Source organism: Mesoplodon mirus (genome assembly GCF_964341445.2).
Source record: "Mesoplodon mirus genome assembly, chromosome: 12".
NCBI classification, from domain to species: domain Eukaryota; kingdom Metazoa; phylum Chordata; class Mammalia; order Artiodactyla; family Ziphiidae; genus Mesoplodon; species Mesoplodon mirus.
In genome coordinates this window covers 66,273,312-66,395,207 of record NC_138988.1, presented here as the reverse complement: position 1 = coordinate 66,395,207, position 121,896 = coordinate 66,273,312, and the positions used below count along the sequence as shown (strand labels likewise).

The window sequence follows — 121,896 nt, the reverse complement described above, 5'->3', positions numbered from 1 at the left end:
TTCTCAACATTTAACACATGAAGTCACTGGCTCAGCACAACAACCCTGTGAGGTCAGAACTATTGTTATCCCCATTTTACAGAAGAGGAAATGGGGGCCCAGAGACCTTGCCCAAGGTCGTGCATGACAACGCTGGCATTTGAATCCAGCAGATCTTCTCTAGAGGCCACATCCTGAACCATCATTTCTTATAGCTTCCCAGAGACTAATGAGATGATATCCAGCCTGCCTCCCATCCCTGTTTTTATATTTAAGAGTGAAAATGTAAACTCCCTGGCCCACCTACTCTACTGCGTTGTTGTCTCCACCAGACTCTGTGCTTTCTGGCTCTGACCCACGTGCCCCCTCCTGAACCCACCCTCGTGCCCTCTAATAAGCTGGGAGTCTCCTCCTACCCTTCACTTCTCCTTGGAGTGCTTCCTCCACTTCCTGGCTTTAATCGAAATTGAACTCTCCCTGGAGGGTACTACCTCCTCTGCAGGCTTCTGAAATGACAGCTGTTTATTTTCTTATAGGTGAGGGTGCTTTCCTTGCTCCAGATTGCTGCCTCCAGACCCTCCTCCTCCACCCCCCACCCCCACCCCCAGTTTCTGCTTTAAAATAACCCTCTGCCTCCGGGGCTCAGCCATTGGGCTAAATTGCTGTCTTCCTTTTTGCTACTGTCTGTCCCCTCCCAGACCTCTCCACCTCGCTCAGGGGGACTCTGGCACTCGGCAAACTGTCTGTCTCTTCCCGTCTCATTGTCCAAGGAGGGGACCTGTTGCCCACCTGACATCTGAACACCTTGGTGACTTCATGTCCTGGACCTTCTCCACTCCGACTTGGCCACCCTTCCTCACTGTCACACCCTGGACCTTGTCATCTGCAGCGGCTCCTCCAGAATCACTCAACCCCCATCTTCTAAGCTTCCCCCCTTCAGTCTGCTCCTCTCACAATCATTTCTCAGTCTCCCGGGACCTCCGGGTCAGTGATGCCTCCCTTCCTCCAGCCCATCAGCCCCACCTTATGTGGCTACACCTGTGTGGTCCTTCATTTCATCAACTCTCTCGACAGTATCCTGAACTGCCTTGCCCCGCTATATTTCCATCCTTCGTATCTCTCAGGCAAAACCTCAACCCTGGTGAGCCTAATGATCTCTTTTCTTCAGGAGTTTATTCTTCAAGCTAAGAAGTGTTGGAGGAAGTCTCGAGCCAGGAAATGGTCACCACTCCTCATTCGTGGTCCCTAAGAGGCATCGCTTTGTTAACCAGTCACATCAGGCTGGTCATTGGCTACATTAAACTCCCTGATCCTGGAGCCTATGAGATGCCTCACTGTCTCCACCTCACATTCAGTTGATGATCTTGCTCTTACATCACAGAGAAAACTGAAGCCATTAGAGGTGGACTCCTTCAGCCACCTGTTACCAAATCCACATAACATCTGTGCCCATCTCTCCCTGTTCCTTCAGAAAAGAGCAATGGTTTTCCAACTTGGCGCATCAGAATTGCCTGGAGGGCGTGTTACAACACGTTTCCTATTCAGCGGGTGGGTGCGTGGGGGGCTAGAATTTTCAGTTATAACTAGTTTCCAGGTGATGCTTGATGCTGCTGACTGGGGACCCCACTTTGAGAGCCACTGGAGCAGAGGCACTGCCCTCCTTCTGCCCAAAGCCAGTTTCACTACCTGTGACCGCATCCCATGTCCTCGATTACCCTCCCCCTTTTCCCCTCCTGAATCTTCAGCCTCTCCCTCTCAAAATAAAACATGAAAAACCAACCCCCACCTCCACCTCACCTCCTCCTCTGACCACTCCCTGTACCTCTCCATCCCCTCATCCAGCCTCACTCTCTCACACCCAGCACGTGTACATTGATGGGATCCTAATTTGAAAAGACATGTATGAAAGACATTTGGGGGTTCATCTGAGTATATTCTGTATATCAGGTGGTATTAGGGGCTGATTTTTATTTCCTTAGCTGGAGGAAGTCCTTATTTTGAGGCAATGTGTGCTGAAGTGTTCAAGTGTGAAGCATCACAATCTCCTAAATTTTCACATGGTTCAAGGACTATATCTAAATATGTAAATATTTGTATGTAGTATAAATGATAACGATTTTAAATTAAGTGGTGGATGTACAAGTGATCATTATACTATAGTTTCAACTTTTCTGTATGTTTGAAACTTTTCATAATAAAAAGTTTGGGGAAAATTCTCTCTCTAGTTCCTCACTTCCACTCACTCCTCAACCCTCTTGGGCTGGTGTCCACCTCTCCCAGGCCACACAGGTGCTATTTTTATGACCCTCATTTCATTAAATCCATTATTTAGTTTTCTTCTGCTTGACCTCCCTCCAGTATTCAATGCTTTTGACCAATTCTTTTATTTATTTATTTATTTTTGGCTGCGTTGGGTCTTCGTTGCTGCGTGCGGGCTTTCTCTAGTTGCAGCAAGCCGGGGCTACTCTTCGTTGCGGTACACGGGCTTCTCATTGCGGTGGCTTCTCTTGTTGCGGAGCACAGGATCTAGGTGCGTGGGCTTCAGTAGTTGTGGCGCGCGGGCTTAGTTGCTCTGCGGCAAGTGGGATCTTCCTGGACCAGGGCTCAAACCCATGTCGCCTGCATTGGCAGGCGAATTCTTTTTTTTTTTTTTTTCCAGTTCTACTCAGGTTTTACTGCTAAATTATTACAGATCAGGCAAAATGTGAAAATGCTTTCAATTTTCAGTGCTTTTAGATTACAGAATTGTGGACAAAGGATTGTGGATCTGTAAGAATTTGAGGATGAATTTAGATTGAAAAGGTGACCCAAAATTTCATTCCTAAATGCTCAGTGGTTCTGCCTTGATTTGGTTGCTGAAATTTGCGTTAACTTTTACTTTTGGACATTGAACTACTACGAGGTGCTCTCAAGAATATTCTGGGTTGAAGACATGTCCTTCCTACCCTCACAGTATACCAGATACCCAGTTTTCCCTTTGTAATCAGGATCAATCTCTCCATCCAAAAAAAGCTGATCTGCTGGCTCAGTAGCATGAGGAGCACTAAATGCCCAACTGGCAGTTTCATCTTCCAATCCAGTTGAAGAACCATGTTGTGGCCCCTTTTGGAGGCATTCTTAACCCAGGAATCAAGATCTCCAGATCAGTAGTTTGATGTTAGGAGGATGGAAAGCAAAAATTTTGCAATCAGGTTTTTACGTATAATAGTGAGAAGAGCCACTCCCACTTTCATCTTTTTATTCCTGTGTTTAGTCTGGCTATGGGAGAGCCAGCACCACACACTGGGCTCTGATTCAAAGCATATATTGCATTTTAAGATGTAAGATGTGGATGATGTAAGATGTGAAACCACATTCTTTCTGGATGTTGTCTTTTTGTTTTTGCGGTACGCGGGCCTCTCACTGTTGTGGCCTCTCCCGTTGTGGAGCACAGGCTCCGGACGCGCAGGCTCAGCGGCCATGGCTCACAGGCCCACCTGCTCCGCGGCATGTGGGGTCTTCCCGGACCGGAGCACGAACCCGTGTCCCCTGCATCGGCAGGCGGACTCTCAACCACTGCGCCACCAGGGAAGCCCTGGATGTTGTCTTTAAACTGACTGAATCTTGAGTAATCCACTCCACTGTTCTATCCGGCCAGGCCCTTAGTCAGAAGCAGTGTTGTACAGAATAGAATGAAAATGAATAAGGCATTTTGTGAGTCCATGGACGGTGGTGCCAGCAGAAGCATTATAGGCAGGGAGGGCAAATCTATATCATATATATATATATATATATATATATATATATATATATATATATATATTCATTCCAGTGAAAAGATCTCTGTCATCTTCCATGAGGGAAGTAGTCCAATATATTTAACTAATCAGCAGGTAGCTGGTTTGTCCTTCCAATGAAGGGTGTCAAATAAAAGACCCAGTGTTGGTCTGTGCTGTTGATTAGTTAGGCACTCAGCAGTGACAATGTAACAAGGCTACAAGGTCAGCCTTGGTGAGCAGATAATATTGCTGAGCCCATGCAGAGCCTCAATTTCAGCCACATGGCCACTTTGCACATGGGTCCATTGAGAAAGCACTAGGGTGGCTGGGGACAGTGGCTTACAGCATCAAGAGAGCATCATTTTGTCCACCTGGCAGGCGGATTCTTAACCACTGCACCACCAGGGAAGCCGTTGACCAATTCTTCATTGAAACACAGTCTTTATTTGGCTTCCAGGACTGAGCACTCTCCTGGGTTTTCCCCTCTCACTCTAGCTGCTCCCTGCTCCTTTGTTGGCTCATCCTGCTCTCTTTGGTCGTATTGGAGATCCTCAAGCGTCCTGAGCCCTAGACCCCTCCTCTTCTCATGCTACACTCTGCCTCCAGGAGATCCATCACTGCTGACCTACGGCTTCAGTTGCTATCAGCTGATCACTCGCAAATTTATGTCTTTCCTCTGATCTCCAGACTTGTGGATCTGACTGCCTACCTGGCATCCCTACTTGGATGTCTCAAAGGTACCACAGACTTAGCATATTCAAAAGTGAATATGTAAAAGTGAATTCGAAGTGAATATGAATATGATCACAAACAGTGTCATGCTTAGATCTGGACCACAGGGGCCCTGCTCTGGACCACAGACTTTAGGGGACCTCACCTATCATGTGCAACATTTATGAAACCACACCTGGGCACCTTTGTCACTTGGGATCCGGCTCTCAGTTCTGGCACAGCACAATCTGAAACCCTGAACGTCTGCTCTCATAATTAACATCCTTCTGGCCCCAGGGAAATGCTTCTGCAATCTCTTACCCTATATCCTGGAAACAAAAGATGACTACAACCGAATCCTGAGAAAGTTTGAGGTTGTGTCTCTGCCAGATTCCAAAGCACACACTTTTGGGGGGTGGGGAGAAGTTAAGCAGTAGAAGCTCATCACAACAACCCAACTGAGCAAATCTTCATGGCTGCATCGCCTCTGTTGCTTTGTATCTTTTTCTTTAAAAATAGTAATTTAAAAAAGCATTACAGTTATAGCTAAAGCTCATCTCATTCCTCTCCTTTCTAGGTGGTAATTATGATTCTGAAGTCACTGGGAATTATTCCCATGCATATTTTCTACTTTAACAAACAGGCTTTTTAAAATATAAGTGTATTTATTTATTTTTGGCTGCATTGGGTCTTTATGGCTGTGTGCAGGCTTTCTCAAGTTGCAGCGAGCGGGGGCTACTCTTCATTGTGGTGCGCTGGCTTCTCATTGTGGTGGTTTCTTTTGTTGCGGAGCACGGGCTCTAGGCGTGTGGGCTTCAATAGTTGCAGCATGCAGGCTCAGTAGTTGTGGCTCGCTGGCTCTAGAGCGCAGGCTCAGTAGTTGTGACACACGGGCTTAGTTGCTCCACGGCATGTGGGAGCTTCCCGGACCAGGGATCAAACCCTTGTCCCCTGCATTGGCAGGCGAATTCTTAACCACTGCGCCACCAGGGAAGTCCCAACAAATAGGTTTTTTTTTTTTTAACATGTATGATTGTTTGTGTATTTTAAAACACGTAAATATCATACAACATCCACTTTTGCAACTTTCTTTTACTTATATGTTGGTAAATAAGTCATTTATTTTAACTGTTGTATAGCAGTCCACTGTAAGAATAAACCATACTTTATTTATCCGTTCCTTTATCTTAAGGACAGATTAGGATGTTTCCACGTTTTCTTAACAATCACATGATACTGCAATGCCCATTCTTATCCTTGCCTCCTTGTACATAGGTAGAAATGTTTTTTTTAAAGAGTTATGCATGATCAGGGTTTATTTATTTATTTTATTTATTTTTGTCTATGTTGGGTCTTTGTTGCTGCGTACGGGCTTTCTCTAGTTGTGGCGAGCAGGGGCTACTCTTCGTTGTGGTGTGTGGGCTTCTCATTGTGGTGGCTTCTCTTGTTGCAGAGCACGGGCTCTAGGCATGTGGGCTTCAGTAGTTGTGGCTCACGGGCTCAGTAGTTGTGGCTCGTGGGCTCTAGAGTGCAGGCTCAGTAGTTGTGGCGCACGGGCCTAGCTGCTCCATGGCATGTGGGATCTTCCTGGACCAGGGCTCGAACCCGTGTCCCCTGCATTGGCAGGCGGATTCCTAACCACTGCACCACCAGGGGAGCCCCTAGAAATGTTTTTCTAATGAATACATCTAGAAGCCAGAGCGCTGGGTTTTAGGGTATGTGTATTTTCAGCATTAAGTGTTGCCAAATTTCCCTTCAAATTTGTTATAGCTGTTCACACTTCAAGCCAAAATGGATGAGTTCCTAATATCCCAAATTTTTGTCAACACTTGGTGTTATCAGAGTTATTTTAATTTTGCTGATTTAGTAAAGTAATATCGCATGGTTTGAGTTTGCATTTCTGCATTATTAGGGAAGTTGAGCATCTTTTCCTATGTTTATTAGCTATTTGGCTTCCTCTTTGATGACTCACCTGTTCAGAGGTTTTGCTCATTTCCCCCTGCCTTGTCCTTTTTTAAAATTGATCTGCAAGAGTTTTTATAAATCCTGAATACCCATCCTTCATTGGTCACATAGGTTGTAAACAGTCTCAAAGTCTGTGGCTTGTCTTTTTGTTTTGTTGTTTCTTGTCTCATAGAAGTTAAAAAAATTTTTTAATGTAGTTGTATGTGTCAATCTTTTATTGCCTGTGTTTTTGTATCTTGTTTAAGAAATCCTTCCCTATTCTGATATCATCAATGTATTCTCTTGTATTTTCTTTGAAGAATTTAAAGTTTTCTTTTTCACATATTTAAGGTATCTGAAATTTATTTTTGGATCTGTTATAATGCACGGATCCATTTTGTTTTTCATTTGGATAGCCAGTCAACCCCAGACAAGTTAAGAAATAGTCCATCCTTTTCCACTGACTTATGTTCCTTTTGTCATATACAAAGTTCTCATATCTCTGCAGGTCTGATTCTGGACCCGTGGTCTATCTATTTGTCCATGTGTCAGACCTACACTGCTTTAATCACTCCAGCTTTAAAGCTGTGATATACGGTGAGGCAAACAGTCTGGTATTCTTCCACTTCAAACTTGTTTTGATGTTTTTTGGCCATCTACTCTTCCACAAGAATTTTAAGAGCAGCTTGTTAAATAGAATTTAGATTAGAATTGTACTAAATTCTAGTACTTTTGATTAGAATTGTGCTAAATGTATAGATTTTGATTAGAATTGTACTAAATGTATAGATTTGAGAAAAACTAATCTGCTGTATATTGAATTTTCCTCTTCATGAGCATGGAATATCTCTCCATTCTTTTTTGTCTTCTCTTCATGTTCTCCAATAGAGTTTTATAATCTTCTCCATAAAGCTCATGCGCATATTTTGCTATATTGATTCCTAAGTATCTTATAGTTTTTGTTGCAATTACAAATGGTATTTTCTTAAAACAAAATTTGTTTATTGCTGTTGTATAGCCATATTGATGTTTGAATATTCATCTTGCCCCCCAAAAGGGTGTTAGATTTAATTGTTTGTAGGTTCTCATAAATTTTCTTTGTAAATAATCAATCATCTATGTATAATTATGGCTTTACTTCTACTTTTTCTTATTGTGCTAGTTCAGACCACCACCCCCCCCAGCACAAGTTGAATAGAAACAGTAAAAACTAGTACCTTTGTATTAATGTTGGAAGATATTTTCTATTCCTAGTTAGCTAGATTTGTTTTTTAAATCATTAATGTTAAATTTTATCCAGGTGCATATCTACCTATTGGGACAATCATATTTTTTCCTTTTAATATGTCAATGCTGTAAATATCATTAATAGATTTTTTAAAGTAGACCATCCTTGTATTCCTGGAATAAACTCTGCTTGGTCACACATACACACGTGCATATATATATGCACTTGCACAAACTCCATTGGATTCAGTTTGCTAATATTTCATTTAGGATTTTCAATCTTATAAGTTCAATTGGTCCTCTTTTTCCATTGTCTGGGACAGGCTATATAAATAAATAAACAGTTCCTTGAAGAGTTAGCAGAATAATATACCTATAAAGCCATTTGGGTAGTTAGTGTGTGTGTGTGTGTGTGTGTGTGTGTGTGTGTACTTAAAATTTCTCATTCAATTTATTAGAATTTATAGAGCTGTCAGGCTTTCTATTTCTTCTTGAGTCAGCTTTGGCTGTCTTTCATCTAATTTCCCCACCTGTTCAGGACTGAGACCTCATCTGTCTCTGGGTGGCTGGTGAAACAGAACAGGTTGACAGAACCTGTTCCTTCCCAGGCCCCTCCTAGTAACCATAGCCACAGTGAGCTCACCCTCTGGCTTTCAGTTTCCTCTTTGTTGCTAGCACCTGGGATTTTACTTTCCTTTTGAGAACTCAGTTATATGTTTAATTTTTTTCCTTTTTATCAGTATTTCTAGGTGATGGTGCTTATAGATTTTCCACATCCTCCATCTTGCTTGATTCTGAAGTTGTTCCCACTTTACAGATAAGAAGGCTAGGGTTCAGAGTGGTTTAAAAACCAGCTGAAGGTCACACCGCTAATACTTTTACCTAGTTATTGAACCCAGATTTCTGGTTCTGAATCCTCCGCTGTTGCCATATTATTCCATGCTGCCTTCTGAAGCCAAGGAGGCAAAACCAGGAAGGGGCATTAGGAAGTCAAAGGGAGAAGGGGTCTCATGGGCAAGGTGGAGGAGTCTGGGAGAGAAGCTCGACCGTGGATGGACAATGCCAGGAAGCATGGAGGAAGGAATGGTGTTAAGGAAATGACATATGGGACTCCTGGGCTGCAGCTGTTGGAGGGAGAATCATGGCCTCAATCCATCCTGAGATCCTGAAATATGCATCCCCTGCCCCAGATACAGGCGTGCATGCATCCTTTCAACCAATATTTCAACTCCATATTCATAGTGTCCAGTTCCAGGTCCAGGGAATGGCAAGAGTGAGCATCTGCAGTCCTGGCTCCTGCCCTCAGGGAGCTTACATTCCATGGGGAGCCAGACACCAATCGAGTAATCCCCAAAAAACGTAGATCTGCGACCACACACAGTACCTCGGAGAAAGAGTGCGCCTTGGTGTGGGAGCTCAGAGGAGGGGAATTTGACTCGAAAGGAAGGTCTGAGTACCTTCCCTGAGGATGTGGTAAAGGAGCTGAGATATGGAGAATGCACAGGAGCTAACTTAAAAGAGAAATGGGGCTTCCCTGGTGGCGCAGTGGTTGAGAGTCCGCCTGCCGATGCAGGGGACGCGGGTTCGTGCCCCAGTCTGGGAAGATCCCACATGCCGCGGAGCGGCTGGGCCCGTGAGCCATGGCCGCTGAGCCTGTGCGTCTGGAGCCTGTGCTCCGCAACAGGAGAGGCCACAACAGTGAGAGACCCGTGTACCGCAAAAAAAAAAAAAAAAAAAAAAAAGGAAAAAAAAAAAAGAGAGAAATGGAAGAAGCAGCCTTTCGGGTGGAGGGCCCAGCCTGCGGGAGGAAGCACGCTGCGGTGGAGTAGACCGGTAGGGAGTGACAGGGGTGAGTAGTGGGAGGCGAGGCTGGAGAGGCCGTGGGGCCACACCCCAAGGGGCCTTAGAGGCCAGGGTAAGGACTTGGGTCTTTAACTTAAGGTCGGTGGGAAACCATTGACTGTGTTTCAGCAGGGTGCCTGAAACCATCAGATTTGCATTTCAGGAAGTTCTCTCTTACTCAGGCATGCCGCTTGTTTCAGAGAAGGCCTTTCCAGCCTCTCCAGCGATCTCAGTGATTCAGAGAAGAGTCAGACAATCCAAGTGGTGGCTGGCCCAGGGAGGTGGAGGGATGGAGAAAAGTGGACAGACTTGAGAGATATTATAGTGGATACACTTGTTAGGACTAGATGCTGGATTCAATATTGAGATGCTCACCACGAACACCTGAGATCACATTCTTCAAAGGCAGGGGCCACATCACACACCTGTTTGTGGTACCCAGGTCCTAGAACGGTCCTGACACATGGTGGACTCAATACATAGTTTCTGAAAGGGTGAAACTGACCAGCGGTCTCCCAAGTGATCCTTTTACCTTTGAGGTTCTTTCATCCCTTCCTGCATGTGGCAATAATCAGCCTCTCTGATACATCATCGGGAGAAATCTGCCAAGTTCTAAAGAGTTTTCTTTGGGGGAAGTTAATACAAGAACTAAGGTCTACCTTATCCTTGAACATGAACGGTAACAATAAATTTACTGCAGGTGCCGCCCAAGGGGGAAACTCCCCCAGCAGAACCTCCTACAAGAGTGAATGATGATGGTGCCATCCTCGGGGCCACGCTGGGCCCCAGGGGGCCAATCTGGAGGGGATGCTCCATGGGACTCCCTGCTGACTCTTGTTCAAAACCAGTTTCCCAGCCCATGAAGAAGACAGTAAGTGAGGAATCTTGCGGAAGAAGTGCAAATGCCAGGAAGTGCTTGTACTGGCCAGGTGTTTCTTGTCTGTTTTCTCCCACACAGCCCTGTTCTACTTTTTCCACACCCAGAACCTCCCACTTTCTCCTCCAACCTCCCTTGTCTTCTTTCGCTGGTCTCCATCTCCTCCATTTCCCTGCCTTCTCCTTGGATACATGTCTCTGCCTATTTTCACCTTTCAATAAGAGGCCCACGGTGCTGCTGGAAAGAGCAGCCTCCGTCTGGGCTTTATTCTTAGCATGAAACGCAGTGAAGGTCACAGAAAGCCCTGAAACAGGGTCCAGGAGTGGGCACAGGGAGATGGCCTCATCCGATGGGGTGCTGGGTGTAGCTTTAGCACCGGAGGCAAGAAGCACCCAGCGGCCTCTGGGGGAAGTGATGGGGTTGGGTGGGATTTGTGGGCGACTAGAATTTGATGGTGGGCATTGTCATGGAGATATCTGGGGATTCAGTTATCTCTTTAAAAAATCCTTTCAAGAAAATCCCAGGAAATCTGATCCGTCCGTGATGGCAGTAGGTCTCAGGCACCTGGTTAAACTTCTCAGATGGAGGACAGGCGATTGGAAGTACCGATTCCTTTCTAAGAAACAGGAAAAGCTCTTTTCCTGGGGGACTAGATTGTGGACTAGAAGTGAGGTGGACCTGGCCATTCCAGCTCTGAGTAGGTCCCGGTGAGACACTCTGATCACCTAATGTGGTGGCTCTGGCCGGGATGGGGTGGGGCAGGGAGCTGTGCCCCATTATGCCTCCCACAGAAGAGGCAGTCACTCTGACTGTGGAGGGAGTCTGTCCCCAGGGCTGCCCTCCTGGAGTGCTGCGGGGTTGGCGGGTGGCACTGCCACAGGGGCCCTGACTTTGCTTCAACCCCCCTCCCTCCCCGCTCTGTTCATCCTTGTCCTTCCCACTGGGTGTGGACAGTTGTCAAAGCAGAAGGGGGCTCTGAGTGAAGCCACAACCATGGAGGCCAGAGCCATAGGGCCTGTCACCTGTGTGGGAGTGCAGGGGCAGGGGCAGGTGGCCCCGTGGCTGCAGCACTTCCCACACTGGGGGCAGGGAAAGCGCCTCTCACTCAAATGGACCAGGCGGTGCTGGGAGGGGTGGGAGCATGACAAAAGGAGGCTCCACAGTCCAGGCCAGAAAAGGGCTTTGGGGTGGGGGCAGGGGCTGCTGGGAGGGATGTGGGACAGGGTCAGCTGTGACAGCAGAGGGGTCAAGGGGTAGATGGGGAGCTGGAGGTCTGTCCTACCTTCTCCTCCTCCTCTGCCTTGGCTCCCAGCCTGTAGGGGAGGGGGATGAAGGTGAGAGCAGCCAGGAGGAGGGGGAGGCAGAGAGACCAAGGTGGCACAGGCAGGCTGAGCCCCGCCCTGAGGAACCCAGGGCACAACTTTCCCGTGAGCAGTTTGCCAGGGTTTTGAGGGCAGCAGGGTGATAACCAAGCCCTCAGGGTTAGGCCTCACCTGGGCAGGGGTCTCCTGAGGCCCTGGGCTCTGGGGCTCAGCTTCTGCACTTAGACACATAATCTGCTACGGTTTGGGGACCAAGAAGCCTGAAAGAGATAAAATGAGGGGGAGACTAGCAGAGAGAGAGGCTCCCCTCCCCCCAGGCCCCCCACCTACTTCCTTCTTCCCCTCCTGTCCATCCAGCCTGGTGGCACCTCCTCTGAGAAGCTCTTCCTGACCACCCTGCAGCTCCCAGTGATGTCCCTGCCCTGAGGCCTGGCATCCCTCCAGAGGACACTTGTCCTTCACACTGTAAGGACCAGAGCATCTACTGCAGGGGTTCTGGGCCCCGAGCACATCAGATTCACATGGAGGGCTTGTTAATACACAACTGCGGGCCCCACCTCGCAAGTCCCTTTCCTATGAGAGGTCGTGTGGTTTGTAAGTGCCGAGGTGGACATTTGGACCCCGATCAGGCTGAATCTAATGTCTTTCTTTCTCCACCTTGCTCTTCTGGGTAGTTACTCTCCTTTTATCCTCTGTATCTTGTCTCTCAATAAAATAATCAGGTTCCCTTTTGTATACTTTGTGTCTCTCACTTTGCCTCACCCATAGGTGCAGGCTTCACTGACAGAGGCTCAAAGACTTGGGGAGCTATCCCAGGCAGTGGGGGTGGAACAAAATTGGAGCAAACCCACCCCCCATTCTGCCAGCATTGGGGAAGGAGAACGCCTGGTCAGGTCAGGTAGTCATTTTTTCTTTGCTGTGGGCAGGGGAGATGGACCTGGAGCAACAGTTCTGTATGTCACTCACATGGTGCCATCTAAAGAAACAGGCAGCCTGCGAAGTTCAGCGTCTCGGGGGCAGAGGAGGGCGACAGAGCACTGGCAGCAGAGAGGGGTCCGAGGAGGAGCGTGAGAAGCGGAACGGCGGAGAGTGTGGGCCATGGTGTGGACTGGGGCCCTAGGAGAGAGACCGGGGACCAAGGCCCGCAGGCGGCTCCAGAGTGAAGCCAGAGGGCGGGGGAACAGGCAGAAGGGCCGCCGGGTCGGGTAGGGCTGGCGAGAACGAGGAGAGCGAGGAAGTGTCGCTCCGGGCAGCCCCTGGAACCAGAAGAGAAGCGGGTTCATTCCAGACTCTTTGGCTTCCACCTCGGTACCTCCCGCGACTCCTCCCCATCGGTTTCTCTCCCTTGAAACTCCGGGAGCGACGCCCACCTTCCTCCCGCCCTCACGTCCCGGGAGCGTCGCCCCCCTGGATGCCTGGGGTGGGAGAAAAGGGGAGCCAGGATCGGGGCTCCAGGGAGGCGGGGGTAGAAAGGGGCTTCTACGAGGGTGAAGTGGGTGTTGTCTATTTCTACACGGCGAGAGGTCTCGGGGGTGGGCGCCCGGTCACCGGGGCTGGAGGGTACCCCCTGCGTCCGTCGTATTGAGGGTGAAAGGGACGAGGGGCAGCAAACGAGAAACGCCAAGCGTGGAGTGAGGTGCCCTCGGGCCGGCGAGTCTGACGCCGAGGCTGACTCCTCAGCCGGGAGGGCCGAGACTGAGCGAGCCACGGGAATTTGGGGCGGAGCGGGGTGGGGGCGCGAAGGGCAACGGAAACAGGAAGTGAGGGGCAGAGAGGCCAAAGGGGGTGGCGGGAGGCAGCGTCAGTCCCTCCTGGGGAGGCGATCCTCTCCACCTCGCCGGGGCGCGGCGCGCTACGTGGGCCCCTGACCCCGGGCCCCGCCCGCGGAACTCGAGGCGTGGGGGTTGCGGGGCAGGGAGCGCTTTACTGGATGCCCCAACTGGGCTCTCCGCTGCCGCCGGGACCGGCACAGAACTACAACTCCCGGGCAGCCCTCCCTCCGCTCGGCCCCGCGGCTCGGCGGGCACCGACCGGCTCGCTCGGTCCTGGGAACTGTAGTCCCAGGCCCTGCCCATCTTCTTCGGGAGGCTACCCGGGGGCGGGATATGTGCAGGGAGGTTCTCGCAGCCCTCCTCCCACCCGCGCCTTTTCTCTCCAGCTTTAGAAACCAGCTTCTCGCAGGGACGAGGAATTGTTCCCCTTCCAAACATCTCGGGCCTGCCCTGTCACCCTCTTGAGCCACTTTCCTTCTTTCCCTGTGGTATTGAAACCCGAGATCTCAGCCTGGGCATTCAGGTCATTGGGGGAAAGCTTGGGATCTGACTTCACACCTCTCCGCTCTCCACCCTCTTACAGCTTCACAGGTCCTTTTAATTTTCCTTCACATTTGCTGATTTGAAGGTTCAGGAAAATGGGATCTGCACACCGTGAATACCCTTTGACATTTCCTCCCCATTTCCAAGGCTGATTCTACATGATTTCTAGGGTTCCCTCCCCGATCTTTGTTTTCCTCTCCTTCTAGTACCCACCCACCCGGATAAAGAGACACAGAACCACAGGTTTCAAAGAGGAAAAAAAGCAAATTTGTTGTTGTTGGTAGAAGGGCATGAAGGGAAGGGCTCTTCACCCTTCCCAACATCTTGCATGGGTGGGAGGTTGGGGGCAATAGAAAAGGCAGTAGATGGGGGCACAGGCCCCACTCTGTACAATATAGAAGAAGAATCTGATATAGATACTTTGTATAAAAGCCACTTGTCCTCATTTGTGTCCTCTTGCTGGCTGGCCGGGCTGGGGGGCTCTGGGGGACAAAGAAGCTGGGTGGGTGGGCCAGGACTCAGGAACACCCGATGGTCCCCATCCCCTGGCTGTCCCCTTGAGGGGTCACTTTGGATCCTTGGTGGGGGCATAGCAGAGCTCCAGTGGTCGGGACACTTTCCAGAACTTCTCATTCACCAGCTCCAGGGTTAGCGAGCCATTCAGTGTCTACAAGAGGGGGTGGAAGGGGGAGGAGAGGGAAGAGAAAAAAAAGTTGGGAAAGATGGTAAAGGAAATGAATGAGAGGAGAAAAAGGAAGAAGGAATAATAAACGGGGCAAAGCAGGGACACGGATGATGGGGAAGAAGGACGGACAGAGAAGGGAGATGGGAGATGCAGAGGGAGAAGAGGGCTGGTCAGTTAGGAGGTCAGGATCTCGGTTCTGCGTCCCCAGGCCACCCTCCCTCTCCTCTCTCACATCGCTGCCCTCAGAGGCTCTCACCGTGAAAGCTCCGCCCCCGGGGGCGATGTAGATGGTATACTGCTTTTCGCTGACACCCTCCAGACTGGGCAAGGCAGGCTCCTCAGGGCCGTCCCCTCCTCCGGCACCCCCACCCTCCCCGCCTCCCCCATCAGGTCCTCCGGCGTCAGAGGCGCCCCCTCCAGGCCCTCCTGGCTCCCCGGCCTCTTGCTGCTGCCGCCGTTCGAGGGCAATGCGCAGGGCCAAGTACTTGGAGAGATGGTCCACTGTGGCATTCCCAGTTGTCTTCACATACCTGGAGTGGGACAGAGGGCAGGTTGAGGGCACAGGAAGCCTCAAATGGAGAAGGGAAGTTGGGGGTTTCCCAAAGGGCCTCTGGGTTAGGGATTCTTTCTGGGTTTGGGCAAAGCCCACTTCTGATGGAAGATCATGAGACCTTTGGTTTCTCAGTGGTCTGGGGAAGCACGAGGCTCTCACCTAGTCTGGCAGTATTCTCCCTTCTCCACGAGCAGGGGGTGGGGCCGGAACACGAGCTCAATTTCTCCACCTGGCTCTGGGGGACTGGGAGCCCCGGGAGGGCTTGGGGGGCCCAGGGTTCCCCCTCCCAGGGTCCCTCCCCGGTCACCAGAGTCTTCAGAACCGGCACCCCCACCCACCCCACCAGTGCCACCTCCCCCTGTCCCTACACTGCTCCCCCCTGCGCCCCCTCCACGGGGTCGCTTGGGAGCAGGGCCTGGAGCAGAGTCAGGGGCGGAGTCTGAGCTCACATCCTCTCCATCCCCCTCTCCCTCCCCAGGCTCTCCTTCCCCCCCACTCATCGTTGTGGTCTGATCTGACCCAGGCATCGGCCGCCTCACACGCTGGGCCCTGTGGAAACAAGTGGTCGAGGTTAGAAACCACCAAAGATAAGGGGTTTAGGTTTTAAACTTCAGAGAATTAAGAGATCAGGGAAATCTTAATGATGACACCTAATATTTATTACATACTGACTACGTGCTAAGCACATTGCTAAGTATTTTGCACTGATTGCCTCACATTATACAAATCCTATGGACACAGGTAATTATATCATCTCTATTTTATGGCTGAGGAAACTGAGGCTCAGAGAGGTTAAATAACTCGTTTGAGACCACAGACTCTTTGCCTCTCAAAGCGCGGTCCAAGAACCAGCAGCACAGTCTTGTAGAGACGCAGAATCTCAGGTCCAACCTGTGACCTACTGAGTCAGAACCTGCATTTTTAACAAGACTCTCATGTAATTTGGATACACATTAAAGACTGAGTGATGCTGGCCTAGGAGGTGATTTAATTCCCAGCAGTGTGAACTCAGAGCTTATGCTCAAAAAGCACTCAACTCTTCTAACTTCTAGAAAGTTAGAAGATGAGCTATTTCCTTAAGAACAGTAGTACAAGTTGCTAAGAAGCTACAGTTTACATCCATGACCTCCAGGCGTGACAGTTAGACTGTGATCAGCACTCAGGATGCTGAGGCTTAGAAGCAAAGACAGCCCCAGGAGTCTGACCCACGGATCTGTCCCATCAGCACCGCTGCCACCTTCTTCGTGGCCCCCGAACCTGTGCATGGCCTGCATGCGCAGCCCCTCCTCAATGCTGGAGCTCAGTGCCTGCTGGTTGTGCAGGCGGCTGAGGCGGATGAGCACCCTGTCTTGGTGGGCCTCATATTCCTCCCGGCTGGGGTAGATCTTAGAGATCAGAGCATCGAAGTTGGGGTCTGGCCGCAGAGACCGCTTGGATACCAGCTTCTTTCGGCAGGTAGGGCACTCCTTGTTCCTGGTGTGGGAGAAAGGAGGCCCTAAGGACTCAGTCACCAGGGCATGGAGGGTCCAACTCTTGTCCCCCTCCCCCCATCTCAAACCTGTCCCTCCTGTTACCCGCTGCGCAGGGCCGTGACAATGCAATCAGAGCAGAATCGGTGGAGGCACTCCTTGGTTGTCATCGTATTCTTCAGCATGTCCAGGCAGATGGGGCACATGAGCTCTGAATGCAGTGACCGAGGGGAAACTGCAATCTCTGTGCCATCCATGATGGCTTCCTGGAGGCGTCGATGAGTGGAAAGGTGGTGAATGGGTTGGGGGGAAAGGGGTTTTAGAAACAAGTGGTCCATGAAATTGGAGTCTTGAGAAATACAGTGAGATGTCAGAATCTGGGTACCTCACGTTGGCCACTTGAGGAAATTGGGAATTCTAAGAGTAGGAGCTTTGGAATAGGAAGATCTGAGGTTTGGTGATAGGCCTGGGGATGGGCGTGGCACAGATTTTCCATCTGTGGAAGACTTACTTGGTCAACAGAATTTCTTACAGTGCAGTCCTACCTATATCAGAATCCCCTAGGATGCAGGTTAAAAATTCAGATTCTGGGGTCCCATCCCTTTACTGTATCACAATGTTACAGGTAGGGGCCAGCGGGAATTCCTTTTTTTTTTTTTTTTTTTGCGGTACACGGGCCTCTTACTGTTGTGGCCTCTCCCGTTGCGGAGCACAGGCTCTGGACGCGCAGGCTCAGCAGCCATGGTTCACGGGCCCAGCCGCTCCACGGCATGTGGGATCCTCCCGGACCGGGGCACGAACCCGTGTCCCCTGCATCGGCAGGCGGACTCCCAACCACTGCGCCACCAAGGAAGCCCGGGAATTCCATTTTTAATAAACTCCCAAGGTGAGTCTTAAATGCACTGACCTATGATGCGGAACTGAGAAACGGGGAAGGTAATTTCAGCCTGTTTACTATCTTTCAAATGAAGATAGTAATACTTGCTCTACCTCTCTGGCACGTCTGTTTCGAGGATTAAATGAGATAAATGTGAAAGCGCTTTTAAAGATTAAGGTGATTCAAAGGTAGGGCCAGGGAGTGTGAAATCGGGCAGAATGGGGCAAAAAATGGAAAAGAGTCTGTGAGATGGGGGTCTGGGGATGGAGGGGTCTGGGGAAAGGGAGTAAGTTGTAAAGGGAGAATCCCTGTCACCTGAGGGGTCCGGTGGAGCTCATAGAGACTCAGTTCCCACGTTTTGCTGGCATTCTGGGCATTCGCCGGCGTCGTCATGGTGATCGGGCACAGACCCCCACGAAGGCTCCACCGCCGGGGAGAAGGAGAGGTAGGCTGGGGAGTGGGGGAAGGGGGAAGGGGGAAGGGGAGGAAGGGTGTTAGGGGGGCCGCCCCTCGCGCAGACCCCGCCCTCCCTAGGCTCCCTCCTCCGCCCCCCCACTCCGCGCCGGCGCGGCCCCTCACCAGCTTCCAGCTGTCCGCGCTCCCGCCGCCGCAGCGCCTCTCCCGGGGCCCGGGCTCCCCGGCCGAGTTCGCTCGGTCCGCAGCCGCTGCTCAGACAGCAGCTCCCGTTACCGACGCCGCCGCCGCCATGGCCCGGGCGCTGGGGCCCTACGTCACTTCCGCCTGCCCCTCCGCTCTACTCCACCCCCTGCCGGCGGAGACGTCACCCGCCAGTCGCGGCGCGGGTGGGACGCGACGTGGACGCCCGGGTTCCCCCCGGCCCCCGCGAGGAGCCGGCGTCCCCGGAGTCCCACGCCACGTGGGGACCGCGGTCTCCGTTCCCCGGCCAGCACCGTCGCGCGGCCGACCTCAGCCACTGTCCCCTTCCAAGGCCCCCACTCGGGGCCTCCGCTCCGGGGGGCGGGGCCTGGGATCGCTCGGACCCCGGGAGGGGACAGAGGGAATTGGAAAAGGGGCCACCTCCCCCATTCCGCGTCCCCTGGCGGCTCTGGGGAAGGGCGCCCCTCCTCCCCATACACAACTTCTCCATAACCCCAGCCCCGGATTCCGGGGAAAAAAGAGCTGCAGAGGAGCCTCTGCCGCTACAGTCCTTCAGTCCTGTGAACGCAACTAAGTCCCGACGTGCCCGGGATTCCCTTACCACCCTGGTAACCTGCTCCACCCTCCGCTTTGGCTCTCCCTAGACCCTCCGACCCGCTCTCCCTTCGAGGTTTGGGGGCGACGGCTCGGGACGTCCAGACTCAACTCTCGGCCAGAGCTAGAGACTCGAGAATTGCGTTTGGACAATCAAGAGCCGCGGCCCGGGGCGGGGGAGGGAGGCACACGGGAGGTATCGGGGAATGGAGACACCACGCGGAAGCAGGGACACACACACACACACACACACACAGGATGGGGCCCCTATCGGGGAGGGGTTGTGCGCGTGTAGGTGGGGGGCACAAGGGGCCGAATGTCTGGAGTGGGAAGCGGGCAGAAGTCTCCTCCAGGACTTCCCAGTAAAGGAAGGGGACCGGGAGGGAAGAGAAGAGGAAGGGGCAGAGCGACCCCCATTGAGGGCAGGGGATGAGAGGGATACGGGGGGGGGAAAAGAGACCGTGATGGGCGTCCTGTCTCCTCCACCTTGAACTGGGGCTCCCGGACTTGGGCTGCAACTGCCAGGGGGTGGCCTCTTTCTGGGACAAGGCAGCAGTGGGTCCCCTCGCCCCCTCCCCCAGTTCCCCCCTACTTCCCTGTCCTCTCCTTCAGTCCGTGGCCAGTCCTTATGTGGGCTCCAGAGTCGATTAGCGCGGACCCCCTCCCCTTCCTCCTCCTCCTCCCAGCCCCCTCCCTCCCTTCTGCTCTCCTCCAGCCCCTTTCATCGGCTGGCCCATTCCCCTAATCCTGGCCCCCTCCCCTAATCCCCCCCATCCGACCCCCGGCCGGCTGCAGCTATTGTAAGGTGGAGAGAAAGGGGAGGGGGGGACTCAGAGAAAGGAGAGGGGTGGGGGAGGGCCACCTGTTCCAAGACCCCCTCCCAAGGCTAGACTGGATACTCGGATGGGGCCATGAACAAATCACCCTTGGGGACCATAAGGACCCAGGGAATTGGGGGAGGGGACTGGGGCTGCAGGATCAGTGGAAGGGGGTGGGGCAGAGACCCCCTCCCTCCAAAAGACCCAGAGTGTCACGCACACACAGTGACACACACTCTCTCCTCTCATACCCGGCGGCGGGGGTTGCCCTGGGAGACCAGGCAGTGAAAGGGAACAATCCTTCGCGAAAGGGAAAGGAGGGGGAGGTGGTGAAGGGTCTGAGGACTTGGACACAAGAAGAACCGGAGGTGGCAGGGAAGAGGATTTGGAATTTATTAGGGTCACAAGCACCCCTGCCTCCCATATTCAGCATTCCTGAGCCATACACTGCCACCTCTTTTGTAGCCTGGGAACTCAGAGTCCTCATCAGCAGGAGGCCCGGCAGAGTGGTGGGATAGTGAGCAGAGTCCCGGGTCCTCGAGGCAGTTACATGAAAAGACCTCCTGGGAGGGGCAGAAACATTTGGACAGATGTATAGGTGGAGACAAATGGGCTGGGGGGGAGGCATCCACTTCTGTCCTTGGCCTATGGGAACTTCTGCCCTTCCCTCAGTGGCTCCAGACTCCCCTCATTTGCTTTCTGGGTTCCACTTCTCTGCCCTCTTCCTCCCCCTGATGGCCTCATACCAGTGACTTCCACTGACGCCCCTGTGATGTATCCACTGTCTTCAGATGCCAAGAACGCGACCACATCTGCCACATCTACGGGAATGGTGGGGAGAGGGCAGAATCCTACTCACTCACACAGATCCAAAGTAGCCTCCTACCAGAATCATCCCTCCCTCAACCACCAATCCTGGTGAGACCCTCTCAGATACCACAAACTTTGGGATCTCTTCATTCAGGCCCCCTCTGCACTCAGTGCTCACCCTCAGGGTCCCCCATATGTCCCATCGGGATCCTTCCAGTCACCTGTAAGGAAACACTCGTGTGAGTGAAAGTTTTTTTCATGGGTTTTTTTTTGTAGACCGAGTCTGTGACTTTTTTTGGTCTTCATTCCTTGTACACTTGCTGAATATGCCCCTCACTGGGCCCAGCATCCTCTCTCTGAAGCCCAGGGAGGTTGGCTCTCTGAATGATTCTGCCCTCCACCCACAGTCTCCTACCTTGTCCAGTACTTTCTGTGGCACTTTCTGTGTCATGGGTGTTTTAATGAACCCTGGGAGGACAGAGTTACAGCGGATCCCATGTCTGTGGAAAGGAGAGTGGCTGCTGACTCCAGAGAGGACTGAACACTGACCCTCCCTCAGACCTTCCACGTGGCCCCAGGTGTCTGACCAACCGTCCAAGCTCCCGGGCTGCAGTCTGGGTCAGTCCAACCACTCCAGCCTTGGATGCTGCGTAGTTTGTCTGTCCCACGTTCCCCACCTTTGGGTGAGCCAGAGATTGGGGTTAAGCTGGGAGTCCCAAGGAGGGGCTCTCCTCTCTGTGCCTACTTGGCTGGCTGACCTCGTCCCAACTCAACCTGACCTTCCCTACGATGCTACTGATGTTGATGATGGAGCCAGGACAGCCACTGGACACCAGGGCTTGGGCTGCAGCCTGAGTGACTAGAAAGATGCCCTGGGGGTGGGGAGAGAAAGTAACAAGGCAGAAAGGATCAGCAGGGGTGACACTCCTCCAACTCCCTCCCCAGGCTAGAGGGCCCCAGAAGTCATGGGTTCAGAGATCACCACCTTGAGGTTGACAGCTATGACTCTGTCCCAGTCATCCTCAGACATGTGGAGCAGAAACTCATCCCTGGTGATGCCCGCACAGGACACAACGACAGATGGCGGGCGAGAAAAGCAGGCCTATGTAAGGGGTAGGTTACACACCAAAAAACCTTGTAGAGCCGAGGGCACTGGAGGCAACGTTAGGGCTTTAAAGGGGGCGACGTCGTCTCGCTTTTTCACCTGCACTTGATCCAGCAGGTGCCTGACGGCCCCGGCCTCGGACACGTCAGCCTGGAAGGCTGCGTGGGCCCCGCGGGGTGCCCCCTCTTCGCTCCCCGGCCCTCCCAGCAGCCGCACCGTCTCCCGTGCCGCTGGCCCGTCCAGGTCGCAAGCGGCCACAGTGGCCCCCTCAGCGGCCAGGCGCACACCTACTGCTCGGCCGATGCCGCTACCAGCACCTGAGATGGGAGAGAACACGCGGGAGGGGGGGAAGGAGAAGTGGGCAGGGGTCAGAGGTCAACAGGGCGCAAAGTTAGTAAAATTCAGACCACAGGCCACAGCGGTTGTAGGGTCCGAGGGAGCGCCCCGACGTCACTCTAGCACACCAACCCACCCTGGGAGAGGACACCCCCCCCCCCAACCTGTGACCAGGGCCAGCGCGAAGCGAAGCCGGAGCTGAGACGCCATGGCGGGTGGTGAGTGGGCGGGCTCCCCAGCACTGAGCCAATCCGAGCGCAGAGGGGGCGCGGCGAGAGCAAAGCCGGACCAATCGAAGACCCGCCAGCGTTAGGCTCCTGGCGGCCACCCGCGCAGGCGGACCTCCAACCGCGGGGGCGTGGCCAGACACCAAAGCTTGGGGGTCAGTGGAGCCCGGAGAAGAGGGGCCCCCATTCCCCCCAAAAAAGACAAAGACTGCGCGTGGAGCGGAAGATTCAAGGATTTTATTTCTGGTCACCCCCCCCTCCTCCATTCAAACAGTGATATAAAAGAATACAAAAAAAAAAATCAGGCCATGAGAGTAGCAACTAGCCCCCCTCCCCCCCAATCACTCCCAAATCAGGACACACGATTGACGTTTATCTCCGACTTCTGCTACCCACTTCAGGGATCTGGTCTTCCCTGGAGTTTCCACCAACCGGTGGGAGAGAGGGAGGTGGACCCTGGAGAAGCCAGTGTGTGGCAGCTTGGTCCTCTGTGAATAGGTACGGTGGGGGATATGGGGTAGGCTGCCATGACTCCTCTCTCTTCCAGCCTTCTTCATGGCCCCACTTAGCCCCTAAACCCAACAACATGGTCAGCACATGCCCAACACTATGGTCCCTCTGGGCTGTCATTCTCACCTCTGCAGCTCCTGTAAGACTGCCAAATCTTGATAGCTTTCAAGACAAAGTCGCCACCTCCCTAGGATACAACTCCCTCCTTTGGCAGATGTCCCAGGCCAGGGCCCCCAACTTCCACAGACCCCTGACCTGGAGGGTTTAGAGGCTAGAGGTTTGGGGCTGGGGTGGGGCTGGTTTACCCCACCTCTCACTCAAGGTGGGCAATCAGCACCATCATGACAACTCCCCCTAGCAGCCCCAGCACCTCCAGAAGTGATTGCAATGGTGATGCCTCCCTCAACAGCTCAGGCAACACTGACACCGTTGCTACGTAGATAAAGCCACCTGCAGTGAATGGCAGAACCCAGCCAGGACCTGTGCCACCTGCAACTTCACTGCCCACTGCCCCTCCTTCAGTTAGGAGGGCACAGGCTGTGCCTGCCAGTGCCCCTATTGCCGTCAGTAGTTGTAGACGCATCGCCTGGTGGGCAGAAAAGAGAGAGAGAGGCACTCATCAACATCTAAAGGTTATCAGTGGTTTAGACGTGGCTGGAGGGGTGTAAGTGTACATGGATAGGATGCATGTCTTTAGAAACTAAATAATAAGGCAAAAAGAGGGGGATCTAGGATAGACACTTTCTGAAAAATCTTAGATCAAAGAGCTCCTTTCCACAGACCTCCTGACTCAATAGGTCAGGGTCAGGGGCATGGTGTGAAAGACCCCCATAAAACATTCAGATGGCTTATGGACCACAGCTCAAGAACTACTGAGCTACAAGACAAAGAAACAGAACTTCTTCCCCCTCGTTTCTAGAGGATCCGTGGTCAACAATACAGGCATACCTCGGAGATATTGTGAGTTCAGTCCCAGGCCATCACAATAAAGCAAGTCACATGAATTTTTTGGTTTCCCAATGCATATATTTACACTATCCTGTAAGTGTGCAGTAGCATTATGCCTACAACGTACGTAGCTTAGTTAAAAAATACTCTACCAGGGCTTCCCTGGTGGCGTAGTGGTTGAGAGTCCGCCTGCCGATGCAGGGGACACGGGTTCGTGTCCCGGTCCAGGAGGATCCCACATGCTGCGCAGCGGCTAGGCCCGTGAGCCATGGCTGCTGGGCCTGCGCGTCCAGAGCCTGTGCTCCGCAACGGGGGAGGCCACAACAGTGAGAGGCCCGCGTACCGAAAAAAAACCAAAAAAACTCTACCGATAAAAAATGCTAACCATTACGTAAGCCTTCAACAAGTTGGAATCTTTTTGCTATAGTAACATCAAAGGTCACTGATCACAGATCAACGTAACAAATATGATAATAACGAAGTTTGAAATGTTTCAAGAATTACCAATCTGTGACACAGAGACATGAAGTAAACAAATGTTGGAGAAATGGTATCCAGACTTGCTCAAGCAGGGTTGCTACAAATTTGTAAAAAACGCAGTATCTGCTAAGTGTAATAAAGGAGTGCAATAAAACGAGGTATGCCTGTAGTACAACTTGTTCGGAACTAATGGGTGGCAGTCTGGGTTTGGGGAGGGTTAGTGGGAGATAAAGGGCTTGAGGCAACCATGTTGGGTGCACACCATCACCAACCTGCTTTTTGCTGCAGCCAGACTGGACCAAGATGGCAAAGTCTCCGACTTCGTGGGGCACTTCATGTAGCAGAACAGTCATTGTGGTCAGGATCCCCAGTCCCCGACCCCCTCGAAATGAAGCACCAATGGCCAGACCATCTGTGAAGTTGTGTGCCAGGTCAGCAGCCAGATTCAGGTACCCTGATACACGTAGGTCTTTTACAGGAGAAAAGGAAGATGAAACAATTAGAGGTATTCATCACCCCTAGTCTCAGCCCTGATCAGCACCCCAGAGACCACTTCACATCCGGCCTCAGTATTTTCCAGACACCTGTCATCACCCACAGTGCTGTTCCATGTGATTCATGATGATGCCCCTTGCCCAAGCGTATGCAACCCTGGTCCTCACCTGAACCTGCTTTTTCCTCTTCAGAGTTCTGAGGTTTCACTGGCCTGTCTTTGGGCCTTGTGCTCCCTCCTCTGCTTTTTCTCGAGCCCCCTGCTTCCTTTTCTTCTTCCTCTGAGCTCTGTTTCTCCTTTGAAGGACGCCCTGAGGGAAGAAAGGAGTTGGTAAGAGTGGAGAACAGAGATTTGCCAATATGTCCTCATAAGGGTAGTCTTCTCCCACCTAAGAACCATAAAATGAGGAGATTCAGAGATGGCAAGGTGGCTTTCGGGAAAGTTGTTCCTAGGCTCACCCTGTCTTCCATGTGTGTGACTGTGAGCGTGTCCATGTCCGTGTCCATGTCCTCCTTTCACATGTCTCACAAATTTTTCCACCACGAGAAAGGCGACAATTCCACTGAGGACCCACAGTCCCACAGACAGAATGGGGCCCTGGCCTAGGAATGGATACATTGAGACATTAAGGGAGATTTGGATTTCAGACTCTTCCTCCCCAAGCACAAGAGAAGAATAGGGAGGGATAGACCTTCCCCAGCACCCCAACCCCACGTCTTCACCTGCCCCTTCCTCACCACTGTGGGAATGTCCATGTCCAGGCTGCTCCAGAGGGTGGTGAGAATGAGGTTCTGGAGGAAGGGGGAGACAAAGCCAGCTGAGGAAATACCCCAACCAAGGGGTGTGTATTTGGGAGAATATTGGAAGGTCAGGGATCACAAAGGGGAAAGAACCCTCTTGTCCAAAGCATAAAATACATTAAGATTTGAGGTAGAAGCTAGAGATCACTTACCCAGAGCATGAGGGATGAGGTGCAGAAAGGCATCTCCCAAGAGCCCACCCGAAGCAAAACTCAGCAAGATCTGGAGCAGAGAGCGGTGCCGAGGGGAGTTTGACTCCACGGGGATAAGGAAGAGGACGAAAAATGGAGCTGCAGAGATCAGCACTGTGGCCCCCAGTGCCTGGTGAGGGAGAGTCAGGGGTCAAGTGGTGTGGGGTTTCCCAACAATCCCGAACCAGCCCCCCTCTGCCCCATCCCCGGGGGACTCACATAGGCCCAGAGAGTGACAGTGTCCAGGTCCTGTTTGATGCCTGGCGCCCCAGACTCCTCATAGATTGCATGGCTGTGCTCATGATCATGTCCATGTCCTCGGTGGTAGACGCTCTCATGAGAGTGGCCATGACTATGGCCATGGTGCAAATCCTCATGCGAATGTCCATGGTCGTGACCGTGGGTATGCCCATGCCAGATGCTCTCATGAGTGGGGCCAGGGGCATGGCTGTGTCCATGGTGGAAATCCTCATGTGAGTGGCTGTGGCCCTGGAAGTCCTCGTGCAGGTCTTCGTACAGGTCGCCATGACCCCCGTGTCCGGCCACTAGCAGCCCCAAGGCCGCCCAGGTCAGCAGTCCCACGGCCACCCAGTGGGGGGCCCCCAGGCCTCTGGCCATCACGCTGACCAGAGGGACAGAGATAGTGACTCCACTTGACCCTCAACTCTATACCTATGCGGGGTCCGCTCTACTCCGTTCGCGCCCTCCGTCCACTTCTATGGACTGCTTCCCCATTCCATCCTGTCCCCACCCACATTGTTCCCAAGACTCGTTTTCTTTATCCGGAACCCCATCCCAGATGCAGGGCCCCCGGGACACCGCTCTAGGCTCTGATCCTCCGCTATATGGACTCTCTGCGCCCTCGTCTCTATGACCCACTAAATGAAAAAGGCCTGAAAAGGACGGTAGGGAAAAACAGGGAATTCTCACCAGCTCCGGGATCCTCTCCTTTCCCGGTTTGCTCGGACGTGGCAGTCCCGCCTCTAGCTCCCGCGAGAACAGGGAGTTCCGTTCTACCTCGATCCCAGTACCTTTACCAATATGGCGGCACTCCGGTAGTGGTGAAGCCCTCTAGCCCTGGCGCGCATGCGCGGGTGTGGAGGTTATTTGAGGGGACGCTGGGCTAGGCGGGCTAACAGGCGGGAGGAGACCGCCTCCTCCGTTTCCAACCAGACGAGGAGGCGGGAACTAGCGCAGAGACTTCCCGTCTATACCAAGATGGCTGCCACATCGGCGCTGTCATTTTGCTACAGCGCAGAGCGAAGCTCTTAATTCGACCCGGTTAAGGCCAGAGACTTTTTGTCTGGGCCTTCCTCGTGCTCAGCTAGTCCAACGATCAATCCTTGGGAATCCCTGGTACCTCTTCGGTATCCCTACACTCAGCCAGGAATCATGTCTTGGGCTGCTCGCCCGCCCTTCCTCCCCCAGCGGCATGCCGCAGGGCAGTGTGGGCCGGTGGGGGTGCGAAAAGAAATGCATTGTGGGGTCGCGTCCCGGTGGCGGCGGCGACGGCCCTGGCTGGATCCCGCAGCAGCAGCGGCGGCGGCGGTGGCAGCCGGAGAACAACAAACCCCGGAGCCGGAGCCGGGGGAGGCTGGACGGGACGGGATGGGCGACAGCGGGCGGGGTGAGTGACCTAGCGGACGGACCGGCAAGCCAGTGACCGCGTTATCAGCAACCCCTTCCCCCCCTCCCCTGGTGTTCTTTCCCAGGCGCTCCCGCCCCCTTGTTTGTAAACACGCGTCCCCTCCCTCCCGAGGGCCTTAGTGCCCTCCCCCCGGGGCGGGGCGGGGAGGGGGAGCTTCCGCCCTCCTAGCGGTGGCCGCTTGAGGCCCTGCACTACGGAGGTCCCAGGCGTGGGACACTAGTCCTCGAGATTGAGGACTCTGGACGTTTGAAGGCAAATTGTATGTCCTAGGAGGGGTCTCTTCTGCCTATCTCTTTTCCCTGCACGTTCTGGCTACGAGCTGGGAATGGAGGGGCTGACTGGTCCACCCCACGTGCTGCCCCACCCACACGAGATGCGTCTGGCTTGGGGTGACCAAATGCATTGTTTGGAGTTTGCCTCACCTGAACGATCCTCCTCTGTCAGCCCCCTTCTCTCACCACGATTAGGAGTTAAGCCGTTGTTTGACAGCAGGGTGCCTCTGGACTTGGGAAGGGGTGGGGTGAGGTGGGGGCGCGGTGGGGGGATCAGAGAGAGAATTAAAGGCTCCGGTTGGATGATCGAAGACTCATTTTCTCTTTTTGTCTCTTCTGTCTGTGTGTGTCTGTGCCTGTGTGTACCCCTCCCCAGACTCCCGAAGCCCAGACAGTTCCTCTCCAAATCCCCTTCCCCAGGGGGCCGCTCCCCCTTCTCCTCCGGGGCCACCCTTACCCCCTTCAGCAGCTGCATCCCTTGGAGGCTCTGGGGCTCCACCCCCACCCCCGATGCCACCCCCGCCACTGGGCTCCCCCTTCCCGGTCATCAGCTCTTCCATGGGGTCCCCTGGTCTGCCCCCTCCAGCTCCCCCAGGATTCTCCGGGCCTGTCAGCAGTCCCCAGGTGAGAGGTCGTGACCCACTTACTGCCTCTCCACTTTCATTTCCTTGTTTTCCTGGTGACCTAGATCCTTGTGTGAATTTCCCCATGGCCCACTGACCTTCCAGGCCTGTGGTCCTTGTGTGACTCCTGGCCTTTCTTGAGGTGACTGAGCTTTCAGTGCACACCTCCTCCCCAACCCTCTAAAAGAACCCAGCTATTCTTGATGTCCCTTTCATATATCAGTGATTTTTTTGCCCTTTTGGTTCCATCTACCCTTCTTAGATGCAAGCCCTTCAGGGCCACTGTGTTGCACAATTTCAGGGGCACCTTTATGTCTCATCTCTTCGGGGTTGTACTCCAGGGGTGGCCCTTCCCGGGCACTGCAGTGTAAATAATGTACTTTGTAACGTGCAATGCAGGGCCCTGCTTAGGTGGTAGGGAATGATGTCCCTCCCCTCTGAGAGATTATCCTTCCCAATGAGTCTCCCTGTGACTTCCCTATTTCCCCCAACCCAGATTAACTCAACAGTGTCGCTCCCTGGGGGTGGGTCTGGCCCCCCTGAAGATGTGAAGCCACCAGTCTTAGGGGTCCGGGGCCTGCACTGTCCACCCCCTCCAGGTGGCCCTGGGGCTGGCAAACGGCTATGTGCAATCTGCGGGGACCGAAGCTCAGGTATGGGGCTCAGAGGACCAGCAGAGAGGAAGAGAGCGTGTACCATTTACCATCACCTGTGGGATTCCCAGGGGCTCTTGAGGTTTGGTTAGAGCAAGTGAGCTGGGGGAGGCCTGATGAGAGTTAAGGACCCTGCGGCTCAGATTTGGTGTGTGGGGGTGGTCAGAGGGAAGAGGGGGCTGGCATAGGGTTTTCGAACCGTGAGAAGAGTGGGACAGGATCATGCCTCATGTCCTGATTCCCCATCTCTCTCTTTGGCAAACACAGAGCAGACTTCAACTAAATTTGCTGGGGGGAGGTGGGCAAGAGTCCTAGTGGCACAGGGTCTACGTGCAGTCTTACTGCTCTTCCTGTCCTCTCGCAGGCAAACACTACGGGGTTTACAGCTGTGAGGGCTGCAAAGGCTTCTTCAAGCGCACCATCCGTAAGGACCTGACCTACTCGTGCCGGGACAACAAGGACTGCACGGTGGACAAGCGCCAGCGGAACCGCTGTCAGTACTGCCGCTATCAGAAGTGCCTGGCCACCGGCATGAAGAGGGAGGGTAAGGGCCTGCCCTACCCAGGCCTCCCGGTCTACCCTGTGCGGGGAGAGGGAGGAGGGGGAGGGAAGACTGCAGGGACTATACCTCTTAGGAAGGCTGGACTCCTCTCTCTCCTCCAGAGGGCGATATTTGATTCCCTCTCCCCTGCGCATCAGCCCTCCTCTCTGGTACCTTGACCTGGTGCCTTGAGTTTCCTTCTTAATGGTTCTGCTTCTGTGGCCTGCCCCTCTGATCCCTCCCTGGTCTGGTGCTAGGGTAGGATAAGTTTTCCTTCCCCATGATGGGTTTCTCTAGCTCCCCTTCTCTAACCTGAGTAATTCTTCCTCATTTTGACCGAGTGTTTCCACTCTGGTCTCCATCTCCCTGTTATCTGTGTTCTCTCCTCCAGACTCTGGGACTCTACTCTCTTAAGCTGCAGCCTTTACTGAAGACCTCAGGGCTTCTTTTCCTCCTTTTTTTTTTTTTTTTAATCTCTATCTTTTCTTCTTAAGCTTGATTCTGGAATTCTGAGAGAGATACTTTAGGGAGTATATGTTGGTCACATCCCTCATTTTAGAGAAGATGAGCCTGAAGCCTGGCTTTCCCAAGGTCATGCAACAAAAGAGTGGCAGGTCTTGGATCAGAACCCACACCTCTGCAGACCCAGGCCAGTGCTCCTTTTCCTGCTTTTTGGTTGAGTCAGAAGAGCACCAGATTTGCCATCAGGCACGCTTAGATTTGGACATACGGCTTGCCATGTATTGTGTGAACTTGGGCAAGCTGTTGAATGAACTGCCCCCAAATCGTTATTTTAAAAAATGGGGTCAAGAGCTCACAGGGTCGTTATAATACTTGAGTGAACGTGAAAGTGTGCTTGGCACGTTTCCTAGTATATAGTAGGCTCTCAGTTTAAATGCTAGCTTTCTCCGTAATTCCTTTACCTACCCTTTTACTTCTTCTGGGTTTATTTATCTGTTCTTTTATAAGTCCTGCTTCTAGACTGCCACAGATCTGCCGTGGTTTCAAGTGACTTCCCCAATTTGTATAAATACCGTCTAAGGGCCATGAGACCCTGATAAGACCCTAAGGACATTTTGGAACCTCCTCATGGCTGGCTGCTCACTTTCTACTTTTTTCTCCTTCCTCCTTCTCCTGCAGCGGTTCAGGAGGAGCGTCAGCGGGGGAAGGACAAGGATGGGGATGGGGAGGGGGCTGGGGGAGCCCCCGAGGAGATGCCCGTGGACAGGATCCTGGAGGCAGAGCTCGCTGTGGAGCAGAAGAGTGACCAGGGCGTTGAGGGTCCTGGGGGAACCGCGGGTAGCGGCAGCAGCGTGAGTGTTGGGGTCAATCTACTCTTCTTCCTGATGGGGGTGGGGAGGCGGGAGGCTAGGTCTGTTCTATCTCCCCCTCCCCTCCCTTCCCCTCACAACCCATCTAACACTGCCGGGGACCGGAAGTGCCGCCAAACAAGGTTTCTTAGACACCTGAGGTAGGCGTGATAGCATCCTCCGTCCCCACTCCCCAAACAACCCACTCACAGAACCACAGGCAAGTCCCAAATTAATAACTGTTTTCCTGAATGCTAGAAGAGGAGGAATTGGTTCAGATGGGGCTTGAAGAGAGACTACAAATAAGGAGGGGGTGTCAGAAGCCTCTTATGGGGTTGGGGGGGCTCCCAGTGTACTTCCAAACCTTCTATAACTCTCATCCCTCCTCCCCTGCAGCCGAATGACCCTGTGACTAACATCTGCCAGGCAGCTGACAAACAGCTCTTCACACTTGTTGAGTGGGCAAAGAGGATCCCACACTTTTCCTCCTTGCCTCTGGATGACCAGGTCATACTGCTACGGGCAGGTCAGTGACCTTGGACTCCTTGAATCTCTTGTCATTTGACCCCTCTTGGACCTCCTGACCTTCAGGGACCCCAGCGGCCTTACCTTGCATACTCAGAGAGCCAGTCTCATTGACCTCGCCACCCCCTTCTTCTCTTCCCCTGATGTGCTTTCGATCCCATGGCCTGATCCCTGGCTCGTCACCCTTGCCACCCCCCACCCCCAGGCTGGAACGAGCTCCTCATTGCCTCCTTCTCTCACCGATCCATCGATGTCCGAGACGGCATCCTCCTCGCCACAGGTCTTCACGTGCACCGCAACTCGGCCCATTCCGCAGGCGTGGGAGCCATCTTTGATCGGTCAGTGGCCCTCGGCTGGGCTGGCCTGTCGGTCGAGGGGGTGGGGCTATAGGCTGGTCCGTGTCCAAGGCTGGCTGAGCTGTGACCTTTGAGTGACCTGCAGGTCCCTCTCCAGGGTGCTGACAGAGCTAGTGTCCAAAATGCGTGACATGAGGATGGACAAGACAGAACTTGGCTGCCTGAGGGCAATCATTCTGTTCAATCCAGGTAAGAGGAGGATTACCCCCGTCTCTCAAGACCAAGGCAGCCTTGGAGCCTCCTCTTCTTCGGAGACTCCTAAGTTACCCAGCTATCCCCCTCAACCTAGAAATCTCACAGCTGACAAAGAAGAACCCACATCTGCTGATAACATTCCCTTTGCAGCCCCATCCCTCAAACCCATTGTGCCCTGCTTCCCTTGCCAGGCATCTGGTGAAGGGCGTGTAGGTGGGGCCCAAAAGGGACATCGTGTGGGCCACACTTCCACATTTGTCCTGATTTGATTTGCCCTCCTTCCTCTTCCTCCTCTCTTCCCTGCCATCCCAGATGCCAAGGGCCTCTCCAACCCCAGTGAGGTAGAGGTCCTGCGGGAGAAAGTGTACGCGTCCCTGGAGACCTATTGCAAACAGAAGTACCCTGAGCAGCAGGGCCGGTGAGAAGGCGCTGTGGGGCTGAGGGGCTGCGGGAACCGAGGCTCCTGCTGGGGTGGGGGTAGTGCCATGTGGCTCTAGCTCTCACTCCATGTCTCCCATTCCCTCCTCAGGTTTGCCAAGCTGCTCCTGCGTCTTCCTGCTCTCAGGTCCATAGGCCTTAAGTGTCTAGAGCATCTGTTTTTCTTCAAGCTCATTGGCGACACCCCCATCGACACCTTCCTCATGGAGATGCTTGAGGCTCCCCACCAGCTGGCCTGAGCCCACACCCAGACGTGGTGTTCCTCACGCTTGAGGAGAGCACATGGGCAAGGGACTCTGAGCCTTGGGGCAGGGTGGGGAGGGACCATGTTCCTAGAATCTTGGTGGGGTGAGGAGCATAGGACAGAACCGAGACCTCCAAGGGGGGGTCCCTAAACCCTGCCAGGGTTTGCTTGACATCCCAAGTCAGAGGGGACCCCAGACCACTTTGTGGGCTGGACCTCTCCCTTCAGTGGCCTTGAGTCTCTGAATTTGTCTGGCTCTGCCATGATCTGGGGGTGCTTTCTTACCCCTGGCCTGGAACGGCCTCTCCTTCCCCCAGCACAGAGCACTGGCCTTGCTCCCAGGACCTGGCTTCCTTCTCATCTTGCTTCACTTAGCCCCCCATCTGAAGAATGGAAATGGGAACTCCCGCAGAGATGGATATTGGGGGGCAGGCCCCCCAAACAGATGGACATGGGAGTAAGGCTCTGACAGGCCTTCCTCCAACCAAGCCTCGCAGATGGGGGCTTCTCTGGAATAAGGAGGGGCCTTGTCGCTGTCCCCTGTCCAGAGCCCCCTCTCACGCTTCACCTCCTTCTGCAGTCAGACTGAAAAAGAAAAAGGTGGTGGTGGTTAAGGGGCGGGTGGAGATGTAGGAACCCATCTGCTATTTTTAATTTTCTCTGAGGATAGAGACTTGCAGTTAGACTCAAAGAAGTACTGTACTTTCCCAGGTTGACTAAGAAATGCCAGTGGTGGAGGTGGTGTTTGGGAAAGGCAGGGCCCTGAGATGGTCTGCAGGGCTGGCTCTTCAGCACTGGCCTTCCCAGCCCCCTCCCCCACTCTTCCCGTCTGGCTTGGGGAAGGGGCCTGGGCTGTGAGGGCGGGGTGGGGGGAAGCGGCTTGGTGAGTAGTCCTCAGACCCTTCCCCTCCCAGCTCTCCCCCCAGCCCGGGGCACACACCTTGTAGGCTGGGGACACAGGCTCCTGGCCTCAGAATTGAGAGGAGATGGCCCGCCTGCAGAGATGGGGTGCTGGGGCTGCATGATTTTTGCCCTGCGGCTCTTCTCTCCGGGGTTCCCTTACCCTCTCTTTCACTCACATAAAATCGCTTTCAAATTAAAATCGCTGTTTTCTGGACTGAGGTGACTGTATGGGGGGTGGAGGCAGCGCCGCACCGGGCCGCGTGTGGGAGGGTATCCGGTCGGGAGCTCCGGACCGGCTCCCTGGACGCCGCCGCCGCCGCCTAGGTTCCCTGGGGCCTCGGAGGCGGGCGCAGGGTGGGGGACACAAGGCGCGCTTTGTCGCGGAGGTGGGGGGAGAGGGTGTGCCAGCCTGGGGGCGGGGCCGGCCGGAGTGGGGGGGGCGGCTGACTCTCAAAGGCGCCTTGTTCGCGGGCGCCCCCCCAGCGCCAGCGGGCGGCGGCGCCTCGGCTCGCTCCGGGCTTCACTCCGGCCGCGCCGCGGGCTCCGGGCAGACCCGGCGCCGTGCCCGCTCGTGGGGGCGCACTGGGCGCCGAGCGCCGCGGCTTACTCCGGTGTTGCCCGCCTGGAGGCGGCCTCGTCCCCGAGTGACCCCGTTTCCCGTACTCTGCCAACCAGTGTCGGCGGCCCCCCGCGCCCCCGCCTCTCCACTGGGTGCCTTTCCACCTGGGCTCCCGGGCGCCCTTACGTCGTCCCCCTACTTCCATCCCTTGGGACCTGATTAACCTGTGTGTGGGTCTGTCCAGTCTCTGGCCTCCCCTCTAACCGCCCTCCCGCCTCGCCCCCCACCCCCGCTCCCCGTGGCCGTCGGTTGCAGGTCCCCAGTCGCTATCTATAGCCGTGTCTATAAATACCGTGCCCCGGGCCAGCAGGCTCTGTAATTACAGCGGGCGGGCCGGGCCGGGGGGAAATAACTATGGAGACCCGACGGGGTGAGGGGAGGTAGCGACCCCCAGGCCCGCCTCTCCCCTCCCACTGTGCTGTAAATCCCGCCCCGGACTCTGCTGAAAGGGGGGTCTGGGCCCCCAAGGGGGAGTAACGGGGAGGGGTGTTGTGACTGGACGTCTCCCCCCCCCAAAGAAAGAGACTGGGGAAGAGATATTGGGGTTCCCGAAAAGAGAATCCTAAGGTACAGGCCACTGAGTCCCTGCGAGAAGTAGAGGAGAGCAGTCCGAGGGTCAGCGAGGGAGGGTTCCCACTCGCACCCCCACACCAGGTGGAGATCGGGGGTGGGGTTTCCCTCGGTGGCTGTGGGCGGGCGGCTGGAGGCAGGGGCTGGGCCGGGGGCGGGAGCGGGGTGGGGGCTCTGGGCTGCCGGGGTGGCCGGGGACACACAGGAGCGGCGGCCACCGAGGAGGGAGCAGCGCCGGAGCCCCGACGGCGCCTCGCTGCATGGAGCTGGGTCACTGAGAGCTGTCGCCACCGGCAGCCTCCGACTTCCCCGGGACCCCTGCGTGCGAGCCTGCTCTCTCTCTCCTGCCAGCCTCGGGGTGTCCGGCGCCTCCGGCGGTCCCTGGGACCTGGCGTTCCGGGCGCCAGCTATGGAGCGGTGCAGCCGCTGCCATCGCCTCCTTCTGCTGGTACCGCTGTTGCTGGGCCTGAGCGCGGCCCCCGCCTGGGCAGGTAAGGGGAGTCCCAGCGCCTCGTTCATCGGAATCTCCGCACACCTCGGGACAGGGGACAGCTGATGCCTGGGGAGCAGGGGGGAGCTTCTGGGTCCAAGAATGGGATTTGGGGGGGGGGTCAGGGGTCCAGACTGGAGGGCAGGACACCTAGGTTCCTTGGAGCCAGGGAGGGGATCTCTTTGCTTCCTTGAAGTGACTGGTGGAGGGCAGGTTAGGCTGAATGGCGGAGCATCACCTGAGGGCAGTGAGTGGGGCTGGATGGTGGGGTCCTCCAGCACGGCCACTGTGGTCCAGCTGGTGCTGGAGTCAGGGGTAGATGCCAATGTTGATGGGTGAGAGGCGCATGTCTGTCTTCTGTCTTTCTGTCTGTATCTCTGGGGTGAGTGGGGGAGCATCCTTGGGTCAGAGCAGAGCCTCGAAAGTAGAGAATGAAGGGATACCTGGACTATTTGTCCCATCAGCTTCCCCGACAGGATCCCCTTCCCCCTCCCCGTGCCCTCGATGCTGCCACGCGGCTGGCTCTGGGGAGCATTGGGGCTGGCTGCCAACAGGACGGCCGCTGGACAGGCCAGGATCAGGTGTCTGAGGCAGGAGCCAACTCTTTGCATTCCTGCCCCGCCCCTCCCCCTCTGGCCAGCCGGACTCCCCTGGGACCCTGGCATCCACAATCCCAATCTTTTCCTTCTTTTTCCCAGGATCCAGAAGTCCTGGTTCCTAAGAAAGGGGGTTTGATGTTGGAGGGGAGGAGGCTGGGAGTACCTGGGTACTAGGCAGGCTGGAGCAAGCCCCCTCCCCCCGTGGAAACACTGGAGGCTGGTTTGCATATAACTTGACTATTCATTTCTTCTCTGCTTTGGAGAGAAGATGGTCAGAAAAGCAGCATAAAGGATTAGATTGGATTACAGAAGGAAGAACTTTCAAGATAGGAGGAGCATGAGGCTCAGGGACAGAAAATTGAAGTGTGGGATGTCTGTAGACTCTAGGAGTCTTTTTTAGGGAGAAAAGGGCAACTTTAACATGGAGGCAGGGGGATGGCTGAGATGACTGTCTCTTATTTGGGGGCTGAGTGGGTAGAGGTGGGACTCTAGTGGGAAATAGGTTAGTGTGGAATTCATCAGAGTAAAGAAAGGGGCGTTTTGGGGGCCAGAGGTAGAGTGGTGGGGGTGATGGGGCCACCAGTGGGGAGACTGGGACAGATTGAGGCCAGAGACAGTGGGGCACGTATGTAGCTTGAAGTGGGAAGATAGGTGGGCAGACCTGTTGGTAGGTTGTCTATAGGATGGAACTGTACTCTTCTGGGGTTTGGTGGAGGGTGGGGCCCTCTGAGGTCTCCTTGGCCTGGGGTCTCTGTGAGTCTCTGTGTCTCTGTCTCACTTACCCTTCGTCTCTCAAAGCGGCCCTTGTGTGTTGGTGTTTGCGGAGCTGCCACACGTGGGGGCCAGGCTAGGGCAGGGGGGTGGGAGGGGGCAAGGCCGTGGTTTCCCGGCTTCTGGACTCAAAGGGCCTTTTCTCTGCCTGCCCGCCCCACCTCACCCACCACACCCACCTCTGCTCTCCCGATCACTCTGGCCCCTGCCCTGCTCCACACTTCTATGAGGGTTTTGCTGGAACTTTCTTTGGGATTTTTCCAATTGAGCTGATGGAGTGAGAAGTATGTGTATTGGGGAGCAAGTGAGGAAGAGGCGACCTGTGTCTTCTCAGGAGTTTAAACCCTCAGAAGCTGAGTTCTAGGGGGACAGGGCTGGTGACCCGGGTCTTGAATCTTTGGACCGTGGCGCGGTGGGGGGGCAGGCACGGTCAAAGTTCCAGGTGTGGGGAGCTTGCCCGGGTTTTGGGCAAAGGACTCTGATGGGATCCACAGATGTGTGGCTCCAGGCCCTGGACCTGCTCCGGCTCCGCGTGGCAGCTTCAGGCTCCCCACCCACCCCTGCACCCCAGCCCTTCTCCCAAGCCAGGGGCACCAGCTCCTGGGGTGGCCCTTTCTTGTATCTCCTTCCTCTGCATGGTCAGAGGTGTCCCCACCTCCCCAAACACGGGAATCCCAGCAGCTTGCAGTCCCCTCCCCACAGGGCTGCCTCTCTGTTCCCTCCCTCGTGGCCCCCCTGCACCTCCCGTGCCCAGGATGATCGTTTGCCCAGATGTTGTTTATGCTGGAGACGTGGGACTGAGGCCAGAGACCCAGAGACCAAGAGACACAGAAAGGGAAGAAGAGAGGGAGAAAGGAAACGTTCGGTAGAGTGTGAGGGAAACGGAGGAAGACAGAAGAGCCAGGGAGAGAGAAGAACCCACAGATACAGAGACAGAGAGAGTAAGCGCGACAGAGCTAGAGTAAAGGGAAGGCAGAGTTGGGACAGAGAGGTTAAGAGAGAATAGAGAGAGATTCATAGGCTGAAAGACGGAGATAGGGAGAGAGTGACAGAGACAGAGGCTGGGAGGCGGGGACAGTGGTGGGCACGGAGCTGAATACCGGCTCAGTGCTGCCCTTTTCCAGGTGACTTTCGTTTTCCATCCATTCAGGCCCCGTTCAGGAGCAAGTAAGGGAGAGGTGACTTTTATCTTCCAAGGAGTTTGAGCCCCAGGAAGCTGAGCTCTAGACCCCAAATGTCCCCTGTGTGGGCCTTCCTGAGAGTGTGTCCCTTCCCCTGACCCTCGTGGACTCTCCCAGGTGCAGCCCCTGTGGACGTGCTGCGGGCCCTGAGGTTCCCCTCCCTCCCTGACGGTGTCCGGAGGACGAGAGGCATCTGTCCAGCTGATGTGGCTTACCGAGTGTCCCGACCCGCCCAGCTCAGTGCACCCACCCGCCAGCTCTTCCCAGGTATGGGTGACACGCTGGAGGAGGGAAAGTTGGCCAAGGTCACGGGGCAGGGTCTGGGATCAGACACGAGAGGGGAAGGGGTTAATGTCTCGCTTTGCCTCTCACTCCACCTGTGTGTATCTCTCGGGTACCAGGAGGCTTTCCTAAAGACTTCTCTCTACTGACTGCTGTCCGGACCCGCCCTGGCCTCCAGGCTCCCCTCCTGACTGTCTATAGTGCCCAGGGCGTCCGACAACTGGGCCTAGAGCTTGGCCAACCTGTCCGCTTCCTGTACGAGGACCAGACTGGACGGCCTCAACCCCCTGCTCAGCCCGTCTTCCGAGGCCTCAGCCTAGCAGATGGCAAGTAAGTCAGTTTGCTCCTCTGGCCTGTCTGGCCTACCCTTTCAGGAGCTCCCCTCTGGCCCCTGCCCGCAGAGCCCCCATGCCCTAATCTAGGAAACCCTGCTGACCCTGTGGGCCACCACTCACTTACCCGCTGCCCAAACTTCTGCCTAGTCACTTCTAGCCCAGAGTTTGGGCTTTAGAGTTTAAATCCTTGCAAGTAGGACTAGCTTGTACCTTGGGCAAGTTCCTTGACTTTTTTGAGCCTCGGTTTCTATGTCTGAAAAATAGGGATAATAGAATTGTGAGAATCAAATGAGAAAGTGATGGGATGGTGCCTGGTGTATTGTAAACCCTCGGTACATGGTAGTTAACTGTGATTACTTCTATTGTTATCATTGGCTTGTCAACTCTTCCATCAAGGGCTGCTCAGCCCTCTTGACTTTCCCCCCTTCAGTCAGTTGCTTGAACCTCCCGCCTCCCTGTCCCTATGACCAGATGGCACCGTGTGGCTGTGGCTGTGAAGGGCCAGTCGGTCACCCTCATAATTGATTGCAAGAAGCGAGTCACCCGGCCCCTCCCCCGAAGTGCTCATCCAGTATTGGACACCCGAGGCGTGATCATCTTTGGTGCTCAGATCCTGGATGAAGAAGTCTTTGAGGTAACCAGAGCAGTCAGAGAGAGGAGTGACTTCTGGTCCTATGCCTTGTATCCACTCCCCTTCTGACCTCAGTACCCTGTCTTCCTATGTCCTACCCTTCACTTTTCCTTTCATAAATTTATATTTCCATTTCCTATCTTCAGGGCTAATTTTTTTTTTCTGTAGGAGAATTAGGTGCCCACTTATGTGGCAGGATTGTCCACAGTCACTTATTCTGTCACTCGGTTTTCATTAGTCCACCCATCCATCCATCCCTTCAACTGATTCGTCTGCCCATCTATTCACCCATGCATCCATTCACACACTCACCCACCTACTCAAGCATTCAGTCTTGTATTCTCCCACCTGCCCATAGTTCCCCTGCTCAGTCACTCCCTCCTTTAAACCACCCATCTATTCAGCTATCCTTCCATCCATCCATCCTCTTTAACCCATCCATCCATCTATTCACTCATCCATCCACTCACCCACCCCGTCTACCCATGCATAGGATACATGCATGCCTCTGGCAACTCATTTACCCACTGCACTCTCCACCCTACCATTTCTTCACTTCCATCCATCTACCTACATACATACTGTTTGTATCTACTCTGCACCCCCGATTTATTTACCCACCAATCCACCCACACATACATTCACCATCCATCAACGCTCCCATTCAGTCAAGTGTTCGAGCCCCCATTCCCCCACCCACCCACCCACCCATCTATCCATCCACCCATCCATCTGTCCATTCACCCACCCAGCCAGTCAACATTTTCTGAATACCTGCTGGCCCAACACTAAGGGGGAACACAGAAGAAGAATATCAGATCTCTATCATCCCAAGGAACTACCAGTTCCACTGTGGAGATGAGACAGTAACCCCAAACTAGGATACAATGCAGGGTGCGCTTATCACCACATGTGGGCACAAATAAATGCCACTGGAAATCAGACATGTCTTCCCCCCATTTCCAGAGATCCTGAGAATTCTCATCGTCACTGTCATTGGAAGGTCAAAGCAACGAAGGTTGGGCCACTGTCTCCAGAAGCCCTTGTGAACAGGCTCATGCATGGCCACATGGGCGGGGTGTAGGCCAAGAGTTGAACTTACAGTTGGAAGGTTTGAATCCTAGTCCTGATTCTACCACTTCGAGTGACCTTGGGCCAGTCATTGTCTCTTTGAACTTTTACAAATGGAATGTGCTTGGAAAATAGGCATAAAGATCCTTGTCCTACTGACTTCAATCCTTGTCCAAATGTCCAGTTGTTGTGAAGGTTCAATGGGATTATGAATGAGAAGGTCTTTTGAAAACTGAAAAGAACTGTGCACATGGGAGGGCTGGTAATGACCTTCTCCATTATACAGTCTTATCTCGGATTGGCCTCCGACCCCGTGTCCCAGACTCTACCCTGTGTCTCTTGGAAGCCCACTCTGCCTCCCTCCACTGGTGTCCCTTCCTCTTGTCTTTGTAGGGTGATGTTCAGGAGCTTGCCATCGTCCCGGGGGTGCAAGCTGCCTATGAATCCTGTGAACAGAAGGAGCTGGAGTGTGAGGGGGGTTGGAGGGAGAGACCTCAGAGACAACAGTCTCACAGAGCCCAGAGATCTCCGAAGCAGCAACCACCAAGACTTCATAGGTCACAAAACCAGGAACCCCAGCGACAGGTGAGGGAGCTGGGTGAACCCCAAACTGCAGCACACCCCAGGGAGGGAGACACCTTCACATCTCCCCAGGGGAATTCCCCCCATGTCCCAGAGCTCCCCATCCTATTTTGGGCTCCTGTTCTCCCCTCCCTTGTGCCCCTCCCCAGCTGTACCCTCTATTCCCATCATACTCCCCCACCCCCAGTCCTCATTCATCAACCTTTTTATTTTCATTTAAAAATAAAAAGTCATCATGAAGAATTCGTGGCTGGGAGCCGTGTCCCCTCCTTGTGTCTCCTCCTCTGCTAGTCTTCCTGGGACCATGCCCTTGGGCTTTCCATCCCTTCCTCGAATTAAGAGATTGCGAGACCATGGAGGGTGGGGGTGAGAGCTGGGGACAGAGGATGGGAGAGCAGAGGAGGGGAGAGACAGAAAGAGGGAGAAAGTTGAAATGGTAAGACCAGGAGGGGAAGAGGGGAAGGAGTAGGAGGTAGGGTAGGTCTGTGCAAGTGTGGATACGGGGGCCCTCTCTCTGGCCCCCTGCACAGGGAGGTGCAGGATAAGGGACTGGGGGGCGGAAGGGAAGGGAGGGTACGAATTGGGTGGAGTCTTGACAGTGACAGGGGTCAGTGGTCTGAAGATTGGAGGGTCAATCTCTTAATCACGTCTGCTTCTGTCCCACGTGTGGGACCCACCCCCCTTTCCCACCACCCCTTCTCTCTCCTGACTCCCACCCCTCCTTTCATCCCCAACTCCCATGCCACCTCCTCACCTGCCTGCCCCCCCTTCCCACCTATTCCCACCGCCCCTTCCCTAACCCTAGTCCACTGAGTCTCTCTACTATGATTACGAGCCCCCCTATTACGACGTGATGACTACGGTGACCACCCCTGATTATCAGGTAAACTTGAGGGACTTCTCCTGTTCCCCCCCACCACCCCTTGCAAACATCTATGACACCTTCCTCTCCTCCCCACATGCGGGGAGAGCCACCTTGTATTTAGACTGTGGGCGTTTCCTCACTGCCCCCTCCCGTGTCTCTCTGCTGCAGTGGCCTCCAAGCCCCAACCACAGGGCTCCCCCTCCCCCCAGGGGGCGTCGGACCCCTCCCCGAAAGCCTACCCCACCTGCCAAGAGATCAGCGGCCCGGCAGGCGTCCCCCTCTCGAAGTGGAGGTTCTGGCCCAGCTCGGGGCCAGCCTCCCCTCTCCCAGCGCCCAGCTCGGATGGCAGCTCCCCTCACTGCCCGGGGCCCCCCCAGGACCAGAGGCAGCGGTTACCGGCAGGTAGAGCCGAGGCATCCAGATCTCTGCCCCCAAACCTCTGTGACTTCGGAGATTCACTCTCCCCAAAGCGTCCCCCCTCCTAAGGGGCTGCAAGATCTGAGATTGCCCCCACCCCCCAGCACAGACAGACACTGCCCCCTGGGGATGAACTGCTGCTTGGCCTCCCTTTCTGCTAACCTCTCTCCTTTCCTCCCGCCCCGTGCTCCTCTCCCCACACCTTCCCCCTGGGGTTAGGACCCCACCCCAGGTGAAGAGGAAGGAAACCTGGAGTCACGCCCCTTGCCACCCCCTGAGGAGGTAACTCCATCCCCCACCCTCGCCCCAGCTGGGTCGGTGGGCGTCTGTGACCCACTCCCCTTGCCCCACGTCGTCTTGATGAACCAGCCCCTCCTCTGGCCGGAGGGCTCTTTGTCATCTCCATTCGTGTCCTTCTGTCTCCTGGTCACTCCGGACCTATCGGTCTGCTTTCCTCTCTCAGAACACTCATTCTTCTCCAGTGTCCATGTCTCCTGCCATTATTCTTTGATTCTGGAGTAACTTCCTCTCCCTGTTGGTGTCAAATGGTTTTACTTTCTGTCATATTTCTGTTCCCAGGAGCCATTTTCTGTCCAATGCTGTCCCTTTTCCTCTTCTCCCCCTTTTTCCATCCATTTCTTTGGTCATTCCTTGGATTCTTTCATCGATTATTATGTCCATGGACTGTCCACTCTGTGTCCAGCCCTCTGGCCACCCTTCTTGTTACCCATCATTTCTTCCAACCGGGCCCATTTTCTGGACCTCCCTCCACATTGGGAGCCTTTGATGGCCATCCCCCTTCTCTACAACGGCTCCCCTTGCTCTTCTTGGGAGGAAAACTCCAGTCCCTGTTACCCTTCAGAATCCTTTGGGCTGGAAGTTGTCACACCCTGGGGTCCAGGGAAAACCTCCTCTCGGCCCTAATGCCCCCGTCTACCCCTCTCCCTCCCCATCCCCGGGAAGGAGCAGACAGATCTCCAGGTCCCCTCCACAGCCGACAGGTTCCTGACAGAGGAATATGGGGAGGGTGGCACAGACCCCACAGCAGGGCCCTACGATTACACCTATGGCTATGGGGACGATTATCGTGAGGAGACGGAGCTTGGCCCTGCACTCTCTGCGGAGACAGCCCACTTGGGAGCCGTAAGTGAAAGGAGCTCCTCTTCCATCCTTGACTTCCAGTGGGAGCTACAAGAATCACTTCCTGTTGTTTTTGATTGTTGTCTCTTGTCTGTGAGCTGCTTCCCATGAGTGGTTTTCCATTTTCTGTTCACATAAGATGTATCTGTTGCTTGAAAACATTACTTCCTGCCTTCCCTTGCCAAAAGTCTTATTCTATGGATCTTTCTGTCCAGGGCAATTGGTTGTTGTTGTTTTCTTTCTTTCTTTTTTTTTTTTTCAATCCTATGGCCACTTTCTGTCTTTCTTGGTCACTTCCTGTCTCCATCAAGCTGGATTTTATAAAGCTTTTGGTCAATAAGCCCCTACCTTGTGTCCATTTTCAGTCTGTCTCGATCATTTCTTCTTGGTCGAAACAATTTCTTGTCCGTGTTGCTGCCAAATGATCTAACTTCCTCTACCACATTTTCTAACCTACAGGCCACTTCCTGTCTGTCCCCCCCTGTCTTCTCCCCTTCTCTACAATGGCTCCCTTCCTGTCTTCTCCAGTCATGGCATCCATTCTGGTGACTGTGTCAGATTGAACTGGAAGGGACTTATTTTTTGTGTTTTGGCTCTAGTTTTTCATGCTCTCTTATCCTTTGATAATAAGCCGCTTCCTATGTGTCTCAGGTCATCCAAATCATAAAGTTTCCATTGTGGGCCTAGATACTTATCACAGCCACTTCTTGTGTGTACTAGCCTTGATGTTTGTGTTTGCTGGAAGAATTGCCTTTCATTGTCATAATCCATTTCCCGGAGTTACTTTCTGTCTGTTTTGTGAATTTCTTTTCTCTCTTGGTTGTGGTAGCCATGTTGTTGTTGAAGGTCCACTTCCTGGCTCCTCTTTCCTTGGCTGCTTCCTGTCTGTCCCACCACTTCCTGTTTATCTGGTTCATTTTCTAGCCGTCTTGGCCATGTTTAATTTTTCTTGGCCCTGGTATCATTCTTGCTTCCAAGTGTTTGTCCCTTTTTTCTGTCTCCCTTACTTGTGTCCCATGTTTCCAACCACCCCCTGTCAGTGGGGTATTTCCTGTCTACTCACCTCACCTTTTGCCTCTACCCCACTGCCTCATCCCACCCTCCCTGCTCTAACAATTCCACCCGTGACCCTCTGCTGCCTTTCCCTTATGCTGCTTTCTGGAAATTTAGGGTTGATCTGGGGTATGGGAGAGTTTGGAAATTGATCACTATTGTTTGATCAGGATGGAAGTAGAGGGGGGCATTTTGAAGATCTTTGTTGGGAGAGTTGGGTGGTGGTGGTGAATATCCTCCTTTCTCCTTGTCCTTATCTTGGTTCTGGCCCCAGAGTTGGGAGTGGGCATCTGAGTGGAAGTGTGGAAGAGGCGACGGGTGGGCTTGAAGTATAAATGAGGGTCAGAGGACCGGTGTAGCATCCTTGCTGGGAGAGGAACTGGGGAGACTCGAGGGGCTTGGCTCGGGGCTTGAGCAACTGAGCCCAGGAGCTGTATTTTTCCAAAATCCAGTTATGAGGTCTAAGTTTGAGATATCGGTGGGGACTGCTCTCCAGATCTACTTACAGTATGAATGTCTAATCTCCAGGGAGTTTTAAACCTGTGAACCCCTTGAAACTCTAAGTAAAATTCTGTGCATAGGGCATACACTTTTTCTTTTCTGGAGAAAGACTCCATAGATTACATCAGATCCTCATATGGATGCATGATCTTCCCCTAAATCCAAGTAAAAATCTATCCACAATCTTAGAGAGATTCTTATTTGGTGAGGTGGGGTAAAGGTGAGGAAGTTGATGGTTTCTTAAGGTTCTCAGGGAGTTTGGGGAATAAGGTGCAGTCCTCTAGAAGAGGGTTTGGGAAGGTTGGGGGTTTGGAATCCCAGGAAGTGTCTGGGGACCTTCCTGAGAGAGGTTCTCAGGGAGATGAGGAGACTGTGTTTGCTGAGGTGGAGCTGGGAATTGCAGGGAGGGGAGCCCTGAGGTCTCCCTTGGCAGACCTGGGAGGTCTGTGAAGAGGGAGTCTTAGAGGAGGAGGAGGGGACTTGGGGGTAGGGTCAGGAGGTCTCCAGAGGACCTGAGACTGCCACTGGGATGGGGGCAGTCCTGGTGTCTTGGCTGCTTACGGGCCCCCCTGGGGGTTACATATGTGTCTCTCTCAGGCTGCCCGTGGTCCCCGGGGGCTGAAAGGAGAGAAGGGGGAGCCTGCGGTGCTGGAACCTGTAAGTCACTGTGGTCACCGAGCTGAGGGCAGTGGGATGAAGGGAAGGAGGTGGGGGTGCTAGCCCTATAGGCTCTGACTTTTAACCTTTGACTCCACAGGGTATGCTAGTGGAGGGGCCCCCTGGTCCAGAAGGCCCTGCGGTGAGTTCTAGCTGAGACCCACTAGCCTCCATTCTTTTCACAGAGATGCTTCCTACATGCTCACCTGTGCCTTCCCCACATAGGCCCAGGCCTCTTCTTAGAACTCAGAGCATCCTTCCAATCAAAGCTTCCCAGATCCCCAGATCTCTTCTGTAGAGACCACCCCTCAGCCACATACCCCTCTTCTATCTGAACGCCCACACCTGACACCCTCTTCTTGTGTTCTTCAGGGATTTCCTGGTCCCCCTGGCATCCAAGGCAATCCAGGCCCAGTTGGAGACCCAGGCGAGAGGGTATGAGGACATCCTGTGGGGGTGGGGGGAGGGCTGCAGAGGAGCCATTGGTACCCAGTAGGGGTACCATGCTCAGTAACTTATCATTAGAAAAGAAGGTAGACTCTGGTTGGGGAGGCGAGTAGTCTGGTGTCTCACCATCATTTTTCTCCACGGGGTGTGGGGAGAGCTTGGGAAAGATGTAGGGAGGTCTATATTTATTCTGTTGAGGAGGGTTTCAAAATGATGCCAGGACCCTAACAACCCCCTGTGGCCGTGTCCTTCTCATTCTTTCCCCACTCTAGGGCCCCCCTGGCCGAGCAGGGCTCCCTGGATCAGATGGGGCCCCTGGCCCTCCCGGCACATCCCTCATGCTCCCAGTGAGTTGTCTTCTGGGCTTTGGAACGAGCTGAGGGGGGAGGGCGGGAGAATTGTGTTGTGTCACCAAGAACCAGAGGAGCAGGAACGCCAAGGAGGAGTCTCTAAAGACCATCCACCCAAAGAGATTGATCTTAGGGGTGGAGGGCTTAGGGCCTCATTAGATGACCTGGAGCCAAACATGGAGCATCTAGAATTGGGCAGAAAATCCTAAATTTCCGGGGGTCTAGAGCCAAAGGAGAGTCTTTGGGGAGGAAGAGGCTCAAGAGTGGAGGAGGAGGACAGGAGTTGAGTTTCTGAAAACCTCTAAGTGACTACCTGGAACCCATGGGAGACACTGGAGGGGGGCATGGCGGGAAGTGGTGTCCTGGAACCTGGGGGATGGGGCAGACATGCTGGATGATGCCTCTGGCTGGGAGGGTCATGTGGATTTCCTGGAAGGCCCTAGACCTTCTCTCCTTGGCCCGCAGTTCCGGTTTGGCAGTGGTGGGGGTGACAAGGGCCCCGTGGTGGCGGCCCAGGAGGCCCAGGCCCAGGCAATTCTTCAGCAGGCACGGGTGAGGAAGGCTGGGGGATCTTGGTGTGGGGAGGGGTGTGGTGGGAAGGGGAAGACTCTAGGAAGAGTTGGAAGGGTAGGTTGGAGTGAATGTAGGGCAGGCGGAGATCTGGGTTGGCTTGGGGTTGAGAGGGAGGTTGGGGAAGATACAGGGCAGTGGAATGAAGATCTGGGGTACAGGGGTGACTTTGGGAAGTGACCTGGGGTCCGGAATTCTCCAGCTGCCTCTTGCTTAGCTCTTCCGTCTCCCCTGCTCCCCCAGCTGGCGCTCCGAGGACCCCCGGGTCCCATGGGATACACGGGCCGCCCTGGACCCTTGGTGAGTGAGTGGGGTGTTGGGATAGGAGATTCTTTGTGTGTGGGGGTATGGATAGTTCTGGAAAAGGACCAAGTTGCAAGTGTTTTGCTTCTTTGAGGGAGGGCTCTGAGGCCACCGATGGGTGTGTCCTTCAGCACAGCCACCCTCTCTTCTCTCTCACAGGGACAACCTGGGAGCCCTGGACTGAAAGGAGAATCTGGAGACCTAGGACCTCAGGTGACAGCCCCCACCCACCTGATCCCCAAACCAGTGTCCCCCCACTGTCTATACCCACTAACCCTGCCCCTGCCTCTCCCTCCCAGGGCCCCAGAGGACCTCAGGGCCTCATGGGCCCCCCTGGCAAGGCTGGGCGAAGGGTGAGTGACCTGGGGGTAGGATGGGTGAGGGTGAGGGATGGGAGACAGGGCACGGGGTGTGGAGGACTGTGCCCCCGCTTGCTCTGACACCTCCCCTGCACCCCCAGGGCCGAGCGGGTGCTGATGGAGCCCGAGGGATGCCTGGGGAACCTGGAGTGAAGGTAACAGGCTTGGGCCCCTCTCTGACACCCATAACTCCCAGCCCCACCTGAGCTCATTTGTTTTTAGGGATAACCGCTCCCCACTCAGGACACAGTAGAGAGGGGTGGGGTGGGAACGGGACTGGGACCTCACCTGCGCTGCCCCTCTTCTCCCTAGGGTGACCGAGGATTTGATGGCCTCCCAGGGCTACCTGGGGAGAAAGGACACAGGGTGAGTATAGGGGCATGGTGTGTTGTGATGAGGGGGTAGATCTTCTGTGGAGGGGAGGCGAGGTAGGAGGCTGAGGGTCCCAGCAGGAGCTCAGTGAAGGAGATTGGTTGGTTAATTGAAGACAGTCAGTGTCTGCCTGTGCACCCCCTCTTACCTGTTCATCCATTTTTTAGGGTGATACTGGTTCCCAGGGCCTTCCTGGGCCCCCCGGCGAGGATGGAGATCGGGTAAGTGTTGTGGACAGCGGGGGCAGGGGGGTGGCTGGGTACAGGAGAGATCTGGATGCTGAGCCTGCTTCACCATGTCCTCCTCCTCCAGGGAGACGACGGGGAGATTGGGCCTCGGGGGCTGCCTGGAGAGTCGGTGAGTGTCAAGGGGTTTGGGGATGGGGGTGGCTCTCGGGATGCCAGAGAAGGGATGTGGGCATGAAAGGGGCACGTTTTCTCTTACCCATGCGAGTCCTATCTTCCCTTCACCTGAATGCAGGGATCTCGAGGTCTCCTTGGCCCCAAAGGTCCACCTGGGATTCCTGGGCCCCCGGTAAGTGACTGTCCCTGACTTCTGACCCTGCCCTCTCCCTCTCTCCACCTTCCCTGACTGCCTCTCTCCTCCCTCCCCTCCAGCTCCTCCTCCCTGGCCCCCACCTAGCCCTGCTTCAGCCTTCACCTCATGGTGCCCTTGCAGGACCATGTCTTGTAGTGCACCAAAGGCTCTCATCATAGCCAAAAAAAAAAAAATCCTCAAGAAAAGCAAAACAAACCCCCACAAACCCACAGCCCCAGAGCCCCAGAGCCTCACGCCCTGTGGATCCGGACCGGCTGTGTTTGCTTAGGTTTGGGATGAACTGCTGTATGCCTGACCCGTCCCACCCTCTGGGATGGCCTGGCCTCAGAAACCACAGGTCCCTCCAGGGCCCAGGGCCGCCTTCTAGCCTGCTCATGCCCCTCTCGTGTTTCAGGGAGTCCGAGGCATGGATGGTCCCCATGGTCCCAAAGGAAGCTTGGTGAGTGATGGGCATGGAGACCCCACCTGACCCTTAGCCCCTGGGGTCTCTGCCAAAGTCCTGTTCCCTTTGTCACCATTTTGACCCCCTGCCTGCCGTCTTGGTTGTCCCTGCTGGGACTCGGCTCTGTGCCCTGTTTGTTCTGTCACCATCTCCTTCTGACCCCTGCCTGGTTGCCTGTTTCTAGGGACCCCAGGGAGAGCCAGGACCTCCTGGACAACAGGGCACTCCTGGGACCCAGGTGAGTGGTCCTGTCCATCCCCTCCCCAACTTTAGCGATTTCCCCTGGGCTTCCACAGTGGGCCAGATCCTGGGTGGGGACAGGAAATGAAGGGTCTCAAGCCTTCGCTGCTCATGCTCTGAATGGGGGCTGCTGCCAGAGAGTGGCCCACCCCTGGGGGGCCCCCAGTGACTTCTCTCTCCTGTGTCTAGGGTCTCCCTGGGCCCCAGGGTGCCATCGGCCCTCATGGGGAGAAGGTAAGTGATCGGGGGAATGGTGGATGGGCCAAGGTGGGGTGTAGGGTGGACCCCAAATATCTGGCTGGGGCTGAGCCTCCTCATCTCCCTGCAGGGTCCTCGAGGGAAACCAGGGCTTCCTGGCATGCCTGGCTCAGATGGACCCCCGGTGAGTGGCCCCCACCTCTTAATCCCCCTTGACCTTCCACCCCAGGGAATGACTTTCAAGCACCTTCAGTGAGTGTCCATACTGTGTGTCCCCTGCACTGGGAGGTCACTGGTGGTGCTGCTAATGGTCGGTCAGTTTCATTAGGTCCCAGGGGGGCATTTGGGTGGAAGAAGTGTAGGGAGGGGTGCAGGAGGTGACAGGGGCCAGTGGTCACGCTGTCCTTCCCCTACCCCCAGGGTCACCCGGGCAAAGAAGGTCCCCCTGGAACCAAAGGAAACCAGGTGAGATCTTCCACGCCTCCTCTCGTCCCCTGGAGGGGTCTCCACCCAGACCCTGGGCCTCCAAGTCCTTGGGATTTCCTCATCTCGTCACGCAGCTCTGACAGTCCTTTGTCCTATGCCCCTCAACCCTCTCCAGACTCCAATGTTGTAACTTCCATTTCCCCCACACCTAGGGGGTCCCCATGGTGACACCCTGAGACCCCTTTTTAATGCCTCTCTGTCTTCTTCCAGGGTCCATCTGGACCTCAGGGTCCTCTGGGATACCCAGGACCTCGAGGCGTCAAGGTAACGAACCACCGGGCTGGGAGATAAAGGCTGGGGTCAGGGGAGCCAGCTGGGGCCCCAGGAGCTTGGTCCTGCCAGCCCAGCCTCCTCCTCTGATCTGTCAGTCTCTATCCCCCACTCTAATTCCAGGGTGTGGATGGAATTCGGGGTCTGAAGGGTCACAAGGGTGAAAAGGTGAGCAATGTGCCCCTAACTTCCCAGCCCCTCCACCTGCCCCACACCAGCTTTTCTGTCCATCTCTGCCTCACCCCCTCCCTCCATCATCTGTGGTGTCCTTTCACCCCAATCTTTCTTAGGGCGAGGATGGCTTTCCTGGGTTCAAAGGTGACATGGGTGTGAAAGGTGACAGGGTGAGTAGAAACCCCCACAGTGGCCCCCCAACTCTAAGTGCTGATGATCCTCCCCTTTGGAGCCTCCAGTTACCAGCCTTCCCCCCACCCCCCCAATACCCCAGACTCCTCATCTCCAGGCTCCCTTTAGAGGACCTGATCACCCTCTAGAGCCTGATCTGAGCAGGAACCCAACTCCGTGCTCTGTGACCCACCAGCTCGCCAATCACAGCACTCTCCCTGCCCCTGTGGGGCTCCCTGTCCTGCAGTAGCTTCGGGGACCCCCACTGACCCCACTCAGCCTCACTGGGGCCTGCCTCTCCTCTCGGGGCTCAGCCCCTCCCCCAGTCCCTATCACTCACTTCTCCAACCCCCTCACCCAGGGCGAGATTGGAGTCCCTGGTTCCAGGGGAGAGGATGGTCCCGAGGGGCCGAAGGGACGCACTGGACCCACTGGAGACCCTGGCCCCCCTGGGCTCCTGGGCGAGAAGGTGACGGGGACGGTGTGAGGGGTCTGGTCTACATGCTCTAGGGCATGGAGGGGATGAGGCCCGAGGCGCTGGGATCAGGGTTGGGGTGGGGTGCCAACAGCTGACGTCTGCAAGTCAGTCAAAGGTGACCATGCATTATGCTCCTCTCTGTGTATGTGGCGCCTCCTAGACACTGATGTGTTGAAGGGGGGGGGATACATAAGAAGTCAAGGAAAAGTCTCTGCTGTGAAGACTTTACAACAGATTGATGGGGACAGGGCAGAGAGGCCGTCATAGGATACCTGAAGGTACCGGGCAGAGTGAAAATGTGTCCAGACTCCAAGCAGTAGGCATTCCGAGAAGGAAGAGAGTCAGAGAGGAGGTGAGCTCTGACATCTTCAGAGCTAACTCTCACCAAGCCCTCACCGTGTGCCAGCACCGTGACAACTTGTCCTGTCAGTCCTGTGGGGTGGGCGCTACTACAGTCCTGAAGCATCAGGAGGTTTAGAAACTTGTTCATCACACAGCCAGTGAGGGCCAGAGCCAGGGTTTGAGCCCCAAAAGTCAGGCTGCAGAGCCCCTGCTCCCCACTTCCGCTCCACAGCTGCCTTGGCAAGACAGGTCCTGAAGCCTCAGGGGGCAGGGGTGGATGGTGGGGGGGGGGCCCGGGGTGGTGCAGAGTGGAGCCAAGGAGTGAGGCGGGGGGTGGGTGCCTGCAAGGTCTTGGTGGAGCAGGACTGTGTGCTGGGAAGATGGAGCTGAGCTTGACAGGTAGGCAGGGGCTGGATCACAGCGCCTGCGGGACTTGAGTGGCAGATTTTAAGACACAGGGGAGGTGAGATTCCGGCACTAGAGTTCGGGGAAAATCCACTCTCAGCAAGGAGAGGTTACAAAAGCCAGGCATCCTGGGAGGTGGGAAATGAGGGGCCAGGGGCTGGGGCTTTGCTGGGTGGGGGCTCGCCCCCATCTCTGAGGGTTGGGATCTCCAGGGACGGAGCGGCATCCGTGGTTCCTCTCGCTCCTGATCGCTCCCTGTCCATCCACAGGGCAAGCTGGGTGTTCCTGGTCTGCCTGGCTACCCCGGACGCCAGGGTCCCAAGGTGATTTGTTGCCCCGCATGTGCCCCTCCTCCTTTTCCCTTCCCTGACCCCTAATTACAGGAAGCACAGACTGACAGAGCAGCGGGGGACCCTAGAGAGAATTTAGCCCACGCCCATTCTACAGATGAGGGAACAGAGGCCAGAAGCACTAGTTATTGGCAGAGCCCGCGTCTCCCACCCTGCCGCCTCCACCTCTCCTGACCTCCCTTGGCCCTTCCTTGGTCCTCTCCTTTTGTGACGTGTCCATTTTTCCCCTTCTCCATCCTCACCAGGGGTCTCTGGGATTTCCTGGTTTTCCTGGAGCCAGTGGAGAGAAGGGAGCCCGTGTAAGCTGGGGAAGGGTTGGGGGGCAGAGGGAGGGGCAGCTCTGGGAGCAGCGGCCTCACGCCCCGGGTGATGTGTTGTCTCTGCTTCGTTCCCACCAGGGCCTGTCGGGGAAGTCAGGGCCTCGGGGAGAACGTGGCCCCACGGTGAGTGCAGGGGAGAGACGTGCGGCTCAAGATCCAAAGAGGTGCTTTGGGGCTTTTCTGACAACTCCCCTGTCCTCTCTCTAGGGTCCACGGGGTCAGCGGGGACCCCGAGGTGCCACTGGGAAGTCTGGAGCTAAGGTTGGTGGTCTTGGCAGGGCTCATCCCCCGCTCTGCCCTGTAGCCCAGCTGCCCTCAACTCCTCTGGCCTCAGGGTTGGCTAGAAAGCATCTCCTCTCACTCTCTGACTGTTTCCCCCACAGGGAACATCGGGTGGTGATGGCCCCCACGGGCCCCCCGGAGAGAGGGTGAGTGTGGCTTGAGCCCCCTGTTCCCCAGCGCTCCCCAGGGAGCCGGAGTGGGGCCAGCTCCCTCTCACCACAGGGAGAGGCCCCTTGCCCAGCAGCCTTCCCCATCCTCCTGACTCAACCCAGCTTTGTCTCTAGGGTCTCCCTGGACCTCAGGGCCCTAACGGATTTCCTGGCCCCAAAGGACCTCCAGTAAGCTGACCTCTGACCTCTGACCCGCCTTGGTACTGTGAATCCTTCCCCATCCCCCTTCCCAGCCTAGAGCTCACCTGACACCTGAACCTCTTCCAGGGCCCCCCTGGGAAGGATGGGCTGCCGGGACACCCAGGCCAGAGAGGAGAAGTGGTAAGTGGTGCCCCAGCCTCCTCAGACCCTCACTCCCGAGCTGTCCTGTCCCGAAGGCCCGCTGGGAAGGTTCTCCTGGCTGAGTGGAGTGCATCTCGGCACTGCTCAGACCACAGCCAAGGACTTGGTGGTGACCCTGCCCTCCCTCCGGGAGCCTGGGGTCCGTGCCACAATGTCCACGCCTGACTGTGTGTTCTGACTGCCCTCTCCTCTCTTCCTCTCTCAGGGTTTCCAAGGGAAGACCGGCCCCCCTGGCCCCCCAGGAGTGGTGGGACCCCAGGTATGCCTGCTCCCTGGAGAGAAAGGACCCCAGACCCTGGAGTTAGTCTATCTGCCTCTCTTCTCCCTTTTCCTGGTCACGGGCCCCTGCCCCTCCTTTGCCTGAGCTGGGCCCCTGGGACTGGGATTTGGAGCAGGGATCCCAAATTTCAGTCTGTTTCCTGGACCGGTTCTCATCTTCTCGCATCTTGGAGAAGAGGAAGGTCCCCTCAGGGACACCAGGTGGTATGGTTACTCCACACCCGGGAATGAAAACCAGAGCGGGGGCCTAGGAGAGCTCCGGGAATTTCCCAGGAGCTTTGGGGCAGACATGAAGGGGTTCTAAGGGAAACTTTAAGGTGGACAGAGTGAAGGCTCTGAGACTGGAGTCTCTCTGTCTCTTTCCCAGGGAGCCGCAGGAGAAACCGGGCCCATGGGGGAGCGAGGTCACCCAGGCCCCCCGGGACCCCCTGGAGAGCAGGGACTCACTGGAACAGCTGGAAAAGAAGGGACAAAGGTCAGTAAGGGGTCCGGCAGGGGGGAACTTGGGGGTCTAGGGTTGGGGTGCCTAAGGGAACAGGCAAATGGGGATTTGAGGGAACAGAGATCTCTCTGCCCAATTTGGGAGCGTGGAAGTGGCTCATCACCTCTGTTTCCTTTTAGGGCGACCCTGGGCCCCCTGGGGCCCCAGGGAAGGATGGTCCTGCTGGTCTGAGGGGTTTCCCGGGAGAGAGAGGCCTCCCTGGCACTGCTGTGAGTGTGATTCCAACCTGGCTGCCTGTAATAATTCACCAGGCTTCCCGGCACCCCTCAGCGTCACCCTACTCCCGTCTCCCCACACCCATCCTTCCCTGCATGTCTCCTGGACCCCATGTCCCCCCTTCCTGTCTCATGTCTGTTGCCTCTGATCTCTGGTTCATAGGGCGGACTTGGTTTGAAGGGAAGTGAAGGTCCAGCTGGTCCCCCTGGCCCTGCAGTAAGTCTGGGGTCCCTGGGGGGCAGAGGGAAGGAAGGATGTGGTGTGGCATCTGGATTTTGGCGGGGCTGCGGGACCGGGCAGGGTCAGCCATAAGGCATCTGATGTTGGGCTCTTCTCCTGGGAACCATGGTCAGTGGTCCTCTGGTGTAGGTGGGCTGTGGTCTCTTCCTTGGGGGGTGTCTGACTCTATCTCCTGTCTCAGGGCTCCCCTGGGGAGCGAGGTGCAGCAGGATCTGGAGGACCCATTGGCCCCCCAGGGCGCCCAGGGCCGCAAGGTCCCCCTGGAGCAGCAGGAGAGAAAGGTGTTCCGGTGAGTGTGGGGTCCCTGGGGAGATGCTGGGGAGGGGTCTGTGAGCTGATGGGTTACGGGGGATTTCCTGTAGGGGTGTTTGAGGGGCACAGCCATATCTGGGTCATGACTCCTTCCTTCATTTCTCACAGGGTGAGAAGGGCCCCATCGGTCCGACTGGCCGCGATGGGGTGCAGGGTCCCGTGGGGCTTCCTGGCCCTGCTGGCCCCCCGGGCGTGGCAGGAGAGGATGGAGACAAGGTGAGGGAGCCCACAGACCCTGGACCCAGTCTCTTTCCCGATGAGATCGCTGGTCTGGGCATGGCCCGCAGTCCCTGTCTGCTTATTCTCCCCGCCCCACCCACTCCTTCCTCTGACGTCCCACCTGCTTTCTACCCCCAGGGTGAAGTGGGAGACCCCGGACAGAAGGGCACTAAAGGGAACAAGGGGGAACATGTAAGTGTCCATTCCTTTGACTTTTCACCTCTGGCCTTTAACCTCATTCCCACCTGGTCTCTCCCCTTGTCTTGGCATCTCTGACTCTTCTTTCTCCCCCAGGGCCCTCCTGGACCCCCTGGACCCATTGGTCCCGTGGGGCAGCCTGGAGCTGCGGTGAGTGACCGATATCCTGTCTGCAGCTTTGATTCTGCCCTCAGTTTCCCTCTGCCCTTGGGCTTGGGGGTGGGAGTGGGGGGCTCCAGGCCTGGTGCCTGGCTCTGTGTGGGGCTTGTGGCTAGAACACACCTGACCCACGACCATCTTTGTGTCCTTGTCCTGCCCTCCTCCCACCTCAGGGGGCAGATGGGGAGCCTGGAGCTCGGGGTCCCCAGGGACACTTTGGAGCCAAAGGTGATGAAGGAACAAGAGGGTTCAATGGGCCCCCAGGACCCATTGGTCTACAGGTGAGTTGGGGGGTGGAGACAGGGGCTGAGAGGCAGGGTCATGCTGGAGCTGATGTCTGCCCCAGACCCCCCAGACCCCTGATGACAAAGGAGGTCTGGGGAGGTGGTGGCAGAGGACTGGGTGGTGGTGGTGGGGGGTGTGGAATCTGGGTGGGGGGATCCCTCTGCCGAGGGCTGTGCTCCAGGTGGTTTGGTCACCTGGGTCTGTGCTGTGTACACCTGCGCAGGGTTTGCCAGGTCCCTCGGGGGAGAAGGGAGAAACAGGAGACGTGGGCCCTATGGTGAGTGGGACCCCATTGATAGGGTGTGATCCCGACTGATTCCAGCCCCACCCGCTAGGCACACCCCTGCTCATCCAGCCCCCACCCCAGCAGCCCACTGCCCCCGACTCCCAGCTCCCTGCATGCCATTCCCTGGCCTGGCTGCCTCCCTCACCCTCCACCACTCACGTGCATCCATGGCTCGCTTTCTCTCACTTCCCTTCCCATCATGTGTATCTTTTCTCCAGGGACCCCCCGGACCCCCAGGACCTCGAGGCCCAGCTGGACCCAATGGAGCTGATGTGAGTCCTCTTGGCCCCTTGTCCCTCCAGATCAGTGTGGCCAGTCCTCTGCCTCCCTTTCCCCAGACTGTAAACTCTAGTCTCATCTCAGATGCCAAGAGAAGCCGGTGGACCCTGGGAAGGTCTCCCACTGTCTCACTGCTCTGACCTCAGGCCCTCCTCCAGGCTCCGCCCTCCCATGGCCCCCCCCTCCCATAAGCAATGATCCCTATTTCTATTCCTCTTCCAGGGTCCACAAGGTCCCCCTGGAGGTGTTGGGAACCTGGGTCCCCCTGGAGAGAAGGTACTGGGAAGGGGTACATAGATGGTCTGGGGGGATGAGGGTTGGACTTTTGCCAATTTGGGGGGCTCAAAAGAGAGTGAGGGGGAATATCAGGATTTTTTGGGGGGCGGTGGTGGAGGTTTTTGACCCCAATCTCCTTGCAGGGGGAGCCAGGAGAGTCAGGATCTCCGGGACTCCAGGGCGAGCCAGGGGTCAAGGTGAGTGGTCGTTCTGAGGCCCTGCTCCGCAATCCCCTTCCCCTCCTCAATCCCACCCCCACCTTTCCTGTGACCTCCTGGAGCTGGAACTCCTGCGCAGCCCATGAGTCTGTGCTCCCGCTCATTCTCCGTGAGGCCTGGTTCCTGGATCTGGGCGGGCTCTGTCCCCCTTTCCTTCAAGGCAAGAGGGGCCAGGGACTCCCACCCTGGGCTTGACTTTCTGTGTGCACCCCGATGTCAGCGAGGCACGAGGGGGAGGCTGGAGGTTTCTTAGAAGCAGGGGCTGGATCTTTGATCTCTGGGACCCCTTTGGGACCATCTGTAACCTCCGCTCATCCTCTAGGGTCCACGCGGGGAACGTGGGGAGAAAGGAGAGTCGGGGCAGCCAGGAGAGGCGGGACCACCAGGGCCTAAGGGCCCCACCGGTGATGACGGCCCCAAAGGGAACCCTGTGAGTTTGGGGGTAGAGGCTGCGAGGAGGCCCCTGTGAATGGAGATCTGGGGATATGGGTGTGAGGATCTTGGAGTTTGGGGAGCCCAAGAGTGTGGGGGATGCCTGGGAGGAAGGCTTTGCGAATGGGGTCTCCTGGGAGGGATGTACGGGGTCGGGGATCCAGAGAGAAAGTGAGAGAAACCCTAGTTAATAACCTGAAAGCCTTAGAGGGCAGGCAGTGCAGGAGGTGGGGAAAAGGGCGTGCTGGAGACCCTCTTCCTAAGTGGTGCAGGTGGGCACTGCCTGTAGAGAGGGAGAGTGTGGCATGTGGCCATGGGGGTCTGTGTTGGCCCTGCGTGGGCTTAGGGGGCTGTGACCCTGACCCTTGGTTTCCCTCTGGATCAGGGTCCTGTTGGCTTTCCTGGTGACCCTGGCCCTCCTGGAGAAGGTGGCCCTCGGGTGAGTCTTACCTGGGGAGGGGAGGGGCGAAGAGGTGGTCTGCTCTGGAGGGGCTCTGTGTGGCCGATGGGCATGGGCGTGGGGACCAGGGTTGTGGTAGGGCAGGTGGAGGGATGGGAGGATTGGCAGTTTGGGGGGTGATGCCAACCAGGTCAGGGCCCCCCCACTCTGACCTTGCTTCATCCCTGCAGGGCCAGGATGGTGCTAAGGGTGACCGCGGAGAAGATGGAGAGGCAGGACAGCCTGTGAGTGCCCGGTGACCCCTACCCCACCACTAAGCCCAGGCCCTCAGCCCTGTTTCCCCTCTACTATGCCCTATGCCTGAGGGGTCCCTCACCCACCACTCTTCCTCCCTCCATAGGGATCCCCTGGTCCCACTGGGGAGAATGGACCTCCTGGACCACTTGGAAAGCGGGTAAGTGAGGTCGTCACCTGGGACCTTGCGGGGCAGGCTGGATGGCAGCTGGGGCAATGGCAGGTGGGATGTGGAGGGAGATGCCTGGTGTGCCGGTTGTCCTTGGGTGAGGTGTGTATGTGTGTGACCATGTGTGTTTGTAAGCGTGCTGTGTATATTTGTTCCTGTATATTCTGTCTGTTCTTGCCAGGGTGGTGTTGTGTACCAACCAATCAGAATGGACACGGAGGGAAGGGGCTGGCTTTCCTGGGGAGGTCCCTGCTGGGTCAGGGATTAACCCTCTTTTTGCTGGTGGTGTGTGGGCAAGAGACTCTTCACCAAATGCACAGAACTACTCAGTATTTTAATAGCTGATACAGCTGTACCGGCTCTCCCATCCATGAGTCGGCCTCTGCGATTGTGCCTGTGCATGCGCAGGTGTGTGTGTGTGTACACGTGTGTGTGTGTGTACACGTGTGTGTGTGTGTACACGTGTGTGTCTGCACCAGGAGGACAGTGAGGGGGAGGGAGGTGAGCCTGGCTATTCACTGCCGCCTCCACCTGCAGGGACCTGCTGGTGCGCCTGGTCCTGAGGGGCGACAAGGAGAGAAGGGAGCCAAGGTGAGGGAGAGGCCACCCTGGATGCTGGAACATCCCTTCCATCGTCCCACCCCTTTGGTCCTCACACTGCAGCCTCCAAATGCCTCCCCCACATCCACCATCTCCACGCCGAGCCCCCTGTGGGGACAGGGTTCCCTATACTTGTCCCTGCCCCAGGGGTCCCTGGGGTTTGACCCCTCCTCCCTGCCTCACCCCCGTCCACCTTGGACCCCCTGGCCCCAGCCACACCCCCTCCTCTGCCCTTCAGGACACTTTTTTGGGTGTGTTTCAGGGGGATGCTGGTGCTGTGGGCGCCCCGGGAAAGACAGGCCCTGTGGGTCCTGCAGGCCCAGCAGGAAAACCTGGTCCTGATGGTCTGCGGGGGCTCCCAGGCTCAGTGGTGAGTCACGGAGCAGAGAGGCTTGGCTGGGGAGGGGGAGGTGCACGGTGTGGGGACACTCTTCCTCATCCCCGTGGTCCCCTCAAATCTGCAGGGTCAGCAAGGCCGTCCCGGGGCCACAGGCCAGGCTGGGCCTCCAGGCCCTGTGGTGAGTGACTGTGGATAGGGTGGGTGGGTGGTGGTGGGGCCCTGGGGCAGTGGGCATCCAGCCTTGGAGGAAGTGGGAAGTGGTGGGGGGAGAGTGTGGTCCCACCTCCCCCAGGAGAGAGTGACTTCCTGTCTCCCCACAGGGACCCCCAGGGCTTCCTGGCCTCCGGGGCGATGCTGGGGCCAAGGGAGAGAAGGTGAGTGACCGCACATTGCCAGGTGTCTCAGCCTCACCCCTGAAACCTCCGGGGGGCCTCGTGCTCTTGGGGAGCCCTTCCTCAATCAGGGCCGTGGCAGCCCCCCCCCCTTTCCTCAGACCCGGCCTTGTCTGGGCTTTGACCCCTGTGGTTCCCTCTCTTGTCTTCTGGGCTTTGACTCCTGTGGTTCTCCTTCTCCCCATCCACGTGTCTCCTCTCTGCATCCCCCTGACCGCCTGGCCCCTTTTCCAGGGTCACCCAGGTCTCATTGGACTGATTGGCCCCCCGGGGGAGCAGGGAGAGAAGGGTGATCGAGGGCTTCCTGGTCCTCAGGGATCCACAGGGCCAAAGGGGGAGACGGTGAGTAGAGTGCGTGGTCCTGGGAGGTCTGAGGGTGGGGTGAGGGTGGGGATCCATGGGGGTGTGGGAGGGTGGGGGGTGGAGACTGAGCTGTGGGGGGGGAGAGGGGGAGGGGAGGAGGACCCAGTTGAACCAGGCCCCTTCCTTTCCTAGGGCATCCCAGGAGCATCTGGCCCTATTGGTCCTGGAGGGCCCCCCGGCCTCCCTGTGAGTACTCCCTCTGTTCCTCAACTCAGTCCTCTAAACCCCCCTGCCCCCCTCCATAACCCCCCACTGGCTTCCACGACAATGCTAGCCTAACACCCATAGGCTCCCGTGTCCCCCGTATGTTCCTACACCTTCAGCGTTTCCACTCCTGTCCTTCCAGGGTCTCCCGAATGTCCCCATGTCCCCCATGCCTGCCCCTCTTGTGATGGCTCCACGGTCCTGTGAACTCATGACCTTGCCTCTCCAATTCTCCTTGTTCTGATCTTCCCCTGTGGTGACCATCTCTTTCTTGCTCCTCGTTTCACAGGGACCTGCTGGCCCCAAAGGAGCCAAAGGAGCCACAGTGAGTGACCCCCAGCCAGCTCTGACCTTCCCTCCCCCCAGCCTTCCATGGGTGGACTGTCTCTTCAAGACAAACGTACTCCCTGCCAGTGGAGCCCCTCATTCCCAGCCCAGAGACTGATTTGACCCTTCTGTGACCTTGATTGCATTCTTGACCTCTTGACCCCTCCATGACTTCACTGACTCCCTTGGCAGGGCCCAGCCGGACCTAAGGGAGAGAAAGGCATCCAGGGCCCTCCAGGACACCCGGTGAGTCAGTGTCAGGTCCTGCTCTTCTGACAGTCCCCCTCTGTCTGGGTGTTTCTCCGCATCGCCCTCACCCTGACCTGTTTCTTGCCCTCTCCGCCCTTCCCTCCACCAGGGCCCCCCCGGCGAGGTGATCCAGCCCCTGCCCATCCAGATGCCCAAGAAGACTCGGCGCTCAGTGGATGGGAGCCAGCTGATGCAGGAAGATGAGGCCGTGCCAACCGGGGGGGCCCCGGGCAGTCCTGGCGGGCTGGAGGAGATCTTTGGCTCCCTGGACTCCCTGCGGGAGGAGATTGAGCAGATGAGGCGGCCGACGGGGACCCAGGACAGCCCCGCTCGCACTTGCCAGGACCTGAAGCTCTGCCACCCAGAGCTGCCTGACGGTCAGTGCCAGGGACATGACATGTGAACAACTGCGTGGACACGAACAAGCAGGATGGATGTCGGGGGAGGCTTGGGGAAGCTGTGGGGTGGGGCCGAGGGTGGAGGGGCTCGGGGCAGCAGCTCTTTACCAACTGGGTCAGAGGTATTTCAGTATTTAGCAACTGATATGGTCCTACCAGGCTCATCAGCTCATTATCTGCTCGGGGTCTGCAGGAATAGATAAACATAGACTCGTGGACACACATGCTGGCATGTACACACAGAGACACGTGTGCAAGCCTACAGCCACACGTTGGACCAGTGTGAGGGTGTCAGTGCTCCTACCCCTTCCGTTTGCGAGCCTGGGGGTGCTGCTGGGGGGAGGGGCGGCAGAGACGGACAGGGGCATAAGGTGATGAGGAAAACCAGAGCTGTGTTCTGGGGGTCTGGCGGGGGAACGGAGGACTGGGTGTCTGAGGGCACGTGGGGGCGGCTGGTTGGAGCAGTGGGAGGAAAGTGGGGCAAAGAGCATCTTGGGTCCAAGACCTCGGGGGCCCTGACCCTCCCCTGCACTCGACAGGAGAGTACTGGGTCGACCCCAACCAGGGCTGCGCTCGGGATGCCTTCCGGGTTTTCTGCAACTTTACAGCAGGAGGGGAAACCTGTGTGACGCCCAGGGATGATGTCACGCAGGTGAGATCTGGCCTCTGACTGCCCTGTCCCTTGCACCACAGTGGAGCCCCCCTCTGGGCCTAGTGGTTTCTGGGTTTGTTTGACAAGTTCCCTGACCCTTGACCCTGCAGAGCCTGCTGACTCTTATTCCGTTCCTTCTCACCAGTCTTCTGATGCTCACTTCATCTCCTTCCCTTGAAAACCTAAGACAAAAGTCTGCCTTTTATTTATCCCCTGGTTCCCACCCCGGCCCCTTATTTCTCCCCCAGCCCTTTCCTCCCACCCATTCCCCACCCATGACCCTGGCTCAGCCGCCCTGCTTCTGTAGCTGCTCTGCAGGCCCGTGTCCATCCTTGACTACAGCCCTCTCTCCTGCCAGTTCTCTTACGTGGACTCCGAAGGCTCCCCGGTTGGTGTGGTCCAGCTCACCTTCCTGCGGTTGCTCAGCGTCGCAGCCTACCAGAACATCTCGTACCCCTGCTCTGGGGAGGCCCGGGATGGCCCTCTGAAGCTCCGAGGGGCCAATGAGGATGAGCTGAGCCCGGAGACCAGCCCCTATGTCAAGGAATTCAGAGACGGCTGTCAGGTGGGAACCAGGGAGAGATGGGTGGGGGCGGGTCCCAGACTCAGGCTGGAGGAGGTGGTGGGAAGACCCTTTGGCCAGGGGTGCTTGGGGAGAGCATGAGGAGGCCAGCTTCCTGGTGTCAGGAAGGGCAGGAAGGATGGAAGGTGGTTGTCACCTGTGTGCACATGGCAGTGTCACCCAGAGTGAGTCATGCAGGCTTGTAAGCACATTTACACAGGTTTCCCTCTGCACACACGGGGTATAAACAATGCCCCCTCCCCATGGAGGGGCACATGGACACCCCCAATCCGTATATACATCCCCAGAGTCGCCTGGAGAGGGTCACACAGGTACACACACGTGGAATCGTGTTGGCTGTCATCACACACTTACACCCACAAACACATGTACACACGTCCCCGTGGAGTCACACAGGCTCACACAGCCACTACAGACAGATAATCTCAAAGGCAAACCCAAAGCTGCTCAGACTGGCCCAAGACTGCATGCGTGTGCATGCACACACACATGCACAACCTTCCCAGCTTTCCCAATCCTGACTCTCTGGAAGAAACTTTAGGAAGAAAATTTAGCAAAGTCTGAACATGGGACACGGATGAGAGGAACAGCAACTCAGGGCACTTGAAGGCGCGGAGAGCCTGGGCCTGAGGTTGGGGTGTCCGCGGGCCCTGTGTACCTCTCCCATGCTCACTCCTCTCACTCTGGTGTCTCCCCCTCAAGACCCAGCAAGGCCGGACGGTGCTGGAGGTTCGAACACCTGTTCTGGAGCAGCTGCCAGTGCTGGACGCCTCCTTCTCAGACCTGGGGGCCCCCCCGAGGCGGGGAGGGGTGCTGCTGGGGCCTGTCTGCTTCATGGGCTAAGACCTTCTCCTCTGTCTGACCCTGTCCGTCGACACCAGGCCCACCTGGAATCCCACAGCATCGGCTCTGTGCCACCTCGCAGAAGGGCTCCTCGCCATCTAGGGGGCCTTGGGCCAGGGCACCGAGTGCCCCCAGTCAGGGGCAGTGCAGGGGAGGGGTGCACCTGGGGCTCGCAGCCCTCCCACTTGGAGCCTGTGCCCTGTTTGACAGCTGAGACCCTTATTTAAAATTTACCTCCCAATCACCCCAAACATGTGGAAGAGAAAGGACACTGTGTATTTTGTATTTAAAAGTAATTATATTAATTATTTAAAGAGTGGAAAACAAAATGACAAAAAAGATAAAGAGAAATGCCAACAAAAATCAGCGGACTTTGGAGACAGGGCTCTCCAGGGGCGAGCCTGGCACCCTCATCTTTGCCTCAGGGCTCTCCTCAGAGACTGGGGGGGGGTTGGGGGCTGAACCTCGCCTCCCTCACACCCCACCTGCAGCACCCACTGTGAACGTTGTAATACATGGTCTCCTTTGTCTCAGGGCTCTGCCTCTCTCTGCCCAGTGTGGGGCTTGCTCATCTCTACCTACCGGGTGTTTGGCTCCGTGGCCCGCATGCCTGCTGTCTTTCACTTGGTCTGGGACTCGCAGGAATGCCTGCTACTTGGGGACCAGGCCAGTCCCTCAGGGGAGAAATGGAATGGTGAGGGGTGTGTGCAGGGCCTGCGGTCAGCAGACTGTTGAACTATTGACATTCTTCCACGTTAGCTGGGAAATCGCCGTGGCCCTGAGCCCCCCCAGTACACCATTGCCATCCTGGCCACCCCCATCCCTCCCCTGGGTGCCCCCTCACCTTCTCTGATCCTGCAATTAAAGGGTTAATGTGTGGCATCTGGATGGGACTCCCAGGGCCTTGTCTAGCACTATGACCTGCGCCCATTCTGACTGTTGGTTAAAAAATGGGCTTGTCGGGGCCTCCCTGGTGGCGCAGTGGTTGAGAGTCCGCCTGCCGATGCAGGGGATACGGGTTCGTGCCCCGGTCTGGGAGGATCCCATATGCCGCGGAGCGGCTGGGCCCGTGAGCCATGGCCGCTGGGCCTGCGCATCCGGAGCCTGTGCTCCGCAACGGGAGAGGCCACAACAGTGAGAGGCCCGCATACCGCAAAAAGAAAAAAAAAAAAAAAATGGGCTTGTCTCCTGCTGGGGTGCATGTGTGTGGTGCTTGTGCCCCACTCTCATCCAAAGGCCCCCCTTCTGACTGAGCTGTTACCAGAAATGAATGGCTTAATCCCTATTTCCTGGAGGGCCTGTCCAGCTGGGGTGTTAGGGTGCAGAGAGAGTTCATAAAGCCTGGCACACGAGTTCAGAATCTCAAACAGATCCCCCAGTGACAGCAGGTGGGGGTCCAGGGTTCTGCCTGACGCTGGCGCTGGATTGGTTCTGTGTGAGGGTGTGCCTGCCCTCCCTGGTTTCACCTCAAACACCCCATTGCCCCCCAGCTTTAGGGACCTCAGGGCTGGAAGGAGCCTTAGATGTCTAGTCTGAACTGTTTGCAAATGAGACCGAGGCTCACTTTCACGACAGCGTTTACCGCCCCAGTCCCTTTGGTACAGGCTTGCATGTCCTGCCATAAAAAGCCAGGGCTGCGGCTGGGGCCCCTCATGCTTGTGTGTATTAGCGTCTACATTACTCCAGGCTTTGTGCCGTGTCAAGATGCATAATCCTCGCCCAGTGTCTCCTCCGACTGCGTGCCGCCCGCCGGCGGCCCCTCTCGGGGTTTATTCAGCAGCTCCGAGCCCTCTGGGTCAGGTGTCTCCTCTGTTCAGGGCTGGCTGCACAGCCAGGCATTCTTGGCAGCTCCTGGGCTTCCCATCCTCACACAGCACATCCTGCCTCCCGCCCGTCCTGGCAGGAGATGAAGACTTCTTTCAGGGCCTCCTGATTACGACGCCCCTTTCCTCGGGCTGCTGGTGCGGGAGGGGGACGGTGTACGAGCGTGTGCACGTATGTGTGTCCCTGCTTCTCTTCTGCAAACCCCCGGTGCGTGTCGGGGAAGGGCTGCTTTGCACCCCAGACCCGGAGTCCCAGTAGGCAGCGCCCCCGCCCCTCGTCCCCGTACTTCTTCCTCCCGGCGGATTCCCGACGGCAAGGACAAAGCTCCGATCTTTGAAACCCTGAAGTGTTGGAGCTAAGTCAGTATCGATCCCAGGGAGCTCACCTACGGGCATCTACAAGTCCGGCCTCGCATCGTCGGCGGGTGGGCAGGAAAACCGAGCGCAGGTGAAAACCCCCTTCCGCGCGCCTCCTCTTCGGACTCCGCCCATCTCTCTGCCTCTGCGGCCCCCTGGTGGCGGCGCGGAGACCTCGCCCGGCTAATGCGCAAGCGCAGTGATTCCGCGCCCTGTCATCCCTAAACCGCCGCCCCTCCTGCTTCACCAACTGAACCCTCATTCCCACGCCCCCAACCCAGGAGGAGGCCGAATGGAGCAGAAGCCCCTGGCCCTCGTCTATATGGAATCAGGCGATGGACGTGGTTTCTGGGATCAGCCACGCCCTCCATCTCAATGGCTTCAGGCACCCTTCTCCCCCAAATCCCAGGCCTCAGCTGAAGAGAAGATCAGCCCTAAATAGATGCTCCTCACACTGCTCGCCCGCACCCACCCAGACAAGCCGGGCCAGAGCTGAGGTTTCTCCGGAGCTCTCTTTGCAGTTGGAGCCAAACCCACAGAGGTCGCCCTTGGAGCACAGAGGGGTGTGTTCCCAAAGGTCACTTTTGGTCAGATGCTCTGAGCTCAGAGAGATTTTCTCCGTGGAAACAAAGCCATGCATTTACTCAACTAACATTTATACACGGCGGTTAGGTCCCCAGGCCCATCCACAAAAGCCTATTTAACTAGTATGCCAAGCAACCCCGTATAACGGTTTTATGAGCAATTGTGTGCCAAGCTGCAGCCGAGGACGCCAGGACCACAGCCCTCTCCTTGCAGTGGGGCATCTCCTGCCCCCTCGTCCAGCAAGCTGGGGCCTCGCTCTAAGGAAAGATGAGGAGAAGCACCCAGAGGTGGAAGTTTTGGGGTGTGACTGGGCGTGGGTAGTGCAAGCGTCCTGGAATCTGGACATGTGGGGGCTGGCAGGGGCTCCAGTGGCTTGTGCACAGTGGAGGCTTCTAGATGGGATGGGGAGGAGATAAAGGAGATTATCTCCTTTAGGAGATAAGGAGAGAGATAAGGAGAGAAAGGAGAGAGAAATAGAGACTTGGGGGAGTGACTTTGGGCCCCCCCAGGCTGGAGGAGGGTGTGAAGGTCCTAGACACATACACAGCCAACAACAGGTTGGGAGGCTTAGGAGGGGAGGGACTAGGAGTGGGGAGGACAATGAGGTCGTAGCGCGAAGGCTGGGGGGTTGGGTCCTCTAGCCTGTCACATCTTGGAGCTGCTTCTTAGCCTTGAGCTGATATTTGTGGCGTCTGTGACTTATGGTCAGAAAACAACTTGTAAAATTTGGACAACTTAGGTAACTGTACTTGGGAGCACTGCATATCCCAGAGGGCCATGGCCTACACATCTCTGTCTTCCCTTGGTCATCAAGTCAGTGAAATCTGGCACCACTGTGTGAATTCTTACACATTTTCTTTGCCTAAAGTACATGCACATGTTTTGGTTATAGCTGTTGCGGTTCTGTTTATGTCACTATCACACATGACATTCACCAACATTCATTCATCAGACATACCCGACACCACTTAGCGGTAGAAAAGCCCAGTTCCACTTTGCTGTGTCTTTAAAGAGTGATTTTATGGCTATTGCAAAAGCTTTGAAGATACTAAGTCTCCTACCTGGCAGCTCGGGATACAACATGGATATTGGAAAGTCTATCAGCCACTGTATTGTCTTATTGATTTATTACCACAAGTAAATCTATACCAGCTCCTTTCTGAAATCCTTTGATATGGCACCAAACTCAACAGATGCCCACGGGCCCACACAACAGCGTCTGGGTTTCCTTCTCCATCCTGTCAGTCACAGTTTCGGGGCTCTTTACTGACAAGCACCATGGAGGGTGCCATGTTGGACAAGGCACAATGTAAGGTGTGATTACCAAGAAGATAAGCAGCTGTGAGAGAGCTGTTAGTGACAGTCCTGCACCGGGACTGAAGGAAACCATTCCATCATTTTACTTATCTGATGCTTGAGGGTGATATGTACATTGAGAGCTCCATTTTACATTTCCATGAATCTACTCTTATTATAGCTTGGCTGTGAACAAGAGATGCTGTATATATTGGTTCAGATTAGGTTGAGCTGTGAGACACAGATACCCTGAGAACAATCGTGGTTTAACCAAGATAGACTTTTATTTCTCTCTCACATTGAGCTCCAGGGCTGGTATGGTGTTTAACAGTGTCAGAGATTCAGACTTTTTTCCATCTTCTTGTTCCACCAGCCTCAACATGGCTCTTCCTTCTCATGTCCAATATGACTGCTTGAGTTCCAGCTTTCAGGTTTGCATTCAAATCAGCAGGAAAGAGGAAGGGGAAAGAAGGACCCATCACCCTCTTTATAAGGCCACCTTCTAGAAGTTGCACACAACAGTTCTCCTTACAGAGCATTGGACAAAACTTACGTGTGGCCACACATGACTAGAAGGAAGGATGGGGAACTAGGACTTATTCTGGAAGTCCATGTGCCCAAATGAAACAGAAAGTTCTATTAGGAACTGTAGAATTATGGATATCGGGGAACAATTCTCTGCCTGCCATGTCCCTAAATCATTTCTTTAGATCCAGAAAGGGGGGATTCTCCAGTGGCTGCTTTTACCAATAAAGCAGTCCCACAGTTTCCATAAAAATTAACTGTTTAAGAACATATTTGCCCTGAGGGGAGGGGGTTCCAATATTATCTACCCCCGAGCACTAGGCAAAGTATTAAGCAGAAATTTAAAAACAAATAGGCTATGTATTCTGTTTTGCTGGCAAAATTCCCTCTAGGGATTTCTTGAAGTTTCTGCAGGCTCTTACAGGCACCTAGAGCTTGTTCTTGTTGTCACATTTTCCTCCCTGACTTCACCATCTCTATTGGTGTGCTTGCCTCTGAGTGAGACGGTAATTGGCCTTGTTGGAGCATAAGTAGAATAGTTATACTATTCTATATACTATGTGTATATACTATATACTATGTGTATCATCTCAAGATGATTTTAATTAGAAATGTCAGCCAGTTGAATTTTCAGAGACCCATGCCATACAGATATGTATTCAATACTCCAATCCTTAAACTCCAGTGGTCTATATATCTATTTGCCCTCTAGAGCAGTGCTGTCCACTAGAACTTTCTGTGATGAAGGAAATATTCTGCATCTGTGCAATCCAATGTGGCAGCCATTAGCCGCATGTGGCTATCAAGCACTTGAAAAGTGGTTAGTGCACCTAAAGAATTTTATTTTTCTGTTTTTTTTTTGGCCACACGGCATGCAGGATCTTAGCTCCCCAACCAGAGACAGAACCCGTGTCCCCTGCATTGGGAGAGCAGAGTTTTAACCACTGGACCGCCAGGGAAGTCCCACAAGAATTGTATTTTTAATTTTATTAAATTTTAATTAATCTAAATAGCCACATGTAGCTAGTGGCTACCATACCAGAGAGCACAACCCTAAGGTATCTTGCTGTTTAAAGATCCATATGATTTGGATCCATTTTTAGTAATATGATGAAGAGATCCAAGTTTAATACAGACGTGGGAGATGCAGATTTCAGAATTCACACATGCCAATTAATTTCTGGTCTTCTTTTTTGGGGTAGGGTGTTTCAAGGGCGAGGGCTTTTCCCTGATCCTAGGCAGAATTTTTCTCCCCCAATTTACTGAAAATTTTATGGTTCATTCCTTTTAATCATAAAATCAATAAGGGAAGACATAGTTTTGGGGTGCAGTTGCTTTTTAAAAAAATCAGGTTTACTGAGATATATTTTACATAAAATGAAATTCATCCTCCTTAGCTGTACTGTCCTATGAGTTTTAACAAGCATATTCATTGTGTAATCACCACCACTATCAAGATAAAGGCTATTTCTACCACTCCCATAACGTTCCTCACAGGCATAATTGTTTTCGGTTCACTCCTGGTTAATGTGTCATAAGTGTAACGAACAAATTTTAATACTCTCATTGGGTTTAGGTCATCTCTTTAACTTCTGCTTTATTGGATTGTGCCTCAAGGTGAAAAAATCTACTGAGGTCATATAATAAATGAGACTTGTTGGGGCAGCCAAGGGAAAGCAAACTGGTGATGGACATAGTTTATTGATATTGAGAAGAATATATCAGCTAGATGAATGCATACACGCTAATTAAGGATTGACTTAGAAAGATCTTTTAGTAAGGAAATAATATCAGGTACAGTGCTAAACACATTTTGTTTATTTTTATTTATTTACTCTTTTTAACTTTTAAAATATTTTATTTTATTTTATTTTTGGCTGCATTGGGTCTTCGTTGCTGTGCGTGGGCTTTCTCTAGTTGCGGTGAGCCGGGGCTACTCTTCGTTGCAGTGCACGAGCTTCTTACTGCGGGGGCTTCTCTTGTTGCGGATCACGGGCTCTAGGCGCGCGGGCTTCAGTAGTTGTGGCACACGGGCTCAGCAGTTTTGGCTCGCGGGCTCTAGAGCGCAGGCTCAGTAGTTGTGGCGCACGGGCTTAGTTGCTCCGTGGCATGTGGGATCTTCGCGGACCAGGGCTCGAACCCGTGTCGCCTGCATTGGCAGGCGGATTCTTAACCACTGCACCACCAAGGAAGCCCTATTTTAAAAAAATTAGATGAGTGAAATATATAGAGTACTTAGAACAATCCCTGGCATCTAGTAAGCACGATTTAAGAATTAACTATTTTAAAAAAAGAATTAGCTATTATTCTTTTAAAAAACTTTATTGATAGTTGATTTACAACATTGTGTTTGTTTCAGGTGTACAGTAAAGTGATTCAGTTGTGTATTTTTTTCAGATTAAATTCCACTCTAGGTTATTATAAGATATTGAGTATAATTCCATGTACTATACAGTAAATCCTTGTTGCTTATCTATTTTAGGTATAGTAGTTTGTATCTGTTAATTCCCTACCCCTAATTTTTCTCTCCCTCCCTCTTCCCTTTGGTAACCATAAAGTTGTTTTCTATGTCTGTGAGTGTGTTTTGCATATAGATTCATTTGTATTAGTTTTTAGATTCCGTATATAAGTGATATCATATAATATTTGTCTTTCTCTGACTTCACTAGGTATAATATTCTTTAGGTCCATCCAGGTTGCTGCAAATGGCATTCTTTTTTATTTTTTAATTAAAAATTTTTTTGTTTTACTTTTTAAACTTTTAAAAAATTGAAGTATAGTTGATTTAGTGTTGTGTTAATTTCTGCTGTACAGCAAAGTGACTCAGTTATACATATATATATATATATATATATATATATATATATATATACACATTATTATTATTTTTTTTAACAGTCACTTTACTTTTTATTTTATTTTTTATTTTTGGCTCTGTGGGTCCTTGTTGCTGTGTGCAGGCTTTCCCTAGTTGCGGCGAGCGGGGCTACTCTTTGTTGCGTCGCGCGGGCTTCTCTTTGCGGTGGCTTCTCTTGTTTCAGGGCACGGGCTCTAGGCGTGCGGGCTTCAGTAGTTGTGGCACGCGGGCTCAGTAGGTGTGACGCACAGGCTTAGTTGCTCTGCGGCATGTGGGATCTTCCCGGACCAGGGCTTGAACCCATTTCCCCTGAATTGGCAAACGGATTCTTAACAACTGTGCCACCAAGGAAGCCCTACACATTATTTTCTTAATATTATTTTCCATTATGGTTTGTCCCAGGACATTGAATATATTTCCCTGTGCTATAAAGTAGGACCTTATTGTCCAATATTTCATTCTTTTTTTAAATCACTGAGTAATATTTAGAATTAGCTATTTGGGGCATGGGATAAATTGGGAGATTGGGATTGACATATACACACTGCTCTAAATAAAATAGATAACTAATAAGAACCTGCTGAACAGCACAGGGAACTCTACTCAGTACTCTGTAATGGCCTATATGGGAAAAGAATCTAAAAAAAAAGAGTGGATATATGTATATGCATAACTGATTCACTTTGCTGTACACCTGAAACTAACACAACATTGTAAATCAGCTATACTTCAATAAAAATTTAAAAAAGAATTAGCTATTATTTTTATATGGTATTTTAAATTTTTATTTATTTATTTATTTGGCTGCATTGTCTTTGTTGCTGCACAGGCTTTCTCTGGTTGTGGCGAGCGGGGGCTACTCTTCGTTGCGGTGCGCAGGCTTCTCATTGCGGTGGCTTCTCTTGTTGTGGGTCACGGGCTCTAGGCGCGTGGCTTCAGTAGTTGCAGTTCACGGGCTCTAGAGCGCATGCTCAGTAGTTGTGGCGCACCAGCTTAGTTGCTCCGCGGCATGTGGGATCTTCCCGGACCAGGGGTCAAACCCATGTCCCCTGCATTGGCAGGTGGATCCTTGACCACTGTGCCACCAGGGAAGTCCCTAACTATTATTCTTAATATTGCTATAATTCACAATTAACTTCTGAGATTCACCTACCTTTGGACTGAACAAAATGAGATGTTAAAGAGTTCTGTTGGTGGGATGGATTATCTCAAGTTTCTCCAGCTATTTTATCATAATTGTTTTTTTACATACTCTGTTAGAGACTTGGCCCTGTTTCATATTTACATTTTTTTGGTGGAGATGTGAAATTCCAGAGGTTCAAAGTGGGAGCTTTTCTATTTCCCGGAATTGCAGTAGTAAATTCAACATACCCAAGGGCAGGTGAAATCACCATAGGAACTTTTTTGTTTCTCTGTAACCTCATTTAATGTTATCACAACTTATTCCTTTAGATACTTTCTCCTCCACATGCCCCAACAGTCAAAATAGCCCTCTTATTAGATTAGGTTTCCTAATTAAAAGTTCCTGTTGATCCTGTATCCCAAAGTTCCTAGAATTCTGCAATGTTGTCCTTTGTCCAAAGTTTTAATAGAGTGTAGTGTTTCCAGACAGATCTACTACTGTAACAGATCTGGAGGGAAGGAAATTGAAGTTATTTGTGCTGTCCTAGGAGAGGGTCTGGCTTGATCTTCAGGGCAAAGCTTTTTAAACTCAAAGGGTGAATCAGAGGAGGTGTGTTGAAGTGCTTCCTTTCCTGTATGTTCTGAGAAAACATGTTCTTAAAATTTGTAAGCTCTTTGTCTTGGAGATTCCCTTTGGCTTTGTTCCCAGCACTTTTCAACTGCATGAGTTGAGGGTTTGCCAAGATTCTTTCTATGGCTGTAGCTTCTGTATCTGCTAGAATTGGACGGGTTTTGATGCTTCTTTAATCTCTTTTGTAAATGTATTAAGTTGCTAGTGGGCCTCTTATGTTTTTGAGATTTTGCTATCCCCCAATCTAATGATCCATGACCAGAGAAGACTCTTTATCTCTACCTTCCCTGGCTTCTCAAATTCTATTTTTTAAAAAATATTTATTTATTTATTATTTATTTGGGCTGCACCAGGTCTTAGCTGCGTCACGCGGGATCTTCGTTGACACATGTGGGATCTTTAGTTGCAGCATGCGGAATCTTTAGTTGCAGCATGCAAACTTTTAGTTGCGGCATGCATGTGGGGTCTAGTTCCCTGACCAGGGATCAAACCGGGACATGCTGCATTGGGAGTGTGGAGTCTTAGCCACTGGACCACCAGGGAAGTACCTCAAATTCTTTTTCATTTTTCAGTTTTCTAGCAGCTTATCCTACAGCCTCCAGTAAAGGCTACTAAGAGAGGGCCTACATTTTTTTAAGAGAAAGACTGTAAACTCTACTTTGCCTGTCCAATATGGTAGCCACTAGTCACATATGGCTATAATTTAAATTTAACTAGTTTAGAATTAAATGAAAATTTCAGCCCATTGGTTGCACCAGCCAGTGGCATTTTCAGTGCTCAAGAGTACATGTGGCTAGTGGCTGCTCTATTGGGCAGCTCAGATATAAACATTTCCATCAAAGCAGAAAGTTCTAATGGGCAGGGCTGCTCTAGATGTTCTCTGATGAGCACACTCACTTTATAGATACTATGACTCTCTACCTCTGTAGACCTTCTCCTTTCTAAAGTTAATTTTGAAGAGTTGTCTTCTGTTGGTATATTTCTTTATATTCAGTTATTTAACAAAAATATAAATATTGCAACAGAGCAATGATTAGTATATTTTCATGGCTGCTGTCTGAGGTACAGCCACACTGCAGAAGTGCTGGTGCTGCCAAAGCCTCTACATTTGGCCATATTTATCCCGACTTTTTTTTTTTTTTAAACTTTTGGCTGTGTTGGGTCTTCGTTGCGGCGAGCAGGGTCTACTCTTTGTTGCGGTGCGCGGGCTTCTCATTGCGGTGGCTTCTCTTGTTGCAGAGCACGGGCTCTAGGGCAGGTGGGCTTCAGTAGTTGTGGCGCACGGGGTTAGTTGCTCCGCGGCATGTGGGATCTTCCCAGACCAGGGCTCCAACCGCGTCCGCTGCATTGGTAGGCGGATTCTTAACCACTGCGCCACCAGGGAAGTCCCACTCCAACATTCTTTACAAAAAAGTTAGAGAAAAGGTTAGACATATAAAAGTCAGGGTAGGGACTTCCCTGGTGGCGCAGTGGTTAAGAATCCGCCTACCAATGCAGCGGACGCGGTTGGAGCCCTGGTCTGGGAAGATCCCACATGCCGCGGAGCAACTAACCCCGTGCGCCACAACTACGGAGCCTGCGCTCTAGAGCCTGCAAGCCACAACTACTGAAGCCGCGCGCCTAGAGCCGGTGCTCTGCAACAAGAGAAGCCACCACAACGAATAGTAGCCCCTGCTCACCGCAACTAGAGAAAGCCTGCGCGCAGCAACGAAGACCCAACGCAGTCAAATAAATAAAAAATTTAAAAATGTATATATATTTAAAAAAATGTTGGAGTATTCCAACAAATTGTTCACAAATCCCATGATTTCTTGTTCCAAGGCTAAATCCCACTGTTGGCCACTAGATGGAGACGGGAGCCTATTGAACATTCTCTAGCTTTACAGAACATGTAAAATTCAGATTCTTGGCAATGGATAATCTGACTTTTCCCTCAAAAATCTTAGATTATTTCTCATAAAAATTAGCCCACAGTTTTATTTATTTATTTTAAAGTTTTATGTTTATTTATTTATTTTTAAAATTTTATTATTATTTTTTACTTTTTATTTATTTCTTTATGTATTTACTATTATTATTATTTTGGCCACATCGCGCGGCATGTGGGATCTTAGTTCTCTGACCAGGGATCAAACCTGTGCCCCCTGCATTGGGACCACAGAGTCTTAACCACTGGACAGCCAGGGAAGACCCTAATTTTATTATTTTTTATTGAAGTATAGTTGATTTACAATGTTGTGTTAATCTCTGCTGTACAGCAAAGTGATTCAGCTATACATATATATATATTCTTTTTCATATTCTTATCCATTATGGTTTATCCAAAATATTGAATATAGTTCCCTGTGCTCTACAGTAGGACCTGGTTGTTTATCCATCCTACAGATAATAGTTTACATCTGCCCATCCCAGACTCCCAGTCCTTCCCTCTCCCAGCCACAGTTTTCGTTTCCTATAGTTGTCCAGTAAAACAGGGAAAGGAAAGGAGTACTAAATCATTTACCTTCCATGTTTCCTTGTGACAACCCTCTACCCCCACGAGGTCAAGCTTCAAAACCTGATGTGATGGTTAGAATCCTGAGTTAACTTACAGCTTAATGACTGCAGTCTGATAACACCTCATTAGGAGGAATTCTTGGCCAAACAGAAAGTCAGGGAGACCATCTCCTTCTTTTTTTTTTTTTTTTTTTTTTGTGGTATGCGGGCCTCTCACTGTTGTGGCCTCTCCCGTTGCGGAGCACAGGCTCCGGACGCGCAGGCTCAGCAGCCATGGCTCACGGGCCCAGCCGCTCCGCGGCGGCATGTGGGGTCTTCCCGGACCGGGGCACAAACCCGTGTCCTCTGCATCGGCAGGCGGACTCTCAACCGCTGCGCCACCAGGGAAGCCCTTTCCTTCTTTTTTGGCCATGCCATGTGGTATGCAGGATCTTAGTTCCCCGACCAGGGATTGAACCCATGTCCCCTGAAGTGGAAGCGTAGAGTCCTAACCACTGGACCGCCAAGGAATCCCCAAATTTATTTTATTTTTTAACTCCAAATTGGTCCACAGAAACGTATAGGACGAGTAGGAGTCCCTACACCATGGATTAAGATAGAGGATTTGTTTGAGCTCAGCTGTGCGGTGCTCTGATGGCCTTTTCTCTCCCTTTACAGGATTCCTTCTTGGAGGATGTAGAAACAGTTAATCTAAGCCCTTCCCATCCCTTTGACTTCCTGTGGACCAAGCCTCCCTGGTGCTCGTGGGCCCAATGAATTCTTCCATCTTCTCACCCAGGCTCTTTCCTCTACTTCTTGCCCCAGCAACAGCTACACTAACTCAGAGAATTTCTCTGATTGGCTGAATACAGCAGGGGGCTCCCCCATTCTAAAATGTTTCATCCTCTTTACCTTCTCCCTCTTCCTTTACCCTCCACACCGACTGGGACTTATTTGGTTAAAGCTCCAGGGGACAATGGTCCTCCGTGGGGGGCTGGTCCTGGGACTCCACACCTTGATGACCCTCCTGAGCCCCCAGGAAGCTGGGGCCATCAAGGGTGAGTGCAGAGGGTGCTGGGTGAGGAGAGGAGATTGAGGGCGTGGGGTTACACGACAGATGGTACAGAGAGTGAACAGTTCCTTTCCTCTGGTTTATGGGCAACTTCTTTTACCCGCATCCCTCTCACCTCTATCAGGTCTGTCCTGGACCTAAAATACAGGTGCAGCTCAGCCCAGCATCACATTCAGGTGCCTCCTCATTCCTCCCTCCTCTCTGAGACCCAAACCTCCGTCCTACTGCTGGCCAGCATTCTGATTTCTGTACCACTTCCTGGCTTCGGGCGAGCCCATTTTCTATTGCTGTATTTATCACCAGGTCAATAGGTAGCTGTTTATCTGTCTTTATCCTGCTCTAGACTTGAGTTCCTTGTGTGCGGGGTCCACAGCTGGTTTGTCTGTATTTCCTTGGGGCCTGGTATCGTGCTGGGCACATGGTGGTTTCTCACAATTATTGCACAAATAATTTCATAGAATTATAAAAACATCTTATCAACGAACACCTAACTTCCAATTTCTAGAAAATTGAGCCTCAGTCATGGGAAGACTCACATTTGTGCATAATGCTCTGAGACAGAAGAGTTGGGACATGAACCCTGAACTTCTGACTCCTTTTCCACTGCTCTTTGCAATACCTTGGGCTGCCTTTTTTTTTTTTTTTTTTTTGTGGTACGCGGGCCTCTCACTGTTGTGGCCTCTCCCGTTGTGGAGCACGGGCTCCGGACGTGCAGGCTCAGCGGCCATGGCTCACGGGCCCAGCCGCTCCGCGGCATGTGGGATCTTCCCAGACCGGGGCACGAACCCGTGTCCCCTGCATCGGCAGGCAGACTCTCAACCACTGCGCCACCAGGGAAGCCCCTGGGCTGCCTTTTTCTATCCCTTCAGTCTCTGGTCACAAATCTTAATTCTTACTCCTGCCTGCTATCACCTGTTTTCCCTCACATCCACTTACACTGCACCTCTGTGCCCAAAGCTCCATGGATGCTCTTAACCTTACTTATTTTCTCCTCATCCCACCCCTACTCACCTGTCATCTCACACACAGGACCTGGTAGCACAGCTGGAGCAGACCATCAGAGCCAAGATTTAACCCTGGGGATCCCAAGCCTGAGTTTAGGCAACCTCTCCTCTTCCCAACCCCGTATGCCAGGCTGCACCCATGTCTCTGTGCTGGCCAGTGTGCAGGGGATGTGCCCATGCCCTCCACCCTCTCCCTTCCATCCCTTGGCAACCCTTCTACTCTCCAAGGACCAGCTCAGCATCAGAATGGGACTCTGCCCCCACACAGAACCAAGGATGGGGCACAGCTCAGAGACTCAATACATCACATCTGATGGATGAGATTGATACCTTTTCTTTTCTCCCCCAACCCTGAACTCACCCAATACAGCTGACCACATGGGCTCCTACGGACCAGCCTTTTACCAGTCCTATGATGGCTCGGGTCAGTTCACCCATGATTTCGATGGAGAGCAGCTGTTCTCTGTGGACCTGAAGAAGAGGGAGGCTGTGTGGCGTCTGCCTGAATTTGACAACTTCGCCTACTTTGACCCGCAGAGTGGGCTGGCCAGTATCACGATGATCAAAGCGCATCTGGACGTCTTGGTGGAGCGCTCGAACCGTACCAGAGCCGCCAACGGTACCAGGCCTTTCCTCTGTGCCCCCCTCTACCAAGCCCCTGGCAGGCAGGGGAGGCCCAGAGAAGCCTCCTCCCCCCACCCCCCCACAGGCCTCTATTGACTCCTGGGCTCCACTCTCAGAATCTGAGACTGTTGTGCTCAGGCCCTTTCCTTCCCAGGAGGTGCTAGATCTTCTCAGATTCCTTCAGCAACCTCTTCCTCTTGAGAAATGACCCCTCCTGCTGGACTCCCCATCAGGGGCCTGGCAGATACAGGACCCCCTGGGCCCCCTCTGCCCTCCACAATCTCTCATCCCTCTGTCCCCCTGCTTCTGTCCTGGTGTCACCATCCTAGACCATTCCCTGCTCTCGGAAAGCTAATAGGAGGAAACACCCTTCAATCCCAGCCCTGATAAGGCCCAGCTGGAGGGCTGAGCCTGTGGGATTCAGGGCCTGGTTCCTCCTAGTGTCCCCAAGAGTGACTGTGCTGCCCAAGTCTCACGTGGAGCTGGGCCAGCCCAACGTCCTCATCTGCGTCGTGGAGAACATCTTCCCCCCTGTCATCAATATCACCTGGCTGCGCAACGGTCAGACCATCACCGAGGGGGTGGCCCAGACCAGCTTCTATGCCCAGCCCGACCATCTGTTCCGGAAGTTCCACTACTTGCCCTTCGTGCCCTCGGTGGACGACTTCTATGACTGCAAGGTGGAGCACTGGGGCCTGGACAAGCCGCTCTTTAAGCACTGGGGTATGAAACCCCCTCCCCAGCACCCCCCTTCTCACACCCGTGTGTCCTTCACTCTGGAATCCCTTTGCCCGACCCCCTGACCCTCCCTTTCTCTCCCAGAGCCCCAGGTGCCTACCCTGCTGCCTGACACCACAGAGACCCTGGTCTACTCCCTCGGCCTGGCCCTTGGCCTGGCCGGCTTCCTCGTGGGCATCACCCTCATCATCACAGGCACATGCCTGTCCAGCACCCCCAGGTGCGCAGGACTCGGGAGTATGGTGGGGAGGAAAGCAGATGACTCTGCACGGGACGAGGGTGGAGGATGAGAGATTCTGTGAGGAGGGGTGGGGTCAGGGACGAGTGGTAGGCAGGGAATAGAAGAGAAGAGGTGAGGCGAGGGTGTCAGGTTTGGGGGAGGTGGGCAGAGATGGGATCCCAGAAGTGTGAGCTGGGACAACATTGGTCATATGGTTTTTGCTACTTTAGGTAATGGCCCTTCTGAGAGAAACAAGTAGGGGAGACACCCTACGGCTTCCTGGCAAGTGTCTGACAGCCCTTGAATGCTCAGTGCCAGAGTCTACCGCATTCATCCCCACCGTGCTGACTTTGAATGGGATCAACCTCTGTCCTATAGGTCTCCTCCTTTTTGGCTCCTGTACTCATGGCAGGGATTTGTGGGGCACCAAGGAGTTCCCTTTCCCACCCCCAAAACACACAGACACACACAGACACACACACACAGACACACACACACTTTCTTGCTCTACCCAAAGCCCTGGCTAGCAGCAGTAAAATTTTAAACAGTGTTTGCACTATATGCATTTTACCAGGTCTTGGCCAATTCTTTCAGGGTGTAAGGGATGCTGGGATCTGGAAGTGGGAACTTCTGGGGAAGACCACTGAGCGTGACCACCTGCTACTGGGGATTGACAATCATTCCTGGGCCCGTCTAGCTACGTCTTGCTCCATTTGACTCAGCAGTTTGGGTCCCCTTGTGTGTCACGTGTGAATGGACCGTTTCACATGGACATCATGAAATCAGCATCCTGAATTCAGATTTGCCCCAAAAGGGATGCAGAGTATCCTGTTCATTGCAACTCCCTGCAACCAATGACAGTTCTACAGGGCACCAGGAGAGGAAACGTTCATGGAAATTTCAGTCTTGTCCAGATTTACTCTGTCATGAAGAGGCCATTGGTATCCAGCCATGATCTACAATGTCATCTCCTTTTTCTACATTCCCTAGAGTCCCAAGCATGACAAAGAGCCCCAAGGCTTGGGTAGGATGGCCATATCTTCTGCCTGGGGTCAATCATATCAGGTAGGAGGGTAGCAGAGTAGATCATCAAGGTATCTGGTAAGAGGGAGGTCTAAGAGAGATCCACCTGAATGCTCTCTAAATCTGTGGCTTGGAAGGTTTTACTTTACTGTGAACAAAATTTAAAATGCACACAAAGAGGAAACTAACTATACAAAGTAGTTTATGTCAAGTACCAAATGAGTGGTACAGATTGGTGGTTTTCAAACTGGAATACAGAGAAGAGTCACTTGAGAGCCTTTTAAAAGGTACAGGCTTCTCCCAGATCTACTATCTCAGGGCCGGGGAGAGTGGTGACAGGGAGTCTGTAATATTTTAACATGCTCTAGATGGTGCCGATGAAGCCATCCTGGACCCAGGCTGTGGTCTGGGAACGGGGACCCATGGACATAGTCTGGTGCTATTGGAGGTCATTGGAAGAGGGGATCCCTGAGGCCTGAGTAGGCTGGGAGGGCTTTCTGGAAAACCTGGGCTTTTTAGGGCATGAAAGTTGAGGAAGGGACTTCCCAGTGGTTAAAACTATGTGCTTTTAATGCGGGGGCACAGGTTCGATCCCTGGTCAGGGAACATTCTGTTGCACACAGCCAAAAAAAAAAAAAAAAAAAAAGTTGAGCAAGATACAGGTGAGTAGGGGCAAGATGGGGGTTGGAACTGGGAGCATTTGGTCCCGGAAAAGAGAGAAACCAAGAGATTCTGGGGACTCTGTGGATTTCCCAAGAGAGAATAAATGGGGGGAAATTGATGGCCAGAAGAGGACTTGGATGGAAGTGGGAGAAGATTGTTCTAATCTAGGTTTTTGCTTGCCAGTCACAGAAACCCTATTAAAATGGTTATAGACAAAAGGAGAGGGTATTTACAATAAAGACACAAGAGTGGTATACAGAACCCAAGGGTGGGTTTGAGCCAGGCCCTGCAAGGAACAGAACTCAGAATGGAAGAGCCATCAGAATCCAGAGCAGTCCCTCTTGCTCTCTCTCGGGGCCATATGGTCCCTGTTTTCTAGATCCCTCGGTACGTCAGCCATATTCTCTCCCTACGGACTGACTGTCCTTTTCAGCTGACATGTCAACCCTATAGGTCCTGTGTTTGTATGTCACCTCAGCTCTAGCCGCCCACAGGGACTGTGTCTCCCAGTCACAATTTTAAATTATTGAAAAAACAAACGACTGCCCAAACTTGGGGAAAGTGTCCACCCCAGCCCAATGTACTGTGACCAGGGGACCAAGATCCCATAGTACAAACATGGTGGTGGCTGGCACCCACCTCTGAGGTGAGGAGTCAGGTCGTTCTCCGAGAAAGAAGATCTCAGAAGACACCACAAGAGATGTCTGTCCCCATAGTGCCCTGATCTCTGCTGATCTTTTTTTTTCTTTAATTTTATTTATTTATTTATGGCTGTGTTGGGTCTTTGTTTCTGTGCGAGGGCTTTCTCTAGTTGTGGCACGCGGGGGCCACTCTTCATCACGGTGCACGGGCCTCTCACTATCGTGGCCTCTCTTGTTGTGGAGCACAGGCTCCAGACGCGCAGGCTCAGTAATTGTGGCTCACGGGCCCAGTTGCTCCGTGGCACGTGGGATCTTCCCAGACCAGGGCTCGAACCCGTGTCCCCTGCATTGGCAGGCAGACTCTCAACCACTGCACCACCAGGGAAGCCCTCTGCTGATCTTTTACTTAAAACTTAACTTGATGCATCCTTGGAAAAGTGTTTCTCTGATCTCTGTCCTAATGTTTAATAAAGTCATAAAAGTGTCCTGTTTTGAACAGACTGGTGGTTGCCAAGGGATGTGGGGCTGTTGGGGAAGGGATGGAGTGGGAGTTTGGGGTTAGCAGATGTAAACTCTTATATATAGAATAGGTAAACAACAAGGTCCTACTGTAGAGCACAGAGAACTATATTCAATATCCTATGATAAACCATAATGGAAAAGAATATTAAATAAAGAATGTATATATATGTACAACTGAATCACTTTGCTGTACAGCAGTAATTAACACAACATTGTTAATTAACTATACTTCAGAAAAAAAAAAGTGTCCTCTTTTGACCAGAAGTGTGCTTTTTTTTCACTATGCATATATTACCCAGAAATCACTAGAAACAATTTGGAAGGAATATGGAGTAATTCCAAATCTTTTAGGTTTATGTATCTGCCTTCACACTCACATTTTTTTTCTTCTAGTCTCAAAGTAAATTACCTCTCATTAAAAAAAAATTGTCCTGCATTCCTTTTTTTAAAATAAATTTATTTATTTTTGGCTGCGCTGGGTCTTCATTGCTGTGTGCGGGCTTTCTCCAGTTGCAGCGAGCGGGGGTTACTCTTCGTTGTGGTGCACAGGCTTACCGCGGTGGCTTCTCTTGATGCGGAGCATAGCCTCTAGGTGCGCAGGCTTCAGTAGTTGTGGTACAGGGGCTTCGGTAGTTGTGGCTCGCGGGCTCTAGAACGCAGGCTCAGTATCTGTGGTGCACAGGCTTAGCTGCTCCGCGGCATGTGGGATCTTCCCAGACCAGGGATCGAGCCCGTGTCCCCTACATTGGCAGGCGGATTCTTAACCACTGAGCCACCAGGGAAGCCCTGTTCTGTATTCTTGATCTGACTTCTTTCAGTCTCTTTTAGAATAGACAGTCACCTTCTCTTCTGTATTTTCAAACTCTCCCCCTTTGCAGTGTTCCCTCTCCACAGATAATAAACATATCATCACTCTCATATACTGAGAACATTAAATCTCTCTGTCCTATAATCCACGCCCCGCAAGCTCCTCCCGTCACTTTCTCTGAAAGAGGATTCTGCATGGGCAGCATCCACATCCCCTCTTCCAATCTACTTTCTTTCTTAAAATTTTAATTTTTAACAACGTAATTTTATCCACATAGTTTAGAGAATCCAATAGTTCTACCAGATTCGCGTAAAAAAAAATTCCAGTCTCTAGCCCCTTCTCCTATCATGTTCTTGTCCCCAGAGTTGATAAGTTTTCAACTGTTTTTAACTAATTCTGTTGATACTGACCTTCTGTCTCTAAATAGTATTCTTGCTTTGCTATATCTTGATTTTTCAGCTTCAGGCCTTTTCCCTTTACTTCCTGCTATGGAAGAAGAGGATTTAAATTTTTTCATTCTCACACCACACACATGCACCCCTTCCTCCAATATAGTTATATTGTACTTTTGGCTAGGTTGGTGTTCAGTGTTTATATTATTATGATCTTGTGAAGGGTATTCATAGCCAAACTACAGAGTAAACCATGCTTGCTCTTCCTTTCCTAGACAACTTTGTGTTTTCCCTGGGATGAGTAATCAGCCTCTTTTCTCTTTGCTTGGTTTTCTTGGTACCTATCATTAATGAATCACAAATTTCCTCACAATACAATCAGCTACCCTGGGTATTCTGTCCATTTTACTGTCAGATAAAACTCCCAGAACCTTGTGTCGACTTCGATCTTAACTAGTTGCTCTCAGTGAGACAGCTGTCATCCTGGGACCACCATTTACCATCCTTGTCAGGATTTACCTGTCCTCTGTGTTGGACCTTCTGTTTCTTATATCCAACTAGAAGAATGACCAGGTTTTGGAATTACTGATGAGATGTTACTTCTCCCAACCATTCATGTAACTCCTCTTTTTCAGACTTTCTCACGTAGGATAGACTCTCAATTCCTTACTGGCTAAGGCTCTCCAATCTCACCCCTCCTCCGGCCTTCCTTCTTTCATTAAGTTACAGCCACACTCTCTTTCCTTAGACTCCTCCTGCCTGTGATCTTAACATCAATGCTTCCAACTCATCATTCATTCACAACACATGTGGTAAAAATTCAGAGGCTTCCCTGATCAGCTTTGCTAAATAAACCACCCAGCTCCAGTCCTTCTCGATCACAAGACTCCATTTATCTTTGTGGACAGACTTCTCTCCTGGAATGGAGACCCTCCTCTCAGGCTTTCTTTCCTCCTTCGGGGGAGTGACCCGTCATGTAGAGACGTCACTTCCTCCCTTCTCTCCATCTCTCCCCTTATCTCCAGTCATTTCCACTAACTGTGGTTTGGCTCTGTCTTGTGGTTTGATTCCACCTCCTGTGGAGGCTCCAAACTTGAGTAAACCTCCTCTTCCCAGGAGAAGACTCCCTGGCATTTCTGCGCCCCGGAGACTTTCTGTTGCCCCATCCCTAGAGCCCCAGCGCCACTCCTGAGACCCGGTTGGATTCCCACTTTTCCTTCATTCCTTCCCTCAGGCCTGCAGTATATGCTCTGCTCCAGGTACAAGTTCTTACCATAACGCCTGGAACATGGCAGTTACTCAGTAACTGACCAAAGAGTAAGATGTAGTCTGCTCAGCTCTCAAATTCCTTGATGACACACCCAAATGAAGAAAACATTTTAAAACTTTCTGCTGCTATTGACATGATTGCTTTTATGATTACTATTAGCTTTCATGTATTGAGCACTTCCAATGTGCCAAGCACTAAACACTTATATCTGTCAAAGCTATGAGTTTGCACACCTACCACGGTGCTTCCTAAATTGTTCCATGGAACTCAAATGTGCTGAAGGATGTTAATAACTAAATTAAAAACAAATCAATGTAAGTAACCTTTTTTTTCTAAAACATATTTTAATATGGGTAAGGAAATGCCAAACATAAGTATGCAGGTTTTAGTATATAGCAATCTGCCTTTCAAAAATGACATGTCATGTTTGGTAATAGGAAAAGATTGGAAACATGTCCAACAAGAATGGAAAAGTTGAAAGAGCTATGGTACATCCATGAGAAGGAGAAACATTAAGCTGTTAGAATGAGGAAGATCTCTTTAAGCTGATATGGAGGGATCCCTAGGATGCAGTGGAAAAATGCAAGATACAAAAGAATGTACATACTGTGTGCTACCTTGGGGTAAGAAAGAGGGAAGATATATGTTTGTAGAAAGCCACACTGGAAAGATAAGCCAGAAATTGTTAAAAAAAAAAGTGGTAGGGGGGAAGAGCAGAGTTGAGGGAATGCATTTGAGGCAACAGGGATAAAAGTGAATATTGACTTTTGAAATATACAAATGCTTAACAATTTTTATAAACATGAAACAAAAAGCCCTAAAATTTAAAACAAACATAAACAACTGAACCAAGAGAGAAGACTTATTTTAACTCCTATTAGAAAACAGTACTGTATATTCTTAGTGGACTATAATCTAAGGACAAAAAGAAGTACTAAAAACGTTGATAGTCATTCAGTAGTTTTATCATTAGTAATAATATTGTATTGTTATTTTGAAACTATGTTTATATATATTACAGGATAAAGCCACTCAGGAATGATGTAATGCATTTGGGAACTGTGATTTTAGTGTATAAAAGGAAAGAAAAAAGTAGCTGAATTAAAACCCTAATATTAAATTTGAATTAGAAACATCAATTTAAACTAATGATTTTATAAATATATATATTTTCTAGCTCTAGCAAATGAAAGAACCTGGAAGCAATGGTCCTTCAGGAGCGATGGGCATCCTTAGAGCACAGATTGTGGTTTCTTAATACCATTACCCAATAAAAGGAACTGGAGTTTCTTAGAGAAGTGACTTATTTCAAGTCTAAGCTAGGGAAAACACAAAGCAAGCTTGTTTCAGAAAACAAGAAAGTGCTCAAAGACTACCAGAGTCATGTCAAAAGAAAAGAGCATCCACCTTGAAGGGGCTCCCACTGGCCAAATTTGGGACAATTTGAGGATTAAAAAAAATTACTATAATCAACTTAAACACATTGAATGGATAAAAATGCATGAGTCCCTAATAATAATCAAATAAAGATAAAGCAAACAAGCAACAACAACAAGACTTTTCTATCACCACTGGGTGTAATATTCTATTTCCAACAAAGAAAATTGATACTTAAACAAAACGAGCGGGCTTCCCTGGTGGCGCAGTGGTTGAGAATCTGCCTGCTGATGCAGGGGACACGGGTTCGAGCCCTGGTCTGGGAAGATCCCACATGTCGCGAAGCAACTAGGCCCGTGAGCCACAACTACTGAGCCTGCGTGTCTGACGCCTGTGCTCCGCAACAAGAGAAGCTGTGACAGTGAGAGGCCCGCGCACCGCGATGAAGAGTGGCCCCCGCTTGCCACAACTAGAGAAAGCCCTCGCACAGAAACGAAGACCCAACACAGCCAAAATAAAATAAATAAATAAATAAATAAATAAATAATCACACACACACACACACACACACACACACACACACACAGAACCAACAAACAAAAAAACCCAAGCAGATATCCTGACTTTTCAGAAGGAACTCTATAGTTCCCTGGTTGAGAAAATGTCTTCCTTTCAGATGATGGCCAGGTGGGAAAAATAGAATGATAAAATCAGTATTTTGTAACCCTAATAAACAAATTGTTTCAGGGAAGGCATCTAGATGTTAGGAGAACAGATGACTGGAAACGGGAGAGTCCCATTACACCAAAGTATCATGCCTACAGATTATTTACTATTGATGAAAGGGAGAAAATATCTTCACAGAGGAGAGAGATCTGGCTGTCACTGCCTCAGCTCGGCAGTCCAACTTGGCTTCACCAATAATGAGACAACAACAGAGTCATCACATCATTCTTGATGAGATGAAAAATACACAGTATCACCTATGAAGAATTATAGTCAAAAAGATCTTTAATCTGAATCTAATCAAACCTTCTGTTCAAAGTTCTAGTTTATAAAAAATACATTGGATAGAGGAATAAGTCAAATGAAGCCAGGAAGAAATAATCATACAAATTCAGAATGTGAGATATTCTATAAGAAAATTGCCCTGGTCTCTTTAAAAACAACATTAAAAAAAGCAGGAGGGGGTGATTAAGAGAGACTTGAGAGACATTACAATCAAATTCAGTGGGTGATTCTTGTCAACATCTTTGGGGGAAAACAGATATAAAGACACTTTTGAGACAAATGGGAAAAGAGACTGGGTAACCAGTGATATTTGGAAATTATTTTCAATTTTTTTCAATATGATTACTGTACTGTGGTTATGTAGCAAGACAACTTTAAGTATTTAGAGATAAAATGCCATGATGTCTTTATTTTGAAATGGATGCAGATATACACACACACACATGCGCAGTTGCAACAAATATGGCAAAATCTTGATAGTTGTTGAATCTATGTTATGGGTAGTCAAGTATTCTTTGTGCTTTTTCCAGCTTTTCTCTACATTTGAAATTTTCATAATATTTCATAATAAAGTGTGTGTGTGTGTGTTTGTGTGCTGTTTTTGAAAATAGCAGGAAATTAAATGAGAGATCATTGGATTCCTGAACCCATGAGTTGATATATGCTACTGATTGAATAATTACTCCTCTGTAATAGATATTTTGTACTTTAAATATAAATAAGTTTAATCTTTTGTCCTTTTTTTAAATTAAAATAAAGTAAGCATGATGTAATGCCTTTTTTTGGTTACATTACATGGTTATTAAATACACACATAAAATCTGGCCATTTCTTCCAGCAACCTTTTCATCCCCAGGTTCAAAGCACAGCCTCATTTTATTCTGGAAGCCCTACAATTGCTTCCTCAATATCTTATCCTTTGAGAAAATGTTCTGTAGTCAAAAGTTACTATCACACCGCCTGTAGTCATCTCAGGAACACCAAGAGTAAGTTCAACAGTAAAAATATTAAGATGGTTTGTAATTTTGTACTTTTATCCATGTTTGAGATTTTTATTGTCAATCCCAATCAGAAAAGAGAGAAGATTAACCAAAACATTTTTAAAAAGGAGAAGATACAAAATTTCCAAAATCTTACAAAGTTCATGTAATTTTTATTATTCTTATTATTTTTAATTTATTTTTTGGCTGCGTCTCTGTTGCTGCTCCCGGGCTTTCTCTAGCTTCAGCGAGCAGGCACTACTCTTCCTTGTGGCGCTCGTGCTTCTCTAATTGAGGTGACTCCTCTTGTTGCGGAGGATGGGCTCTAGGCACGTGGGCTTCAGTAGTTGTAGCACGTGGGCCCTAGAGCAGGTGGACTTCAGTAGTTGTGGCATGTGGGCTCAGTAGTTGCGGCACACAGGCTCTAGAGCTCAGGCTCAGTAGTTGTGGTGCATGGGCTTAGTTGCTCTGCGGCATGTGGGACCTTCCCGGACCAGGGATTGAACCCGTGTCACCTGCATTGGCAAGTGGATTCTTAACCACTGCACCACCAGGGTAGCCCTGGTCTATAATTTTTTCATCCTTTTTCTCTCCTTTTTACACAGTCAATACAAGCCAAGATATCCCCCTCCCCAACTTTCCTCTTGTGGACCCTGTCCAGCTGGTCAGAGCCCCATCTCCTTCACATCCACCACCTATACCCTGGCAGCCTTTTTCCTTCACAAAGGTCCCAGTCTCTAAGCCAAGCCTGAAGGATGGTAGGTATGAATAGTCACCATTCAGATATTACTCAGTGATATTACTGAGTGAATACCACTCAAAGTGAATAATTACTACTCATCTTGGTTCCTCTTCACACAGCAAAAGTCATCATTGGGGATTCCCTCACCTGTACTGATGGAACAAAGTTGTTTCATTTTTCCTTTTGTGTCTTCACACTTCCTAATATTTCTTCAGCTAAGCTCAATTTAGTTGGGTTTGGTGAAAAAAAATTATTTTTCTACAGCATGGTGAAATCTTGGGCAAAGCTACACTTAAAAAGATGTTGAGGGGCTTCCCTGGTGGTGCAGTGGTTGAGAGTCTGCCTGCCGATGCAGGGGACACGGGTTCATGACCTGGTTCGGGAAGATCCCACATGCCGTGGAGTGGCTAGGCCCGTGAGCCATGGTCGCTGAGCCTGCACATCCGGAGCCTGTGCTCCACAACGGGAGAGGCCACAACAGTGAGAGGCCCATGTACCACACACAAAAAAAACAAAAAACAAAAAACAGATGTTGAGGAGGCGGAGTCAAGATGGAGGTGTGGGAAGACACAGAGTTAGCATCTTCCCACAACTAGGGCACCTGCCGGCTGCTGGTGGGGGACTCTGACACCCAGGGAGATGGGAGGAAACCCAAAGTGAACAGGTAGGATGTAGGGGGACTGAGGGGGAGGAGAAGTGAAGGCCAGACAGGATCGGTTCACCTAAGGCTGGGGAGGTGAGGAGAGGCAGGCGGGAAGGGCCATCCCAGATTGGAGGAGCAGGAGAGGAAAGGAGGGTGTTTGCCCCACCCACTCGAGCTCATGAAGCCTGCTGGGCTCCCAAGTGAGGTCCCCTGCCCTCTGAGACCAGGGGTGGGGGGCACGCCTGGGCCCCTTCTGTTCCTTGAGCCTAAGACCCACCCCCACAGACCCCAGGGCCTTTTCCATCCCTGTGGGTCCTAAGCATTGGCCCCGCCCACCACCCAAACCTCGCCCTTGCTTGGCCCTGCCCTCCACAGCCAAGGCCTTCCCCCCTCTTTTTTTTTTGCTGCCCCAGGTGGCTTGCAGGATCTTGGTTCACGGGCCTGGGGCTGGGCGGAAGCTCTTGTGGTGGGAGCTCCAAGTCCAAACACTGGACTAACAGAGAACCTCAGACCACAGGGAATATTCATCAGAGTGAGGTCTCATGGATTTCCTCATCTCAGCGCCAAGACCCAGCTCTACCCAACAGCCTACAAACTCCAGTGTTGGAAGCTTCAGGCCAAACAACCAGTAAGACAGGAACACAATCCCACTCATTAAAAAAAAAAAAAAGAGACAGCAAAAAATTATATCACAGATGAAGGAGCAAGGTAAAAACCTACAAGACCAAATAAATGAAGAAATAGACAATATACATGAAAAAGAATTCAGAGAAATGATAGTAAAAATGATCCAGAATCTCAGAAATAGAATGGAGGCATGGATTGAGAAAATACAAGAAATGTTTAACAAAGATCTAGAAGAACTAAAGAACAAACAAACAGAGAAGAACAACACAATAAGTGAGATGAAAAATACACTAGAAGGAATTGATAACAAAATAACTGAGGCAGAAGAATGAATAAGTGAGCTGGAAGACAAAATGGTGGAAATAACTGCCGAGGAGCAGAATAAAGAAAAAAGAATGAGAAGAATTGAAGACAATCTCAGAGATCTCTGGGACAACACTAAATGCACCAACATTCGAATTATAAGGGTCCCAGAAAAAGAAGAGAAAAAGAAAGGGTCTGAGAAAATATTTGAAGAGATTATAGTTGAAAATTTCCCCAACATGGGAAAGGAAATAGTCACCCAAGTCCAGGAAGCACAGAGACTCCCACACAGGGTGAACCTTAGGAAAAACACTCCAGACACATATTAATCAAACTAACAAAAATTAAAGTCAAGGAAAAAATATTAAAAGCAGCAAGGGAAAAACAAAAAATAACATACAATGGAATCTTCATAAGGTTATCAGCTGATTTTTCAGTGGAAACTCTACAGACCAGAAGGGAGTGGCAGGATATACTTAAAGTGATGAAAGAAAAACCTACAACCAAAATTTCTCTACCCAGCGAGGATCTCATTCAGATTTGATGGAGAAATCAAAAGATTTTCAGACAAGCAAAAGCTAAGAGAATTCAGCACCACCAAACCAGCTTTACAACAAATGCTAAAGAAACTTCTCTAAGCGGGAAACACAAGAGAAGAAAAAGACCCACAAAAACAAACCCAAAGCAATTAAGAAAATGGTAATAGGAACATACATATCGATAATAACCTTGAATGTAAATGGATTAAATGCTCCAACCAAAAGACAGAGACTGGCTGAATGGATACAAAAACAAGACCCATATATATGCTGTCTACAAGCGACCCACTTCAGACGTAGGGACACATACAGACTGAAAGTGAAGGGATGGAAGAAGATATTCCATGCAAATGGAAATCAAAAGAAAGCTGGAGTAGCAATACTTGTAGCAGATAAAATAGACTTTAAAATAAAGACTGTTACAAGAGACAAGGAGGGACACTACATAATGATCAAAGGATCAATCCAAGAAGAAGATATAACAAGTATAAATGTTTATGCACCCAACATAGGAACACCTTAATACATAAGGCAAATGCTAACAACCATGAAAGGAGAAATCGACAGTAACACAATAATAGTAGGGGACTTTAACACCCCACTTACACCAATGGACACATCATCCAAACAGAAAATAAATAAGGAAACACAAGCTCTAAATGACTCAATAGGCCAGATAGATCTAATTAATATTTATAGAACATTTCACCCAAAAGTGGCAAAATACACTTTCTTCTCAAGTGCACATGGAACACTCTCCAGGACAGATCACATCTTGGGTCACAAATCAAGCCTTGGTAAATTTAAGAAAATTGAAATCATATTAAGCATTTTTTCTGGCCACAACACTATGAGACTGGAAATCAATTACAGGAAAAAAACCTGTAAAAAACACAAATACATGGAGGCTAAACAGTGTGCTACTAAATAACCAAGAGATAACTGAAGAAATCAAAGAAGAAATTAAAAAATACATGGAAACAAATGACAACGAAAACAGGACGACCCAAAACATATGGGTGACAGCAAAAGCAGTTCTAAGAGGGAAGTTTATAGCAATACAATCTCACCTCAAGAAACAAGAAAAATCTCAAATAAACAATCTAACCCTACACTTAAAAAGACTAGAGAAAGAAGAACAAAGAAAACCTAAAGTCAGTAGATGGAAATAAATCATAAAAATCAGAGCAGAAATAAATGAAATAGAAATGAGGAAAACAATAGCAAAGATCAATAAAACTAAAAGCTGGTTCTTTGAGAAGATAAACAGAATTGATAAACCCTTAGCCAGACTCATCAAGAAAAAAAGGGAGAGGACACAAATCAATAAAATTAGAAATGAAAAAGGAGAAATCACAGCTGACACTGCAGAAATACAAAGGATTATAAGAGACTACTACAAACAACTAGATGCCGATAAAATGGACAACCACGAAGAAATGAACAAATTCTTGGAAAGGTACAATTTTCCAAGACTGAACCAGGAAGAATTAGAAAATATAAACAGACCTGTCACAAGTAATGAAATTGAAACCGTAATTAAAAACCTTCCAACAAACAAAAGTCCAGGACCAGATGGCTTCACAGGCAAATTCTATCAAACATTTAGAGAAGAGCTAACACAGATCCTTTTCAAACTCTTCCAAAAAATTGCAGAGGGAGAAACACTCCCAAATTCATTCTACGAAGCCACCATCACCCTGATACCAAAACCAGAAAAAAATCACAAAAAAAGGAAAATTATAGACCAATATCACTGATGAACATATATGCAAAAATCCTGAAAATACTAGCAAACAGAATCCAACAGCACATTAAAAGGATCATACACCACGATCAAGTGGGATTTATCCCAGAGATGCAAGGATTCTTGAATATGTGCAAATCAATCAATGTGATACACCACATTAACAAATTAAGGAATAAAGACCATCTCAATGATGCAGAAAAAACTTTTGACAAAATTCAACACCCATTTATGATAAAAACTCTCCAGAAAATGGGCATAGAGGGAACCTACCTCAACATAATAAAGGCCATATTTGACAAACCCACAGCAAGCATCATACTCAATGGTGAAAAACTGAAAGTATTTCCGCTAAGATCAGGAACAAGACAAGGATGTCCACTCTTTCCACTCTAATTCAACATAGTTTTGGAAGTCCTAGCCACAGCAATCAGAGAAGAAAAATAAATAAAAGGAATCCAAATCAGAAAATAAGTAAAACTGTCACTGTTTGCCGATGACATGATACTATACATAGAAAATCCTAAAGATGCCACCAGAACACTACTAGAACTAATCAATGAATTTGGAAAGGATACCAAATTCACAGAAATCTCTGGCATTCCTATACACCAACAATGAAAACTCAGAAAGAGATATTAAGGAAACACTCCCATTTACCACTGCAACAAAAAGAATAAAATACCTAGGGATAAACCTGCCTAAGGAGGCGACAGACTTGTACTCAGAAAACTATAAAACACTGATGAAAGAAATCAAAGATGACATAAACAGATGGAGAAATATACCATGTTCTTGGATTGGAAGAATCAATATTGTGAAAATGACTATACTACCCAAAGCAATCTACAGATTCAATCCCTATCAAACTACCAATGGCATTTTTCACAGAACTAGAACAAAAAATTTTACAATTTGTATGGAAACACAAAAGATCCCGAACAGCCAAAGCAATCTTGACAAAGAAAAACAGAGCTGGAGGAATCAGCCTCCCTGACTTCAAACTATGCCACAAAGCTACAGTAATCAAGACAGTATGGTACTGGCACAAAAACAGAAATATAGAACACTGGTACAGGATAGAATGCCCAGAGATAAACCCACGCACATATGGGCGCCTAATTTATGACAAAGGAGGCAAGAACATACAATGGAGAAAAGACAGCCTCTTCAATAAGTGGTGCTGGGAAAACTAGACAACTACATGTAAAAGAATGAAATTAGAACACTACCTAATGCCACACAAAAAAATAAACTCCAGATGGATTAAAGACTTAAATGTAAGACACGACACTATAAAACTCTTAGAGGAAAACATAGGAAAACACTCTTTGACATAAACCACAGCAAGAGCTTTTTTGATCCACCTCCTAGAGTAATGGAAATAAAAATAAACAAATGGGACTTAACTAAACTTAAAGCTTTTGCACAACAAAGGAAACCATAAACAAGGCAACCCTCAGAATGGGAGAAAATATTTGCAAATGAAACAACAAAGGATTAATCTCCAAAATATACAAACAGCACATGGAGCTCTATATCAAAAAAACAAGCAATTCAGTTAAAAAATGGGTGGAAGACATTTCACCAAGGAAGACATACAGATGGCCAAGAGGCACATGAAAAGATGCTCAATATCACTAATTATTAGAGAAATGCAAATCAAAACTACAATGAGGTATCACCTCACGCTGGTCAGAATGGCCATTATCATTCTATCATTATCAAAAAATCTAGGAACAATAAATGCTGGAAAGGGTGTGGTGAAAAGGGAACCCTCTTGCACTGTTGGTGGGAATGTAAATTGATACAACCACTGTGGAGAACGGTATGGAGTTTACTTAAAAAACTAAAAATAGAACAACCATATGACCCAGCAATCCCACTACTGGGAATATACCCTGAGAAAACCATAATTCAAAAAGAGACATGTACCACAATGTTCATTGCAGCTCTATTTACAATAGACAGACATGGAACCAACCTAAATGTCCATCGACAGATGAATGGATAAAGAAGATGTGGCACATATCTACAATGGAATATTACTCAGCCATAAAAAGAAATGGAATTGAGTTATTTGTAGTGAGGCGGATGGACTTAGAGTCTGTCATACAGAGTGAAGTAAGTCAGAAAGTAAAACAAATACCATATGCTAACACATATATGTGGAATCTAAAAAAAAAAAAAAAGGTACCGATGAACCTAGTTGCAGGGCAGGAATAAAGAAGTAGACATAGAAAATGGACTTGAGGACATGGGGTGGGAGGGCGAAGCTGGGGTGAAGTCAGAGTAGCACTGACATATATACACTACCGAATGTAAAATAGCTGGCTGGTGGGAAGCAGCAGCATAGCACAGGGAGATCGGCTCGGTGCTTTGCGATGACCTAGAGAGGATGGGAGGGAGGCTCAAGAGGGAAAGGATATGGGGACATATGTATACATATAGCTGATTCACTTTGTTATACAGCAGAAACTAACACACCATTGTAAAGCAATTATACTCCAATAAAGATCTATCTAAAAAAAAAGATGTTGATAGATCAATAGATGATAGATAGACAGACGTGTGTGTGTCCATGTGTGTGTGTGTGTGTGTATCTCTAGCCTTATTCTTCAGTTCTGGTTGGTGGAGTTAACAAAAATTTCACTTCTGAATTCCTTTTTTGCTCATATCTATAATATAACCCGAAACTCTGGGCATAGAAGAAAGAATATAAACTTTGAAATCAGCACTACCCGGTCTCACCAGCTCTACGACCTTGTATACATTGTTATTATTTCCTCATCTCTAAAATAGGAACAATACATATGCGATAGGGATGTTCTGTGGACTAAAGAGATCACTATGAAAAGTGCCCATGATAGGACTTCCCTGGTGGCGCAGTGGTTAAGAATCTGCCTGTCAATGAAGGGGACACTGGTTTGAGCCCTGGTTCGGGAAGATCCCACATGCCGTGGAGCAATTAAGCCTGTGCGCCACAACTACTAAGCCTGGGCTCTAGAGCCCACGAGCCAGAACTACTGAAGCCGTGCACCTAGAGCCCATGCGCCTGGAGCCTGTGCTCTGCCATCGCAATGAGAAGCCCGCGCACCTCAAAGAAGAATAGCCCCCGCTCGCAGCAACTAGAAAAAGCCCACGGGCAGCGACAAAGACCCAACGCAGGCAAAAATAAAGAAAGAAAGAAAGAAAAAAAAAAGAAGTCTTCATAGTGGAGTTAACACTATGTAGATTGTGTAGGATTTGCTGATGGGTGAAAGAGCATATTTCAGGCAGAGAGAACAGCACGTGCCAAGGTCCAGTGGCAATAAACAGTATGGGAGAATCCGGGAAGGCCTCTCTTCAGCTCTGAGTTGAGCACAGGTTTCAAGGAAGGGTGGATGAGGGATATATCCTTATAGAGATGACAAGGGCTAGAGAGAGGCCTTGCAAAGCAGTTTAATCCTTAAAGGTAATAAGCAACATGACCAGATTTCTTTTCTAAAGGATCTCCCTGGCAGCAACAGTGTGGGGAATGGATGCCATGGAAATAGGACTGTGGCTAGAAGACTAGAAAGAGGGGAATTCCCCAGTGGTCCAGTGGTTAGGACTCCACGTGGGTTGATCCCTGCTGGGGGAACTAAGATCCCACATGCCATGCGCTGCGACAAAAAAAAAAAAAAAAGACTAGGAAGAAGAGAGTTGTGACAGTCCAGCCGGGGGGTTGGGGGGGCACTGAAAGGCGAGAAGAAGAAGGCTCAGGAGGGCTCAGTGGCTGAGCAGAGAAGCAGAGAGCAAGGGTGAGACCAGCAGGCAGGTCACCAGGGAAAGTAATGATACCTTAGCAATACTGGTTCTGCTAATTATCCACTGTAGAACAGAATGGTTCTGAGCCTCAGTTTTCTCATCTGTGAAACGGTGATGGGTACCTACTTCGTAGGATTATTATGAGGACTTACTTTGTTTTTTTGGCTGCACAGCACAGCTTGCGGGATCTTAGTTCCGCGACCAGGGATCGAACCCGGGCCCAAGGCGGTGAAAGCGTGGAGTCCTAACCACAGCACCGCCAGGGAATTCCCTATGAGGACTTAATTTTAAAGGCATTCTAAGTGTCTGGCACATTAATGAGTTCTGTACGAATGCTTGTTACATAATCGGATAACTCACAGAGGGAAATGTTTGGGGGAAAAGACAGGATCTTTTCTAGGTATGCATTGAGTGCCAGGAGCCTATGGGACATTGCTATGAGGTCGCTGAAAAACAGATTTGGAACTCTGGAGCAAGGTCTAGACAAGAGATAGATTTTATGAGTGGGAGTTGCCTCCAGAGGAATGGATGAAATTGCTTAGAAATACTGTGCAAATAAGGAGAAGAGGGCAAGGACGGTAACATGACAGAAAACATCTCATGGAAGGCTGAGGCAGGGACTCCAGAGAAGTCGACCAAGAGGGGCTGTCTACAGAGGATGAGCGCTAGGAACTGGGGTATCAAAGAACCAGGGATGCTTCAGAGGTAAAGGGAGATAATGGTTTCTGGGTCAGAAAAGTGAAGGCTCATGTTTCAAGAGCTGAAGCTGGAGGTAAGAAGGCAAGAAAGACCTAAACGTCAGAGGATGGGGGGAATTCCCTTGTGGTCCAGAGGTTAGGACTCCGCGCTTTCACTGCCGAGGGCTCGGGTTCGATCCCTGGTAGAGGAACTAAGATCCCACAAGCCCCACAGCGCAGACAAAAAAAACGAAAAACAAAAGATGGGAGGGTGGGCACGAAAATATCTACAACAGAGATTCAGGAGGATGTCATTGGTAACATGCTCACCAGGTGGCGCCAAAGGCCCTCCGTGGCGATTAACATGGGCCTTAGCACTCCTGCCCCTTAGGGGAGCCTCGCGGCGGTTGCTCTTCCTTTGGTATGTGAAGATAAAATAAGAACTTTCAGAGAATAGTCCCGTCCATTTTATTTCCTACATAGTTTTCAAATCTACCCACGTCTTTTCATGCGCTTTGCTACCTCTCCATTCCAAACCACTATGCTCACTTGCTGGGACCCACTACCACCGATGCTTTCTAAATTGTCACTCTGCATCCATTCTCAGTGCCCCACTAACCCAATGTGACTCTTCCCACTGCAATTTCTTCCAAGTAGGTATGTCTCCTAGCTTCCTACCAGACCACAGTATTGGAATTCTTAGTGTAGCAGTTCCTGGAGCCAGATTGCTGGGTTCAAATCCCAGTTCCAGCACTCACTGGCTGTGTTGCAATTTTGGGCAAGTTCCTTCACCTCTCTGCCTCAGGTCTTCATCTGTTACATGGAGATAAGATTCCCCTCAGGGACTTCCCTGGTGGCGCAGTGGTTAAGAATCCGCTTGCCAATGCAGGGGACACGGGTTTGATCCCTGGTCCGGGAAGATCCCACATGCGGTGAAGCAACTAAGCCCGCCCACCTAGAGCTGGTGCTCCGTAACAAAGAGAAGCCACCGCAATGAGAAGCCGGCCCACCGCAATGAAGAGTAGCCCCTGCTCACTGCAACTAGAGAAAGCCTGTGTGCAGCAACAAAGACCCAATGCAGCCAAAAATAAAAATAATTAAAAGAAAAAAAAGACTTACCTCAAAGGACCATAATGAGGACCAAATGAGTTTACAGTTTGTTTTTAGTACACTGTTTGGTACACAGTAAGTGCTCGATAGATGAGAGCTGTTATTAAAAGTCTTCAGGATAGGGCCTCCCTGGTGGCGCAGTGGTTGAGAGTCCGCCTGCCGATGCAGGGGATACGGGTTCGTGCCCCGGTCTGGGAGGATCCCATATGCCGCGGAGCGGCTGGGCCCGTGAGCCATGGCCGCTGAGCCTGTGCGTCCGGAGCCTGTGCTCCGCAACGGGAGAGGCCACAACAGTGAGAGGCCCGCGTACAGCAAAAAAAAAAAAAAAAAAAAAAAAAGAAAAAAAAAAAGTCTTCAGGATAAAAATTCAAATTCTTACTGTGGCCTAATTGACCTCCTTGATCTAGCTTTGCCCGACGTCATGGACTCATCTGGAAGCACGCATCCTTTTCTGCTGCCTCAGCACCACCTGCTCTCAGGCAGTTACCATCACTGTTTCTTTTTTTTTTTTTTTTTGTCATGCTGCATGGCTTGCAGGATCTCAGTTCCCTGACCAGTGATTGAACCAGGCCACGGCAGTGGAAGGCCGGAATCCTAACCACTAGACCACCAGGAAACTATCATCACTTTCTTCTGCTGGCAGTGCTCACTCCCGCCCTCCCTGACACAAACACTAATCCTTCCCAGATATGTCTGAACAGTTCTCAGAAATCTCTCAGATCAGAACCCTCCTAAATTCTTTACAGATCTCTGTATATTGCACTGCTAAAACTTATAAATTTTATTAAAAACTGTGATCTGTTGTCTAATGTCGCCCCTTTCCCTGCTCCCAGAATGTAAACTATGGGGACAGCAAGATCTGCTAGTGGGATTCTGCAGAGCTTGAACTAGGGTGACAATCCAGGAAAGGGGAAAGAAGCAAACACAGAAATCATCAGATCAGTTCCATCTACCATTCCCAGTCCCCTTCCTGGCTCTCTGGGAGTCCTTTTCTCACTGATCAGCAAGTCCTCCCGTGTGTTATTCTTGGCAAGCCTCAGAGAGTAACTCCAACCAGCTTTGGTTCTTGTCCTGGGAGCCCCTCGGGGAAGCAGGGCTTTTCAGCCAGGATAGTGCTGAGAGAATCCAAGAGCAAGGCTGGCAGGGCTTGGACTGGGGTGCACACATTTGGGTGCAATTAGAAAGAATCATCTGGAAGACTGTCATGCCTTCATCTGAGAGCAAATCAGCCCAGTTAACTGCACTGACAAAGCAAGATTCAGACAAGGCAAGGGCCTTGTCTTTATCTTCAATGCCGCATCTCCTGATTGAGCAGTTTGACAACGTCTAGATCTATTGATGCAATGGTGTTTATTGAAAAATAAGACAATCAAAGGAACTCTGAATAAATGATTACTATGGAAACATTAAAGGGGAGCAAATGGCAAGAGGCAGCAAAAAAAAAAAAAAAAAAAAAAAAAAAAGGCAGTGGAACCCATGCTTACAAGAGCTGGAAAGAGCATGGGAGGTAATACTGCCCACGGTAGGACTCCATATTGTTCCTTCTGGTTGTGCTGGGGACTGTGCTTGTTACTTTGGAAGATAGTAATTCCAGCCAAAATGGCGATCAGACTCCTGAAACTATTACAATGCCTCAATTAGAGGATGGGATAGAGCTAAGGTTTGGACCAGTAAATCCAACTAAGCAAAAAAGTAAATCAAAGGGCTAAATGGCAACCTCAAGGGTCAGGAACCAGGGAAAGGACTCAACAGACTTACCATCAGGAAATCCACGAACGTTTGTAAGCTGTCTAGTAAAGTGGTAAAGAGGGAGGTGTAAACCAGGTCCAGAGCCACTCTTGCCCAGTCTCAGCCTGCTCTGTAGTCAAGGGAATAGGCCAGGCCACCTACTTTTATAGCACTTAGACTGTCCTGGATTCAGTCTATAGGGAACATTAAATTGCCTCCACAGGTACAATGTCAGAAACTCACCTTTTGAGAGTTGAAGTCTTTATTTTCCCAAACCACAATTTAAAAAGACTTAAATGACATGAAAAGGGGATGCAGCCACAGACAGTCTTCCAAGATTGCATGCCTGGTCTCCTCCCCAAACTAATCTCACACCTTAAACGCCCATTTAAATGAGATATAGTGTTAGATTGACACACATCAATTTGAAATCAACATTTATCCCTTTGGACTTAAATAAATCCTATCCCACACCCACAACCCTTAAGTACTTCTGAACTTTCAAAATCCTTTCCATCACTTTTCTCTAGATGAACAAAGCTCAAAGGGAGTTGAAGAGTTCACTCACTGAGCTCCACAATTAAGTGGGCTGAAAATCCCAATCAGGGGGCTCCTCCCCTTTAAAAAACTAAGGGCCTTGGCAAAATGGTAACAAGTGATTCCCAGCCCTGCTTGGGTATTACCATCTCTTTGAGCTTTTGAAAAATCGTTGCCCAGGCCTCAATTTAAGAATTCAGGGCTTCCCTGGTGGCGCAGTGGGTGAGTCCGCCTGCTGATGCAGGGGACATGGGTTCGTGCCCCGGTCTGGGAAGATCCCACATGCTGCGGAGCGGCTAGGCCTGTGAGCCATGGCCGCTAAGCCTGCACGTCCGGAGCCTGTGCTCCGCAGCGGGAGGCCACAACAGTGAAGGGCCCGCGTACCCGCGTACCGCAAAAAGAAAAAAAAAAAGAATTCAGGGAATTCCCTGGTAGTTCAGTGGTTAGGATTCTGCACTTCCACTGCAGGTCTGGGTTCAAGCCCTGGTTGGGAAACTAAGATCACACAAGCCCCGGGGTATGGCCAAAAAAGGATTCAGACAGAAACCCAAGTTACAAGCTTTTAGCAGCTCTCGAGTCCAAGTATGCAACAAGGGGCGAGTCACTGCTAGAGCCCAATTTATTGCTACCTCCAAAATCACCACTACCATCTCCACCATATTCCACTCTCCACGTTTCCAGCAACATTACAGTAAAATAAACCATTAGGTTTACATTCCCGGCCTTCCATTTAAAAATTCAGATTTTCTACTATGGCCCATTAATTTAAACTGTCCCCTTTTGCAGGGTGTAAAGCCCCCAAAATTCCAGAAACCAAACATCTCATCCTTCTCATCTATAGAGCCCTTCTGTCTATACAGCATGAGAGGGGTTGGACTTGTGGAAATGAGTTCTTGTGATTTCATTTTGATAAGGATCACTGGAATTCTCTGAACTGGCATTGTATTAACCAACTTTGCAAAGCTATGTACATGTGCAACTTGAGGCCAAAGCAGCAAATTATAAAAGTAGACAAACTGCCTTTTTAAGGCAGATGCCCAGTGCAAGTACGTACTGTTGGCTACCTCCCATCCCTTTCACATCTTGCTAAATGTCCAGGAAACAATCCACATATCCAGCACCAGAGGAAAACTTGAGCCTATTTCACATCTTGAGTTTGAAACTCTTGGTTAAGATATGAATGAGCCAGAGAATTTTGTTTTCTTCATCTAAAACCAGAGCAAACTGCAAACCTTAAGTTTATTTTGGGGGATTCACTTTACAAAAAAGGGCAGATGCACTTTTATCACTACAGCAACAGCCTACTGGTTTATTTAAAACAGGATGGTCCTTTTTCCCTCACCTCAGGAGTACTTTCCTCAAAATCTCAATTGTATCACATTCCTTTTGAAGCACTAGAAAAAGAAATGTCATTAAAGTAATAACTCAAAACTTGAATAATATTTTCTTTATTTACAAGTTAGAATCAACAGACAAAGAAGAGACAATCTAGGGGACCAAACGGGGAGATGACTGAAACCCCCAGGGGCCCCAAATGGAGCAGAAAGGAAAACAGAGTAGAAAAAAAAAGTCAACGTAAAAAAAGAACACCTTCCTCCCTCCCCATGGAGGCTGAGGGGACCACGGCCCCACCCTGCCTCGGCCTTACCTAGCTTAAAATAAATTAGAACAAACAACCTCAAAACAGGGCCCTTACAAGTGAACAGGGCAGCTACGGCCTCAGGTAACCCCGTATCAGGGCCTTTGCCCATTCCCACCCTTTACCCCTGCCCCACCACTCATTTTGAATAGGGGCTCTATGCCTAAGAGGTCACTCTCCACGGGGCTGGGAACGCAGTCGTATTTTGTCCATTTATGTCCCTCCTTCAGTAATTGTCCCTGCATTCCTCCCCCCTGCAGAGCCAGCTCTCCTACAGTGGGGGGAGGGGGTGAGATGAGGAAGTATCACAGCAAAGGGAGAGTAGGGGTGGGGCAGGGTGGTCTAGGGGTCCGGTCCTGCGGAGCCTCCTGCCCCATCTGGCCTGGCCCCTTAGCCTGAGTCTGAATCACTGGTGTCTGAAGAAGAGGAAGATGAAGAGGAGGAGCTGGAATCTGAGCTGGAGCTGGAAGCACTGAGGCGGGACACTGCTACCTGCTGTGCCGATGACGTCTCCGTTTTCTCACTCGCTGGAGAACAAAGTTGAAGTTTAAAGATATTTAAGTCTGATTTCCATTTTTCAAGAGTCAAGAGGGCAGAATGTAGTGAATTCACAGTGGCTTACTGAACACTCACCTTTCTTGGGGGGCTTTTTGGTAGAATTGAGCTGCCCACTAACATCTTGTAACCGCTTTTCTAGTTCCCGCTTCTTCTCCAAAGCCAGTTCCTCCTTTGTCTTTCCCACAGGTTTCTTAATAGCTAGAAAAAGAAATATACCAGGATTAAGATAGCCAGAAGCACCCTAGTTTCTCTGTCCCCTATTGTTGCCAAATTCCTTTCTTGAACATTGGGAAGCAACTAATCCAACCCTTATGATCCCAGGAGCTGATGATCTCAAGTCCATCAAGCATATGCCTACTATCCTTCTCTAACTGTCCTCAGAACCTCGCGAGGATTTGCTGAGTTAACTGGTGGGCCTCATTTCATACTCACTATAGGGCTTCCGAGGTTTCTTTCGTAGGCAGGAAAGGACATAGCGTTCAAGCTCTCTAAGTGTGGATGGCTTGAGCGTTTCAAAATCAATCTCAATTTCTTCTGGGTTTGAGTCACGTAAAGAGGGCTCCCTGGCTTGAATTATGTGTACAACTCGACCCAGTTTCTCCCCAGGCAACTTGTTGATGTCCAGGCTCAACTGCCGCTTCTCGTCGTAACTCATGGGCCTGCTTTCTTCCTCTTCCTCTGAATCATAGCCTGCAGGCGGGGCAGGAGGGGCTGTCTTTGTGGCCTTTTTGGGGAGTCTACGGGCAAAAGAAAATTGTCAATTGTGGGACATTCTCACTATTCAACCCAGTGACCTGGATTTCATGCCTGAAAAACTATTTTCCATTAAGGCAAATGAGTGGGTTACTAGACACTGTATCAGAGAGCAGAGCTTCTTTACATGCCAAACACTTTTATTAATCTCGGACTTTGAGAACTAAATGTAAGTACACTGGCACAGGTCCACTTGTTTTGCTCCCTAAAGCACTAACCCACCCTCGACCACAGAAGAAAACACGAAAAAACAGATTCAGTGGTTTAGAGAAGGGGTAGGCAGACTACACTGTCAGAGTTAAGCAACTTTGAGAGACTACAGTCTTCAAAGTCTACTTCATCACCTGGCCACTTGCAGAAAAAATTTGCTGGACCCCGATTTAGAGAAACCTTTGCAAGGAGTGGGAGAAATCATCCTCCCCGGAGAGATTAAAGACATAACTGAGCTGTCTCTGCTTCCATGATAGATAGTACTCACTTGGTGCTACTTCCTCCAGAAGGTCCAAAGCCAGGAGGGCCTAGTGTAGCAGCGCTGCCAGCCCCACTGCCACTCGCTTTCTTGGACTTCTTGGGCTGAGATGGGCGAGGTGCCCGAGGCCCTCTGTCATCTTCCTCAACCCCGGCTCGGCCTCGATGCTTCTCTGCCTTCCGTTTCTTCTTTTTCTCTTTTTTTTCTCTCTTTCGCTTGGGCTTGGATATTGGGCCTTGGGACAGGGCAGCCAGTTGTTCATGTACTGCTCGAAGCTAAAGAGGAAAAAGAATCATGTGAAATAGAAAAAATAAATAGGTAAAACGATAAAGACTAAAAAAAAAAAAATCTTAGGGCCAAGACAGTGCATGAACCTCACCCAGTAAACTGAACAGCAACAAATTAAAGTAATACCTGTTCCTGTAGTTCAGCCAAGCGATGAGCCCTTTCTTCCTCAGAGTCAGAGCTTTCACTCTCTTCTTCCTCTTCATCCTCCTCATCTTCCTCCTCCTCCTCCTCAGAAGAGCTCTCACTGCTACTTTCCTCACTGGAGGACTCTGAAGATGATTTGGCCAAGCCAGGGGGCAAGGCAGTAGAGACCGGTAAAGGCCCTGGTTCCAGTGGTTCATCTGGCATCTTGGCATAACGGAACTCAAATACATCCTAGAAAAAGACAGCAGACTCAAAACCATGCTAGTGGATATGCCCTGATCATACCCAGCCGTACGGCAGCTCCAATTTACAACTGTAGAGACTGGGAGAGCCCCATGTTGAGGTTGTGCACCACAGGCAGCAAAATTTCTCTCCCCAGACCCATTTATTCTTCAAACTCCGACCTTGACACTCACCTGTAACTTTCGTGCCATGGCCACAACATCATGGTCTGGGGGATTGTACTTATAGCAGTTGGAGAACATTAGCCGCACGTCAGCAGCAAACTCCTGTGCATCCCGGTAATCACGATTCTCCATCTTCCGCTGCAGAAGGAGGCAGCATCAGAAGCTGCACAGGCAGGAAGACTCACCTTTCCCTGCCAGCTCCAGACACTGCAAGGCTAGCCCTCTCGAGAGCACGGGGGCGGGGCGGGGGTAGCCTTAAGGATCTATGCCCTGGGGCTCAAGTTTGAAATCAAAGGAATTTGGGTGGGTTGAAGAAATATCTATGTCTAGGAAAAAAAATCATTTCTAAGTTAAAAGAGTGGGTGGCCTCTGACTAACCAGCCATCCCTTAACTTTCCTATCCTAACCCAACATTCCCAATATGTAGGACCTAATTGTAGATGAGTAGCGATGCTCTGAACACAAAACCCACCACACTCTCTCAAATTCCAGAAAATATGGACTCCTAACAAGTACTTGACCTTCTGCCCCATTACTATTTTGTAAAAATAAAATGCCAAGACTGCTGTATGCCCGGAAAAAGTGACCGTTTTATTGATCCCTAGGCTCCAATCACTGCCTGAGTATCCCATCTGCCCCATGCAGTGGGTACCTTGACAGTGCTGAGGTCCATGGGGTGCTTAATGATGTCATGGTAGTCATGCAGGCCAAGAGCAGAAGCGTCCACTGGTTTATAGAAAGGCCAGGCATAGGCAGCATGCTTCTTAGAGAGTAATTCCTTCAAAATGCCATTGCAGTGTTTTAACTGTTCCGACAGCTTTCCTTTCTTGGAGCTTTGGTGCTGTTGCTGAGAGTCAGGCAAGTCTTTGCGTGGGGGCTTGATAGGGCGGCCACTCTCTCTACGCATAGGGGGAAGCCGTGCTGCCTTAGGCTCAAGACCCCCGGGAGGGCTAGCTGGGGAGCCAGGAGCCAGGATAGCTGTAGGTGTAGGGGTGGTAGTATCTGCTTTCCGCTTTACCCCCTTTTTCTGCAGAGAAAAACAAGACAGGAGCCTTTTACCCTGGGTCCACTCCATTCAAGACCTTTCCCTCCTCACTGTCCCAAAGTTATCCACAGATGTATACCTTGGCAAGGGGCTGGGCTGGGGGAGCTGCAGAGACAGCAAGGAGCGGGGGTCCAGCGGAGTGCAAGGACTTGAGAAGGGGCGAAGAGATGACCGATGGGTGGGGAATGTTGAGGACAGTGGTAGGTATCTCAGGTGGTGGAGTATACAGGGCTGTGTGAGACACAGAAGAGACAGCAGGCACCTGATGGGCACTGGTGATACTGCCCTGGAGTGCTGGTGGGGGGGGAGAAAAAAAGTTTAGTCTGATTATCTTTCCCATCTTTCGGTCTTCATTGGCAAAACTCCTACTCTTCCTACCTGCCAATTTGGCCCCTTTCTTGTGGCTGTTCTTAGGGATAGTCACCACAAGCTCTTGTTCCTCTTGTGGCATTGACGCCACCTTCTGTAGAAAGATCTTTTCCAGCGTTTGTGCCATCAGGACAATATCATCAGTAGGCTACAGGAAACACAAAGAAGAAGTTCAAATGCTAGCAAAAGACAAGCAAAACCATTTTTCTCTGAGGAATTCCTAGCCCCAGGCATCACCACCACCCCCCTTACACAACTTCACCATCAAGTACTGAAAATCACCTATATTGGGCCATTAAATTCCTTTTTCTCTTCCAACTCTGCCCCTCAAGATGCAACAAAGAAATAAAGTTCTGAAGTAAGAAAATGAGAGCTGATAAAAAAAAAATAGTTCCTGCTCTACTCAGATCTCTGGAGATTTCTCTGAAAAACAGGGCCACTATCCACAAGAATAAAAAGTGTTCTACTTAAACATCTCTTAACTCTGGATCTCTGAAACCACATCACTGCTTTCAGTGATACCTTTTGGAACTCAGACTTTCTAGGATCCTGACTACTAAGAACACCTACAGTAAAACCCTTAAACCTTTCATTGATAAAGTAGTGATAAAAAATACACTATCTCTCCCCAACTACTAATAACACAAAAACACTCACCTTGTTGTAGATATAACAGTTGGTGAACATGGTATTGAAATCCTGCATACACTCTGAGGCAGCCCAGTAATAGTTGTTTTCAAGTCTCCTCTTAATAGTACCCATATCCATAGGCTGCTTTATAATTTTGTGATAATCCTAAAGAAAAAAGTGGTAGGTCAGAGCTACAGAAAGATAAACACCTGTTCTCCTAAGCAAACTACCGACCCAACACACACGCACGTACACACCCCCTATGCATCAAGAATACAGTCTCCTAAACTGCGGCCCCAATTAAATCTAAGGGATAGGAAAAAAAAATGGAACAGGATTCTTATCACCCATAGGGAGGCCCCTACTGCCTTTCTCTAACCACCCACCTCCCACCCACTCTGGAAAAGCTTCCCATCCTGTGACATTACCTCTGGGGCTGGCTATCCATGGGCTGCATGAGGGAAAGGAAGAAGCTAAGAATTTTGGCCACCGTGGTCCTCTCCCAACCTGGGGTGGGAATCTGTAAAATGGAGCCAGGGCACAAAAGTTAAGGAAGGACACATGGAGGGCACAATGAGAGATGCTAAGATAGCAAGCGGTTGGATCAAACACAAAGGACCAAGAATCCAGAAATCTGGTGGCTATCTGTCCTACAGGGTAGAAATGGGAACTCCTAGGGGCCGCAGCAGCTATACTAGACAGCCCACCTCCACGCACACACATTCTTGTTCATTTCCATACCTCCCCACTCCAATCTCTTTACTCACCGGCAGACCCAGTTTGACAGCATCCACAGGCTGCCGGAAGGGCCATGCAAACTGATGTTTCCACAGAGCCTTCATCACCACCTTGTGCAGGTATTGCAACTGGTTGGTAACCCGTCCTGGCTTTTTGGGATTGGACACCTCCGGGGGTGGTGGGTTGGCAGGGGTTAGTTGCAAAGCCGGCACTGAAGCCATTGTGGGGCTCTCGAATCCCTCATACAACAGGGAGGGCTTTCGAATCCTTTTCCCAGGCGCTGCTGCCTCTGGGCCCAGCCCCAGTAACCCTGCATTCCCCTCCCCAGGGAGCCTGTGAAGACAAGGAACAAAACCATATGTGGTAATCTTGTGGAACTTGGGAGAGTACAATTTACACTAATTTACGCTACGTACCCTCAATAAATCCAGGCTTGGAATCTAGTGAAAGGTGGTCAAGATTATGAAAATGAAACCAGTATCCAAACAATCCATGGAGCTTTTGTTCTTGTACTTCCTACCACCTCTTCTGTTCTTAGTCCTACATTATGAATTCTCAAGTCTGATGGACTCTTTCATCTGTTTTTAAAATTTAAAGTGAAAAAGCCCAAGGTAATTTCTCACAGGGCACAGCCATTTGAGAATCACAGCCTTATTGGGATGGGACTTAAGCAAAATGGGTGGAGCCGAGAAACTCAAGCCCCAAGCTTCCTCCTCACTAGGGGCTTGGTGGTTGCCATGGTGGTTGAGCCTGAGGGAAGCGGATAAAAAGGAAACAAAATAGAACAATTTCATAAAATGCTAATTAAACAGACACTTAAGAATCCACCTGTGCAGAAGGAATCAGCATCCTCCACAAGCTCTGGATAGTTAACTCCAAACAGACCAGACATCTAACGGAAAACCCAATCAACTCAAAAAAAGAAAAAATCAGACAAGGGAGTATTTGTCACACTTCACAGCATGGAATACCCCAAGCTACCAGCCTCCAGAAATTATTCACAAATTCATCTCCTCCCTCGGAAGAACTCAAAAAATAGAGCTGTCCCAACAGTCAAGGTCAGCGAGTTCCCTCAGAAAAGTGATACAGACCTCCCCTGCAACCCCTAACAGACACTGCGATGCCGTTAACAGTTCCCACCGTAGCATCAACTGAAGATCAAAGGCCAATAATGCACCAAGTTTACATTCTCTCTGGTGCTCCTCGACACCAGGTGTTTCCCAAGGCCCAAGTCTAAAGACGTTATACCGAAATCTCATTGTTTACATCCGCAGAGCTGGACTACAGGATCCTTAGCTCCACCCTCCTACCCTGAATGAAACTCCCAATTGTATCACAAAAACAAAAACAAAAAAACCCAGTCCTCTGCAACAAGACACACAACTCTCGACACAAAGCCGCACCAGTCAATGAAGGACTAGCAGGAACTTAATGACCTACCCCAGACATTAGGAAAGAGAGTGATCCTTCTACCCTACTCAGGAAATCTCCGTTTCCAGTCCCGGAGCTCTATCACCATGGCAACCCTGTAAAGCACAAGATGTGGCCACGAACCCACCCCCCCAAAAGGCCCAACAAACCGTCGCTAGACACCAAGCCCATTACCCGCAGGACCTACTCCCCAATCAGCGTCCTTCCCCATTACATTTTGCCGCCACCTCCCTCTGCCCGACTCGGCTAAGATCTGACCACAGAGTTTGAAAAAGCAACGTATAAACTGACAACCTGTGCTCCCTCCGTACTCAGGATCTGGGCCACTGCCTCAGTCCCAAACCGCCGCTCAACCGCCAGTCCGAGCCCGGCGAGCCAACGGTTGCGCCACGAAACAACAACGCGCCCCACTCGGTTCCGCACTCCCTCCGAATCCAACGCCCCACACCCGCGCGCTGCAACTCCCAAACGCCCCCTTCCCACACGCGGCTCGCGGGGACGTACTTATTGTGGGGAGTCACGTTTTGCAGCATCTTGATCACGGGGAACCGGCGCTGCCCTCAGCCGCGGAAAGTCCGGGTGGCCTCGGTTCCCCTTACCTTCCAGTCCAGCATAACCCGGGAAGTGAGGGGGGGGTCGGGGGCCGTTGCCCTCGGCCCACCAGGCGACAACCCCCCCCGCCGGGCCGGCACGAAAGCAGTCTCCTCCGCTGTTTCTCGGAGAACTCCCGGCAGGTTGGCGCGCTCCGCAGGAGGCGGACAGCGAGAAAATGGCGGCGGCCCCAGCTGAGGCGGGCGAGCGAAGGGGGACGGACTCTTCAAACCCCAGGACAGTCCCCGATCCCAGACACCGTCGTCAATATTGCCCGCCGTTGGTCTGCAAGGATCCCCTCTTCCTGCCAGGACCGTCCGGCGCGGACGAGGTCCCGTTTCGATCTCGGATGGAGGCGGATGAACACGAAAAGTGGTTTAGGGAGCCGCCGCCTCCATCTTTGAAATCCTCTTGAGGGCGGAGTAGAGGGGGTGGACAGACTCCGAGGACTGGGCGGGGCTCGAAAAAGGGGAGCTTCGGGGGCTTCTATGGGGTCTGTACTGTCCGCCGGGACCGGTCATAGGCCGAGACGAAGGCCATTTCCAAGCGGATGGACGTGGATTGTAATGGCGGTCCCGGACGACACGAAGGCTCTGTATAAGTAGGCAGAATCCTCCAGCTCGTTCTAGAGGCTGCTCCACTCCAGCGCGAAATGGCGCCGCCGAGCCCCGCGCCAGCCCTTTATATATAGGCAAGGAGGCGGAGCTTCGCCGCTCATGCGCGCCACCGCGCTCGCGACTTCCCCCACCCCCTCCGCGCGCGCGCGCTCGCTCACGCGCGTGAAGAAGCGCAGTCGAAGGGGGAGGAACACCTCTCCGCGGGAGCGTTTTCTATTGGTCGGCGGATGCGATGACGTCATAAGCCTCATTTCCAACGCGTTAGTCACCAGGCAGAAGAATGCCGCATAGACCCACAGGGAAGCGGCAACCCGCCACATCTCCGAGCCAATTGGCTGCGCTGTGGTTCGGCAACTCCAGGGAAAGAGGGAGGTTGGCAGGGGTGCAGCACCCTCTCCCCGCCTCCCCTTCCAACAAAGTCTTCCCAGGCGTCCAAGCCCGGTGCGACTGATGACTGCCAAGCTCGGGCAGGTCGTGCCGTTTGTAGCTCCTCCATTGGCCAGACTGGCAGGACTGGAGGCGGCCGCGTGGGCGTAGTCAGTCTGGGCCCGCCGGGGTGTGGCCACAGGACGCCCGCGGCTCGTTGTTCTCGGCAGTGAGGAGGCCGCCGCAGTGAAGAATCTGAAATGAGGAAGGAGACGCCATCTTAGAAGCCGCGGCCTGCCACTGGCAAACAGCTAAGGGCTCCCAAACGCAGCGAGGACGGAACCGAACGTTCCCGTTCTCCGCAATCAAAAATACAGAATTGATAAGAGTATTAAAATCCTCCCTTTCCTTCCCCAAGCGCAACAATCGAAAGACAAAGGCAAAACTCTCCCCAGAATCTACCATCTGTGAACTCTTAAAGGCTTTTCATCAACAAGGCAACCGAACAATACGTTCCAAACACTTGCACCCCAAGCACCTCTCCAATCCCTCCCACTCATACCTTCAGTTACCAATACAAATATCTGCCTGCTCGACAAAACCTCGGCAACCATTAACGGAGCAAAATCTCCAAACGCACCCATATACCCTTTAAAATGAAACCCACCTCCTCCCCAAACTTCATTCCGGTGTCTGGCTCAGAGCGGAAAAAACAAGTCCCGCGAGGGGCGAATCAGGGTGAACGCCCTCCCCCTCTGGCGAGCTCAGACCTTTCCCCACGCTCCCCGCCCTCCCCCCACCCCGAAGGCAGGCCCACACCCTCTAAGGGTCCTGGCGTCGCGGGGCGGAAGGGCCCCCCCATCCCCCCCACCAGGGTTCGGAGTCCTCCCCACGGAGCGGCTGGTCCATCGGTCAGCGCCAGGGAGGAGGGCGAGCGGAGGAGGCGACGGCTGCGGCTCAGACTAGCCCTCCCCCTCCTTCTCTCCCCTCCCCCCTCCCCCCGGGCCGTCCGCCTCCGAGGAGGGGCAGGAGCCATTTTGGGAACTCAATTTCGCCCCCTCCCCCCAACCCACTCAACTTACATCTTTCCCACAATCTAGTACAGTAATCTGAATAGGGTTACAGACTACGTGTGAATAGAGCCAAAGCACAAGGTCAAGATCTCTAAAGCCATCTCTGGGGCTCCCCCGCCCCCTTACCAGAGAGTGAAAGAATTTCCCTCACCTGGGCTTTAGTGGGGGGCCTTCCCCTCCTCCACGTCCCCTCTTCTGGCTACCAAGGAAGAAAACAGACTATGCATGTCTGAATAGAAAATTAATGTAAGTTAAGGAATATAAGAGCCCCCCCCCAAACCCAGGGCTTCGTGAGGGCCTAGGTCCTTGAACTCCAACTGGGTCACCCTCCCACCGTAGCGGCCCTGGAACCCTAACCTCGCTTACTGGCCATCAATTCTCGACCACCCGAGTCCGGCAAACCCTGCGGGGGGGGGGGGAGTGCGCACCGGGAAAGCAGTCTCTCTCCTCCCCCCCACCCACCTCCGATCAGACCTCGGCCCCAAAAGTACAAGCGGGCCCGCCCGGGTGGCTGCAGCAAAGAGAGCAATGACACAGCAACTTTGCAGAGGCCTTCTCCCCTCCCCCATTCCCCTCCCCCTAATGGCCCAGCCTCCCCAATCTGCCTTTCTCCACCCGGGGCCTTGCAAGTCTGCACACAGGCCCATCAGGGGGCCGGCCAGGGAAGAAAATTTAGGAGGTCGAGAGAATACAGGGCCCTATTAGAAAGGGAAAGGGCAGCCAGACAGTACTCTGGCTTATTTCCCTGCATTCCGGAAAATCACTGCTCTCCGCTCCCTCCCAGTTCTCCCTTCCCCTACATGAGTCACAGGGGAGGCTACTGCTACTCAGTAATTTGGAAAAGTAACTCTTCCCTCCTTTCCGTTCCCTCCCCCGCAATACACAAGAAGAGAACTGTTCAGGAATGGGGGAGGGGATGAAGGAGGCAAAAGACGCCACCCAGGAGAAACCCGAAACCTTGGGAGCTGTGAAATCGTTCCAGGTCCTGAGACTCACTCTCTCCTGTCTCAGGCCACGATTTCCAACCCCTCCCAAGACGCCAGTTGGGCCGGTTTCTGCTCCCAAGAGGACCTCAAGCTTCCAGCCTGCAAGCCCTCCCCAGCCTGGGGTAGACACATGCTCAGCTAAGACCCCCGCCGCGGCAAAGAAGGTTTGTTCGGAAGGCTCCTTAGGCCATGTCCACGTGAATGCACACAAATTCGATAAGCGACTCGAAGCGTAACCTCCACCGTGCCATGTGGTGACTGCCAGTTTCCTACCGCTGACACAAAGGAAGCACAGAAATGCTCCTTAGTCTCTGCGGAGAAAAGGAGTGGGCGCCTGGGAACAATCTCAGTTTACAACCCGGGTTGCCAACTCTCAGCATTCCCATCTACGAGTAAGAACTACAGTCACCACTCCCACTCCTCAGCCCACTAGGTCACCCCACCCTCCGAACGCCAAAAGGATCCCTTCTCACCTGGCTCCAAGCTCCTGTACCCCCAGGGGACGAATGGAATGGGGGGGAACACCGCCCCCACGCCCCTTTGCCCTCCAATTGGTATTGAGACAGAGGTTGGCCATTCCCCTCCCCCACCCGAGGGGCCCTCTCCTGTTCGCCCCCCTACACATTCCCATTGGCTGTAAACTGTTTGAAGGACAAATCTTCCCACCCTCAGGATTCTTCTCTGCACCCCAAGAATCTCCCTCCCGGACTCCCCACCATTGGTTAGGCACTTAAATGACTGACAACGCCCCCGCCCGCCAAAGGCCCCTTCTCACCTGGATCCTGGAACCTTCCAGGGGGGCTCCAATGTTCCCCTTGTCTTGGTGCGGGGGGAGGATGTAATCCGGGGTGTCACCCCCCCGGAAACTGAGGTTGCTTTGGGGGAGGGGGCGTAGCCCCCAGCCCCTCCCTTCCCGACTGAGCTGGGGGGTGGGGAGAGCATCGGGGCCGCGCGGCCACGTCAGCAACATCCAGATTGGCTGACCCGGGTCACGTGCCAGCCGCCCCCTCCCCCCGCCACGGGGGCCAGTTTTCCGTAGGTTCTTAGGGGTCGCTCAGGGGGCCAAGGGGGCCGCATGGCCCAGGCATTTCTCCACAGACCCAGGGCACTCTAATGCCGCTGCTTCTGCATATCCCCGGCTTCCCATCCCGCTATCGTCGACCCTATCCCCCCCACTCGCCTCTCCGTACGGGTTCAGCATGGCTGCCGCAGCCCGGGAACGTGCACAGCGCAGGCGCATGGGTGCGACCTCTTTGGGGGAGGGGAAAGGAAAGCGGGAGGCCGCGGGGAGAGCAGTGCGCAGGCGTGAGGGCGGGTTCCGTAACTCCCGCGGCGGGGCTCGGAGCGCGCGCAGTGGGTGGGGCGGAAGCGGGCGCGGCGCGCCGCCCTCCCGCCTTACCAGGCCTTCCCCCACTGCGGGCGGCCTCGCGGGGCAGCCGTGGGGAGCCCTGCCTCGGTTCCTTTTCCGCAGGTGGAGGGTGCGGCTTGGGACGCCCGAGCCGGAGTTCAGTGGGAATGCGCGCCGCCGTGCTGTTGTCAGTGGAGGAGAATGGGGCCTGGACCTGGAGTTGTGAGGGTTTGCAGCGTGGGGTCTCTCCCCGGCTGTAGTGTGGTTCCACGACGGGGGTGTTGTCACCGCCCTCATCGTGCTTGCGGCGGGGAGAGGAGGTGCGGGCGGTTGGTGTGGGCGTTTTGTTCGGTCTCTTTGTCTTAGGCCGCTTTCTAACCTCTCATTTCCCCTGAGTCTACCTGGAGTTCCTTACTTTATTGAGACCTGCCGGAGCCTGGACTCCTTTGCCTGCTGCAAAACTTGACAGCCTTTTGATCACTTTTACTTCTTTACTGGGCTCGTCTCGACCATTTAAGTTAAAACACTTAGGCTTTTTCTAAGGCTTTACCCTCTGCTCATCTTGAATAAAACCCATAAAAATCTAATCTAGGGATGGTTGCCACCTAAAGGCGACCTTTTACTTGTTCATGGGCAGTAATCCCTCCCTTGACCCTCAGAATGTGGTTCAAATTTTCACTCTAGTTCATAGCCCCCCCCCCACTCCCCACCCGCAGAACAGAACAGGAAGGCCAGCTTGAGCGAGAGTTCGCTTTCCATCTCCCACCTGTAAACTGGGCAGTGTCTGTGTTCCTTTACCACCATTGTATTCGAAGTCCTCTCTTCTGATTAAAGAAATGTATTTTCCTTTTGACCTGGTCAGTCTTATCTGTTACTCTGAAGCTCTCCTCCATTTTCTACCAATTAGCATTTTTAACATCCCTTAATATGGGTTTCCCAGCCTAAAAAGAAGAAAAGAAAGGCAGTAACCTTATCAATATTGTATTCCCTTGTGGACTCACTTATCTAACAGTTCCCCTGCACAGTCAAGACCTGAAATTGTCATCTTAATTTTCCTCTCTCTGCCTCATTCCCCACTCTAGCTCATTTCTTCCACTACTGAAACTGTCCTGGCAGATGTCACCAGGAACCTCCTAATTGGCAAAGTCAGGAAGCAGTTTTCAGTTCTCACCTTATTTGACCTCTCAAGTATTTGACATTTGATCACGCTTCCTTCCTGAAATTCTCTACACCCTTTATTTCTGTGACTACTTCTCACTTGCTTCTTGCTTCTTTTCCTACTTGTCCAGCTGTTCCTCTGGTCTCCTTTGTGGACTCTTCTTCTTCGGCCCTGTTGATGTTTGCCAGGATTTTGCCTCAGTTTGCTTCTAGTTCTGTTCATCGTCTCTAAGTAATCTCAGTGGCTCAGAGCCTCTCAGATCTGTATTTTTAGTTCAGAGGACTCCTGAGCGAAACTCACTACTGAATTGTACCACTTGGATAATCCTCAGACACTTCAACATTTTCAAAATTGATACAACCTGTATGTACCCTAGACCTGCTCTGTCTGTATTATCCAGGTTGATGGCAGCTATTCAATCAAAAAGCCTGGAATCTGGGAGCCATTCTTGATTTCTTTTTCTCACAACATTATATCTCCTAGGCTTATATTGTGCCTCTAATACAGCCATTGACTTACACTCTGTCCTAGTCCTATCACCTGAGCTGTATCAACAGCTTCCTAACTGATTTCCTTATTTCTAAAGCTGCACTGTTCACTATGGTAGGCACAAGTGGCTGTTTAAATTAACATTAAATACTGTTTTAAATTTAGTTCCTCAGATGCCCTAGCCTCATTTTAAGTTCTCATTAGCCATGTGTGGCTAGTGGCCATCATATTGGATAGCACAAATTATAGAACATTTCCATCATTGAAGAAAGTTCTCTCGAACAGTGCTGCTCTAGATTTTTCTCTCTGCCTCTGCCACAATACTGCCAGGAATGAGCTTTCCAAAATACAACTCCAGCCATATGCTACTGTTTAAGCCCCGTATTAATTCCTTATTGCTTGTGTGATAAAGTCCAAATTCTTGTGCTTGCCAGAAAGGTCTGCCCAGCTCTCCAGTGTCATGTCTAGCCACTTCCTCTTGGGCCCTATATTCCAGCCGTATTGAACTGTTCCCCAGATACACCATTTTGTTTTACACTGTATTTCACACATACTGCTCTCACTACATGAAATACGCTTTTCTCCAGTCCATCTAAGCCCAAATACCATCATCTGAAAAGCCTACCCTTGCCTTCCAAATTGAGTTGACTGCTCATCCCTTGGTGTCCCTTTCTCTTATGATTGCACCTTTCACAGTGAATGGCATATATGTGATGCCACATGTTTCTCTCCCTTACTAGACTTTGATCTTGAGAACAGGGCCATGTTGTTTTGTTTTGTTTTGTTTTGTTTTTATTTTAAATGCCCCCAGCTCCTGGCTCAGGACCTGGCCAATATGAGGTGCTCACAAAGTGAGCAAATGTTGAAGGAAGTTGATGTTTACATAAGTATGTGACTTAGGTAAGATTGTAATGTATGTGTTTGGAGGGGGGGCTCCATGCGTAGTATTGGGGAAATAATCATAGACAAAGTTATTGTTGTCAGATAAACATTTGAGACACTGGGATGGTGTGAGGAAAGACAGAACAGAGCAGGTCATTTTCACAGAGCATTGCAGTCCAGTCTGGCCCGAATAAAATATAAGCTACAAGAAGGAGAGCTGGAGGAGATTGGAAGTTACATTTATTTGAGGCAGTATGATGATTTCCAGTGCTGTTAAGTTTGGACCTAGTGGAGAGCCACTGAAATCTTTTGAGCTATGGCTTGATTGGAATTATGTCATTAGATAGGAATTCTATCTTCATATCCCCAGTGGCTATCACTATACCTGTTAATAAACACCAAATAAAAATGCCACGTGTTGGAAGGAGGTGAGACTGGTGATAGCTAAAATTCATTGAGTTTTTGAAATGTCTCAGGCCCTATTATAATTGCTTTATATGTAGGAACTCTTCTAATGTTTATAACCCTATAAAGTAGATACTATTGTTATCACTCCCATTTTTCAAATGAAGCGACTGAAGCAAGAGATGTTAAATAATTTACTCACAGTTACATGTTTAATAAGTGTCCAGAGCTGGGATCTGAACCCAGGCAGTCTGTTTCTGGGTGGTATGTTATTCTGGTTGTTAGGCACAGCAGGTATTTTAAAATCAAAGATTGAAGTTCGAGGAAAAAAAGATTAGTAGAGGTAGATTTGGGAGTCACCTTTGAGGTGTAGTTTGAATCAGTCATGCAGGTAAGTAGGTGAGATTTATAAGGAAGGAAGTATGGAACAATTTAGTTGTGGGTTAAAGATCACGCTCTGGGTTGCATCCTCACACAGAAAGAATAGGAAGAGAAACCAGTGTAAGAGCATCAAACAAGTAAAAGCAGAACATAATATGAGGAAGCCAGAACAAGAGAGGGCTGCACTGAGGATTTCATGTTTATTGAATGAATGACTAACCAGGAGTTTTTTTGTTTTTGTTTTTTCTTTTTTCTGTACACGGGCCTCTCACTGCTGTGGCCTCTCCCTGTGGAGCACAGGCTCCGGACGCGCAGGCTCAGCGGCCATGGCTCACGGGCCCAGCCGCTCCGCGGCATGGAGGATCCTCCCAGACCAGGGCACAAACCCGTGTCCCCTTCATCGGCAGGCGGACTCTCAACCACTGCGCCACCAGGGAAGCCCTAATCAGGAGTTTTTAAGCTTATTTGTGCCATGGACTTCTTCGGCAGTTTGGTGGAGCCTTTGGACCTTGTCTGACAATAATATTTGTAAATGCATAAATAAAATACACAGTTATCAAAATATTTAAAGAAATGTGTGATGATCTCGTAATAATGTGTTCCCTTATTAATAGGATACTAATACAATAAATAAAATGATTTATTGCAGGTCTAAACTCATAGTTGTAGAGGTATTTTGAGATGTCTATGATATGAAAATATTCATTGATGGTGATTTCTATTGATGACATTACAGGTGCTGCTACTACCACAAAGACTTGTTTTCTACATTCATAAAATGAAGTTTCAGTTAATTAGATGTTCTTAAAAATAAAGGTGACTCTTTTTGTTCCATCCAAGTTCATGGACCCCTGAATTTTATGGCATGTGGACTGTAGGTTAAGAACCCCTGTTCTTTTTTTTCTTTTTTTTTTTTGCCACGCCATGCGGCTTGCGGGATCTTAGTTCCCTGTCCAGGGATTGAACCCGGGTCACGGCAGTGAACGCGCGGAGCCCTAACCACTGGACCACCAGGGAATTCCCCCAAACCCCTGTTCTGATTGAATGAAGAGACAAGATCCTGCAGAGGGTGTGAGAGAATGAAGAAAGGGGAAATCTCACTAGGTTGGTGATTGGGGATCATTACTGATATTGGAGAGCAGTTTTGTAGTCTGGGGATAGAACTCAGAATATGGGGAACCTGAAAAACCCAGGCCAAGTAATTCAGACTGAATCTCGTAGAAAGTGGGGAGCTGTTTAAGTTTTGAGAGGGGAAGGAAGAGCTACCTTTATAGGAAGTTACTTGGCACCAGTGTGCACCATGGATTGGCTCTGGAGAGACTGGAGGTAGGTCAGGTAGGAATCACAGCACACATTCACCCATGGAATGAAAAGGAATAAAGTCATAGCATTAGAATTAATCACACTTAGAGGAGAATGCAGACCTCGCTGTGGACCACGAGGTCGCACGTGGTCTTGCTTCTTCCTGCCTCTGGCCTCATCTGCTGTCTGTGCTCTCTTATTCACTAATAATATGCCAGCCTCACAGGTCTTCACCTCCCTGAAGGAGCCTGCCTCAGGGCCTTCTTCTTCTTCCCCCTCTGCCTGGCTAACTCCTACTCACCCTTCAGATCCCATCTCAATATCACTAGGTTTCACTTAGTGTCTCTTATGGATCTCAGTTCTTTTCCTTCACAGTACCTTTTACAATTTGTTTTTGTAGGTTTGTATGATTACTTGTTTAATGCCTCTGTTTTCATTAGACTATAAGTTTGGTCATGTAGGTGTCTGGTGCCCAGCATACTACCAGGTACACAGAGGGTAATCAGTAAATATTTGCTAAATTAATAAATGAATGAACCTTGTTGAGCCACAGATTTCTTGTTTATATAATGGCAATAATAAATTCCAACCTTGTAGTGTAGTTGACAGGATTGCTGTATTCAAATAATACAGCTAAAAGGGAACAACGAATATGGATGTGAAGAGATCACTGAGCTGGGAATGAGGGTAAAGGTGGGAGCTGGATGGCCAGTTTTACTCTCTGAATTAGGCTGTGGCAGGGAGGAGGAAGAAAATGGGAAGAGGAGTGGGGTGCACAAGGAAGGCAGTGGGAGTGAAGATTGTCTGTAGAGTGGCCCACAGACACGCCTGGTAAGATTTACTGGTTTGTTTTTTTTTTTTTTTTGGCTGTGTTGGGTCTTTGTTGCTGCGCGCGGGCTTTCTCTAGTTGCGGTGAGCGGGGGCTACTCTTTGTTGCGGTGCGCGGGCTTCTCATTGCGGTGGTTTCTCTTATTGCAGAGCATGGGCTCTAGGCGCGCGGGCTTCAGTAGTTGTGGCACGAGGGTTCAGTAGTTGTGGCTCGTGGGCTCTAGAGCACAGGCTCAGGAGTTGTGGCACATGAACTTAGTTGTTCTGTGGCAGGGATGTGGAATCCTCCCAGACTGGGGCCCAAACCTGTGTCCCCTGCATTGGCAGGGGGATTCCTAACCACTGCACCACCAGGGAACCCCAGATTTACTGTTGAAATATCCATGTTAGAAGGAATGACCTAACATTCATCTAATGCTTGAAGGCTCTTCTAGGCCCAGCTTCAACACCTTCAGTAACCAACAGCCCATTTATTCATCCAATGAGTAGTCAGTCACTTGCTGGTGGGCCTTCTTGGTAGATGCTGAAAATGGAAAAAAAACAGGAAGAGATCCTTGAGACCTTGCAGTGGAAGTGAGGTGACCGAAGCGGACATAAACAGAAGAGCATAATACAGTACAAATGATGGTAAGGACAGGCCAGTGCTGTGGAAGCATACTGAAGAAGTCACTCATCTCCACTCTGGGTTCCAAGGCTCCTTGAGGGAGGTGAGATTTCGTCTCAAAGGATGTATAGAGATAGGTTAAGTAGATCCAGGTCATTAAGGATCATGCCAAGGAAAGCAGATTATAGAGAGCCATTGAAGGCTTTCTTGCAAAAGTATGATGTGATCAAATGTGCCTAATAAAAAGATCCCTGCGGCAACACTGGAAAATAAGAATAAGATTGGAGAAAGATCTGTTCTAAGAAAATTGCAGTGATCCAGGAAAAAGACAAGCAAACCAATGAGGGCCTGAACTAGTGGCAATGGAGGACAGACTAAAGAGATATGGAAGAGGTAGGATTGATAGGACTTGGTGAACAGTTGGTTGAGAAGGTTTGAGGAAGATGAAGGTCAAGGTTGTCAAGGCTGACTGCCGTATTTGTGACTCATCTGATTGGGTGGACAGTCAACTTACACACTGAGGTCTTGAATACGGGAGCTTAAACATGCTGGGTAGGGAAGGTTTAGTTTAGCTTTGTAAATTTTGAGATAGAGCTCTACATTCAGTGTTGTAATTCCTGAACTTAATTTGCCTAAAAATTCATTATTGAACATTCAACAGAGGTTTATGAGACATCATGTAAAATAGAAAACTCACTAAATTTTAAAATATGAAGGTACAGTTTGAAAACCACAAGACTGCTTTTCATTTAAAACTTTCCCTTAGACATTTTTGAGATAGTTGGGGGAAAATGAACACAGATTGGGTTAAAGGAAGTTAAGCAATCATTTTTAATTTTGTTGCTTGTGGTGATAGGATGGTAGTTACGTTAAGGAAAAAGTCATTATAGATACCCGTAGAAATGTTTCCTGGTGAAATATAATGATAGAATTTGTTTAAATACTCCAGAAAAAAAGAAAAAGTGTGTGGAACAGGAGAATAGATGAAACAAGAATGGAAGACTTTTAGAATGTTGAAAATTGTTGAAATTTAAACAAGAGTACGTGGAGGCTTACTAGATTCTTTTGTGTATGTTTGAAATTTTCCATAATAAAAAAGAAAAATTAAACTTAGTCATAGATCCAAAGGAAATCAGTTAGTGGAATGTAAATGTTATAATTATATAATTAATCAACACTGAGGTCATAAGTATATTTTGAATTTGTGGCAAGACTTGTGACAGACCAGAGGTTAAGTAGATAACATATATCACTCGGGCAGTTAATTGGGAGATGCTTTCTGAGTGTTAATGCATAGACTTAACCTCACGTTTATGCCTCAGATGATCTAATGCAATTGTCTGGGATGCCGTATGTTTAAGATAATTATACTGAGGTGGTTGGTTTGTGGTAATTCTCGCTTCTCTGGGAATAGCTCTAAGACACAGAGGTGATATTGTGCCTGGCCATCACTAATTGATCCGGAGGTCCACACCTGATACAAGCTGAGCCCGTCAGATTGTCCCTCTCAGCAACGTGAAATTTGAAAGATAGAGGCTGGAGGACTTTGAAGGTGCGGCATATTAATGGCAACTCAACCCTTGCTGCTAAGGACCTTGTGACTCCTCTTCCTGAGCCTAGCTGATTCCACCCATCATTTGATTTTCTGAGCTAGCTCAGTATCCGTCCAATAAATCGCCCCTTTAAAAGTTAAGTTAGCTAGAGTTGGTTTCTGTTGCTTACAACCAGAAAAGCCTTATTAAACATAATACATTATTACATAATAAAAATTACTGTGTAAACATGTTTGGTGTTTTATTACATCTGTGTTGAAATAAATTTAAAAATGAAAAATTGCTACTATCGAATTTACATTTTAAACAATTTCTTGAGGGACCCTATTTTGTGGAGAGTACAGTTTGAGAACTGCTGTTGTACAGCATCCAAGTGGAGGTACCTAAAGGCGGTTGGGTGTATGGATGGTGTGGAATCAGAGCCAGATCTGAGCTGAAGGGGGAAATTTGGAAAACGTCGGCAAATAGATGGTAACGGAAGACAAGTGAGAGTAGATGCCATTGAGAGCAGGGGTATAGTATAAGAAGAAAAGAGGATGAGGGCAAAACTCCAGGGATACCAACACTTAAGGGGTAGCTGAAAAAAAGGAGTCCATGAAGGTGACAAGACGCCAGAGAAGTGGCAGGAAAAACTAGGAGAGAGTGCTGTCAGGGATGCCAAAAAAAAAAAATAGACTGTTTTAGGAAGGAGGGCATGGCCAACAGTGTCAAATGTTGCCAAGACTGCAAAGAGTCCATTTGATTTAGCAACACAAAGATGTTGAACCACTTCACTGTTGAGTGTTAAGGATTATATAGAAAGTATGAAAGTAGAGAGATGGTTGCTCGTGGCTTTTTCAGGAAACTTGGCTCTGTCAAGAGAAAGAAAATGGGGCAGGACTAGGAAGGGATGGAGAGCTGAGTGTTAGAAAGCTGTGACCTACTGGGTTTACAGGTGTGATGCCTTTATTTTCAGAGGCATTCACGTCCCATGACCAAAGACACTGAGTTACTGGCATGCAGAACTGGTGCCTTGCCCTTCTCTTGACCACAATTCCCACTTCCCCAAACTGATGAGAGACTGTTTTTGAGATATGTATTAATGGAGGTTGTTGCAGGGTCCTGACAGGAAGAGGATTACATAGAGGGAAGGGTAGTTATAAATGTTTGAACTGGTTCGCATTTGTTCTGGGAGAGAAAGGAGTTAACCACAACCTTGCCTTCGTCTTGATGATGGGTAGTTATATTTCTCCGCATGCTGGACTTGTCTACACTGTACTCTCGGTGGAGAACTTGGACCCCCTTTGCCTCATTCCTTCCACCCAGAGTAGTTGCAGGGTCTGCTCTGACTCTTCCTAGCCCTCCCACCATTCCTCTTCCTCCTGTGCCCCCTCCTTCCCCAGACATCCTTCCAAACAGTGTTGTATCTGGGACATGATACATTCATTAACCAACTGCCACCCCCAAAAAGGAATGGGGCTCTTTGGAGGGTGGGTTTATTTTGGGTCCCCCATCCCATTTCTGACCACACATAGAACAATGTTCAGCAAACAGTGGTTTCTGAGCAAAAGTCAGCCCATATATTTTTATATGGCCCAAGAACTCAGAACGGTTTTTACATGTGTAAATGGTTGAAAAAAAAAAAGCAAAAGAATTCTATTTTGTGACTCATGAAAATTATATGAAATTTAAGTTTCAGTGTTCCTTAGTAAAAAGGTTAAGAACAAAACTCCAAGGAACAAAGATTTGCTATCGGGTCTTTTACAGAAAATATTTGCTCACCACTGGTTTAGAACTCCAGGTGGCTGTGTGTCATCTATCTCCACCAGCAGTTCTGGTGATGTCAATAGACCTCCTTTCTATCAATACTTTCCTAAGGGGCTGCATCTTCCCCACCGCAGGAGCTACTGACGGATTAATCCACAAAGGATGAGCCATTAGGAAAATGTTCTACTTTTTTTTTTTTTGGAGTGTAACACAATGATTTCCAAGCCCAGCCCAACCCTGGCACTCTGCCCACCCCCACCACACATACACACACTCACACACACATATGTACCCTTTTCAGAATATGCAGGAGGTCATGGGGGTGTTTTTGT

At 51.1% G+C, this 121,896-nt stretch overlaps 7 protein-coding genes across 18 annotated transcripts; 3 read left to right on the top strand and 4 right to left on the bottom strand.

The window, feature by feature from the left end:
• Positions 1-14,219: 14,219 nt before the first annotated feature.
• On the bottom strand, positions 14,220-18,300 carry RING1 (ring finger protein 1). The gene is made up of 7 exons (XM_082638183.1): positions 18,139-18,300; positions 17,875-18,009; positions 16,788-16,948; positions 16,471-16,686; positions 15,373-15,762; positions 14,917-15,190; positions 14,220-14,642 (listed from the first exon to the last, which is right to left on the bottom strand). Exons 2-7 carry the CDS (start codon positions 17,950-17,952, stop codon positions 14,541-14,543), a joined length of 1,221 nt encoding a protein of 406 aa, XP_082494309.1. The 5' UTR covers positions 17,953-18,009; positions 18,139-18,300; the 3' UTR covers positions 14,220-14,540.
• A 1,665-nt stretch (positions 18,301-19,965) lies between these two features.
• On the bottom strand, positions 19,966-22,069 carry HSD17B8 (hydroxysteroid 17-beta dehydrogenase 8). Of its 4 annotated transcripts, XM_082639474.1 has the most exons (9): positions 22,005-22,069; positions 21,604-21,821; positions 21,385-21,501; positions 21,179-21,271; positions 20,991-21,076; positions 20,815-20,899; positions 20,578-20,620; positions 20,336-20,410; positions 19,966-20,152 (listed from the first exon to the last, which is right to left on the bottom strand). In XM_082639474.1, the coding sequence occupies exons 1-9, from the start codon at positions 22,048-22,050 to the stop codon at positions 20,136-20,138; spliced, it is 780 nt and encodes a 259-aa protein (XP_082495600.1). In that variant the 5' UTR covers positions 22,051-22,069; the 3' UTR covers positions 19,966-20,135. The 4 variants fall into 4 exon arrangements, with proteins under 4 accessions (XP_082495600.1, XP_082495601.1, XP_082495602.1 ...); XM_082639475.1 differs by lacking the exon at positions 21,385-21,501 and having other exon boundaries at positions 21,526-21,821; XM_082639476.1 differs by lacking the exon at positions 21,179-21,271.
• A 242-nt stretch (positions 22,070-22,311) lies between these two features.
• SLC39A7 (solute carrier family 39 member 7) lies at positions 22,312-26,510 on the bottom strand. 2 transcript variants are annotated; one of them, XM_082639473.1, is made up of 8 exons: positions 26,420-26,510; positions 25,709-26,111; positions 25,451-25,619; positions 25,236-25,289; positions 24,957-25,100; positions 24,668-24,808; positions 24,278-24,474; positions 22,312-23,163 (listed from the first exon to the last, which is right to left on the bottom strand). In XM_082639473.1, the coding sequence occupies exons 2-8, from the start codon at positions 26,105-26,107 to the stop codon at positions 22,891-22,893; spliced, it is 1,377 nt and encodes a 458-aa protein (XP_082495599.1). In that variant the 5' UTR covers positions 26,108-26,111; positions 26,420-26,510; the 3' UTR covers positions 22,312-22,890. The 2 variants fall into 2 exon arrangements, with proteins under 2 accessions (XP_082495599.1, XP_082495598.1); XM_082639472.1 differs by having other exon boundaries at positions 25,709-26,460.
• Positions 26,511-26,625: 115 nt separating this feature from the next.
• Positions 26,626-33,411, top strand: RXRB (retinoid X receptor beta). Of its 3 annotated transcripts, none has more exons than XM_082639471.1 (10): positions 26,626-27,116; positions 27,786-28,033; positions 28,529-28,685; positions 29,050-29,229; positions 30,367-30,539; positions 30,933-31,062; positions 31,267-31,399; positions 31,515-31,606; positions 31,925-32,030; positions 32,142-33,411. In XM_082639471.1, exons 1-10 carry the CDS (start codon positions 26,882-26,884, stop codon positions 32,287-32,289), a joined length of 1,602 nt encoding a protein of 533 aa, XP_082495597.1. In that variant the 5' UTR covers positions 26,626-26,881; the 3' UTR covers positions 32,290-33,411. The 3 variants fall into 3 exon arrangements, with proteins under 3 accessions (XP_082495597.1, XP_082495596.1, XP_082495595.1); XM_082639470.1 differs by having other exon boundaries at positions 31,503-31,606; XM_082639469.1 differs by lacking the exons at positions 31,925-32,030; positions 32,142-33,411 and having other exon boundaries at positions 31,503-31,909.
• A 1,384-nt stretch (positions 33,412-34,795) lies between these two features.
• COL11A2 (collagen type XI alpha 2 chain) lies at positions 34,796-62,610 on the top strand (the record flags this gene model as incomplete). Its single annotated transcript, XM_082639081.1, has 66 exons — positions 34,796-34,877; positions 37,545-37,694; positions 37,829-38,039; positions 38,516-38,678; positions 40,140-40,331; positions 41,134-41,211; positions 41,830-41,892; positions 42,574-42,753; positions 44,902-44,961; positions 45,062-45,103; positions 45,334-45,396; positions 45,681-45,755; positions 46,224-46,310; positions 46,572-46,628; positions 46,791-46,844; positions 46,931-46,984; positions 47,092-47,145; positions 47,303-47,356; positions 47,530-47,583; positions 47,675-47,719; positions 47,843-47,896; positions 48,315-48,359; positions 48,547-48,600; positions 48,792-48,836; positions 48,931-48,984; positions 49,221-49,265; positions 49,497-49,550; positions 49,680-49,724; positions 49,847-49,900; positions 50,263-50,370; positions 51,396-51,449; positions 51,722-51,775; positions 51,875-51,919; positions 52,004-52,057; positions 52,180-52,224; positions 52,363-52,416; positions 52,516-52,569; positions 52,796-52,849; positions 53,237-53,344; positions 53,491-53,580; positions 53,750-53,803; positions 54,009-54,116; positions 54,248-54,355; positions 54,497-54,550; positions 54,653-54,706; positions 54,889-54,996; positions 55,224-55,277; positions 55,505-55,558; positions 55,788-55,841; positions 55,985-56,038; positions 56,382-56,489; positions 56,877-56,930; positions 57,122-57,175; positions 57,292-57,345; positions 57,892-57,945; positions 58,217-58,324; positions 58,419-58,472; positions 58,615-58,668; positions 58,921-59,028; positions 59,182-59,235; positions 59,543-59,578; positions 59,773-59,826; positions 59,939-60,206; positions 60,767-60,879; positions 61,238-61,444; positions 62,165-62,610. 66 exons carry the CDS (start codon positions 34,796-34,798, stop codon positions 62,303-62,305), a joined length of 5,211 nt encoding a protein of 1,736 aa, XP_082495207.1. The 3' UTR covers positions 62,306-62,610.
• A 12,315-nt stretch (positions 62,611-74,925) lies between these two features.
• Positions 74,926-78,103, top strand: LOC309813183 (HLA class II histocompatibility antigen, DO alpha chain-like). Its single transcript, XM_082637761.1, has 5 exons — positions 74,926-75,034; positions 76,423-76,671; positions 77,118-77,399; positions 77,499-77,634; positions 77,865-78,103. Exons 1-5 carry the CDS (start codon positions 74,953-74,955, stop codon positions 77,866-77,868), a joined length of 753 nt encoding a protein of 250 aa, XP_082493887.1. The 5' UTR covers positions 74,926-74,952; the 3' UTR covers positions 77,869-78,103.
• A 22,092-nt stretch (positions 78,104-100,195) lies between these two features.
• Positions 100,196-112,026, bottom strand: BRD2 (bromodomain containing 2). Of its 6 annotated transcripts, XM_082638180.1 has the most exons (14): positions 110,033-110,095; positions 107,739-109,063; positions 106,220-106,381; positions 105,833-106,136; positions 105,093-105,230; positions 104,445-104,583; positions 104,146-104,360; positions 103,674-104,048; positions 103,031-103,159; positions 102,597-102,845; positions 102,192-102,457; positions 101,393-101,697; positions 101,036-101,158; positions 100,196-100,929 (listed from the first exon to the last, which is right to left on the bottom strand). In XM_082638180.1, the coding sequence occupies exons 4-14, from the start codon at positions 106,022-106,024 to the stop codon at positions 100,793-100,795; spliced, it is 2,268 nt and encodes a 755-aa protein (XP_082494306.1). In that variant the 5' UTR covers positions 106,025-106,136; positions 106,220-106,381; positions 107,739-109,063; positions 110,033-110,095; the 3' UTR covers positions 100,196-100,792. The 6 variants fall into 6 exon arrangements, with proteins under 6 accessions (XP_082494306.1, XP_082494304.1, XP_082494303.1 ...); XM_082638178.1 differs by lacking the exons at positions 106,220-106,381; positions 110,033-110,095 and adding an exon at positions 111,643-112,026; XM_082638177.1 differs by lacking the exon at positions 106,220-106,381 and having other exon boundaries at positions 110,033-110,096.
• Between the last annotated feature and the right edge of the window lie 9,870 nt (positions 112,027-121,896).

Bases quoted from the DNA above. Each gene is read 5' to 3' on its own strand.
- SLC39A7 (XM_082639473.1), bottom strand. From the start codon at position 26,107: ATGGCCAGAGGCCTGGGGGCCCCCCACTGGGTGGCCGTGGGACTGCTG. The intron at 25,101-25,235 runs GTGAGGAAGGGG...ATCCATTCCTAG, and splicing joins ACATGGACATTCCCACAGTG to GCCAGGGCCCCATTCTGTCT. The intron at 24,809-24,956 runs GTGAGCCTAGGA...TTCTTCCCTCAG, and splicing joins TCACACACATGGAAGACAGG to GGCGTCCTTCAAAGGAGAAA.
- BRD2 (XM_082638178.1), bottom strand. From the start codon at position 107,767: ATGCTGCAAAACGTGACTCCCCACAATAA. The intron at 106,137-107,738 runs GTACGTCCCCGC...TTGTCTTCACAG, and splicing joins AACGTGACTCCCCACAATAA to GCTCCCTGGGGAGGGGAATG. The intron at 101,698-102,191 runs GTGAGTACTATC...TTTTGCCCGTAG, and splicing joins TCTGGAGGAAGTAGCACCAA to ACTCCCCAAAAAGGCCACAA.
- HSD17B8 (XM_082639474.1), bottom strand. From the start codon at position 22,050: ATGGCGTCTCAGCTCCGGCTTCGCTTCGCGCTGGCCCTGGTCACAG. The intron at 21,822-22,004 runs GTTGGGGGGGGG...CTCCCATCTCAG, and splicing joins CGCGCTGGCCCTGGTCACAG to GTGCTGGTAGCGGCATCGGC. The intron at 21,502-21,603 runs GTGAAAAAGCGA...CCCCTTACATAG, and splicing joins ACCTGCTGGATCAAGTGCAG to GCCTGCTTTTCTCGCCCGCC.
- LOC309813183 (XM_082637761.1), top strand. From the start codon at position 74,953: ATGGTCCTCCGTGGGGGGCTGGTCCTGGGACTCCACACCTTGATGACC. The intron at 76,672-77,117 runs GTACCAGGCCTT...GGTTCCTCCTAG, and splicing joins CCGTACCAGAGCCGCCAACG to TGTCCCCAAGAGTGACTGTG. The intron at 77,400-77,498 runs GTATGAAACCCC...TTTCTCTCCCAG, and splicing joins GCCGCTCTTTAAGCACTGGG to AGCCCCAGGTGCCTACCCTG.
- RXRB (XM_082639469.1), top strand. From the start codon at position 26,882: ATGTCTTGGGCTGCTCGCCCGCCCTTCCTCCCCCAGCGGCATGCCGCA. The intron at 27,117-27,785 runs GTGAGTGACCTA...ACCCCTCCCCAG, and splicing joins GATGGGCGACAGCGGGCGGG to ACTCCCGAAGCCCAGACAGT. The intron at 31,400-31,502 runs GTCAGTGGCCCT...AGTGACCTGCAG, and splicing joins GTGGGAGCCATCTTTGATCG to GTCCCTCTCCAGGGTGCTGA.
- RING1 (XM_082638183.1), bottom strand. From the start codon at position 17,952: ATGACGACGCCGGCGAATGCCCAGAATGCCAGCAAAACGTGGGAACTG. The intron at 16,687-16,787 runs GTAACAGGAGGG...CTCCCACACCAG, and splicing joins GTCACGGCCCTGCGCAGCGG to GAACAAGGAGTGCCCTACCT. The intron at 15,763-16,470 runs GTTCGGGGGCCA...TTGTTTCCACAG, and splicing joins CGCATGCAGGCCATGCACAG to GGCCCAGCGTGTGAGGCGGC.